This window comes from Nesoenas mayeri (assembly GCF_963082525.1).
Source record: "Nesoenas mayeri genome assembly, chromosome: 1".
Taxonomy (NCBI): domain Eukaryota; kingdom Metazoa; phylum Chordata; class Aves; order Columbiformes; family Columbidae; genus Nesoenas; species Nesoenas mayeri.
Window position 1 is genome coordinate 133,259,573 of NC_137541.1, and position 144,179 is coordinate 133,403,751.

The following is a 144,179-nucleotide window of genomic DNA, read 5'->3' on the forward strand; positions in this document are numbered from 1 at the left end:
ACAATATCAGCTGCTATTGTTTGGTTTTCCTGCCTGTATGTGTGATTTGTTCTAAGCAATGTGCAAGGAAAAGCATGTTGAAGAAGAGTGACAGGAAGGATGAAAATGTTTTTGCTATGAGTTACTCTCAAATGATGTCTTTCTCTAGCCTTTATCAGATAAACACCTGCTCTGAGGTGAAACAAGAGCTTTTTTTCTTCACCTAAGAATCTCTAACCGTCAGTGGCTAAAATATCACTTCTACAGTTCATGTCTGCTCTGACCATGCTGTAGGACAGCTGAAGAATTTTAAGTTAACTTGATCAACTTTCCATATGTAGAAGAAAGAAAGTCCTAAGGAGAGAAACCTGACTGTACAATGTCATCCACATTTCTGATTTTGGCTTAAACTGTAGTAACCCAATTTTCCAACAGGTTGAAAACCCACCTGTCTCATTTACACCAGCTAAAGTCTCACATGTCTGAAAGCTCTGAAAATCTAGTTATGTCAAACATCTGGAAGAAGTAGAAAAAATTTGTTTGACTTTAATATCAGATTTCAATAATCCAAATCTATAGTTGCACCTTAAGCAGACATACTTGACCTACTCTCAAAAAAAGCTGATATAGAAGTTAATAACAATTAACTCTGAATCCTGTGGAGTTGTTTAATCAGCTGGTAAGGTAACTTATCTTGCTCCTGTTTCCTTAGCTTGCAAGTATTTTATTTATAAGACTAACATTGAGTGATGTTCAGAGAAATCTTGCTCTTCCGCGAGGCACTAAACAAGAATGATTTCTAGCACTCCTGAGTTGTGGTCTTTTAGGAAAGTTCTTGAGCATCAAATAATTTTATCTAGAACTGTATCACTGCAAAATGTTCTTGTTCTTGAACTCTTCACAAAGTATCCACCTGATAGCTATTGGAAAGCACTTGCCAGACTGGGTGTTGGCTTGGTATGACATGAGCCATGTTCTCATGACAGCAGGGTGACCCTGGACCTTGTATTCTATAAAACAGACATGACTGGAGCTGTGTAGGTAGGCAGATACTTAAAAAGGGATCCTGGTATTAGGAAATGCAATGCCTGTGACCTTTGGTGCTTGGAGGTACTAAAATTCTTCATCAGACTCATTTTCAGAAAGATCATTTTAAGCAGCTCTATTTAACACTTATTCTATAATACTTAAAAATCCAATAAATCTGTGAGCTTGGTATCTTCTTTATATGATAGTGGGTTTTTAACAATGTCTTTAAAGTACAAATCAAATATAGAGTGTCATGGATAATTGCTTGCAGAAGTCGTTATCTAAAGCCCTCTTAATGGAACAAATAGATGAGTGAAAGTATTCTCATAGCAGGCTTTTACAGAGCTGGCCTTTATAGCAGGCTATTAGTACCACCCACCTTCTGCTCAGCCTCTAGAAGTCAGAAAAAAATGTTCAGTGTTTCTGATTTCAGCTGCAATTGCTGAGCTTACTGTGGCTCAAAGGGGAGGTCCCATTTAATCCCTGTTCCCCATGTTACCCTCCTCCTCCTTGTGCCAGCTCCAGCATGCATCTGCTTTTCATTAAGAGCTTATTTGATTTGATTCATTGGCCTGGAAGTAAACTATTAGCTTTTTTCTTCCAATTTAGCCACTTTATTGTGGTGGTAGACATACACCACAGCTGATGCAAAGGAAGTGGTAAGAGCATTCGGTCAGGGACAGGGGAAAAAGAGAAGGATGGAAAAGCTTAACAAAGTGAAGTAGGCCCTGCTACTATGGTTGTAAAAAGACACTAGACCAGCTGAGCTGTAGTGCCTAACTGCACCCTGAGCGAGTGGCCCTGCATCCTGCTGCACCAGTTCACTACTCATATAAGTGTACAGAAGGAAATACACAAAGCTAACACAGCAGTGAAATAACAGTATTATGTTTTATAAGGCAGAGATTCTGTGAAATAGACTGACTTAATTTTCACCTTATCTACTATTGTTACAGTCTCACAGGGATCGAGTCTATGTTTGTACACCTGTAAAACACGGTCATTTATTTTACATCGCATGCTATTAAGATTGGGTTAATTTCTTACTAAAGGATCCTCCAAAAAGGAATTATAATTTAAGAAATTAATCTGTCACTATATTTGTATTGTTAATTTGACAATACTTTCTCAAGTTTGGATCGGATGTCACTCAGGCTCTGATAGTAATGTGCATGTCATTTTGAATAGTGGCTCTGTAGATTTGGTTGCCTTGTTCTGCTTCCATCTTGCAAGTGGACACTGCTTTATTTTAGCAAAAGGCTCTAGATTTTGGGATCTCCTAGATTCCTCTGACAGTAGGGATGATTTATCTTTCTCGACCATGAACATCCTCTTTGCTAGAGCCGATGTTACTTAAGTTCTTTCACTGTGCCTCTTTCTACTGTAGATCCATTTAGCCACATTTTTACTTTCTAATTGTATACAGGGGCAATTCTGCAATGAAAATCTGTGTGAGGAGATGCAATTTTTTTGTTAGTATCGGTAATGGTCTTTGTTCTACAAACATGCTTGAAAAAAAAAAAAACAACAAAACCCATGTTCAACCTTTATGTAAAAAGTAAGAAAACAACATTGTTACTTTTTACGGGGTAGTGCTCAAATTATATTTTTCTTATAAGGTCAAGTCCAAACTTTACTATGGCAAAGATTCCACTGTCTACAGTAAGTTTTGCAGATTTTATTATTATTAATATTATATTTTATTTTTAAAATTCAGTAACTGCTTTTACATTTTCAAAATCTGCAGTTACTATTTGGACCTGATACTCCTCTCACTGATGAAAAACAGGAATTTTGAGAGTGTTGCTTCTGACTTACAGTGGAGCAGCTGAGAAGAGAATCAAAGTTAAATCATTCAGCGAAATTTATTATTCATAGCAAATCAGGTTGTTTAAGTAAGAGATATTCTTCAGAAGCGTCTGTTACATCTGTGTCTTCAGCAGAAAGCTTGAGCTAGAAAATTGTCAGATTCCATAAGACAGTTGCACAGTTTCTGAAATGCCAAACTCTACAACATCTTCCTCTTTTTTTTAAATATTCAAGAGAAGTTTCGACAAGTGATTAAACTAATGCAGACTTCAGAACACTAGAAGGCTGGGACATAAAAGAACTAAACCTGAAGTTTTGAAAAGAATGAGAAATTTCAATGGTTTTTCAATTCTTAGCTTAAAGCAGACATGTCATAAAATACTTAAATCCAAGCAGCTTTTCTCAGTGATGTTTGGAGTAGTTTGGATAAAAATAGACCACTTACAACTCTGTATCTGGAACATCAAAATAAACCTCAAAGTTTTTCTTTCTGAAGGTGTGCAAGTTTAAGGTTAACTTTTTTATACAATTCTGTGTGTCTTGGATTTCTGCTATCCTGAGTAATAACACATTAGGATCAGTACACCTCTTTGCACAATATTTTGAGATTCTGCATCATATTGCAGATGCAGAAATAATGGAAAAACAAATGAGAGACTTTGTGTATTTCCTTCCCAAATGAACCAGAAAAATAACAGAACTACCAAGAGATATTTTGTTGCATTACACTTTTCCTTTCTGGTCCTAGACTGAAGTTCAGATTAATTTCTGAACCTCTTGAGTTTGTTAATCCACAGCCATTTGACTGGCCATAGCAAGGAGAGTGGCCTCTCTATTCTCAGTGGTTTCTTTCTTTCCTTCTGTCATCTCCCACCTTCTAGGCAAAGTGGTGAAGTGTGGATTGGAGGAGTGGATGACAAGCTGGGCAGGAAACTGGCTAGATTGTCAGTTTTAGGGACACATAGTCCAAGTAAGTGGCTATTTAGCAGAGAGGTACTGTCATTGCTAATGACCCTGATGATGGGGCAGACTGTGTTCTTAGCAAACCTGTGGCTTATATCAAATTTGGGAATGCACTTGGTATGCTAAAAAGCAGAGGAATCATGACAAGTGGGCCATCAATTGGGTCTGGGTTCTGGAGCGCAAAAGGTGTGAGAAGAGCCTGAGAGAGGTTATTTTGGTCAGCCTGTAGAAGAGAAGGCTCAGGGTAGGTCCTTTTTCTCTCTCTGCATAAATAATGTGGGAAGGGTGCATAGACGACAGAGCTAGAGATGTAAAGGGATAGAACAAACACAAGTGGTGATACAGGAAATTACAACTTAATGTTTTTTTGTTTTCTTGTTTTTTTTTCCCTGGGAGGTGAACAACACTGGAACAGGTTGCCTAGGGAGGTTGTGGGTTTTCTGTCCATGGGAATACTAAAAATACTATTGGAAACAGCCTTGAGCAAGATTCCTTATATGATCCTGCATAGAGCAGGAGATTAGAGTAGTAAACTCCACAGGTCCCTCTCAGACTGCAGGTTTCCGTGATTCTTAGAGGGATGGTATGAATACTTGTGGGGTATTACTCTTTGTCTACCAATCTGTCAGCTGTGGGTGGTTACAGAGTAATTTTAGAACCAATTCTGTTAATGATGATGGTATCACAGCAGAGACTTGTGATATTTTACTGTCGGTATCTGTCTAGGAATGCAGGTCCTTTTATTTTGGATTCAGGGTACACCACTGGCCAAGTCTTCCCATTACCTCTGGACTAGCATAAAGTGAAATTAAATTGTTCCTGTGAAAGTTAAAGTGTGTAGAGGATACACAACTTACTCCGTGTACCTTGCACCTGAAGTCAGTGTTCCACAATCTGCAGTATCTGTTGGTCATGAGTTTGACAGTAGAGCACACCTGTCATGATCTACAAGGCCTTAAATGGCTGGGGTTTTACACCTGCTGGAAGTATTGCTCTTCCTGTGTCCCATAGAGTCATATTACTGGCTAGATTTCAACATCTGAACTAGAATATATGGGCAATCAACAAAGAACAGAAAAGGAAGTCATCTGTGTTTTAGGGGGTTTTATCTGCAGAAATGTAAAGGAACAGCTCTGTGAGAGAAAGTAGTACTGTCATTGCCTTTTCACTGAAGAAAAGGATGTGCTTGGTGGTCATTCAGGAAGACTGTGACAGAGTAAGTTGCTAAGTGTTTTAATTTGTTTTGTAAATGAGGAAGTTTTTTATAACTACAGTAAGTTGTAACTAGGAAAAAGGAAAAGTCATAACCAACTCAAAACTTTAACAATAACAAAGAAAACTAGTCACTGTTCTTTTAGATTTTCTCAGATTTTCATATGAAAGATTTGATAGCAGTACATTTCACAGCAGGGTAGCTGGAAATAGCTTTACTGCCAAGAGAACACTCGTGAGCAATGAAGCCAAAAGATTTTGCCACCACACTCTCTAGTGGTTTATTAGGATTAAATGTTCAGTCACTTGCTAGAAGTTGATTATGAGATGAACTGGGGTAGGCTATGATGCATGCAAGCAATTTTCTTTCATTTAATATCAGTAATAGTTGCAACAAAGCTTAAAAACAATCATACTAGAAAGGATGTTTAGCTTTCTGCTCACTAAGTTTTGTACTTATAATTTCATTTTCATAAGAACTGAAATCTTGAGGAAGAGAGAGAATGTTAGCCAGCGGTTTTGCTTACTTGATTTCAGAAAATTAGAGAAAAGCTGATTTCTTTCAAAAGAAACAGTCTTATACAGGTGTACCACACAGAGTATAATTGCTTATGTGCTCCTTCTGAAAGAAGGCTTAGCTTTCCTTTTATACCATGAGTTAGATATTTTCAAACCACCATTGTTAACCAGAAGCATTTTACAAGGAAAAACAGTCTGCTGAGCTACCTCGAAGCCAGAGCTTCCCCTGAAGTTCGGTTTGAGGCTTTTATAAATAAGTGTAATAACAAGTATCACACTCTTTAAAATCTCAGTAGACCTGGCTCTGTATGCTTCATTATATCTGAGCTTGACTTTGTTCTTCAAAAAAGACAAATTGTGTTTGCAATGCAATACAGTGTGTGTTCAGCACTTACACCATCATCCCAGCTGTAGGGTGTCAAATCAAATTCCTCTGAACTGATTTTTATCCATGGATTTCATGCTTGGTTTACAAACTCTAATTTGTAAATAAAGTTATTTTCATGCTCCAAGCCTATTAAATAAATCGTAGGAATACCCTCGTAGCCTTTTTTATTCCTCTCCAGTGTTCATTTTATCGTGTAAACTTGTTGGTTTGATGCTAACTTTAGTTATCATTACTTCTTGCTTTGTTTCCCATTCCTACAAAATTTAAATTGCTGTTTGAATTAACCTCACACGAGAAGAATAAATAGATGAAGATTCCACATAATCTCTCTTAAGAAATAAAGTTCTGAAATTGACTTAAACTTCCAGAAGGTAACTAGATAAAACACTACAATTTAATATATCTTTTACTTCCATTTTGTTTTCTTGCAGTAGGAGATTTTTAGTTTGCAATAAAATCTGAAGCAGCCAGAAACTGATGTGATTCAAGAAAAGGACTTCTTATCAACATGAGGCATTCTGCCTGAGGAGAGAAGTTTGGCATAATACAACAGGAATCTGCTTGTACTGAACATTGCTCAAAGTAAACCAGTTTCTCAAAAAGTGAGGTGTGTGTTTGCATCAATGAACACTATGTTGACCTCATTTGTTCAACACTAAATGTGCAATTTCAGGAGCTTTCACCCATGATCTAGCAACGGACTACAGCTATGCCGTGTTTATGGCATTTCCACAAGGCCTTACTTTTTAGAGATTATTGCTATTTTACACTAAAAAAATCATTTCACTTTGAGGATGCTGAAGAAGGTAATGAAAATTCCTCCAGATTATAAAGCTGTGTTTTCAAAGCTCTATTCTGTTAATGCAAGCTGCTGTTTGAGATGTAACAGATATGCAGCATTCACCAGATTAACCTTCCTCTGTTCAGAAGAGACATTCAGGTGAGCTGTGTGTGACCTGAGAGATCTTTCAGTGTTATGAACAACAGTTAAAAACTGTCTCTGTGTACACAACAAAATGTAAGTGCCAAACACTTTGGAGGAATAAATATCACAAGGACTCAGACTGTGGAAATCTGCTTAAATTAAGTTTCTGAAATGGCTCTCCAGTTCTTCTCCCCTTTACAGACTGACTGTAAGTATGCATAATCGGAACCTCCACAGCATAGCTGTACTTGGCTGGATAAATTATCTGTCAGTGTTACTCAGTGGTGATTGACTAAACCTTCACATAAATCCAGTGTCCATTTCCTGAAAACATGATAATTAAGTGATTGTTGAAATCTCATGATTGAAGAAAACATTTAGAATAAGTTGAAGGATGTGGTGGATTTTTTCCACACACAGGGCATTCTTTTGTATTGTTTTGTTTTTCATTAAAAAAGCTCAACATAACAAAGAGTTTTTGATCTCTAAAGGGATTTTTATCAAAATATAGAAGATCTAAAACCGCTGAGTATGCTAGATTGAAATGAAAATTTGAAATTCAGTTTCTTATCCATTGTTTCTTTACATTACAGGGTTTTTTTTAGTTTGGGGTTTGTGGGGTGGGGGATGTTGCTTGGTTTGTTTGTTTGTTTTCTTCTAGATGAGGCTTCACACTTCAGCTGCACTGATGTAACTACTTACTGACACAAGCAGAGTCCATTTTTCCTGGTTTTGTTAAAAACAAGACCAGTTCTCTTTTAGCTATTTTTCTTTCAGCTAAGTTCTTCTAGGTGGCTGTACTTTTCTGAGTTTTAGCCTGCATATTTTTCCTAGGATGCTGTACTCAGTGCTGATAAGAAGACCAACGGAATGCTGAAGATGCTCATGTTTAGATTTATTACTATGATAGCCAAGAAAGACTGATAAGTTTTTCCATGTTCCTTCGTGAGAGGGGTGTGTTTGAGGAGGAGTGGATGGAACAGGTGACTAGAACTGACGAACTGAAGTATTTTATCCCATAATCCTCATACCCCCTATATAAGAGGGTGATCACGAGGGTCACTCTCTCTTCGATCATGGCCGGTATTTAGAGAGGACCCCGTCTGTCTGCCTGTGATCTACAGGCCTCAGGCCCTGCATCCCTGCAACCAGGTTCCGGTTTGCTGTGAAGTCCCGCCCATGACTTCCGGGGGCCTGAGCTGCACCTGCTGGAGCCTCCAGCTTCGCACACCCAGCTCTGCTGTTGGAGTGACGCCAACTCCACATCGAGCACTCAAGATTGGTTTTGTATATGTTATATATATATTCTCTATTTATTAGTAGCATTAGTAAAAGCCTTTAAAACCTTCCAATTTGAAGTCTCTCTTCCTTTTCTTTTTTCTTCCCTATCATCTTTCCGATCTAAAGGAAAAAGGATGAAGGGAGGTAGGAGGGTAACAGGGCGCATCTGACATGGTTTATTGCTGCCTTGCCTTAAACTTTGACACTATTTCACCCTCTGTTCTCAACTCCAGTCATAGACTGATTCTAAGTATTGTCTCATCTCTGTGTGAGCTGATAGAGCAGAAAATTCTGTCTTTTTTTTTTTTTTTTTTTTCCTTAGAAAGGTTAATTTTCAATTAGTTTAATGAGATAGGGGACAAGAATGCATGAGAAAAGTGCATAACAGTTCTATGTTTCTCATAATCCTAAACCAAATGATTTTCTTGTTTATTAAAGATTCAACAAACTGAAATTATCTTATGTTGACCTAAAAGGAAACCAAACCCAACTGTTCGAACAAACAACTCAAACCAAAACAACAAAGAAAAACAGCCAACCAATTGTAAAAGAGAAACAAACCCAAAACAAACAAACAAACAAAACACCACCACCACTAAAAACGCAAACAAAAAACTATGGTATATTTTTGGAGCACATTATTTATGTTCAGAAGTGCTGAAGCACTGCATCTTGACTTTTTTATTCTGAAAGGAACCATAAGCTGTGCTCTGTCCCTGAGCTACATGACACCTGATGAGATTTGTAATTCTGGTCCTTCACATACCTCCTTTTCTGTCATTGCACATTGCCTGATGTATTCTAGCAGTTTGGATAGTGAGAGAGACATGAGAGCATTAAGGAAAATGTAGTTAGAGATTTTATCCCACAGTAGTATAGGAGTCCATAATTCGTCCAAACTACAAACCCTCATGTCCAATAACTGTAACTCTGGAGAATGGAAATAGTATAAGGCAACATATTTCAGTGTGTAAAAGGAAAATGTTTCAGTCCACATGAACAAGCACTCAATAATGGTTAAGCAGGATTATAATAATAAACGTGAACTGTATATGCAGACCTGGAAGACATATTTAAGGAAAGAATTTTTGGTGAAAAAGGGTGTAAAAATGATGCAGACTAATGTGGACAGTACTTTATTAAGAGAAAAAAAAAATCTTACTTTTTCTTTTAGAATACGGAATAGTGTACTGAGTAGGGCATACGTATATGAGAGAATAACAATACACCAATGAGGAAGTAATAAATGTGTCTTGCAGGTTTATTTAGTAACACTGTTCATAAATTCACTGAGTAGGACACGAAATGCTCCTACTGAGTTTGCAGAAGAGATCCGTTGTATTGATCTGTGCTTCCTCTGAACCTTTCTGTTCTAGGTGAGAGTGGATCTTACCTTTCTTATTGACCTGGCAATAGAAAATGGTCACTCTGTCATGCTGTGAGTAATAACCACCTTTTCTCAGGAGAGACATCACAGAGGTCTTCTAACATGGCACCAGGGAAGCTGCCAATGAGGACTCCCTCTGGCACCCCTCCATCGTAAAGATGCTTTAAGCTCTGAAGGTTACTAGCATGGGCCGATCTGAAATACCTAAATAGGGCAGAAAGTACAACATCTGTGAAATGACTTTTAGTCAGCTCAGCCAGTGTTACAGCCATTTTGAGCTGCTGTCTGCTCCAATACTGAGAGGAATTAGACTGAAGTCTCAGGAAAGTCAAGTCCTGATGCAAGTTGCAAATTTTGGGATGATTCAAGACCTCACAAAAAAGGGTGAATATTAAGAAAAGTAAGCAGCAGTATTCCAGGCTAAAATATCCAAAATTTCCCAGCTCTTATTAGCATGAATACCCAGACAACATCAGCTATTATGCAGAGTGATCTCAATAACTATTTTCTGAGGCACCAAAGATAGCAATATGCTGCACAAAAACAACAACTCCTGGCTCTTGAGGATCCAAACAGGGGCATCTGTTTGGCAATATGTGTTAAGTGTACCAGAGTGTACCTCCAGGCAGCAGATTTGCAGCTGCTTTGTTATGTTAGGAAACTTAAATGTGTTTTACTGAGATCCAAGGATGGTTTTATGCAGTTTGTCTCTTATATCGTGTATTTTGAATTTGAGATCTGTGCGTCTTCATATGGAAACATATATTGCAAATGTTTGTAGAAAAAGTAGGGATTATGATGAGGTGAAGTGATAAAAGGTAGATACTCTATCTGGAATACACATAATGTTTTTAATAACAAATATATTAAAATAAAAATGAGACAGGATGAAGATCTCCAAGTTACTCATAATTTAGCCCAAAAAGAAAGCTTCTTGTGGAAACATATCTCAGAATAAATCTGAACCCAGAAATATCTCTAAGTGCTACTTCCAAAAGAAACTGTGTAGCAAAATGTTCAAAAATTAAAGAAGAAATTTTTTATATTTGTTATTTCTTTCACTTATCTGTAGTAGAGCAAAAGATATAGATTGTTATTCTTTGAGACATGAAAAGATCAGATGTGCAATAGAAAGAGGTGCATGTACTCATGACTCAATAAAGTTATTCCTTTTGCCTCTTTGTGCCTCTCAGCTGGTAATATCTTCTGATGGCGAAAATCCTCAATGCCCCTGACATTCTGTTCTTGGTCACTGGGCCTGTCTCTATTTCTAGTCAAACAAAAGTCAGGACAAGTCCAGAGAGTGAATAGTAGCTAATAATAACTCTTGTTTGAATAATATAGTCTCAAATTTCATAGAGGAGAAATCTCCTCTGCCAATTTCCTTCATTTTTCAAAAATTTCCATTACGTACCTGGACTCCTGTACTCAGATCATCCTGTTGATTCTCAGACTGATGCATTATTTGCTTCAAGAACAGGATTAGCTGCACTTTCAGGTCTTCAAAAAACTTAGTGCCACAGACAAGCAGTTACCAGATGTAAAATGCTGCTTTGATAACAGTAGCAAAAATTTTGTGCCTATTTCTTAACCTTTCATACTTTACTGCTAACAGGACCTGAATATCCACTTTGACACATTGACTACCATCATGTCTGAGCGCCCTGTATATAAATCAGCTTTGTTATCAAAGAGAAGCTGGTTTGGAAGTAACAGCTGCGGCCTATATGCTACCTCTGCCTTTTAATGTGGATGTAGCAGTTAGCTTACATTTCCTCTTAAGCTGAACACTTCTGGTTGAAGCCCTTCATTCACTCCCACCCACATCTTTCCCTTTCCTTTACACCAGTCTTCTCAAGGAGTTAGCCAGCATCAGGAATATGCTGAAATTTGAAGAGGTTTTATTTTAACCTTAGCTAGGTAAGCAGACAGGCAGACAGACTCCTTACAGTTTGCAGCATGTGACACCAGTGGCTTTTGAGGCAGCTCCAGAGTATATTAAAGTCATTAGAAGGGCTTTAATCTAGTTCTCAGGATTGCAGATTGAGAGACCTTACAGGACCTTACAGAAACTTCAAACCCACACACCGCCAACTACTTTCTTAAGGCTACAAATAAATCTCGAGACATACAGAATTCCAGACTGTGTGTTTAGCTATTTGTTGTGTATTCTGTTTGGAATGCTCAATAACCATTCACAGAGGGCAGATAAATTATGAAGCTCTTTGTCTGGAATGTTTGTTTCTTTACAGAGGCAGTACAAACTGAAAAGGAAAAATAAGCCACTTATTTTTCATTGGCACCATATCTTCCAAGTGTAATTATGAAACACTAATAGCAGTTTGAAAGCAATTTGACTGGTGCTGGAGAGAAAAAAGCAAGCCAGTGGTTCTCAGCAAACTGACAGCAGAGGGCATCAGTGTCCTTCATTGGAATAAAAATTGACCTTTTTTCCCATGTAAAATGCACAATAAATCCTTGTTTGCTCTTATCAGCTTGATGTAAGAAAGCAACATGCCAGTTTTAACAGATTCTTAAGGCTGACTGTTTTGGGTATTTCAGATATGTGCCTGTTGTGGAAATGCAGGTTCCACCATCTGATGCCAGAAAGAAAGAATGAACTGTTTATCAAAATGTATTGCTTGCACATGTGCTAAAGAAAGTCTAATTGCAAATGCTTGTTGCTTGGGAATTTTTAGCATTTCCTTTCCCCAAAAAAGTATTTATTCCATATATAAAATATTCTGTACTCTATTTACTATTAATCTAAATCTTGTAAGGACTCAGTAAATTTTTATTTATGTGACAGTTATTTTGATACAAACTAACAAAAAGAGAAGAGAAAAGATTTAGTTGCTGAAATCTATGCTGAAGTTGCTGACGTCTCTAAAAACTGAAGCTGGTAGGGTTGTAAAATCTAAGAAGATCCACACAGACTACTAATTGATATTTTTGGTATTAATATGCGCATATAAATAGATAGCACCTACCATCAGTATTTCTGCTTGCTGTGGAGATGTGAACCCTTGTGCCCTCAAGATACTTAATTGTCATCTGGTATAATGGTGGCCAGGATGGCCTACGCAAGCCATATATGCATATGAATATTTTTAAACACATAATGTAGACATTACTTTGTATGTTTTATGATATTAAATACTAATCATAAGAACATGCATATTTGTACATAGTTACTAAACAAAATTATTGTATTGTAATATGTTTATTTGAGTGGTGGCTCTAACAGGATGACAGTAGGAGCAAATTATTTGTATGTAGCATTGCTGTGGGCTACTGTTTAAACATGTTCAGAGAACACTGAAATCACAAGACCAGAAATTGGAAAGGAAACAGGTAAAGCCATTGGTTATTATCTTGGCCTAATATTATTTGTATTATTACATTATCATATTTGTTTATTGAATATTGCCATGAGAAGATAAAGAGCTGAAGACCGGTCTTCATTTCTTGGCAGTCCCAAGCACCTAGTCTCCAAGGATTTTGAAGATGGCATGCTCTAAATTTGTAATAAAATACCCTTTTAATTGTTAAGCATAGAAAATATTACTTTAATAAATATTTGATGAACTGAGATGTTTTATCTATTCATTAGACTCCAGAGTAATATATGCTCATTAGCAGAAGATGAATAACAGCATTTAATTTTCCTTGTTTACAACAGAAGGTCACATGGAAGAATATATTAATATATAAGTTGTGACCTTCACACTTTGTCAGTTTTAACCACAAAGGGGTTGTTTCCTTTTATATGGTCAGATCTGTGTTTGAATTCCATCTTTAATTAAAGCAATTAAATTCTCCCTCGGTGTCAGGTAAAATGCACTATGATTGACAAGATTCATTTGGTTACTCACAGTTTTTGCTCAAAAAAGATAAAAAAAGTTTAAAATCCTTTTTTAAAGAAATTTTTGTTCACATTACAGACTAAAATTGAAAATTAGTAGCGGGTATATGAGTTAATAATATTAGAAATAATCAGAAATAGGTATCAGAAATAGATATCAAATTAGATTTCTTTCAAAAGATATAACTTAATAAGAAAACAGCCATAGAAAGAGAAGGGTACAGTAGGTCTCTCACACTGCTTATCTCAGAAGTCATGGATGCGCTCCCAGTTCACAAAGCTGTTAGATAGCACAACTCTGTTTAAAATTGTATGACTGGTAAATGTATTACATCTATAGCTTTCAGGCATGGTTTCACTGAACAGACAGTGTGGAGGAACAAAGAAACAGTAAGCCAAAAAGAAATGGTGCTTAAAGCTCATCAAAAGCTGATTTTGTCAGATTGGTTTTTGAATAGAACTGTGATTTCCACAAAAACCATTATTTTCTAAAAAAATCTGCTCCACAGTCAATCTTGGGAACTGGAGTCCAGTCATACTACAGCCTAGAAAAAAAAAAAACACATAGAATCACCAGGTTCATTAAAAAAAAAAATAAAAAAAATAAAAAAAAATCCGTATCTTTCCCTACTGATTTTAAAATGAAAAGAAAATTAAAATACCAGAGTTACTCCCAGAATGCACATTTAAATGTCTGACCAAGAGCAACTAGAGAAAAATCATTCCAATAAGATGTTTGACTTTGTGGAAGGCAAACAAGGCAGAAACTTGATCTGTGGCTTAGCTGCTATACATAATAAATTTGTGTTCTGCTTTTTTCTAGTTAGGATATGCTCTTGTTTTCCTTGGTTCCATAAAGTATAGTCTACAAATAATTCTTGTGGCATAAACAGGTCAGACTGTTAATGGGTTTAAACTCTTCCAGGAAAAACAAAACAAAACAAAACAAAACAAAAAAAAAAAAAAAACCCAAAACAAAAAAAAAAGAGAGAGAGGAAAAAAAGATACTTTTATCTGTTTGTTGTACATATTCTGTAAATATAAATTTCCCCCCTCACCTCCTTTTTTCTGATCACATAGATATCATCCTTCTTATTCAAAAGCAGAGCTGGAAAAATACTGTGCATCTTCATCTTAATCTTAAACTACTTTAATTTTTTTTCCTCATTTTAATATTGTACTCTGAATACAGACATTGAACGCAAACTTCTTTGCACTGCCCTAGCTCCTGCTCACATTACAACAATAGGTATTAGTCAGAGAGAAAAAAGAACAACAATAAACCCTGTCATCATTCTGCTTCTACTCTCCAGATTTCTGTAGGAAAACCTGAACTGTGCTTTATCATTGTAGTTTTGATTTCCACTTCATCAAGTCCACTTTCTTCTGTGCAAAAGCACTTTCTTCTCATTTGCATAAACATATATATAGTATAAATAGCATTGACTGTGAAGGAGTCAGCATAAAGGAGGCAAGCCAGAACTATACATATTCAAAGCAAGAAATTAAGAGGTAAGGTTCATCATAACGCTTGAAGGGGAAATTTGCTGAAATGTTTGCTGAAAAGCTTGACTTTGAGTTTGTAGATCAGTGCTGCCCCTAACAGTGAGAAATGGTACCCAAGATACTGACAGTGAAATGTCATTACATTAGGCAAATATACCCCTTTTTTGGAGTGGAGCTGATACACTAATTTGTCTCTTCTACCCTATTCTGAAATAATTGTATTTCCTCAGCTGTGGCGAGAAGCGGACCCTCTGCGTCTGTGCTATGGTCTCCACCCCATGGGTCTGATGCCTATCCCAGAAACACAGGGGTTTGTTATCAGCTCTGCCCCACTTCTGCGAGAAACCGTGACAGTGATGACAACAAATGTTCTCTCTTCTTTCCTTCCTGCATTACACTGCTCTTTTGTGGGGGTTGAATCCCAGTATGTTTTCATCCTGTTTAAGAATAATCTCTCTACAGAATTATGAGCTTGTGTAAACCTTGCCCTCTGGTGACCCAGCTAATACAAGAAGACTTTAATACAATTACTTCATGAGAGCAGTGCTTGATTGTCTGAGATGATGAGGTTGGTACATGATGGTGAATTCTGTTCTTCTTTTGTAAGGAAACTCAGTTTCCTTTTCATTCTTATGACACGTATTAACAAGCTTTTGTGTGAAAGCCCATGATTTCTAGGGCATTTACAACAAATTAGTGATTAAGTTCTTTGCTCAAGAAGATTCCCTGCATTAGTAGAATACAACGATGAATTTCCCAGTGGGTAGCTATTCAGAATACATGTCCTACAACAGCCGTGTCCTATGAGCTCTGTTCTTGAAAAGTTCAGTGGAGGGAACAAGATCTGAACAGATACGCGGTTTGAATTTTCCCTCTGGGGACAGATGGTTCCCATTCATGACACACAGGCCAGTGTGAAGAAAACCTGCTTGTGAATACCTGTGAAGTGAATAAAGAGATATACAGCTTCAGTGTTATTAATTTGCCAGTATTTTATAATTTGTTCAAAAGAAGAGTTAGGTCAATAAGAATCTAATTTGTGACAGTGGAAGGTTTAATAATGGTTATTTTTCTTTGCTGTTATTTTGTTGAGTGTCATATTTGAAGTGCATGGTCTTTAACAGCTTTTTGATAATGCTTTGGCTCTTAGAATGAATTCTAGATGATAAAGAACAAACGAATCAGTTCCTAATTGAGAATATAATGAAGATTAAAAAACTGCTTATGTTTAATTTGGACATGGTTTCTAACCAAAGCTGTACTTGTCATGTTTGTAATTGTTACTTTTTGTCTAGTCACAAGGTAAAAACTGTTTGTTTTTAAAGAAATAACATTTAGAAATGTTGAAAATTCTCATATCAGAATTTAGGACTGGTTTTCATTTTCGAAAATTGAAACATATCTTACATCATTGTAACACCAACATTTGGCAGAATTTGTGAGGCATACACTTTTAAGCCAGAACAATAAATCCTGAATAGTAATTTCTTTCTGCTGCAGTTGAAGAAAACACAAAGAACCAGTGGATGAATGTGCATCCTCAGTAAGGGTCAAGAAAATGCAGTATATGCTAGGAGTTTCTACAATTTAAAGGAATAGAGGATGAATGAGGACATTATTAAAGTACTACATAAATCCAAGGTGCCCCTGCATTTTGGCCATTCTCTGTACTACTAATTTTCCCCATGCAGAGCTGCTAGAACAGAAAGGGCAAAAGGGAGAATCACAGATAGGGAGCACCTTCTCAAGGAGCGATGACTACTTTGACTAGGTTGTTGTTGCCTGGAAAAGAGAAAATGTCAGAAAATGTGATAAAAAGTCTATATAAGTCAAGTGAAAGCATATAGATGACATCTTGTTTTATAAAAAACAGAGAAGGATGGCAAAGGTGAATGGAGGAAAATCATCCACTGTCATTTCCAAGGCAAGAGCTCAGGACCTTCAAGAGAAAAACAGCAAAGTTCAGTTCAAGAAGAACAGGGAACTGCTGGAGAGAGTCCAGCGTAGGGCAACAAAGATGCTGAATGGAGTGGAGCATCTCCCATATGAGGAAAGGCTGAGGGAGCTGAGTCTCTTTAGCTTGGAGCAGAGGAGACTGAGGGGTGACCTCATTAATGTTTACAGATATATAAAGGGTGAGGGTCACAAGGATGGAGCCAGGCTCTTCTTGGTGACAACAGATGATAGAACAAGGGGTAATGGGTACAAACTGGAACACAAAAGGTTCCACTTAAATTTGAGAAGAAACTTCTTCTCAGTGAGGGTGACAGAGCACTAGAACAGGCTGCCCAGGGAGGTTGTAGAGTCGCCTACTCTGGAGGCATTCAAGACCTGCCTGGATGCCTTCCTGTGTAACCTCATCTAGGTGTTCCTGCTCTGGCAGGGGGATTGGACTAGATGATCTTTCAAGGTCCCTTCTAATCCCTGGCATTCTGTGATTCTGTGATTTTGTGAAAATGTTCAGAGCTGAGGGCCTCTGAAGCAAGAAGATGCAGTCTGGAGGAGTCTGTCTGCAAGGTAGCCTCTGTTGCAAGGATATGGCACCAAATATATCTTTGGTTTGAATATATGAATGGCCATTGCTGTACCTTTTTTCTCATCTAACAGGAGAAGTCAAGAAGATAGATCAAGTTTTCAGTTTGGATTCTCAGAAAGAGCAAATAATATTGAACAAAGCTAGTCTGCAGAATATTATGGACCCATAAACTTCCAGTGTATAAGGTAAGAAAAGTACTATAAATCTAGTATTGAAAAACACTGCTACTTCACTACTTCAGATATTTTCAGGATTCACTATTCCTGAATATGTATAAAATGTAGACATAACAGTCAATAGTGAAAAAGAGAAACAGACTGAAAAAAGTTAGCCAAATCTTATTTTCTTTTTTTTTTTTTTTAATTTAAAAGCATATGACAAGATTCAGTAACAATTCACTGAGAAAAGAAGAATGCTTAAAAAACCTGAAGAGTGTAAAAATTATCCTTGTGTGAAATTTCAGATTTATGTTAAAAGTTGTCAGAATTATTTTAAGATGTATAAGAATATTCAATCATTATGTGCAAGGCAATTTATCAAAGTCATTTGCTTTGCTGGAATGCAAGTTTTAATATGCAAATGTAAAGCAAAATCACTACTACAGCTGCATATAAATAGTATTGTTCGCTTCCCTCAAGTTTATTTCTATGTTGACAATAGACAAATATGGGTGCTTTTTATTTAATATAGTTCACTTCATTGTGGATATTATTCAGTTATACATTCTAAAATGACATTTTGATTTGGTTTCACTTGAATACTTTGAAGCTTTTTAAGCTGAGAAGCTGTAGTATGCACCAGAACAATGCTTTAGCTTCATGTTAATATTCAATATTGTATTCACAAATTGAATTAGTTGAAGACCTGCAACTCCCATAGTAAAGTTTCTTGGTATATAATGTAAAACTTGGTACAGATTTAATGCTATCAAGAAGCATTACTGTGGCTTTGTTTACCACTTCTTTTTTTTACAATATGTACTGTAAGATGACATGACAAAGGCAATTCTGCTGGAGCTGCATTAGTAGAAGAAGCTGTTATACCTCCTTCAAAAGTATAAGAGCCCTGGGTATTGGAAAAATGTGTGTGTCTGAAATTCCATGTTGAGAAGGAACTTTTTGCTTCTGAGCTAAAGCCCAACAAATATAGGGAAATATTCAATTTGGCTCAGAATGATTTGAATTCAGGCTTCAAACCAATGAATAGTAATTCAAAATGCTACTCCTGAATAAGGCTGTAGGGGACCACAGAATAAGGACTGAGCTTTTATTAATTCTAGAGATCATCCTGTTCCCAAGGGAATTCTGCTGCAGGTTTAACTCTGTGCAGGCTGTGCTTCTACAAACACTTCAGCTGTGATGGTGTCTTGCAGTAACACAAGAGTGTGCTTATTTTTCTATTTACAGGGAAGTGAAAAAAAAAACCAAAAACAGAGTTTTGGGGAAATTTGCTAATGAGGAAAAAACAACAAAACAACTGTGTAAGTCACGTTTATAAAGTGAAAGGAAGAAGAACATGATAAAATAGTTTATTTTTTATTTTCATTTTTTTCAGTTTTTTTGGGGAAAAAGTAGAGGTAGACAAGAAAAAGTTATCATTGAGATGGTTCTAGAGAAAAGACTACAAATATGGATTGGAGAAATTATGCAAATGGTTTTCTCAACCCACTACCTTGATTAATCTTTTGAAGTGTACATTTTTGTGGTCAGTAAAATGACTTCATTCTTTCTGTTTATTTTAAGGAGAGGCAACATGTTATGCAAAGAGTAGAAAAGAGAATCTTCATCAGAATAACTTTCTGTCAGGAAATGAGGTTTGAAAATCAATACACCACAAAAGTATAAAGCATCATTACCTTATTGGAGGCAGATTTTGTTTCTCATACTTCAAGGTTCTCCTAATCTTTTCTAACAGTTTTTCCACATTCTTCTTGCATTTCTTTTGTTTCAATGTCTGTTTTCCTTGTTTCTTATATTCATATTTTTCTATTCCTTAAAAAAACCCAAACAAAACAAAAACAAAAACCAAACAAATACCACAACCAACAAAAAACAACCACAATTTCTATTATAAGTTGATTGTTTAATATGCATATTCAATGGAGAGCTACTCTTTATAGACTACATACTACATCCTGAATAATATTAAACAGAGTTGGGTTGCCTTAAATGTCCACAATATTATCTTGATTTGAGAAAAATGTGTCTCTATGGGACTTGTGGTAAAGATAATCGAAACACACCAAAAATACAGCTATGCTCTCCTTCTTACCATATTTTTTAATCTTCAACTGTAAATGAAATGAATTCAATAAGAGGACACTAGCAAGTAGATAAATATTCTAACTTTTGTGATTACATATATATATATATATATAAATATGTGAAATTTTGCTTCTGAGGCTAAAACATCACTCTTGGATTTGCAGGTTACTATACCCTTTAAAAGCTAGCTGTGATTGTATTAACACACAAGTGCCAGAAGACACAGTTCTTTTCACAGCTTGTTATTGTCTCTTTCTGTCTTACACAGACACACATGTGTAAACCCTAAACCTAACACCACTGACAATAAAATCTTATTTCACTTATTGTTACTTTGACATATGCCTATAGCACAGGTTCTGGCTAAAAAATAGCCGCCCCAAATCTTTGCATCTCGCTTTTCTATAGTATCAGTATTTATTCCTTATCACTTAACTCCCTGGCACCTAAAAATGATCCCTAAAGGAAATGAAATGAGTTTGCTTAATCATTGTATCAACTACTTCCTTTTCTTTACAATTAAGAGGATGACAATTCTAGAAAACATTGGATTTATGATACTAAGTCTATACTTGATTAGAGGCAAGTTGTTAAAGTGATACAACAAATCTAGTTCCTTCTCATTGCCTGAACAGTTAGGAAACCAAATTTTACAGGAATGGCAGTGAGGGCTTCATTATGTGGCAGTTACTGCATTTCTGACAGTAAATGAGGATGTGTGAAGTGACAGCGTGTAGCCTACCTCCCAAGCACCATTCTGGATGAAGGGGCTCAGGTGGTCAGTAACTCCTAACAGCTGCCCCTGTCCTTCCTGATAGCAGTTTCCTGAGGTTTCTGGCCACTCCGAAAAGGCTCAAGCCTCTCTTAACAGCACTGCAGAATTACTTAATCCTCTCAATCATCTGACACCCTTTTCAAAATCCTCTTTTCACCTTTATAGGTTCTAGTCAAAGACTTTCCCAGCCATCCTCTCACCCACTACAAGGCTTGGCTACACTCTGGTTCTAATCAAGATATGCTTCCTGTGAGTAATTTGCTTTCTAACTATCCACTCCAAATTTCTTCCAATCTCAGAGTCTTCAGGTCTCAAGTCAATGCTAGGCGACCCACTCATTACTGAGCTCAAAGTTATCCACTCAGGTGTTTGGTGCCAGAACCTGATACTGATTTGGTTGACAACATCTGTACAGTCCTCACAGTTGCCACAGACAGTTGAATTCACCATCTTCCCTCAGAGCCATCCCCGTTTCTAATTCTCTGGTATAACCCTTGAATTTGAAGAAAAAAAAATCTGACTGTGATAAAAATAAAAAGAAGTGGGACCATGGTAGCACTATGTCAGAGCACCCATGTTCTGCTACATGTATCATCAATTTCTTTTCCTTCTCTTGCCCTGGGAAGCCAAATCCTGTCCTCTGTACCTTACTTCCTCCAGGGATGACAACGGAGACCACCTTTTTCTGCTGTGGTGAAGTCCTCTGAAAGAGTTCCATCAAAGCTACAAAATCAAGATATTCAGGGTAGTAGGTTTTATTTGGGCTGAATTTGAATGGCCAATCTAGAGCTGTAAGTCTATTCTCAGCACTCTCATTCAGGCAGTCTCTCACACCACATTATTTCCTCTTTTCTCTAGAACCCCTGTACAAGGAGGACCCTAGCTTCAGACTGTTCACTCTTGCTTGGATGCAATTTCCGATCCACTATGGCCTGCTCAGAGGAGTGCTACTCAAATCCATCTGTTCTCTCTTTTATCCAATAAATATTTGTACTTTTATAGAAAGATAAAGATGATCTTTGAGGACTAACAATCCTCTGGTCTCCACGATTACAATATAATTAAAGTTCTATAGTAATGCAATTTTAAAGGAAGAAAAGTGTATACAAACTGCTGTTTCACCCACCTAGCAGCATCTCCTTTAGAGAAGACTTTAGTTGCAAAGATACAAAAAAAAACCAAAGGATAAATGCAACATTGTATGTGATCAACTGACTCCCATCTCACGGCTATTCCACAGAACATGTTCACCATTAAACATTGGAGTTCTTAATTTGGTTAAATACAAACAAAAAGTTGATTATGAATGACTTGATTTCAGAACATAACTTATAAGTTAATATAGGATATTACTAGCTGTGAGTTAAATTCTTAGTATGTTTTGCCAGAGATGCAGCTTTGTACTTTAAACAATTTAAATTTAAATTTAAACATTTACTGTAAATATTTATTCTGGGTATGAAACTTAGGTCCATTTGAAGACAATGTGATGTTGATTGAATTTTTTAGTAACTAGTAATTGTGTTTTATCATATTGTAATTTTCTGAGATAATTTAAAATAATTCAGAAAGAATTAAACCCATGTACTATTCATCATTTGCTTTGAAACAGTACATGCTATATGTTTATATAATGTCCTTCACATACCAAATAGGAGGAGTTTCTAATCTAAATTAAAACCAAACTATTTTCTCAAGGTAAGGTTATTCTGCAAAATCCCCACTTTCCTTCCTGGGAGCCCATGGTTTTAGCAAGAGTTTATACAAAGACCAAAGTGAAGTACATTACCTTCTTTACAAACTGAACAAGAGATAATAAAGCAAAGTTGCCATTATATGCAGAGAACAGCTATAAAAATTGATGGCTTTGGAGTCTTATTGCTGGAGAAGGGTTAAATAGTTGGAGATTTAATTGCTGCACAGACAGAAAAAAAGACCCTGCATTATGTCCTCAGTGGTAGGTGCATCCGTTTATTAAAATTTTTGCCACTGGGTTTTAAAAAATTCACATCTGTAGAGTTAGCATAATCTGAACAGAACATTCTGAATCCATGTTTATTCATAAACTTCTACGTGGCTGTATAGTTGGTAAAAGGAATTAAGTCATTTTCATTTCCACCATTCTAACACCAGTGTATCTTCAATGAATTCAAGTTTTAGCTAATTTTATACTGGACAGACCAAGAAAAGGATCAATGAAATGAGAAAAAATGGAAGTTTATTTCCCTCAGGACAAAGAATTATCCCACCAATTAGTTTAAAATATCATTGAAGAAATATCAATATATACAAAGAAAATTACCTTTTCATACACATAATTCTTCTGCTTACTATTATGGAATCAAAATTAGCACTGCAACTGATACATTTATGATAACAGATTTCTAGTTTTTTAGATCTTTAGATACATGTCCACCTGCCAAGTATTTCTACCTGTGTGGCCCTCATATCAGTTCACCTGTATGTCTAAAAACTACTAATGCCTTAAAATAGATAATAATAAACTTGCATTCTAAATTATAGGCAGATCCCACTCTGTATTTAGTTGTATTTGTTTTTTTTTCTTTTCTTTTTGAAATATACATCTTCAACTGTTCTTTGACTCAGCAGGTAAGAAAGGCCTAACTGACAGAAATAGATGATTTATTTACTTTGCACTGCTTGGTTCAGTTTGAAGAAGTAATGATAGGCTGCAACTTTGCAATAAGTCCTAATTTATATCTTATTTTCTTCCTTTTTAAGTAATAGTAAAATTTACTAGTCATTTTGTGCAGGCATCAAAATTCTGTGAGAAACTTTCTTGTTAAGTCTTGCTTGGTTTTGGTTTGGTTTGGTTTTGTTTTGTTTTGTTTTGGGTTTTTTTTAATATTTAAATTTGGAATCATAGTGTATGGTTTCAGAGTAGCTTTTACAAATGAGTGATTTTGTAAACTGTCAGCTACTCATCTGCTTAAATCAGGATTTAAGAATTTAACAGAACAACAAACATTTAACAAATGAACAAATAAAAAAGATGTTGTACAGGAAGCTTTCATGGACCTTATGCTACTACTAGTCACTACTGAAAAGAACAATTCTGGATTTTTATTTATTTCTATTTATTTATTCCTGGGCTAGTTTCAGCTTGCATGAGCTTTACCACGCAGACACTTCTGCTGAAATAAGAAGGGGGGAGATAGAAAGGTCACACAAGTAAGTGGCAGTAGTTGGGATGTGTCAGGGGTTGTCTCTCTTGGTTTCAATCTGCTTGTATAATGTATGGGAAATAAGCCTTAATAGAGTGCTCTTAATAAGAAAAAATACCTCTTAGAATCATGCTCTTTATATCAATTCTAAATGCTTTGGTTTACCCTGTGGCCATTTTAATATTTAAATTTAGCCAAATGTTTTTAAATCCTATAGTTCACTAAGCCAAGTTACTGAATCAATTACAGAGCTGCTGACCTCCTCATGACTTGTTTTAGGTATACATTATTTAAAAAGTCTTTAATCTGCAAAATAGTTTTTATAGTTATAAATGCTTTCCATTATTTTTTTTTCCCTTGTGTGTGGAACAGGAAGGATGTATCATTTGTGGAAAGGCTAGATGATATCAAGGCCTCAACATTTTAACAATTATTTATTGATTGAAAACTCTTAATATTTATTGAGATATTTGCTTATAAACTACAATTCCATTTCATACATCTCAATGTTAGTAATGGCTTTTTTTTAGTTGCAACTCATGTCTGAGCTGTAATAGCTGAAGATATAATCAGGTCAACATCTACATTACCTCTACAGTCTTCTGTTATATACACATACAAATCAGCCAATAGAAGTTAATCCTCCAGTTGTGCTGGGAATTAATGAACAGAGCTTTTTAGACCCATATCAAATAAATCTTTACCTCTGAGAGTTCAAAAAAAGGTAGTCATTAAATTGAGCTGTGATATTGAGCATTATTGGGGTTTCTACTTCCATGGATATGTGTAGTAGAGAGAACACTGGGAGAGCAAATTATGTTTCAAACTATACAATGTTACTGTATGAAATACATTAAATAACTATCAAAATCAGCTTACTCTAATGTTAACTTCCCTTCACCAACAAGAGCTCAAAACAGGCAAAAGAAAACAGATATGAATACCTGAGTCTGAATATTCAGACACAAGTTCAAACTGTGCATATATATTTTTTTTTTTTCAAATGACAGAGAAATTTAAGCTAAAATCTGTGATCAGTTAATCATTTGATAAAAAGCTTTAACTGAATTAATATTGAGGGGTTTGATTCCCCATAGCACTTTCAATGTAGAATTGAACATATAATTGCATAGTTAAGAATTCACCAGCATTATTTATTCCATCATATAATCTAAATATTTAATTTCAACTGTAATAAATTAAAGCTACATTTGATTGTGAGTTTTGACCATGTGTTACTCATGCAACAAATTAATAATTTCTTAATTAATTTTTCATATAACAGATAGTAATTTCTGATCATGGTTTATTAGTAGTAAGGTTTCATCTTAAAAGGTAATTTGCCATTTTAGATTTTCTTTATTGGGATGTTCTTGACAGTCTGAGTTATCTAAAAGTGACATGAAAAGTTGTAAAATAGATTAAAATTGCTGGTGGCTTCATTTTCCTGCTTTTTAAAATGTAATTTACTTTTTTTTCATTTTTATCATGTAACAATTAGTTACAAGTATAATGAAGCAGAACTTCCATTACACTGTCTTTAATTCATATTATTTATTTTGTTGAATTTTACATTGGTAGATGTGTATTTACAGAAGATATAATGAAAAAAAAAACCTATATCCATTTTACCTTTCTGTAGAGTACACTGGAAGATAAATCACTGGAAAATATAATTTGTGAAAGAGGGTAAACTAAAATGGAAAAACAGTTTTGCATACCATATTCTCAGGTAGAATTCAGAAAAATTTGCATGGGGAAAACCAAGCAAAACAAAACAAAACAAACAACAACAACAAAAACCCACTTCACTTAAGTTCAGAACTATATAGAACTGCAACCTAAATTTTATGGTCTTCACCTGAGTTTCTATCCCCCAATGTATGTTCACCAATTACTGGTCCTGTCAAAGTATATAAAGTCTTTATGCCTTGTAAAAGATGCTTTGAGAAAAAGCTAAAGGAGATGTTTCAATTTTTGAGCAGAATCTTACTGGAAAAAAGGCATGGTAATTTCCTATTCCATGGTGGAGGCACATCAAGATACCATTCACCATCTCATTTTGAAGATAGCTTGATGACAGCTTCTAAGTTACTTCGAAGTAACTCATGAAACGCAGTGGAAAAGGAGAGCAGGAAATAGAGTAGGAAAGGGCAACAGTTGGTGCAGTGAGGGTGAATGGTGCAATTCAGCGCTGTCAGAAGCAGCACTCTTGTAAGGGCCCCCACTTCACTTCACTTCATGCTAGAGATTCAAGGGTTGCTTTGAGGAGGAAGGAAGAGATTAGAAATTAGTTCAGATATCCCTAAGAAATCATTTTTAAAGATTCATAGAAATGTCATTGGATAAAAACATGGTACTCGAAGTTGTGGATCCTCCTATCAACAGCTGATCACTTTGTCACAGCTATTCTCTAATACTCATTCCTTGCCTTGTTTTCAAAAGTATTAAAAAAGAAGACATAATCAGGTGTGCTGGTTTTGGCCACTATAGAGTTAATTTCCTTCCTAGCAGCTATTATATAGCTACGTTTTGGATTTTTGCTGGAAACAGTGTTGCTAGCACAGGGATGTTTCAGTTACTGCTGAGCACCCCTCACACAGAGCCAAGGTCCTTTCTGCTCCTCACCCTGCCCCACCAGTGAGCCACCTGGGAGTGCACAGGAGGTCAGGAAGGAACACAGCTGGGACATCTGACCACCAGCCAATCCCCAAAGGGATATTCCATACTGTATGACATCATGCTCAGAATGTATTATATTTTGGGGCAAGAAGAAAGTGGAGGACATTTGTATTGATGGTGTTTTACTTCCCAAGTAACTGTTATTCGTGATGGAGGCCCACTGTCCTGGAGATGACTGAACACCTGCCTGCCAATGGGAAGCAGTGAATAAATCCCTTGTTTTGATCTGCTTGTAGGCTTGGCTTTTGCTTGACCAATTGAACTCTCTTTGTTTCAACCTGAGTTGTCTCAATTTTAGTCTACTGACTGTCTCTTCCATCCCAACAGGGGTGAGTGAATGAGCTGCAGGGTGGGGCTCAGGTACCATCTGGGGTTAAATTACAACTTGCAGTTACAAAAAAGTTCTGAATAAAAAGTACCATAATCCTAGACTAATGTTAATTAAATATTTTTACAGAAGATTACAGTGACCTTCAGCACCCACGACATCCATTAAAAATTGAGGATGAAAGAAAGTCCATAGAATAACCTGATTTTTGTTTTCTTAGACTGTCATTTTTTCCTTAATAATTTTTGCAACTGCAAATTAAATTTAGCCTTTCTTTCCTTATGGCAATAGTAATAAATATTTTATTCAAAGTTTATGATCATCTCAGTGTTTTTTGTGTTACTATAATTGGAAGTGAAATGTAAAGAAACTTCATTGTTTCAAAGCAATTGAGAAGTGCTCAGTAAATAAGTCAGGTGAATAAAAGCTTTTTGCCACAAGATACTGGGAAGCAAAAAGGCAGCAAGTTTCCAAATTGCTTTGTTTTATCTAACTAATATTCTTCAGTTCAGGTACATGCAACTATAGGAACTTAAAAATTTGCATATACTTAGGAGAATACTATTAAAAAAATCTTTTAAAACACAAGTGAGAGAGAAACTTTGTGGTATGGATGCTTTTGCATCATGAACCAAAAAAGTGGCCAAGCCGATGACTTTATTTTTTTGTGTTTATTATAATAATATTACTAGATAGTACTTATTATAAGAAATATTTATTGGTTTTACTCATGTAATAGTGTAACAGATTTCTTAGGAAACTCTCTACTACTCAGGCACACTGTGTGATGGTAACTGTCATCTATGAACCACAATGCTGGAGCTATGCAAATGATTTAAAGAAAACAATCCAGAAGTAGAATGAGCCTTTTGCTAAATCTGCACTAGGGACAAATGATTTCTGCCCTAGAGGGCTCCCTGAGGAAGACTGAGGTGTATACTAGCAAGGAGAGTAGTGAGAGTTACTTCGGTATGGTGGAGACAAAGTCAAGACAATGATGAAACTGAGAAAGTTAAGCAGAAATCTTGGTTTCTAATGATTTTCTGCTTAACTTTCTGCTGACAATGTCTGCCCTTCAAGCTCTTTGTTTGAAAATCAATGTCTGAGATGTGTTGCTGGATTAATTCAGTGCAAGGAACTGTATTTTTTTTTTCTTATTGTATAAGTAGATATCTCAGTTTCTGATAAAAATACTCATATTCAGATGTTTAAAACACTCTCTGAAAATTTCCTAGTATTTGCTGAGTGTAATAAAGTTTCTTCCGAATAAACTGATTTGTTTGAGTATCCACGTAAAACAATTATAGAAAGGAAACAGCTACAAAATTCCTATTTTATTGATATGGAAATCTGTGAAAATTGTTCTTGGAACATCACTTGATTCTCTTATTTTGATTGCCTGTGGGTTTTTCTAAGTAGTTTCATTTTTAAAGAGATTTCTAACACTTTTAGTATTTAAAAATGTCAGGTTATAAAAAGCATAAAGTTGAAATTCTTTGATTATAAACATCATCATAGTGTCATAGAAGCTAGCAGAACTATTTCACTTTGCATCAGCTGAGAATCAAACATATACATTGACCCTTTTTTATCTCGAATGATGACAGCAGACCTTAAAATATTGCAGGTTAGCAGGTCAATGCTGTGCAGTTAAGCTTCAAGAATCTCAGTTTGCACTGCTGGATCTACTTCCAATATTTACTTTGACTTCAGCAAGTCTTTTGACATCGTCTCTCACAATCTCCTCATAGGCAAGCTCAAGAATTGCGGGCTGGATGAGTGCATGGTGAGATGGATCGTTAACTGGTTGGATGGCAGAGCTCAGATGGTTGTGGTCAATGACGCGGTCTGGTTGGAGGCCTGTCGTTAGTGGGGTTCCCCAGGGGTCAGTGTTAGGTCCAGTCCTGTTCAACCAGTTCATCAATGACCTGGATGAAGAGACTGAGTGCACCTGCAGCAAGTTTGCTGATGATACCAAACTGGGGGGAAGGGTTGATACACCAGAAGGCTGTGCTGCCATTCAGCGAGATGTAGACATGCTGGAGGACTGGGCAGAGAAGAACCTAATGAAGTTTAACAAGGTCAAGTGTAGGGTCCTGCACCCGGGGAGGAATAATTCCAAGCACCAGTACAGGTTACGGGCAGACTTGATGGAAAGCAGCATTGCAGAGAAGGACTTGGGAGTTCTGGTCGACAGCAGGTTGACCATGAGTTAACAATGTGCCCTTGTGGCCAAGAAGGCCAATGGTATCCTGGGGTGTATTAAGAAGAGTGAGATCAGCAGGTTGAGGGAGGTTATCCTCCCGCTCTACTCTGCCCTGGTGAGGCCGCATCTGGAGTACTGTGTCCAGTTCTGGGCTCCCTAGTGTAAGAAGGACAAGGAATTACTGGAGGGAGTCTAGCAGCGGGCTACAAAGGGGTTTGGAGCACCTTTCTTGTGACCTTTCCTGCAGAAGGCTAAGAGACTGTCCTGTCCCAACAGATGGAATGAGGGATGAGTTAACTCTAAACGCAACACATGCCCTGACTCAGCAGATGAGATCAGGTGTGAGTTAACTCTGGGTTAATATTGTGCGGTTATGTGAAGTGAATGACAGACAATCACTCCAAGAGGTCCAATTCAATTATGAGTTTTACTAAAAGCATGTGTTGGAATATTAGTTACAGTGAGTAGTGGCTTGGCAAAAGTATAACAGAACTTATCAACACATTAACAGCAAAAGTCCCATTACGAGCGATGAATTGGCAACCATTAGTGGCTATAATATGAAAAATATGAAATTCAACCAGAATCCAACAGCAGAGCTTAAAGATGATGTTACCCTTGTATGTTCAAAAGAGAAAGAGAGGAAGACAGTGGTAGAGAGGGAAGGAAAACTAAGGTATCAGAAAGAGAAAGAGAGTAATATATGGAAGGAGAGACAAAGAAACAGGAGTATAGAAAAAAGGAGGAGAATGAAAGAGCAGAGAGAAAAGAAGAAAGAAAAGTGTGAGGGATCCAGTCAGCCTTATGGCCCCACAGTGTGGATGACAAGACTTGTATGATGATGTGTGGCCTTGGTGTTCCATGGCAAGGATGCTGGGGTTTGCCCTTCAGGAGCGCAGCATCCTCCAATGTCTGCTTCAGTTCCCGAGGTGAGGCTGGTAGGCTGAAGGTCCTCAGGGTGGTGGATTCCCTCGGTGAGGCTGGGCTGGTGGGTGAAGAATCCTGAGAGTGGATTTCCTACGGTGAAGCTGGTGGGCTGAGGGTCCTCAGGGTGCTGGATTCCCTACTTGTGCTGTTTTAGTTGAGCTTTTTTATAGCTCCCAAAGTAGAGGAAAATCTGGTGGGGGCAAAGGGGTGGTTGCGAAAGATCGACAAATCTGGACAAGTCCTGGGCCACGTTGAAGGGTCTCAGCTTTTCTCCTTTGTGTCATGCAGAAATCCAGGGGGAAGGGGTGATTGCAAAAGATCGACAAGTGCCGGGCCAAGCTGAAGGTTCTTAGCCTTTTCCCCTTTGTTTGCCAAGCTAGGCATATCAGAAGATGGGGCTATGTGCCCTCCAGCACATCATCCACCTCCAGTATCCGCCAGCTGGCCTGGTCTGTGGCTTATTAGCTTGTTGTTGATATGTAAATCACAATTCCCCCTACACTGAATCTGTTATCTCCTGCGGCTGAATGAACTAATTTCACCACAATGTTTTCAGCCATGATCCTTATCAGTACACAACAGAGGTGATCTCATCAATGATCATAAATATCTCAAGGGTAGATGTCTGGAGAATGGGACCAGACTCCTTTCAGTGGTGCCCAGCAATAGGATGAGGGGCAATGGGCACAAGCTGGAGCACATCAGGTTCCACCTGAACATGAGGAGAAACTTTTTTACTTTGAGGGTGGCAGAGCACTGGAACAGGCTGCCCAGAGAGGCTGTGGAGTCTCCTCCTCTGGAGACACTCAAAACCAGCCTGAACACATTCCTGTGCGATCTGCTCTGGGTGAACCTGCTTTAGCAGGTGGGTTGGGTTAGGTGGTGTTCAGAGGCCCCTTCCAACCCCAACCATTCTGTGATTCTGTAAAGTTTCTACTAGGCCTGAATATTCTGACATTTTTTTATACAAAAATCCAATAACAAAGTAAAATTTAATTTTCTGCTGTGCTGAAGTAGTTTTCAAGGTCTTGAATTGCCTTTTATTTCTATGGAACTTCTTACAGACCTAGAAGTCTCATTTATATTTGGTGTTTTTCAGTCATGTAAATTTAATTAAACTTGTTACTATAGACTATATATCTTGCACAACCCAGCTTTGATTTTTTTTTTTTTGTTTTTTTTTTTTAATATAATAACATATTCAATGGCTTAGGTTTTAAGAAGGTTTTCAATCTTAGGTTTTAGATTAGGTTAATTAGGTTAATAAACAAGGAAAAAAATTATCATGTTCTTGTTATATGGTAGTTAATATCTTCTTGCGTGGTAAATTTTCATCTTGTTTTCCCTAAACTAAAAAATGTCTCTGCTGTCTGCAGTACATATGACATGTCACTGAAAGCATAGCAAGAGCACATGCCCTTTGTGCCTCCATAAGGGAGATGTTCCAAGGACCATTTCTTTATGTTTGGTACTGAGCTCTATGAAAATACTGCTAAATGTTGGTGACCTAGACTGTGACACTAAGAATTCAATCACACACTTTCAAGTATAAACTGAGCAACAAGCTAGTCCCTCGCTACATCATTATAGATCTCTCACCTTCTTCTTTGGGACACTGGGAGAGAGGATTAAAGCCATAACACATTTGGAAGACATTTTGTGTGACCTATGAACCTTGTAGTTAATCTCTCTTGTCTGAGGAGCATGGAAAAACCTCTCATAATTGGTATTTTTTTAGCTGATATCATTTGTGCTAACACACTAGGTACAATACTTTCTGTTCTTTGACTCTGGAGAAAAAGATCTATGAGGAGAAAGAGAGAGAAGAAAGTATTATAAAGCTAATCAGTCACATATTTGCAACTTCCATTGGCCAAGCAAGCAGTGGATGTCATATTGTTGACTTTTAGCTCATGCATGAAAATCTAAAGCTTACTTTGTTCTTCTTTAAAAGGTATTTTGAGACGATGTGAGCCCTGGCTGATGTTCAGTAGCATGCTTGCAGATCAGAGTGGTTAATTTCAGTAGGGACACCTGATGACAGACATCAAAAGAAGGTTCAAAACATTGATTTTATAAATATAGCTGGCATTTTACTTCAAGCAAAAAAATAGCTTCATATGGCTACGTTTCCCCTAGACACATTATACTGTAACGTGAATTATCTTGTTCAAACCTTAAACACATCATGATTTTTTTTTTCCACTTAATTTTAAAATTTTTTTCATGATGGGGGAATGTTTAGTTGCCCAGCTACACTTTGCATTCAAATGCAAAGGTTGGGTTGACAATTTCAAAGCATACACATGAAGACATATAGACACAAAAGTACACCTATATGTAAAATACACATCTATAGTACATATACGTATATATATAAATATATAGTATGAATAGCATATTTTTTGTATATTTACAACATGAAGTTTCATACTGTCATTAAGTTAGGTAATGCACATCTTTTACAGAGGAATGAAGTGAAACACACTCAATTAAACAACTTTTTTAAAAACTTATAACAGATTCTGCTTGCCTCCACTTTAGGTGTCCAACACGAGGTGTACCAGCTGTGATTTTTCAGAATAACCAAAAATATATGGAATTTTTTTACTTCACATACAAAAAGGGTACTGTCAAAACCTATGAAATTCAGCATGAGGAAGATAATTTCAAGAATACAGTGACAGGCTCCAACACAATGATAGTTTAGTCAATGTTGTTGTACATTAATAGTAAAATGAATAGTAAAATTGTGTTTTGACCTCAAATGTCTGAGGTGAAATTTTCAGTGTTCTATCGACAAGAAATTTGCAAAGAGTCTGTTTAAGAATATGGACTATCGCCAATTACTTAATGAATGATTTAAATTATTTCAGTTTTTACTTAAGTAACTCATGAACAGAATTTTTAAGAAATTACCTTTTTATATGACTGCTTTTTCAGTAAGGTCTTATCAAAATATAAATGAAAAAAAAAAAGTGTTTGTTTTTTTTTTTGCACTTTAAATACAATAAAACACACAAAATTTGTGCAGTTTGTTTTTCTCACTGTAACTAGTTTTACCGAGGAATTCTGCTTTTCAGTCACCAGAGTCTTAAGAGGGGGAACTTCTTTCTCTTTCCTCTCTCCTCACTTCTGCAATTGATGCACTACCTTCAACAGCTTTCTATTAATCTAAATATCTCCTAACTTTACTAGCTTGAATCTCCTAACTTTAGTTGCTTAATCAAGACTGTGCTTAGCACAGTCACTAACATGTTTCCATGAATATTCCTGTTCTTTTTTTTTTAATGAAATCATAATACAGCATGATAAGGGCCTGATGGAACCATCTGATATTACTGCTACTGCTATGACCACCACCACCACCACTAAGAACCTTAATCCAAAAAATAAATTAAAGAATTAAGATACCATTTGCATTTAAAGTAAACCTTACTCACGAGAAACATTCTCTCCTTCTTTCTCATTACTCTACTGCTATTTGTGTGTTCTCCAGCATTAGTCTTGGTCCAAAACCAGGACTTACTGACTTCATGGTAAAACAAATTAAATGCCTGGCCCCCTGTGTTATACAACGACAAAAAGAAAATCAACTTGTCCTCACATTTCATAATACACCTTCACATTCTTTGGGAGATTTTAGTGTGATCATGGTCTTTTAACCTCTTAAAATACATTCTTGGACAGTTAGGTTTATGTTTGCCTAGGAGTGCCTATTTATTCTTCATACTGTTTATCCCAGATTCTGTTATGGTGTTTCTGTTAAGCAAATATATTAAGAGAGTATTAAAGGTCTCTGTCTCATCTCAAATTTGTTATTTTACAAAGGCTTCTAAAAGTCAAGTCTCTCCAAATACAGCAAAAGTAGATGAAATGGTCACTTCTTCCATTTAATAAATTAATAATAATAATAATAAAACACACACACAAAAAACACAAAACAACAACAACAACAAAAATGGATCTTTGAATTAGACAAAGTGCCACCCACATTCTGCAGTTTTTGTGGGTTTGTTTTGTTTTTCTTACAGTTTGATCACATTTATGTTGTCTTTTGATTGATTTGTCATTTATTGTTATCTGAAGTATGTTTTCAGCTCTTTTGTATAGATTTAATCTTGCAATGGAAATCACATTTGATTGACGCTAAAAACCATTGCTCTTTCAAGAACAGCTTTAAACTTTTTAGCTTTAGATAATTTTTGTTGTTCTTTTAACTTACAATGAATTTAAGTGTTTTTTGCAAGGAAGACATACTCTGCTAAATGTGTATAATAAGTTATTCTCTGGAAGCACAACAATATACTTTTTTGGATTCAATGTATGGGACAGAAATGAATTTAAAGTAATTCCATTATTCTCTCTCCCTCTTACAAATAAACATTTCAGTACAAATATCATTAGTATAAATATGCATAGTGCTAGAGACTTTTCTGCTCAACATACAATACATGCTAATGTACAATATGTTATAAAACTAACCCATAATTTAAAAAAAATAAAAATCTGACAGTGAAAGCAGGGATTTTTTTTCCAAACCCAGATGCAGTTGCACTTCCTTGATCTTATAAATTACTAATAAATAAACAATTACTTTTTGAAAATTTCCACATCAGCTACACAATCTGGAAATGATTACATTTTTTTTTTTTTTTTTTCCTTAGACTTGTCAGAGAAAGTCCTAATTATAACTTGGTTAGAATTTGGATACATCTTATAATAATTTTGGGTTTTTTTGTTTTATTATCTTTTTTATGACTATGGTGTTTTATAACATTATTATTTTTTTTCCTTTGGAAAGGAAAAGTTTTATTTATTTCTCTCTTATTTATTAATAAACAGCCTTTTTTTAAAAGAATCTACTTCTCATTGATGAAATCTGAGCTGCCAGCCTGAAAGGATCCACAGAGTTGCTGTGCAAGAGACCCAATATCTATGATGTCCATTCCACTGAAACTGTAAATGTAAATCCTGAGAAACTGAACACATGTCTCTCTTACACTTGCAGTGAATGTGTTTTCACTAAAGTGAGACCCAGGAACCCCTGGCTTGGTCTGTTCCTGGGTCTGCTCTGCATGTGCACTGGTACCAACAACACCAAACACCCTTATGCCGATCCTAGCACAGGGCTGGCAAAAGGAGTTTCCTATTTATTTATTTATTTTTTTAATAACAGTGTGCCTATAATGATATTTACATATTTTTTTTTTCACAATCCACAATTAAAAAAAAAATGTTCATTTTTTCCTTCTGTCACAACTTTTGCTGGTTACTTATTTTGTAGCTTGAGAAGCTGAAGGTAAAAGTTTTTTTCATAGGCAGAGTAGTTACAGTATCTTTTAAACCAGCTAGTGATTTGAAGATTCTACAGTTCAAACGAAGCATAAGTGTGTTTTGTGCAACTGTGAGACATGAGCTGTGTCACCTATCTGTACGGAATTAATTTTTCCTTTCTATACAGCCTATGCAGGGAGGTGAAAGCTAATTCTCTTAGGTGTTCTCAATGGCTCTGTCTCTCTTAACCACATAAAGCTCTTATCTCCACCCACAGACAAAACACGTGAACACCTTTTAAGTGTTACATTTGATAGGGAAGAGCAGAAGACAGTTTTTCTGTATACTCTGTAAGATTTTCTCCAAGCCAGGAGCTCTTTACAACATATAAATGCACACACACAAAAATGCATAATATTTAATTCTAATGAGTTAAGGAATTTAGCTTTTTTGTCTGTCTCATCCTTAGCAGTGTTAAATTAAAGAATAGCACCATGATTTGTAGGCTTTCTGCAAATGATAAACAGGAGCTGTACACAAGCCTTTGTGTTTTCTCTGTTCTTCTTACCTATTTTTCTCTGGTTCATCTCTCCTTCTGCCCTTATTAACATTCACGATAAAAAGAGGCAGAATCTTCTAATCAGTTTTTGCAATCTGGCACATTTTAATCATGTGATTTGTCACATACCTCTGGTAACCTGAGATTTCAAAGAAGCAAATAGCTCTAAGTTCTAATTCACTGTGCTTGAACAAGGTGAGATTTTTTGCTTAATTCACAGTAAGTGAACAGGTATGGAAAAATAGATGTTATTTGACTTGTATAGACTTAAGAGATCAGGTATGCTCAATGTAGCGCTAAAAGTATAGGTGAGCTCAACATAATTGTGAGTGTTTCTGGTAATTTTATTTAGTTCGTTATTTGTAAGGTGTATTTGATTTTGCTGAATAATCAAGTAATCTTAAAATAGACTTGACCTCCTAACAAAAGCCAGGATACAGGGACAAAAGATTGTTCTCTTTTATAGTGTTGGCATTTACCACAATGAAGTGTCAAAGAATAAGAGCCAGACTCCTTTAAAGACAGAATTACTTTGAATTCCATGAGATTCCATTATTTGTTTACTTCTGAGTAACATTTCAAAAAGCTTACTGAAATATTAATTTGTATGAATAACATGGGTAAGATTTTTTAGAAGACAAAACCCTAAATGCCTACATCCACATTTCAAAGCTTCTGGCACAGTTCTGATATTTAAAAAAAAAAAAAAAAAAAGGATGCAGAAGTGGGTACAAGGGTTACAGAGGAAGAATTTTACAACATTGCCTGGGGGTGCATGAATGGTCTTAGGAAAACCAAAGCTCAGCTACACTCAAGACTTGCCAAGGGACTTAAAGGTAACAAAAAGAGCTACTATTGCCACTTTAACAGTGACAAGCTGAAAAAGAAAAACATGTGGCTATTGCTGCATGAGAGGGGAGGTGGGAGGTGATTTAGTAGCAATGGACACAGCTAAGGCTGAGATCACAGAATAAGCTGAGATTCTCCACTTTCATTTGTGCTATATATTTTTTCCATTTTTCAATACTTCTTTGTACATCTTAAATACTGGGAGATAAAAGACTCTAAATTATAGCCAGGTTTAGAGATCTGGTGTCAGCCAAAAGTGCAAAATGAGTCATGGAAAAGGATGTAAATTAGCAAAAATTAAGTGTCCTGCTAATTCCAGGTGAGAGTGAACATCTGTGGAAGGGAGGAGCTTCTGCACTTGTGCTCTGCTCCTGCCCCTGGCATAAGGGGATGCGGAAGGATGGTGTTTCACTAGCTTTTCTGTTGCTGCTCTCTATGGAGAGGCAGCTCTGCATGTACTGCCTGCTGCTGCAGGTGAAAGCGCAGTTTCTGGTTCTGCACAGGTTGGCTACAATAATTTTGCTTATTGAAGTTAAATCCATTATGTAACTGCATGTTTCTAAGCTACCATTCAAATTCTCTTGGGTACTTATCTCACCAGCTCTGATGACAAACTTGTGGGGTTTTTTTTGTTTGCTTAATTTAAAGACAGTTCAAGGCTTAAACTCTTGGGTTCGGGTTTCTAACACTTCAGTTTGAGACGTATACATGTTTTCATGTTTATACAGGTTTTATTTTTTCCCTTTTTTTAGAACATTACAAGTAATGAATGCTACATTGGCTGGTATATTTAAGAATGCTTATTGATAAAACTGAGACTATATCACAAGCTTATTATATAAGCATTTACTTTTTAAAATTGATTTTAAAGGCTATTTTCATAGTCTTGTAAGAATACTCAAAGAGTACAGGACTAAATTCCCCTAGGACTCCTGGTACTATGTCAAGTAGTGAGAACCACTGCCAGGTATTGCGTGCATTATGCAGATTTGAACCGCATGTTGGTATCATAGTCCCTGGTGATCTGACAGCTTAAGAAGAAATTTTAAAACTGCACTTTTTTTTTTCTTTCCCTTCCTGATCACCTTTTTCTCTTTAAAGATCTTCCTCACAGAACTCAGCTTTTGAAAAGATGGCATTTTGCAGTGATTTCTGGTGCTTTTTAGCCTGACAGGAGGTTACTTCCATCCAATACCGTAACTGAATTTGTAACTTCCATGTAACTGAGCTTTGTATTTATTAGTCTGATTTGATGAACCTTTCAACAGCATAGTATTAAGCAAAATATGATTCTAACAAAAGAAATATTTAGCTCTTAAGAAATTGGAAACAAGTTTTAAAATTTGAAAGTAAAACAAAAACAGAACCCCACGAGTTTATGCTTTGCATAGCATTTGATTTCTAAGATATCATTTAAAACCTTTGAAGTCCCAAATAGTCTTTGGGACTTGGGGAATTACAACAACCGCTGGTTTCTTCTGACATGAAAAGAATTAGTGAACAATATATCTTTTGTTTAGAGAAACTATTACCGTTGTTTTGTAATTTTGTTATTCCTAGTTGTTTTAAGAAAAATGCACAATCAAGATTTGTAACTCCATTAGTGCTACTTTCTAATTAGCAGGTGGAAACATTTCAAAGGTGAGAGAAAAATTAAAAATTTTTCTTTTATCCAGCAGATGACAACAAAGAGATTACTTTCTATACTTTCAACAGTCTCAGGTGAGGTGATATTCTGTCTGGATTATTTTCTTTCATTAATTAGAAGAATGTATTTGATGTGCAAACTATGGAAAACATGATAAAATTTGATTTGTTTTTTCTTTCCTTTATTCTCTTTTTATCTTACTTTATTTTATCAAAATAATTTGTCCTCTAACTATATTTCTTAGTTAAATGAAAAATCAATAAGTAATAAGATCCTGCTTTTAAACAGTGCAGAAGTTCACATTAAGTAGTACTGGAAACCATTTATATATATATATATATTTTTTTCTTTTTTTTGGAGGGGAACCACAAATCTTGTATTGCCTTCAAAAATACTATTATCTTCTTTGTTTGTTGTTTTTTGTTGCTTTTTTTTTTTTAAGATTAAACTCTTTAAGGAAATATCTATTTGAAAAAAAAGTGTATAAACATTCAGTACTAGTGCAAAAATGTAAATGTTATAGATGTAGAGTTTATTGAATATTCTACCATACTTTCCTTTAATAAGTACTTTGCTGGCAATATATCAAGAAATATATAATGCACTTTGCAGCTCAGCATGAATTTTCAACTTAATGACTTTCCTCTGGTTATGAGACTGTCTATTTCAGAAAAGATATGTTTAGAAACATTGTAATTCCTTGGGTTGTAGTTCATTTTTGAGTTACTATATGGGACTGAAGTATCATGAGAAGTTTCAATTAAATATGTAAGGAGAGATGGAATACTCTTCATGCTGTTTCCAGGTTATTCAAATGCATTTACCAAGTAAGGCTTTTTATTGAGGTTATTTACACAACATAAATGTAATTGTAGCATGTTACAGTGGCTTGAACAACAACAATATACATATTCAGTTAGATAATCTTCTGTAGAAACTCATGTGAAGTGAGAGAGGAGTCTTCAGAGCATATCTAACTCCTGAGCAAATACAAAGTACTGGACCTCAGTTCTGCACCAATAAAAATCCAAATTGTATCAACTTCAAAAGTTTACAGCATTTCTTATTCAAACAATACCTAATACATAAAACTACTTGAATCTTCGAACAGATCTTGTCATGTCTTTATGATGAGTACAGGAATGGAAGGGATATTTGAAGTACCACTCTGAGTCGTCCCTCACCAGTGAACAGACTTTCACCAGGTGCCACCAGTAGATCTGTCCATTCTTCTGGCACCTTGGCAAACTGGGACTTACAACAAATTAAATGTGCTGCAGCAGTCTCTAGGTGAGCTCATAAGAGATTTGAGTTCCACTGAGTGGGAAAGAAAGCAATTTTGTTCTTGGCTTTCCGTGGAGGTTTAAATATGATATTACCTGTGAAGTAGTATGACTGAATTTTGCATTCTGTACCTCTGTTTCTTTAAAAACTTAGAACAAATGCTGTGTTTCCTGGTGGAAAAAGCAGGAGAGCTACCTTTGATACAGAAATTACTATGTAAATGGGAGAAATTCCACTAAGCTCAGTTTTAGTGGTAATTTTTATTTTAAACATGTAGTTAAGTCTGAATTGCTAATTTGAAAACCCAGCAGTAAAGGGATGTCCTTGCCACAGCCTGAGTCTGATGGGGAGTATTGGCAAACCCCAGCCAGTTCTGCAGTTGGGAGTAATTCCCATGGCCCCAGGGAGGATGCTCTGCAAAAGGTCTCTGGAGGACACATGTTTTTATAGGCTCATCCAGAGACCTCTGCAGGAGGACCTGCAGTGAAGCACTTGAGGCCTTCTTGCCAGAGGTATTAACTACATGCATTAACTACATGTATTAACTGCCTTTCTTATGTGGAAAGTTTTGAGTCAGAACAGTCTTAAGCGTATCGAGAACTGGGTATTAATTGAGAGCTCTGCTTTCAGAAGTACATAACTAAGAGGAAACAAAATTTTTTTTTTAGAATTTATCATTAAGGTTTTGTTCATTTTGTCTTTTGACACTAGGCATGTTTTTTGTCGTGCTTTAAATAGCTATCACTTCTCATTTTTCTCATAGTAGTAGCTGCCAAATCTTTGTTGTTAACTTTTTTACTATATATTTAGAAAGTGAGATGATAGTTTGAAATAAAGGTTGCTTTCCTGCAGACGGCAGCAGGAGCAATCCTGTATTGTCAATGCATGTGGATTCTCTTTGAACATGTTTAATGGTTTCTCTGACAATATTGTCATGACTTTCATATACTGATCCAGCCTTTCACATTTACCAAATATGAGGCAATTAAAATGTTCTTATGAACAACACGGATAAGCTTTCAGAGTCCAGAGCATTTGTGGCGTAGAAACAGGGAGACGAGTTATTAATGAATCATTAGACAGTAGTTTCCAATTAATTTTAAAATGAGTTCTCTGAAGGACAAAATGAGTTCTCTGAAGGATTGTATGGGTAATAGGATGTCAAGTGACCTGTACTGACTTATCAAGAAAAATGCAAGTTGCTTTAGTGGAGAATTAGCTTAATAAAATAATCAAATTTGTAAATACACCTCTCCAGAATTAGTTTGCGTTAGAATTCTATTTTAATTTCTGTTCCCACAGTTAATGGTGCTCTACAAAGCTGATACTCTTAAGATCATGACATTCTAATGGTCAAGTTCCAGCCTGGGTTGTGGTGCTGTATTTCACCAAAGCTATTTTCCCCTCAGCTTTCAAGTGGAGACTAAACATTGCTCATCTCAGTTCAATCACAGCAATTACTGAAATAAGTGGGCTGACTGTTGAGGCTTCTAATTTCACCATTGTATATACAAAGTCTTAAAGAAGTCTCCTACACAAACACTTGATGTTGATGGTTTATTATTAGTAATAAGTCAAAGCAAAATCTAGTTCACAGGGTTAAAGAGCTGTACAACAGCGACACCTTAGAGGAAGAATTAATGAACTTGTCCTTACCTCTTTTTTTGGTAGCATACCCTTCTTTCATTTCCACTGCATTTTGACACCATATTGCACAGAATTCCTTGGGAATATTTTTTCCTATTTCTTTCAAAGAGTATGCATGATAGTGTGGTACTGTACAACAAAGGAAGTTCTCTGAAAGAAAATATTCACATTCTGATTGTCTTTTTTCAGTCAGTTTCTTCTTACAGCACTCTCAAAGTCTTTTGAGGCAAAATAAAGTTATGTATTATGGCCGATCAGGTAGTGCATACTAAACGAATATTCATATAAACTCTTCATTTGCAGAACTGAGTTGTTCTAACCTGTGCATACAGGTTTATATTTCAGTTTCCTAATTCAGGTTTGGTTTCTACACTGTCTATCACACTGGAGATGAATTATTGGCTTAAAAAGTCCAAGTGAATGATTTGTTGATGGAAAAAGTTATTCTGAGGATTTATGGAATATGATTGGATTTTATATCTTAGCTAAGTCTTATGAGAATAAATGTATTTTGTGATCACAGGTAATTACAGAAACCAGCAGAACACCAGAAACTGCCATTTGCCCTCTCAGCTCTGAAAATCAAAATTTCCAACTCAAGGCACTGTACGAAAAATGGTTTTGCTGATGAATTTGTACAGAACTACAGCAGAGTCCTGCAGCCGGTTAGGTTAATCAGAAAAAATGTTATTACCTTTTTCCCCAAGGATATCATTAATTTAATGTTGCCAAGCTATCATTAGTGCTATGTGAAATGACTAATTTTCCCTTAGGAGGTGTTCACGTATGAGGCATGGGGTTTTCTGTAAGCGTTCACAAGCCTGTGTGAATCATAGGTGAGAATTTTGCTGCAAGTGTTAAGAAAAGCTGCATACAGATTGTTGCTTCTGCTTTCAGTGCTGTGACCTTTGAAGCACTTCATGCAGTATCAGAATTAAACCTTCAAGATTAACTTGAAAACCACCTTTACATCTCCAAAAATATTTGCTCTTTCTTGTTCAGTTTCTATTTCCACCTGTGTAACACTAGCTCTCAGAAGACCCTATGTCTCTTGTGTTCAAGTTGAGGATGACTTTTTTTTTAAAAAAAAGAAGGCAAAAAAAACCCCAAAAAAACAAACATAAGGTGTTGTTTGTTTTGTTTTGTTTTTTTCCCCACTAGAAGGCAGAATTTTGTGTCCAAAGAATAAAGATTTTTTATTCCTGTTTTTCAGCATTATTATACTACTGTTTCTCCACGTATTGTATACAGAGTACACGCATACACATGTAGTTTGTGGTTTTTTTTAAGGTTTCATCACAACAGAAATTCAAGTCCTGCAGCTGAACTAGTAGACTAATGCCAACAATGGAGCAACCCAGAAAGTATTCAAGACAATTATTTGCAGAGAAAGGCCAAAAGAATCCAATGCTAACATCCATACTCAAAGATTCTTTTCAAAAAGACAAAAAAATGAATATTCCCAACGAAATCAAGTCACAACATTCACTTTGCATATCAGCAGCAAATAACTTGGAGAGAAAAGGAAAAAATGTGGTCTAAAATGAGATCAATTACCTGAAAACATCTACGATTGATGCTTTACCCATTGTCATCAACATGGTTTGTTGCAGCTAAGATGTTAGTTATATGTCCTTTTATGGGCAAAGTGGCTTGTAACAGGACAGAAAACTGTTGGGTTGGTGGTGTATGCATTTTGGTTTGGTGTGGCTTTTTGATGTTTTGTTTTGTTTAGATTTTCAGAGAAACGTTATTCTGTTGAGATGGCTTTGCAGTGCTTTTCTGTTTTATTCTATCTGCAGGTAGTGCAAAGGACATGCAGTAATGATTTGGGTGCACGCTGTAGATGTTAGTAGGAATGTCTTTGCCTTATCTTGCTACCTATCTAGAACATCTAGCAGTAAAAACAGCCATTGTGCTCTCAGTATCCAAATTATCTGACACTGTTTTTGAGAAATGGGTTGGCTTATAAACTTGAGCAATTTCATTCTTTGCCAGGAGACCTGACTTTATGACATTTGGCAAGTTATTTCAACATCTTATTCCTCTCGGTCTCTTCTCCAAAAGATTTTAAAGGGGAGGTATTGTAACCTGTGTGTTTGATATTTAAGCCAAACAGCTCCTGGGTGGTACCTGCATCTTCACAGAATGTAGGTGTAAGAAGTGAAAAATAATATTTAAACTCATATATGGTCATGTCTTCTCTAACTCTTGCATATATAACTTACATGGACAAAGAGATACAAGTTTGTCATTATCCATGGTGCCTCATTCCAACTTCTCCATTCCCACAAAGACCTTCTTAAGTGTACGTAAGTTACTTCTGCCTCCTCCTTGTTCTGGAGCAATTCCTATAAAATTTTACCTTTCTTAGAGACGATGGCTGGATCAGCTCCTCTCTCTTCACCCGCCAGGGTGTTATGTCCTTAGCTGAGCAAGGAGGGTTTTACAGTGTTGCATTTCCTCTGCCTGCAGGTCTCCTTGAAGATGTTGCCATGATAAATAAATATCACAGCATCACCCCACCTTACTAAAGATGTGGATTTTCAAATCCAGTAGAAATATATGTATGATTGCATGGTTTCATGCATGATCTGGTGGTGTTTGTTTGAGAGTGAGGGGAATATTGTTGTTTTGGGTTTTTATTCTCTTCATCTTATCCTTTTTGTCTTGTAAAGCTTCCCCAGTCTTCTTGAAATACGTGAGAAAAAGTGCACCACAGTATTTGAAGACCTGTAGTAGCCCTGAAGCTGCGCTCCCAACCTAGAATTCTGCATTGGCCTCAAGTCCTGTTAAATGCCTTCTGGAGATTCAATGTGGGTAGATGACTTTGTGAACCAGAGACTGGAAATCCATCCCGTTCTGATGGAGTTACAAAAAGAATAATATAATATTCAGGACAACCTAGATTATGTCTAGTTCTGCTTGAAAGGACAAAACTAACACTTTCAGTGAGAGACTGTCAGCACCAGAACTATTGGGGAAATAAAGCACCGTGCAGCATGAGTACAACTGGGGTTGGTGGGTCTCTTGCCAGTGATTCTTGTAGAGCCAGCATGTGCATCTAATGTAAAGCTAATGTTTAGATATTCTTTAATTGCCCCTAACACATGCTGAACTCAGAAATGCTTCCTGAAAAGACTAGTGACACAAATTAATATTAATTTAACTGAGACTAGTTGTTTTTCAATACAATACTCCAAAATTATCACTAATGGCCATAGTCATCAACTTGGGAGAACAAGAACAACAAAACCAACCCACATCTAAAATATTCCCTTGGACTTCAGGTTAACAGAGAAAAGTTGTTTTACACAACCTTTAAAATTTCTGGCTCAATAGTATTTGACATTTATATTGCATTTCAGTTATTCTCTCCACACAGTTGTGTTCCTACTACAAAGGTGTAACTTCAAAACACTTTGATTTTTTTCAGTTATTTTTTTGTGAACAAAAATGACAAAGATAACTACAGAAACAGGACAGAGGTAGTAATTACATTATTAGTGTAAATAGATTTTTTTTTTTTCCTCACTCCTGCTAAGTTCATAAAATTATAAAATAACCTCCTGCTGGTAAATACAGTTTGAAAGAAATCACATGTACATAACTGAGTAATTGTAACTACATTTTTAACCCACTGTATTATTCTTTCAAAGGGCAGCTTATTAAGCAATCATCTTTATTCCCTCCCCACCCCCCAAAAACAAAAAACAAACCAACAAAAAACACATTAGGTAGCTTAAGGAAAGTAAGATATATACTAGTCAAGGTTCAGCATGTTGAATAGAAATACTTTTGTCTTTTTAAATGTGAACATATATGACATGGAATATGCAGTTGTAGGAGCCGTGATCAGCATGAAGTAATTAAAAAAAAAATTTAATTTCCATGAAATTATATAAAGATAAAATATTTCGCATAATTGTGTCCCTATCTAAGTATACTTACACAATTGCAATAACTAAACCAGGACTATTCAATGATAACTTTGAATAATCAAAATTTCACAAATTCTGAGTATCAGATTTTCAGCACCAAAGGACAGATTGTTGGCATTTCTCCTCACAGATTTATTCCACATCTAGCAGCAGTACTGGACCATTTAATGTTGATATGACACTCCTGAGAAAGTGGCAAAGTGGAGTTTAAAGAAGTTTCAGAAACTTTGGATATGGGATTATGAATTCTGTGAAATCTTGTTGAAGTGCTGCTAGCAAATCCAGGCACTGCTTTTGCTAGGATAACAGAGATGGATTTTTTTTCTTCTGTCAGATACAAACCACTAGGTAGAAAGCATAGATATTAAACTTATTTACAGTAAGAGCCAAGCTCCCCAATTTTTTTCAAATGAGACGAGTTCTGTTTGTAAGTTTGTTTTGAATAATTTCACATTATTCAAGTCTTTTGGATATTGTTATTCAAGTCACTCCTTATGTTGCTTGAATACCTTTCTCTAGAGTGACAGCTGCTTCTTGCAATTGTGTGTGTGATTTTTTTAAATTTTTTTTCCTGAAAAGAATCCAGGATGAAGCAGCAAACCTTTTGATTATAACCTTATTTAGCACAGTGAAAGAAAAAGGGTGCATGTGACAGCTGACTACCAGAGAGACTGAGGGCTCATAAAGCTGTAGAAAACCAGCCTGGAGAGAGAGAGTGGAGACCACTTACTCTTTCCCCTGGTACATGCAGAAAGCCAAGGGGAGTGGGAGTCCCTGATTTGGAAAGACTTGGGACCTGAGGAGCCCATGCACAATGCAGCCCTGGGGATGGCTGGTTTGGTCTCTCCCAGCACTGCATGGACAGGGGCTTGCTGCTGCCTTCACGCAACCCTCCTTGAAGGAGGGAAGATGCTGAGGCTGTGCTGCTCCAGACCCTTCCTCTGGCTCCCACTGCCTTGCTGCCCCAAAGTTTGTGGGGCAGGGCAAGGGCGACACCTACCTCTTGCCTGCCCCCAGTGACATTCCCACAGGTGGCCAGAGGTCGCAGCAGCTCCAAAGGATCACACTGATGATTAGTGCCCACAGGGACCATACTACTGGTACAAAGTTGGTGAAAGGTTTGGAGAGGAAGTCACATGAGGAGCAGCTAAAGTCACTGGGTTTGTTCAGCCTGGAGAAGAAGAGACTGAGAGGAGACCTCATAGTGGTCTACAGCTTGCTCACAAAGGGAGGAGGGGCAGGTGCTGATCTCTTCTCTCTGGGCACCAATGAGAGAACCCGAGGGAATGGCAGAAAAATGTGCCAGGGGAGGTTTAGGTTGGACATTGGGAAAAGATTCTTCACCCAGAGAGTAGTGAAGCACTGCAATAGACTCCCCAGGGAGGCAGTCATGGACCCAAGTTTGACACTATTCAGGAAGCAACTAGACAATACCCTCAGACACATGGTGTGAATTTTGGGGTTGTCCTATACAGTGGCAGGAGTTGGACTTGATGATGCTTGTGAGTCCCTTCCAACTCAGGACTTTCTGTGATTCTACACTGGGACTCATCAGGACAACGTCCATTTGCTTTACCTAGTTTGAAACAAAAATACTTTGATATTTATTTTCTTGAACTGGAAGGAGATTTTTATATGGAAGAACCCCACTGCAATGGAAGGTTGCCTTTGGGATGGTCTCAACTTCTAAATCATATTTACTATTAATATAAGTCTTATGGAAAGAGATTCCATCCATCAAGTCAGTCAGTGTGCGTTTGATCAAATCTGAGTGGTAGATTGCATGGTGGATTGTATATACCAGTGGAAATAGTAAAGAGCATTGACATAACAGAAGATGGGATTTTTAAAAGTATACTCCTCTTTCCTGTGACAATATTGTTTTCTGTTCTGTAGTGATAGCTCCTATGTTATTTCAGCATTAGGAGACTTAAACCACTGTATAGAATTTCTGTATGTTAAGAGATACTGTTAATAAAGGATCCCAGAACATGGGTCAGCGTGAATTTAAATAATTAATTTAATGACAGACATCACTAAACTTCTTTGTTCTGTAGAATTTTGGTCATTTATCTTGAAAATATAAATTGACTCCCAGGATACGATATTGAAAGTTAAGCACACCTGGGGATCAAACTGAAAGGCTTAGACTTCTTTGTTCAAAACCAGTCTTCGGAAAACAACAAAAGCATTGTTAAATCAAGCCATAGATCGGTAATGATACCTCTTTCTGTATTTTTAACAGCATAGATGGCACTGGTTACCATGCGAAATATGAAATTGTATGGTGCATCTGTTATATGTAATAGTTATCAATGATTCATTATCTCACTACATTGTGAATGCCACAAATTTTGCATACTAAGGTAAAACTGGAATTCTAGTAAAGGTTTTCTTCCTCGGGGAGGATGACACTGTGGGTAACTACCCATTAAAAAGTTTGTCATAAACAGGCTAACTGCCTGTGAAATATTACTGAGAGCATACCAAACAAATTGGGTGTTGTATAGGTACTACCTTGTGAAAACCTTGGCGCTAATGTCATCTGATAAATGCCCCCATAGCTTGCCGATTTCCAGTCATAGGCAATGAAAGCACACTGCTTGATTCAGAGACAAACACTGCAGCTCCAACAATATTTTATCTTAATTTAAACCTTAATCCATTTAAATAGAATCTGCACTGTAATAGTAGCGTTAAATCACAGAAACGGGAACAGTGTTAACAGCAGGACATTATCTTTTATTGAGGGCAAGCAGCAGGGTTGCTGCTAATGAGGACATCATCAATTTATCAGTTAAAGGTCAATCTAAAAGGATTTCTGCCCTCTGCCCGAACCCCGCCCCCCATGTTTTTTGCTCTATACTATCACTGTCTGGACCCTGAATCATTTTTATCAATCATTCTGTGCTATGACAGCAGACATCTTAATGCAATGTCTGCATAATGTTTACAAGAAGTACATATTTGCCTAACTGGGAAATTCTGCCTTCCTCCTCATCATTTACCAAGTTGATAAAATATTTCCTGCTACCTTTCTATTTCAAATGTTAGTTTAATATTTTTCTGTCCTCCCATTTTTCTTTGGGTTGACGGTAGTATTTAAACCTTAATATGAAAGAAATCTTTGATGGTATAAATTTCTTGGTGACGGATATGTTTTACTGGAATAAATCTTGGAAAAGCATTCAGTATCCTTCACATAAAAGGCAGTTATCAAAGACAAGAGCTTCTGAATTTAATATTGAAAATTACTGGTGCATATCTTTAAAAAGGCTTCTTGATTGCAAAATATGAAATAAGAAAGATATAACTCATGGCTTGCAGTGGTATTTTAAAGATTAGAGCAATTGAATCACAACTTATTCCATAGTGAAATCAAATTTAGATTTTATCATAAGAATTTAATTATTTTTCACCCCTCTCAAGCTTTTGCCATGTATTAGCAACAACATGGCAACCAGAAAGCAATTTGATATTTCTTTATTGGAGCTGTTAAGCTCACATGATCTCCTTTCACAGTTCATGCTGTCTAGTGTAGTTTTACACTTACCAAGGAATGAGACCTTGAGAATCAACTAAAAGAAACAGCATGCTTCCTTATACCTAATTGGGAAAATGTTGTTCTGTTTGATGGTGAAAATCAGCTAGTCGCGTTTAATTTCATTATCTCTGGACATGAGGTATTTGTTAATGGTGATACTTTTGCTTTTCCTATTTTTGTAATTTGTTTTAATCTGTTAGAAACGTAAGTCTTCATGTTGATTCTTGTCACACTTTTTAAAATTCTTTTTAACTTTACTATATATGGATCTGTAGTTTAGAGACAGCAACTGTAAAACTGACAAGAAGATTGTAAGTTATTTTACTCTTGCCAACAATTCAAAATGTTCTTTGGTCTAAAAAAAGTTTAACACTTTTGCACAGAAATTCCAAAATGTAAGAAATCCAGTATTTAGGACTATAGCTTTAAAATAAGGCCACACTTACAGGAAGACTTGTACTGTTTTAATTTTATGAATACCGTGATTGTAGCCAGGAGTCCCTCTCAATGACAGCACCCCCATTCTATCAGGTTGTATACAAGATCTGAGTTACAGATTTCAAAGACAACAGAATTTGTGCAAGTAATGTGGCAGAGGAACATGGGATAACAGACAGGCAACTACCAGGAAACAAGAAGGCAATAATGGTCATCATGATAAACATTAGTCTCAGCATGTGTTGTTAAATTATTATATTTTTAAACTAATTTACTTAGTGGATAATCTTAAACAGGTTAAAAATGGATGATATATTGATTTTGCTTAATCTTGTAAGAAATCAACTTAACCTAGGCTGCTGTTTCAGGTTTAAAATAATTCAAGAGAGTCTACACAGGAGTTTTTCACCATGTTAACTAAATTAAACTTGAACCAATTTAATTTGGGCCAGTATAATGTTTTGGACAGGAAACAGTGTATAAAATACTTGAAAGTAAGAATAAAGTGCTTCTAATCCCAAATTAATGATCAGACTCTGGTTACTTGAGTGTCAGGCTCCATTAAAATTAGTAGGTTTACATTACATGTGGGCAAACAAACTTCAGGCAAAGCTTTGCTTTATTGAAAACCACTGCTTTTTTGAGGTTTAACTTCATCCAGATGACAGGTGATGAGTGAAGGCTTTAGGTGTTTTATACCGAGATAGATATTCAATTTAATACTCCCAGACTTCTAGGTTGGTATCAGTAAATTCCACAGGGTGGGGGGAAAAAAAAATAAATGTAATGATTTGCTGTGTGTTTATAGTCCAATTTGGGCTGCCTCTTGTCTCTTCTTTTAATCTTTAGGGAGACAATTGATTTTGTTTCTCAGAAGTAGTACAGTGACCCTGAATCTTCCTTGCTTCTATCATCTCTTCTGAAGAACACGTAGGTGCACTGACAGATCTTGGACAACCTCTGCTCCAGGTCCAGCATGTGTGCTATCTCATGGACTGGATACAGCTCTGATGTAACCAGTCAGCACTTGGTGTTGTACCATTCAGTGAGCATCCCGCTCCTGGGACATGTTCATTGAAGCTTGGTGCCAATTTCTTTCAGAAAAGAGATCTGTTGTCTAAAAAATCCTAGTTTAGAACTGAGTCCTTCAATTTTTCTCTCTATTATTTATTTCTAGCCACAAAACTGTAAAGGACAAGCTTACTTTCTTGCTCCTGCCTAAGGAAAGGATATTTCACAATAGTCTGGTGTCTCATCTTGAAAGATGCATACATGTAGCTGAGTAGATAGCATCTCTCAGGAGCTTCGGCACATGATGGCACATGACGTGGTACCTTAATGCCGAATTTGTTCTCAGACATACTGATGCCCATGTAAGAATGTGTAGTTGGATATATACCTTATATAAATGCAGGACTCTAATATCTTAAATATATTGGTGGTGTTGTAGAAATGGCATGTAGAGATTTCATGTTTTACTTGTTTGTTTGTTTTTATGCTTGTTGTTTGTTTTTTCCTTTTGTGCAAGGCCAGGAGCATAAGTGCTGCTTGCTAAATCTTAACGATAATAAAGATCAATACACATGAGTATATTTATTGATGTTTGTAAACAAAAAATACAAAATGTTATCCCAACTGCTGTAAAAAGTGTTGATGAGGCCCATTTAATTCATGGATATTGCTGATATTTTAATTCAGTGGTAACATTGGGATGAAAGAAGCATATATCTCTTTGAATTTACGTTTGCAGCAAAATGAGAGCCACTAGAAATATGGTTTAAGAGCAAGTTTGCTGCTAGTTTACAACAGCAATGATTTATAATGAGAAAAGCCTCCATTTTAAAATTCAATCCTATAGTTTATAGTTTGTCACAAATGTGGGAAAAATAATATTGCAGAGAAAATTGTGTGCTAGTGTCCCTATAGGCACAAATCTATAGAATAAATGAGTGTAGCAGGCTTGGTGTTAAGTTAACAGTTTTAGAAAATCCACTGTGTCAGGTCCTGTTGGGAATATTTCTTACCTGAATGACCCAAACATTGAAAAGGGCAAAAATTCATAGATACTGAGGTCAGAAGGATGAGTTTCCTTCTTAGCTCTGACCCCAAAAAAGATACTTTCTTGTTAAGGAGCAAGTGAAATGATTTGAAATCACAGTGGTCATATTTTTTCTTTTTCAGTTATTTTTCCATATCTGGAAACAATCTTCTCCAACTGACAAAATGGAGAACAACTTAAATCTTACCTTTCAAAAATAAAGGTCCAGTGAGAGGGAGAGATAAATTATTTGTTGAAGTATTAGCAAATAGTTTAAACTTTCCAAGCTGCTTTAGAGGCACACAAATGTTAATCCATATGGGCAAAATTCTACTGTCAAAACCACACATGCTACTTTCTGAAAATTAATTTAAAGTAAATATGTTCTGGGCCAGAATGTCTAATTGATGCTCTGTGGGCTTTTTTCCATGTTCTAAAATGTGCTTTACTGCACACTTGCTGCAGATGGTCAAGCTTCAAACCAGCTTGGTTTGGCCAACAAGTGGTTTCCAAAACACAATTTACTTTCTCTTTGTCTCAAGTGGCATGAAATTCACCCCTGGAGTGAGCTCTTCCTGGTTGCCATGTACACATATTTCAATTACTTGTATTTTTTCTTTCTTTTTTGATCCATCACTTAGTGAGCTGATGTGAATTAAATTTGGTGGGAGAAATTAGTGTAGTTTTTGATGATGATACAAACTGAATGTAAAATTCCTTATGCAAGTTTGAACTGGCATAAACAAGGATAGAAAGTTCACCAGTGAATCGGATTCCTGTTTTGAGGCAGTGGGATGGGGCTCAGTTACCAGGTCTCTGTCTGAACCTTACCGGTTATGCTGGCCTCTTTCCTGAGTAATACAAGTCATTTTAATCCCCTTTTGCCACAGCTAGATGAGAGTGGTTCACAGAAGGTGATTTCCAACACTCACAGTGCCTGGTTTGAGATTTTTAAAAACATAGATAAGTTCCTCAGGGACCTTGTGCATCTTACATTCAGCATAAATAAGAACAGCTTATTGGGTTATTGCGTTTCATCTCCCACTGCTTTATAGGAGTGTTTGTCATGTTAATAACTATAGCTTAGAGCTTGTCATATTTTACACACTTTTTTTTAATTTAGTTCGTTGTATGTTCTGTTCTCATCTAATGGCAGTAGCTGTTGTGAAACAGTTGGGGCCACACCATAAAACAAGTTGAAACCACAATATTCCATGCTGCTGAACTAAATTTTATGTATCTGTTTTCACAAAGTTTCTTCAGCTGTAAGTCAGTAAACTCCAGGACTACGCAAATAAGCCATTGGGTGGCAGCTGAACTCAGTACTGGGAAAATAATTCCATCATAGCTTAATATAAAAAGGAAATTACACCTCCTTCTTCTTCCCACTTCCCTGAAATGAAAGCATGAAAAATCTTTCTTCGGCGTAGAAAAGAATGGGTTTTAGGTTATTTTGGGGAAAAAATCCCACCCTTATTGTCTTCCTTTCTCCTCTCTCCTCGAAAATCCAAAGCCCCAGAAAGAGACAAACAGGCCTGTGGCCTCTCCTCATTGCTTTGTGATTGGCCTTTGGCATCCAACACTGGAAGGTGAACTCACTTCCACCTGCTCTCTGACAGGTTCTAAACTGGCCTCTTCCGCAAGCCCTGCCTGGGGGGCTCCTCTGGGCACTGACATCCCAGCTACTCTCCTCCAGCCACTGTTAATTCGTCTAGCTGACACTCGTTTTCTCTGCAGCACAAAATTTCACAGGGAATGTAAACTCGAAACCCCGTAACTTGTAACTTGCTTCTCAAGTGAATATCCTGCTCACTAGAGTAAGTGATGTTGGAGTAAATTATGCAGCATTTAATTGAACAGTTGCAGCTGGAGACTGTGCAGGGTACCAATTTCACCCTTCTGTTTAAAGACAGAACCCTTTTCCTCAGGTATAGATTTCATCCCCTTAGATTAACAGTACCATTCCACTGTCTGGGGAAAGATACTCATTTTAGGCAAGCTCCATCTCTCTGTAGCTCTACATTCTGCACATAATACATTAGAAAAGGACAATTAGAAAAGCTGGCATACTAGATGAAAGGGTAGCTCTCTGCCTCCCTTTCCAATAATAGAATGCAGGGTAAAGGTATTTTCCTGGAAACAGAATATATGAGTTTAATCTGCTGAGGTAAAAGAAGGAATGGAATTGATATTTTCCATATTCCTCTACTGAATTTCAATGTGCGAATGCATTATCCAATCCATTCCAAACACATTGGGGTTATAGCTCATGTGTGACCCATCTGTATGATACATGTTCATAACTTCCCAGATGTATTACAGCCACTGCACACAAGAGCTGAAGCCTGGGGAGCAGATCTGCACTTGCACATCCATATGATCTTTACATGCCTGTTGAGTGTTTGACTGAGATTTCTGGAATCAATTCAATCAGGGTTACAGCCTGTATGGTATCCCATAGGAAGACAGAGGCTGCAAGTCAGACAAAATCCCTAAGAACAACAACAAAAAGAAGATGCTCAGAAAAACAAAACAAACAAACAAACAACCCCACAACAACAGTAAAATCTGCTGACCTTGTTGCTTGAGCAAATTTGCACCTTGTAGTGTGGCTTCTCAGAACCTAATTGGTAATCCCTAACCCTCTGCATTTTTTAAATGACTTTACTCAGTTCTCTGATGCCATCTAATGAGCGTACCACAAAAGATATGTACTATTAGATTATGGAGATTATAGAGGGGAGAAAAACTGATAAAATGCTACACACCATAGAAAGGGAGTTGCTATTGCATTTGAGGAAAAATTTGAAAGCCTTAGGAACAAAGGGGAAAAACACCTCTTTGTTTCGTGAACTAAAATCTTACTGCATTTTAGGAATTCTCATTCAAGCCTAAACCCAGGGAATCAGAAAAGAGCTAGAGAGTTACAATAGTAGGAATGTTTAAAATAATTCAATATGAATTTAATTCATTTCTGGCAAGTTCAATCTTTCATGTTTCAAACTTTTTACACATTTTAGGGTATTTTCTTCTTCCAGTAGAAAGTATCTGACTCAATCAGTTCTGTTCTGTGCATTTCTGAAATCGTTGTGGTTTGGAAATAATACATTGCAATTGTATAACAGCTTCTAAATGAGACTAAAAAGGAATGAAAGGTTTGCAGAGTTGCCTTGGGCACCTATGGAGGTTCGATGATTAAGTGAAACTGAGTGAATAATATGTAGTGAATAATACACTAAAAGAATTTTTATCTTTCTTTCCCCTCTACTATTAGAGTGACTGCAATCAAATCACGATTTGCACAAGTTTGTTGTTCATCTTGGTCAGCTTATTCTTAGCAATAAACTGGTTATTTATGTTTCATGGACGGATTGTAGTTGCTACTGTACCACACAGAAATCTTCTGTAGTGATAGTTGTTAGGAACTGATCACTTAGGCCTTTATTGTAATTCACTTTGACGAAATGTGACTTAGGACAGATAGCAATTTAAAATAAAAAAAATAAATAAAATAATGTCTTTGTAGAACATACAGGATTATGTAGTGTCACATATTTACAAAACTGAGCAATACAAGCATCAGTATCTTCAAACAGAAATGTAGTACGATTGTGGGATTGGAAGTTCTACAGCTTCAGCATTTTTGTTTATGGTTTTGTGCATATCAGTTTCCTGGTTGTGACTGCAGCCCAAAGCATTTGCCCTGTGACTGGAGAAGACAAATGAGATGTTCATACCCTTGGCAGGATAACGGAAGTAAGCTGTCTAGAAGCACCAAGAGTATCCCCTTTCTTTATGTAGATTAGTAAAACTTGGCAACTCATATAAAAGTAGCAGTAGGGGCTCAGAAAGAGTTAACAGCTAATTTAAAATTAGATTTGATTAATTAGGGGTGAGGGAGGGTGTTTGTTTGTTTTTCTGATCTCTTTAGTTTACTGTGGCACTTACATGATTATTTATATTGTGCCACAGACATGCCAGACATTTTATAGGCAGACAGTAAGACAGGGTCCTGGCCCCAGCATGCTTGCAACTCAATTTAATATTCCCTCAAAGTTTGAATAAAGGTCAGTGTATGGCATTCTTAGGGAGTCAATGAATGTAAACTACAACTACATTATATGTGCATTAATTAAAGTTCAAATGTTCTCTTAGTTTTTTGCTCTAGGCTGAGAATAGTAAGTCAATATTTTGTTATCGCTGAAGTACAGACTTGGAAGCAGTGCAGTCCTGACTTTAATATTGATTTCTCTGTTGTACAAGAATTAATATCCTTCTTGAATCACAGATCTTATTTCCTGTATATACTTCACAGAAAAGCTTTGAAATAGCAGTGATTAGCTTACCACTTTACCTGTTTAAACTGGGGCTGGGCATAGAGAAAGTACAAAAAAAGTAGACATACATGTTTTCCCCAAAATTTATCATAGATGTGTGCTGTGTGTTTGCTACAACAATAAAAACATGTTTACAGTTAGGCACAGAAATTGAGACAATTTCAGTCTGTATGAGTTACCTTAAAACCTGACTTGTGAGCAAAACTACATTTTTTAATCTATTTATTATTTATTCATTTATAAAAGGAGATGCTATGAATAGGTGTTTAATATTCTAAATGTCATTCTAACTCTAATGCATGCTGTTAATCTGACATAGTTTGATCCAGCTTGTTTCTCAGATGCTATCAAAATGCAGCATACTGGAGAGAAATAGATTAAGAAATTATTATATCCTTTTAAGACTGAGTTATTTTTGAAAATCATTTGTATTAGATTGGTATTTAAACCACTAATTTGTAATGAGATATGTTCTGGGATAAAGATGAAGTTTGTGACTCTTGTTCACCATAACCTTAGAACACCTGAATCTCAAAATTTTCTAGTCCATCTGTCTGCAAGGCATAAAAAAAAAAACACCCTCAGAAAACAATTCATTCAACAAATGTTTGTTTAGGTTTTATGTTTTACTTTTCTTTGACATGAATAACGGGATGATTCAAAATTTTTGATGCAGGTGTTTACCTGCTTCCAAATGTTCCAAAATATATTTTACTCTTTGGAATTGTTTTTAATGTCAGTCCTTTCATGAAGTTTACTACTGCATATAATGAGACAGTCTTTGGGATCCCACTTCTCTGATAAACTCATGTAATTTCTTGGTTCGCTCTGTGTTAAAATGACATACCTCCATCTTCTGGTAACCTTCTTATTTTCCTTTAACATATCAGGATACAACTGCTCAAAAAAGGTAAGCAAAATAGGATTGCTGCCTCAGAATGTAGCCTGGTTTATTACAATTCCTCCTCCTATTTCTGCAAGAACAACTAACCTAGAGAGATGAAGGGAGTAAGAGATCAGATGGTAAAAGAGAATTGTGCCAAGATCAACCTTTCTTACTCAAATCACACTCTCCCCAGGAGACACCAGCTGAATATTGCATCTGGAAATAAGTACATATGGGAGCCTAAGAGATTCCCAAAGAGAATTCATTTATGTTTCAGAAACCACAATGAGCTTTACTGAAATCACTTGTCAGAGATACACAGCTGCAGGTTTGATTGTTGTATTTTACCCTTACAACGTAGTATTTTCTAAGACCTGCCAGAGGGATGCTGATTCTTTATAGTTTAACATTTTCCTTGAAGGATGTGTTGCTTCTATAATTAGTACTACTCTTTTGATGCACCCAAGCATAATTTTCTGTTGTGCCTTGTGTTTGTTTTCATTAGGTTGCCATGGAAATCTTGGAAATCATTGACTTGTAATGGATTTCTTTGAAGTTCAGCAGCTATATAAGTAGATGTGAAGCATTTTAGTTAGGATTGTTTCCACTAGACTATACAATGCTACCCTCTAGTTCTTTTACAGTACAATAGCATCTTTAATTATTTGCACAAGTGTAACAGACTAAAAACATGTTTAATAGATCTGGACAGCTTTTTTTTAATTATGATTATTATTTTTTTTAATGTGTATTGCAGCTGTTGAGTCTGAGGAGAAAAAAAAATCACTCTACTTCATTACCCTTGCTATTGGAAGGAAAAAGCTTACCAAGAGGGTTTGTCACAAGACTAGAGTGAAGGTTGTTGAAAATATTTGCTGCTGTGGGAGGATGACATTAACTTGCTGCTTACCTTTGACTGCTACAAGCTGTCAAGGGAAAAACACTGAACAAAATGCAATCCTGATACTTTGGGAGCTGAGCTGAACTGAGTTGCATCCTGTCCCTATCTGCCTGATAAGCATTCAGCTTTCAGATCCCAGTCTTTTCAAGAACAGTGACAGGAACTAAGATAACCCACAGCTAAAGTTACCTTACAATCTAGTTGTGAAATTCTTCAACAGCAAACTGTTGACTTAATTAACTGGTTGTATGGATGAGGATTACTCAAACAGTGATTTTCAAGTGTTTGACATAATATCCAGGTGTTTTGGTGTATTACAGAGTTTCTGCTGTTGTGCTTTGTCGTGGTTGAGACGAACAAATGACATGGACCAGGTTCTTTAAAGATGAAAGTAATAGATGCCATTTATTGCTACAAGTGCATTTTTATACAATTCTACCAGTTCATGTGTCTTTTCACTATTGGTTACAAGTTACAGAACTAACATCTCATTGGTTATTTTTTCTATCATCCATGTTATTCTTCTATCCCCTTCTCTCTCACAGGTACATCTCTCCTCTCTCCGGATACTCCTTTACTCTCATCCTTCTCAAGGGTAAATCTTAATATCTCAAGGCTGATCTCTACTCTCATATTTTCTGTCAAGAATTCCACAGACCCGCTGCAGTTTCCCACAGTGCTTCATATATTTAAACCTATGATTGAAATCACTCTATACACTTGGCAAAGATTCTCCTAAAAATAAGTTTGTCACTGATTCATTTTCCTGTTTGTCTCACTGCTCCGAACATACCAACATGGTACAGAACCTATGAGACTTACAAGGGCATAAACCCACTAATCAGAAAGCATTCATTCTTTTGTAGATCACAAACTAGAATAGCTGGAGAGATTTTCAGATAAAATAACTGTGTTTGTTCAAGTTACAAAAATGACAGAGTAAATATACAGGGGTTGATATGGAATTACCCGATCTCTTACATTCACCTTCATTTCACAGGCTGGCATACTCTTTGGTGGTGTACATAGCTTCTAAAACGCAATAGTCACCCTTCCCATAACTATTGAAGACATCTCTTATTAAAATAAGTTTCAGCATAACAATGATCAAACATAAAGTCTCATTACATTTCACATGAGAGAAGTTACCTGGAATATCAATGATTTGCAGAAAAGCTGTAAAGTGGAATGAAATAGAAATCTGTTCTTTAATTTTTGAGAGAATCTGAGTATTTAATGTCAATATTTGAGATTCTGAATTTTCTAAACTTAGGAAAAGTCTGATTCTGTAGTCTGAGATACCACTGTTTAACAGTTATTAGCAAGTGCTAGCTTTAGATTGCAATTCTTGTTGCCTTTGCTCCTATGTATACTTCCACATTAGTCACAACATTCTCCAAAACTGAAGCAAATTTTGGGGTTTTCCATTATAAAAACACAAAAGAATTTAACTTTGTAATGAAATACATTAATAATAATGTCACTGGAGGTGATAATATCTTACAGGTAATCTCAAAATATTTAAAATTTGGTTCAAAACTTTAGCTGAAGCTTAACCAATCTATGTAAATCTCCTGGGACTTATAGTATTTAATAGGAATTTGTTCAGGTGCATCCTACATTCAGATGGTCTTAAAGAGAGAAAAAAAAATGTGAAATTGCTGAGTGGTGTTTCAGTGCTCAAGCTCCGGAGCTATCAGGAACTTTAAGCTACAGAACACTGCAAAACAAGCATGAGTGAAACAAAGACTAATGGGTGAATATTTTTAAAAATAAAGAAAGAAATAAATCCTGAATTTCGGGTGAGAGTTTGGTGTGCATTTGTATTCTTAGTTCCAACTGAGATTTGATCTAGTACTTAGTAATGAATTTTTGAATGAATGGACTGCTTCAGACTTACATTTTGATCATTTTTCGAAAATGACAAAGTCTGTTTCTTTCTCCTCATTTTTAATTCCTAATGTTGAAGTAAAAACACGTGAAAAATATGACTGCTTTGGATCATCCATCCTTGATTGTCATTTTGGCATGTGAGGATTGTATGGAAAAGCAGTAATCAGGTTACAAAAAAAGAAAGATCTCACTTGAGCTATACTAAATGATCAAATAAGAAGGAAGAGAGATTTGGGATTTGGCCTTTATTATTTTTATTTTTATAATTAATTTTTTTTACATAGTTTGGACATCTGTTAAGTTGAAAATCTCGTTTCCTTTTTGTCTTTATATGCTCCTTGTTTCATGACACACAGCAATATGGTATGTGTGGATAAGGACTAATGTTGACAGGTCCACAAGCAGAAGATGCAATGTGTCTTAGGTTTGACTTCTCTGAATTCACAAGCATTGTTTCCAGGACGACTGATGTTCACAAATGTGCGAGTAGAAACCAGAAGAGGTCAGTCTGGGTGGTATGTGGCTGTGATTTCAGTTTTATGTGACAAATCATCATTTGTGTATGAATTCTACATTGTCTTTCCCCAAATCAGTACAAAACAGAACTTCATGAAACAGGAGAAACTGTGTTCCCAATATAGAACCAAGCAAAACTTGCATCTTGTAGCTTGTGATACCTAACTCGGTGAATGAAGATAGGTCTTAATGTCTGTTTATATGGCTGTACACAAGGACGTTATTTTTGTCTAACATGTAAAATGATGAAGTGATATGTTTGCAAAGTTGGCAATGAGTAAGTGCTTTTAAAATCCAGAGGCCACTTCAAGGAAGGATGGGAGAGTAAGAATGATGAAGGACCATGGTCCTAGGACAGCATAGGCAGCCTAATATATTCTTGTCCCTGGAAAAGGAGGTTCTGTCCCTTCTTTTTCACGCCTCTCTCTCAGTTCCTGACAGCAGTGCTGTCTTCCTTTTTTCTCTGTATCTGATGTTCCCTTTACCCCTACATGAATCAATCTGTTTTTTCAGTATTAGACAGTTAAAACAGTCTAATTTGCAAGCAAGTATTCCTTGCAAGCTTCAGTGATTCAAATTAGCTCACAGACAGCTCTGACAAGGGGTGTGAGTGAGCAGTGGCCAGATCAGGGAGAGCAAAAGGAAAGAGGTGGAGGGGCCAGTACCAGCAGCGAGCTGTCAAGCGCCTTCTCATTGCCCTGTGGCCTGTGCCACCAGGCCAGGAAGAGTTTCAAGAAATGCTTCTTGAACTTTTTTGTGTGTTTCAGAGGTCAGTAGCTTTCACAGCAAAAGCAGCTCAAGAAAGCCCTGTCACCTCCCAAAGGCAGCAGCACATTTCTCTTATCTGTCCCCAGCCTCTGCCAACACCCCTTGCAGCCCCTTGCTGTGTTTTTGCTGCCCTGACTGCCAGCATGGTTTTGCTGCACATTAAGCCACAGGCATCAAGAAGGTCCCAGCTGCTGCTCAGAGGCAGTAGAAAAGCAGTTCACCTGCACTAATGCCGGTGACCCAGCTGCTCGGTTCAGCTTGCAGGTGGCCCTAGTAGCCACCAGAGTCGTAAGTATGGTGTGTGGAACATAGCTACTGTCTGGGTTTGGAGATGTCTAAACATGGTCCCTTAAGAAAGTGATCCTACCCATCCAACTGGTCAGGCTGAAAAGCCTACTAGAGAAGTAGGCTTTCTTGAGTTTGATTTAGCAACTCTGAAGTGCTTGGGACCACTTTCAGTTGAGAGATAATGGAAAAACTTTTAAGAATTTGCATATTGAGTTCAGGTGCCCAGGGGCTGTCAGGGGCTGCAGGCACCTCTGTGAGGAGCGGCTGGGGCTGCTGGTTGCCAGACACAGCCAGTTCCAGCGGCTCCAACCCACCCACCACAGGGCATGGCTGAGCCCTTCAGCCACCATGGCAACACCTCGGGGAGAGTCTGTGTAAGGAAGGGCAAAAAAGCTGCCCAGGGGTGAGGGGAAAATTGTGAGAAACAGCCCTGCAGAACCCGATGGGAGAGTGGGTGGGGGCGATCCAGGCACTGGAGCAGGGGTTCCCCTGCAGCCCCTGGAGAGACCATGGTGGAGCAGGTGTCCCACTGCACACGTAGAGGACTCACACTGGCAAAGGGAAAACTGAGGAGGAAGAAGCATCATAGAGGAGCTGGTGTGGACTGAGCACAATCCCCATTCCCCACCCTCCTGTGCCACTCAGCAGGGAGAGAGGAGTCAGTGATGAAGGAGTCAAGTTGAGCCTGGAAGAAAGGGGTGGAGTAATGGGAAAGAGTTTTAGTTTTTGTCTTTGTTTCTCACCATCCAACTCTTCAAACTGTCAATAAATTGAACTAATTTTTCCAAAGTCAAGTCTGCTTTGTCTGTGACAGTAATCGGTAAGTGATCTCCCTGTCCCTATCTTGACCCACGAGTTTGTCAGTCTTATTTTCCTCCCACCTTGTTGAATTCTGGGTGGGCACCTGGCAACTGGCCAACATCAGCCCACCACAACTGGGCATGTAATTTATAAGTCTGGTTACAAAGAATAGTGCATAGCTATAGGAAAGAGCCAGAACAATCAGCAGGTGTAAGGAAGAATACCACACACTTTAGGCAAGCTCTAAAGCCAGACTGCAGAGTCCAGGCAAAATAGCAAGGTGAAGCTGTGGCTAGAGCCTGCTTCTGGTCTCACAAACCCTCTGTATATTAATTGTAAATAGATGCCAGTGATATTCATACATTGAGCTTTCTTCCACAGCCCTTAAAGGGTCATACAATGTTTTGACTGGCCATTGCAGAGCCTGAGGATGCCTCTCCTTGTATCAGATGCCTTGCTTTATAAAACAACATCTGTACTTAATAATACTTCCAGCATTTGTTGGATAATTGTTTTTCATGTTCCTCATCATGTCTGCTTTTCATAGCTCTTCTTTCTTGTATGTCTAATAGACTCTTACATTGTCTATTGACCCCGGTAACCCTAAAAACTTCTGAAAATCTTTCAATCTGAAAAAAAAAGATATGTAAAGTAGAAAATAATGTAACCTTTTTTAAAGGATTGTTTGTGTTTCTAATACATGCTGAATGTCTCTTGATATTAAGAACACTGCATCCTCATCTGTAGTATTAGAGAGATAAATACAAATACACACCAAATCATGTTACTATAGCATTACTTCTGTTAAAATATAGTCAATTGTGATTTCTTCAGTAGTGTTTCAAGATTATTTTTTTAAAGAGTTAATGGTTCTACATGAAAATTTCATGGGAATCGAGGCAGTGTATCTTACCATGTGTTCAGAGACAAATGGAAAAACATGAATTATCCAGTTTGACTCACAGTTTTGTTTTAACAGTAGAGTTTGCAAGGCAACCACCATCTAAAAAAAAAAAAGATTTAAATCTCAGCTGAGATTTTATTTGGACAATAAAAGAGTAACAATAATGAAGTACTGATTGATGGTTCAGAGCCTCAGGACAAAATCTAACTAGCAGATAATCTACTAGATAAGCACATATGAACAGAAGACAAAAACCTAAAATATCAATGGAAGGAGTTAAATTACTTGGCAGAATGTTAAGCCTCCACCAGCAAAGCCTACAAAGAAGAAAGCCCTGGCTGTGCAAAATGATCAATGAGAGATGATTCTTGCAACTATGGAGCTCCAGTGAAGTCAGCAGTGCAGAAGATGCTATCAGTGCATTAAATTGCAAAATCAAATCCTAAAGAGTGGCTGAGAAATTGCCTGAAACTAGTTATTCTACTAAAATATTTTGATGCTGTGTTCTTTGGTGGGAGATAAATTAATTAGGAAGTTATAATGCAGCAGAAGCATCACCTCTCCCAGTCCCATAGCAGAATTTTAATTCTCATGCCAGTGGCAAAAAAATGATTTCCTGTAGACAGATGGAGCTGGGAGTCACTGAAACCCTTAAGACCTCTAGCTCCAAAGAAAGTGCAACACAGCCTCTCTCTGGTCTTTTCTTGTTCTCTTTGCTTTCTGCTGTTTACTCTGCTAGTTTGCCGGAAGCAGAGTTTGTTCTGGTTGATTTGTATTTGCTTTAGAGGATGTTGCTTAACAGAGATTGTATCTCGTGTTTGCTTTTTAGATTCAAACACCATGCCTCTCTCATAGTCAAAAGTTGTCTCTAGTACCAAAAATCCAGATCGTTCACCCTGAAAAGTAATTCCATTTGATTGTGATGGAAATGAAACATGGTAGCTTGTACATTTTAAACATGACAGCAAGCTTTAATTCTGCTGAATATTTGTGCTCTCTTTTCAGCAGTATTAATCTCCAGGTAAGGTGGTATCTATGGCAAATGGTATTTCCCTTAATATTTTCTAAGTGCAGTGGTTGTGTTTACTCAAAAGCATAGATTATATCACTGTTTTTTTAATACATGTGTAGACACAAATGAAAGAGGACTGCTTATCCATTCCTTACACTGGGGATATCCAGCCTGTGGCTGTTGCCTGCAATGTAGCTGAAGAACAACTTGGCTATACTGTGTGGCCCTGGGGAGCTTTCTGGCAAGGCTCTACACAAGGGGGGCAGGGGTGCATGTGTGTGTGTCTGAGGCGGGGCAGGGAGGGGTGGAGAGGGTTGGGGGATATGGGAGTGTTGCTGCTGCTGCCTTTAACCCCAAATTCAGTCAGAAGTGAGAAAGGAACTGAAGAGACAAAACCTGCTCATGAGCCCAGGGATGGAGCTTTGTGGCAATCCCCTTCCCGGTCCATAGGAAGTCCATGGGACTGAGGAACCAGACACCTTTCTACCTGACTGCTGCCAGCCCCTCTGTGCAAACAAACCGGGGAGCCATGCTGCTGGAACTCATACCTCAGCTGTCTGCCATAGCCTCTCTTAGATGCACTGCTCCTGACTTTCCAGTAAATCTCTGGCTAATGCAATGTTTAGTGCTCTGGGATAATTTTAAAAAGTCACATCAGTTTACAGCACTGAGAGCTTTTATGAGCACAAAATTGTTTTATGTGAACTTTAAGCCCTTTTCACTAGCTATCAAAGATTTCTTTGTATTCTTCTAGGAGATCAGAAGGGACAGATAACGCCTTCAATGTTACATGGATAAAACTTTAAGTAGTAAATTTACTCTCTACATCAGCTTTGCTGGTAGCGACGTATGACAGCATCTTTAAATATAAAAATATTATCTATTCCGAAGCTTAATATTTTAAGGAAAAACAAAAATCTACTTAAGGAACTGAAGGCTGGAAGGACGACACGAATTCCCCCCTGGCTGCCGCCGTTGCAGCCGCTTCGGCTCAGGCTGCCGGCGAGCGCGGCCCAGCAGGTGGCGCTGCTCCCCCGAGGCGGCCGCGGCTGCAGGGGGGAATCGAGGGACAGATCGACAGCGTCTGTCGGGAGCCGCGGATGCTGTCTGTGGTCGTGACATCCACCTCGTTGCAATGTTAGCGCATGAAATTCCTCCTTTCATCTATTTTATGTTGCAATGTTGCAGGCAGTGTACCATGGTAGGAAGTACGCTTCTAACTGACAGGTCAAGTTACATCTTTCTCTTATAAAGTCAGTTTGGTTTATGTATGTTCTTTGATTCTTCCCTCTCTGCTGGTGTGCCTGCATAAATCAAAGGATTATTGCTACGTTGTAATTATATAAGAAAACTCCAAAACAACACAAGACAAAACAGTTGTTTCAATGAAGTGTATTTTTTTGTAGCAAAGTAAATGATTAAGGAAAGATAAATAGCTTCTGGCTCTTAGATAATACAGGCAAACTTAACCAGCAAGAAACTTCAACTTAATGTAAAGAAAATGTTGGAGTAAACCTGGCTTAGCTTAGACCCTGCTCACAATGAAAGGCATGGTCAGCAGGGGTGGGTCCTAGAGGAAAGCTCACGCTGCCCATACCAGTAGGTAAAATGTTATTGAAGCAAAGTGTTTTGGTATAACTTTTTATTCTGTCCAGACTTTAATCTCCTGATAGACTCGTGCAACTAAGCAGTACAAATTTAGGAAGAATACTATTACTGAGAGGGTACTGGAAGTAATAAGAGTGATAATTTCAGTTTTTATTCCCCTATCCCTGCCCCACTCCTGTTTAGAGATTAGAAAATATTTATTTCTCTCAACTTATTCAATTTGCTTTGATTTAATATTAGGGGTTTTTAGAGACACTTACAAAGACTGCTTTATGAACTACTTGCACTTATTTATTTATTTATTTATTTATTTATTTTTTAAAAAGGGATACACATCAGTCACATCTGTTGTTTAATTTAATATCTCTAAAATGAATTTGTTTGATGTTATAGTAAGGGATGCAAATAGAAAAACAGATTGTTCCAAATATACACTAAAAGGAAAGGTAATGACAGATAAATTTATCCTGAAATGTTGTATATAAGAGTGTGATGATGAGGCTAGAAAACACAGTTTAAGAGCTACTTCTCAAAAGGGACTTCCTATTCCTACTTAGAACAACATTTAATCCTTTAACAAGACAGTTGAAAGTCTTTATAGAAAACAGATTATCAGATATAGAAACTAGAAACGTGTCAGGTTTTCAGTGACAGTCTAGAATGAGCAATGTTCCTTGTTTAAAAATTAAGCTTCATTCCCTAGCTCCACCATCCCCCAGCACATAAAATCAATATAACATGAAAAAAGGAAGAAAATAGTACACATTTTCTCGTTCTTCTTTTCTTACCTGCACCTTTGTACATATCCAGTTACAACTTCTTACAGAAATCCCACCCAGAATGAAACTGTAAAAGTAAATAAATTATATAATGGAATTCTGATCATAAAAAAGCAATGGTCTGTATTAAGTAATCTTTATCGAAAAGTTTTTCCAGTTTAAATCTCATGTCATAGCATCCCTCTCGAAAGGCATTGGGTTCAGAAGATGGAAACAGGCTTTTCAGTGGATAATACATGGAAACCCAGTTGCTGACTGACATAATATCCAGAAATTGCCTGGGAGGCAGATACAAGGCTCTGCAGAAAACCTGTGGTATTCTTATCATATTGATATTGAAAAATGTCCTGGAAAAATGACATTACATGTATGAAATGTGAATTTTAGATTATTGAAATTAGGTCATGTGGACTTCACGTTATGGTTTGATCAGCATAAAGCAATGAAAGGTAAGATTTGAAGAACATCGTAGAAATCTGACAAATACTGTACTTTTAGATTTACATCTAGATTTTTAAATGAAATGGAATAGCATTCTCTATGTACTCTGTATGTTTTTTACAGAATATAGGTTTTTGTCTCAACCCTTTCTATGTGTATCTTTTAGCTGTGATGTATTTTTATGTAGAATAGTATTGGGCAATTTTTTTTTGCAGAAAGCAAAATCTAGTTGTATGATGAGAAAACTGTTCTAAGTTCAATCATATGTGTAGTTTCAACTGGGCCTTGTAATTTTAGCTCCATCTTAAATTATGATTTCCAGTTTTCTCAGTAAACTTCTTTCAGCCTGTAGGTTGAAGAGGGACCTCTGAAGAACAAGGTGAGAAGCTGAAAGACTATTTAGGAAAATGGTGTTCGAAGACCTGTTATATTGTACATTTGTGTTACTTTTGGATAAGTCATGCTATTTTATGAAATATTTTCTTGAAAAAAAACCATCTATTTAGCTATTTTCTACCTTCATTCCTTTCAGAAAAAAAAAAAAAAGTAAAAAAAAAAGAAAAAAAGTAGAATTTCATGTTTATGTTAAACAGAAGGAAGGAATATGCCAGAACTTTGTGCATTTATCATCTGATCATGTGCAAACCTGGTTCAGCGCAGGGATAAACAGAGTCACGTTAAATTTGCTGTGAGCTCGAGCCTCTGACAGTGCTCATTTTATCAACAAAGACAAATGAAGGAGCAGAAATTGTAGCTTGGCCTCTACTATTTCATCATTGTCAACCTTAAATACAATCATTTACTGCTGATATTTTTTTTCTTCTTCCTTCTCCACTAAGGTTAAGCTGTCAGAATCCCTCTTGATATGGTCCAGAGCTCCAATAGCAGTGATTAAAAAAGAAGAAATTAAATTGTTGTTTTGTTTTTTTTTTAAATCTCTCTCTTGACAAATATCCTATTTTCAGAGAAAAAGCTCTGAAATTTTCTTTATTGTTCTATCTGACATTTTATAAATAGTAAAGTGGCCAGACATTAATTTGTGTAGAAACTGTTGATTAGAGGCATTACATTCTCTTAAAAGACAGCGAATACTCAAGAATGGTGAAAACTCATAAGTGGATGTTTATTTTCTGTAGAAAATTCCACATGAAATACAATATCTAAAGCTACACACATTTAGAAAGTGCTTCACTCTGATTCATTTTACTGATAATGTTTTGCATTGACAGATAGTTCTAATGACTTCAAAGAATTACCTCAGGTGAGTAACCGCTCCTCAGCATAAAGGATCATAATCTGACCCTAAATTCCAGCAGCTGATTTTTTTTTTCTATGAAATAATTGGGTTCTTTTTTGTTCTTTTAGGGTTTTTTGTTGTTGGTTTTTTTTGGTTTTTTGTTTGTGTTTGGTTTTTTTTTTTTTTTGGGGGGGGGTGTCTTTTTTTTTTTTTTTTTTTAATCTGTCACTTTCTAGTGGGAAAAGCTGATTGACAATCTCAAGGATAAAAAGCACACAATTTGCAAGATCAGCCTATATCTCAACTTTAAATTTACATGATCCGAACAACTGTTAAATATTGCTGGTTAGTTACATAGGGAAGATTTGATCAGGTCACATTCAAGATGAGACAAATTAGGCAAGGCAGATTTCAAAAACACCTGTCTATTTTACCTTTGCAAACCAGAATATCATTGCCCATCACACTGTTCATGTCTTATATGAAATAACTAATGCAGAATCCAGGGAGAATTATGTGATGTATTTAAACAGAACACCTTAGAACAGTGTGAAATAGGAAAAGCACAATAAGATGAGTTTTAAAGTTCCAACACCTTGTAAATGTAAAGAAAGGGTCAAACAATCATCTATTGCAAAGCCTATGTAGCTACTATGTCCCACAAATTCTCACTAAACAATGCAGAAGCACAATACTCTACAATGTAATTAGTCATAATAATGAATACTTGGAAGATTTTTTCTTTACAAGCTGAAGAAAGTGGTAGTAAAATAAATATCCACATATGACTTCTTGTTTGTATTCTGTTTAACTGAATTTAAAAAATTACCAGTCTAGGTCTTAATTTTAGATCTTAATTTTTTAGCAATTTTTATAAAGCTTGAACTATTGTTTCATGCCAGGCTCCAAAAATAAGATCAAGCACAGTTCTATGGATAGGAGCACAAGAGTCCTGCCAAGCTTTGCTAAACCTGTTTCAAGAAACACAACAACTGAAGTTGCTGTAACTTTGTTTTAAGGATTTGCAGAGGTGAAGCAAAATAGTGGTGACATTGACCTCCCAGCCTACAAGGCTTATAAGGCTGCACACCTCATAAATCCTTTTAAAGCTCCATTGAGAAAGTTAAGCGGGATTTAGGTTATGCATAGGCTCTGTGCAGGCCAAGAGCACCGGTGTGTATTCTGCTTTAATGACCTACATGTCAATAGAATTAGACTGCTATGAAAAGAGTAGAGAATGACTTAGAAGGCCCTATGACACTGTAGCACTGTGCATTATTTAAATGTGTTATTTTGCTGTGCATCTGAAATATAATAAACAGATTCCCCTCCACAACGTATAACAGCTATACAAAAAGATTTAAAAGGTAGTTATAACATCAGAAGAAATTTCAGATTTCAGTATTAACTCAGAGAACAAACTGACTTTGAGTGTGAATAAAATTTCCATTTTCAATAGCCTTTATGGTTTCTCATATTTTAAAAATTAGAGTTCTGGCATACTTTGGCTCCAAGAGTGGTGCTACAGGCAGGGCTTTGGATTTTTTGATAATGGTTGGTTTTATAAGACGACAGTCCAGACAGTATCACGTGGGAAAGGTTTACCTCGCAAGGGCAGAAGGATGCTGGGGCAGGAATTAGCTGGGCTCATTTGGAGAGCTTTAAACTAGGCTCGAAGGGGGATGGGGTTGTAGCTGGGCTTGTCCCAGTGGGGCAGTATTCTAAAACTGATGAGGACCGGGTGGCCTCCTATGGCCCTAGGGAGAAATGGGTGTGCTCTGCTCGCTCCCTGAAATGCCTGTACACCAATGCACGCAGCATGGGGAATAAGCAGGAGGAGTTAGAATCCTATGTTTGGTTGGGAGATTATGATCTGCTGGCAATTACAGAAACATGGTGGGACAGTTCACATGACTAGAATGTGGTCATGGATGGCTATGCCCTTTCAGGAAAGACAGGCCAGCCAGGCGTGGTGGTGGAGTTGCTCTCTATGTGAGAGAGCAACTACAATGTACTAAATTCTGCCCAGGAGTGGATGATGAGCGAGTTGAGAGTGTATGGGTCAGGATCAAGGGGCAGGCTGGCAGGGGTGACACTGTTGTGGGTGTCTGTTACAGGCCACCAGATCAGGCTGAGGAAGTTGATGAGGCCTTCTATGGGCAGCTGAGAGTGGCCTCACAGTCACAGGCCCTGGTTATTGTGGGTGATTTTAACTTCCCTGATGTTTGCTGGAAGGACCATTCAGCCAGCCAGCCACAGTCCAGGAGGTTCCTCCAGTGCACTGATGAGAACTTCCTCATGCAGATGGTGGAGGAGCCGACTAGGAGAGGTGCACTGCTGGATCTCATCCTCACTAACAAGGAGGGTCTGGTCGAAGCAGTAAAGGTTGAGGGCTGCCTGGGCTGCAGTGACCATGAGATGGTGGAGTTCAGCATCTTGTGTGGCAGGAACAGAATAGCAAGTAGAATTGCAACCCTGGACTTTAGCAGAGCTAACTTTGGCCTTTTCAAGCAATTGCTGGGGGAAATCCCATGGGCAAGACTGTTTGAAGGAAAAGGAGCCCAAGATAGCTGGATTGCATTCAGAGATTGCTTCTTCCACGCTCAGGATCAGAGCATCCCCACACGTAGGAAGTCAAGGAAGGGAGCCAGGAGGCCTGCGTGGTTGAATAGGAATCTATTGGGTATGCTCAAGCAGAAGAGGAGAGTTTACCGGTCATGGAAGCAGAGGCTGGCCACTTGGGAAGAATATAAGGCTGTTGCTAGAGGATGTAGGAAGGCAGCTAGGATAGCCAAAGCCTCCTTAGAATTACAGCTGGCGAGAGGGGTCAAGGACAGCAAAAAGAACTTTTTCAAATACATAGCAGATAAAACTAATACCAGAGGCAATGTAGGCCCACTGAGGAATGGGGTGGGTGCCCTGGTGGCAGAAGATACAGAGAAGGCAGAATTACTGAATGCCTTCTTTGTCTCTGTCTACTCTGCCGGAGGCTGTCCTGGGGAGCCCTGTACCCCTGAGACCCCAGATGAAGCCAGGTCAATGGAGGAGTTTGCTTTAGTCGATGAGGACTGGGTTAGGGAGCAATTAAATAGTCTGGACATCCATAAATCCATGGGTCCAGATGGGATGCATCCGCAGGTGCTGAGGGAGCTGGCTGAAGTCATTGCTGGACCACTCTCCAACATCTTTGCCAAGTCTTGGGAAACGGGAGAGGTGTCCGAGGATTGGAGGAAAGCAAATGTCACTCCAGTCTTCAAAAAGGGCAAGAAGGAGGACCCGGGTAATTATAGACCGGTTAGCCTCACCTCTGTCCCTGGGAAAGTAATGGAACAGCTTATCCTTGGTGCCATCTCAAGGCATATCAAGGATAAGAGGGTTATTAGGGGCAGTCAGCATGGCTTCACCAAGGGTAAGTCGTGTTTGACCAACCTCATAGCCTTTTATGAGAATGTAACAAGGTGGGTGGATGATGGCAGAGTGGTGGATGTGGTCTACCTTGACTTCAGTAAAGCCTTTGACACAGTCTCCCACAGCATCCTCACAGCTAAGTTGAGGAGGTGTGGTCTGGACAATAGAATAGTGAGGTGGGTTGCAAACTGGCTTAAGGAGAGAAGCCAGAGAGTGGTAGTCAATGGTGCAGAGTCTAGTTGGAGGCCAGTATATAGTGGAGTGCCTCAGGGGTCAGTACTGGGGCCAATATTATTCAATATATTCATTAACGATTTGGATGAGGGAATTGAGTGTACTATCAGCAAGTTTGCTGATGACACTAAGCTGGGAGGAGTGGCTGACACGCCAGAAGGCTGTGCTGCCATCCAGTGGGACCTGGACAGGCTGGAGAGTTGGGCAGGGAATAACCTAATGAAATTTAACAAGGGAAAGTGTAGAGTCCTGCATCTGGGCAGGAACAACCCCAGGTTCCAGTATAGGTTGGGAAATTACATATTAGAGAGCAGCATAGAGGAAAGAGACCTGGGGATCCTGGTGGGCAACAGGTTGACCATGAGCCAGCACTGTGCCCTTGTGGCCAGGAAGGCCAATGGCATCCTGGGGTGTATTACAAGATGGTTGGCTAGTGGATTGAGAGAGGTCCTCCTTCCCCTCTACTCCGCCCTAGTGAGACCACATCTGGAATATTGTGTCCAGTTCTGGGCCCCTCAGTTCCAGAAGTACAGGGAACTGCTGGAGAGGGTCCAGCGTAGGGCAACGAAGATGATTAAGGGAGTGGAGCACCTCCCTTATGAGAAAAGGCTGAGGGAGCTGGGGCTCTTTAGTTTGGAGAAGAGGAGACTGAGGGGTGACCTTATCAATGTTTAGAAATATATAAAGGGTGAGTGCCACGAGGATGGAGCCAGGCTCTTCTCGGTGGCAAACAATGATAGGACAAGGCGTAATGGGATCAAGCTGGAACACAAGAGGTTCCACTTAAATTTGAGAAAAAACTTCTTCTCAGTGAGGGTGCCAGAGCACTGGAACAGGCTGCCCAGGGAGGTTGTGGAGTCTCCTTCTCTGGAGACATTCAAAACCCGCCTGGACATGTTCCTATGCGACCTCACCTAGGCGTTCCTGCTCCAGCAGGGGGATTGGACTAGATGATCTTTTGAGGTCCCTTCCAATCCCAAACATACTGTCATACTGTGATACTTTCTGCATGTTAGTGAAACCTCTTGTCAAGCCTTCAGACCAGAAGGAGTCTCACTTCAGAAAGCTGGATCCTCAGCTTCTTAAGGGATCTAGTAACTGAATTTAAATGAAAATTTTACTGATTGACATAAGCCAGGGATTTCCAGAGGTGCAATATCAGAGGGATTAAAAAAGCGTACATACTTTCCTGTAAAGTAATGTTATTAAAGAAACAGGTGTAAAAACAGATGATACCTTAGGTCGTATAAACATGGAAATTAAGCAGATGAATTTCCTCAACCCCCAAACCCCAGCCTGATACTCCTTTAATAGTTGCTGAAAATTCTGTCTAAGACAATGCCAGCTGCTACTAGAATAGGAAAATACTCTCTTAATCTATCTGTGGCAGTTCAGCAGGCAAGCCTAGGGGAATAATGGATGAAAAGCCGGGTGTCAAACTGAATATGGAATCAAAGATACGGCTTCTTCTGAAAAGAATAATATTTCAAGATGCAAGTCTATCAGTTTGCTGAAGTATAAGGAGAGAGAATTGTGTTTTCTTATCTGAGACTGGCTGCTGAAAGTCAAGGGATGTTTGCTTGTTTTGTTTTCCCCTATTCTTATTAGTCCAGAGACTTCTCTAAAAATACGCATATTTCTATGTAATCATTATCTAGGTGGAACTACCAGTAGGAACAGTTTAGCTATTTGAAATATTCTGAAAATAAGGGTGGTTTGTTTCATGTGCTAACTTCATCTTGCATTCATCTCTGCAGACTCAGTTAATCCATTTGCATATAAGTAATGGAGACACAGTGCACATTTTGATCAATTTTACGTGTTTCTTTATGATAAAGGCAAAAGCGAATATACTTGAGGGGTGAAAACTTTTTAGGATGAGCAAGTCTCAAAAGAGTTGTTTGTTACTGTTGTGTCTTTTGTATATTAGAGTTAACTCATTAGAAATAACTAGAGGTGACTAACAGTGATACCCTTTGTTTTACCTCTGCATAGCAGAAATCGGGAAGAGATCAGTGTGCCTATGGAGAGACTGATTCACTAATGGTGTTATACCTAGTTAGGAAGGATGTAGGGATATAAATTCATAGAAGGTTACTGGAGAAGGAAAGTGCTTGTCAGAAATATAGGATTATAGCTCACCTGTTGTCTGTTGGCAAAGAGGAAGCAAATTAGATGTAAAATATGTAAGAAGGTTTGTAATGAGAGAAAAGTAGAGAGTAGTTGCAGATATTCAACACTTCAGGATAGCCAGGCTGTTTTTTGACACACTATCCCAGCTCTATGTTAGCATGCACTGTACATCATATATAACATCACAATAAAGATGTCTGACATAGTCTGATTTCAAAATACTACACATCAACTGAAAGAATTGCAAAACAAATTGGTTTTCTTTAAATGACTGTGGTGTTTAACACAGTTTTCCTCTCCACAAACGTGATTTATAAGATTTTTTTATATATATTAGTCTTGTTACCTATAAAATTGATGTGTGTCCTATGATGCTATAAATGGATAAAGAAACAGAGTTTTGTAGCACACATATTGCAAGGAGACAACATGACAAAGAGATGAAGTGCCAGAAAAATGCAATTTTGATTTAGAAAGATCAGTCTGACTTTATGCTGCAGATGGGGCACTAGAAAGAGTACTGGGAATGTGAGATGTTTTTAAACTACCAATTTACATCCATGTTTTATACCCCGTAAATTTATAGGGATTTTGACATGCCAGTGTTCAGTAAGGAAGATAAATTTTCTTTGGATTATCTCTTAAAAAAAAAAAAAAAAAAAAGAAAAAAGAAATTTTATCAAAACCATAGCTTTGCACAGTAAAAATGGGAATGATGTTTCACTCTGTGAGAAATAAACAAAATCCAGTTGGCTGTGTGCTTTCATAAATATAACTGTTCTTTTTCCTGTCCCTGGCCACATAAAATGTCATCCATATTACATTGCCATTGATTCTGCTTATGTGATTTTTTTTTTCTCTTCCCCAAGGCAAAGAGCCTGCAATGTTCATGTCTATTGATCTGCTTGCTGGAGACCTACAAACACAGGATGCCAGAGAAATTTTTTGATATGTAACTCTGTTGGATGCTGAGCATTGTCACCACCCCTGAACACCTACAGAAGCTGCTGGGAGGATGAGACTCTGTTGCATTTCAAACAAAAACCACCAGGCTTTGCGCTGAAATGCCTAGAGAATGCCCAGACACTGTAACTGAGAGTAACTGTTACAAAGACAATACTGCCTAACAAGAATGTGAAAATAGGCAGAAAGGGGACAGGAAACTACACCTTGTCTATCAAGGAAAGATAAAGGTACCTTCAAGCTCTGACATTTCCACCCTTGCTTAGCCTTTGAAATGTAGGAGTTAGTATTGATTTTGCCTAAATAACAACAAAAAAAACCCTGTTTGAATCAATGAGTAAAATTCTGATGCTGATGATGAGAATATTACAATGTTCTCTGACAATGGCATTTTAGGTTAAAATCCTTAAACTTTATGTAGGGAACACTAAGTGGCATGAAAAGCTGTGTTTATTTCTTAAAATTCTGATTTTTCTGCAACTCTGAGAGTACTTAACATCTCATCTTTCAAAAGTTTTTCAAACCTTTTTTTTTTTTTTCTTCCATATTCTGGATAAAGACATGAAACCCAGTATTATCCCAGTTATTTCAAGTGAGTGATCTCTTTGATTTCTTGACCCAAACAACAAAAAATAAAGAAAAGAAGAACTCCCCTCCAAATTAAATTATTGTCCAGTCATCTACTGAGTTTGAGCTGTGCATACGACAAGCTTCAGAAATACAGAAAGAGACCTTGCTCAAATCTCTTTTCCTGTTCTCTGAAACTCACGTCTTCTTGAGCACATGAAAGCAAGAACTGTAAAAAAAACCTGTAAAAAATTTAAAATTATCACATGAAAAGATTCTTATGCAAGTAATCTTTCTTTCCCCTGTCTTATCAACTTCATCCAAGATGAGGTGATGAAGACATGTTCCTCAAAATTAAGTGAGAGAAAACTGTGAGTATGCAATTATTTTAATGTGACAGAGTTTATGTTGAATAGGGCATCATGCAAAAGACAAAGCATAAAGCAGTAAAGAATTAAAACCATAGTTGTGCATAATGATAGGCCAGTTAATAGTTAACTACAGAATTGCATATTTCCTTGTTCTTCCTATGTCCAAGTCCTGCAAATCCATTTAATTACAAATGCTACGATGCTATATCTTATGTGTTATTTGTGCCTTATGGCTTTAAAGAGGTTTACCTGTGCTTGAGGGTTGAAAAACCGATAGATTTTACTATCAAAAGAAAGTAAATATATGCAAAATAATCTTTTCATTCTGTATCTTTTGTAAGCAAGAAACTACTGAAATGCATATTAAAAATAATAGTTAAATGAGAACTATGTAACACCACCACATTCAGTTGTTCTCTGAAAAGAGAAAAATAACATAAAATGTTAATTACTTAGAGATAAAATGTCTATATTAATGACTCTGCATGAATGAATGCTGTTGAAAATGAGTTCTTTATTTGAATTTGGCTTCAAATAGGGCTTGTGTGGGCTCACAATCTTTCTTTCATTCCAAATACAGAAGTAGTTCTTTAGCTGGCATAAGTCATCATATGTCTCTGGCTGTCAATAGATCTACAACTGTTTATAGTAGCTACAACTGTTTATAGTAGCTGACCTGAACAATGCATTGTAGAAGTCAGGGAAATTTTACACCTCCTCATGTACTGTCTTACCAGTCCCCGATTAATCTAATTCTTATAATATTTCCAGCATGGTGGTTGTGTTTTTTTGTTTTTTTGTTTTTTTGTTTTTTTTTTAACTGAAATATCCAGTGGGAATGTTATAAGAAATTCAAGAAAAATTACAAACTTAAGGGAAAAGGTCACTTTTCTCTTGATTGAGATAGTATTTGGTTTGTTGGAATATGCCTGTCTTCTTGGAGAGGATCTTCAGGGATTATTTTCCTTAAGTCGCTGCAGAGGTTATCTTTACCTCTCAGTCATGAGCAGCAAGGAGAAAAGGATGGAGGTGGAAGAAAGGGGAAAGGAGACTTGCAAGAAGAGACATGAGAAGAGAGGCATGAAATAGAGCTTACGGATTAGTTAGGAAGTGAGCAGCCATGTAAGGAGGCAGAAAGAGAATTGTTGTGCAATGTACTGTTGTTATAAAGGGGACTGGAATAAGGGCAAGGGCCTCGAGAAGGTATGAATGGAATAAAATCAGAATACTTCCTGAAAGATAGATAAAGATTGGGAAAGAGAGAGAGAGATAGTAGTAATATTTTAAGGGGAGTGAGTGGGATTAAAAAATATTACTCAAAAAACAGGGAGGAAAAGAAAAATACTGCAATTATTTGTACATTTATGCAATGGGAGTTATTTATAAGAATGTTTTCAGATGCTATTTTACTTTCCTTCTGTGTTCTTCCAGTTCCGCTGTGAAACATTTGAATTTCATGTCCTTGGCATTCTGATTTCTGTTTGCAAAAGTACAAAAGTAACATTGCTTAGACCAGTATCTTTTCTTGAGCATAATGAAAAAGTTAACTTCACAATGAACAAAAGCAAATTTAGCAGATTCCTTCCTAATATTTGTTATTCCTAAGAATTCCTATTATGTAGAATTATTTGTGTTTGCTTTATTTATTGCACCAGTAAATATTTCAGCTTTAAGGAGAGCAGCACTCCCTTCAAATGACTCTGGCTTTTACCTAATGATCCAATAAGTTAGCGATTGTTTGATGTGTACATATTGTGTTTCAGGTCTCAGTGGGAAGTTGCCAAGACACTTATTGAGTGGTAATATTTTGCTCTTGTTGCTTTTGGATTTCTCTGAGGATCAGCAGTTAGCATAGTATTTTCTGTTACAATTAGGTTAAAGTGCCAGAGATTTGTTTTTCCTTCATTCAATTTTTTTAATTGGGCAATTCCTTAAAAGGTTATCTTAATATAGTAAATGCACTACCTCTGTGAATGAGGCATGTTAAATGATACATGGTTTTTTTCTATTGGGGTTTTGGACCCAAGAGTTCTTATACAAAAATTAGATCCTGGCAGAAGTAATGATAAACAGTAAGTTACAGAACAAACCAGACTACTCTTCACAAGTGCTAAGCTTGCTTGTAAAAAATACCAGAAATGACAGAAATACAAATAAAATCCTTATTCCCTTAAACTCAGTGGCCTGATCTCTAGAAACAATAAACTTTTCTGTGCCCATTTTGGTGAGCAGTATTATGATGGTTTATACTAGTCAAGTATCTATCCTAGGGGGCTGTGCAAAATGATCATTTTGGGTTCAGTTTTCACTGATGCCGCTTCAGTCTGTGAACCACTTGTAATAGATGACAAGAAAATTTTGATTGATATATTTTTATGCCCTAGTAACTGATTCTGAACGATTTGAGTGAGTAGTGGTGACTTGCTAGGATTCATTGTGAGAAAAGTTATTGAAAAGTTTTCTCTCTCTGACAGTATAAGAAAATAGCTGAAGACTGGTGAAATAAACTCTCAGCCTTCAAAAAACAGTCTTTAATAAGCAACATCGATTATATTCTACTTATATTGTATAGGCCTTTTTTGAAATGAAGCCTAAAAAACTCACTATAACTCACCAAGTAGTTCAGAGCACTCGATTTCCAAAAAGGTAAACACTTCACAGAATCAAATACATCTCTGTCCTGATTTTGTTAAAAAGCAAGTTTCTCTTTTAGTGAATTTGCCTGTCAGCTAAAGCTTCATATTAGCTGCATTTTCCTGGAAAACCAGATACATGTTTTGGTAAACATTGCAATGGAATGCGAAGTTATTGATAAGCATGGATGGACGTCTCGCGAGATGGGCAACGAGAAACAGGCGATCAAGAAACTGACCAACTGTGTATAACATTCCATTCACGTGAATACTTCATATGAAAGTGGAAGATCACGAGGATCTTGTCTTCTCTTTGCCCTTCTTCTTTGTCCCTTCTGTTTATGGCTGTCATTAGGAGAGGACCTTGCTAGTCGTCCCTGCAAATTGAGGCCTAGTGACAGACTGAATCCAGCTCCAGTTGGCTGCAGAGTCCAATCCAGGACTTCGGGTGCCAGCTCTGCAGTTGCTGAGACTTTCAAAATTGGTTTTGTATACTTTATATTATTTTCCTATTCTTATCAGTAGCATTAGTAAAACATTTTTAATTTTTCCAACTCTCTTCTCTCTGTCCTCCTTTCTCTCCCGATCACCTGTACTTAGCGGGATGGGAGGAGAGGGAGGGGCAAAAGGGGAAAGCCGGCGGGGGGAGAGGAGGTTAACAATACATCTGCCAGGGTTTTATTGTCACCCTGCAATCTTAACCCTTGACGATCTCTAAGCTCGTTGTTTCTAGTGAAATATGAAGTTGTCATTAAAAAAAAAAGCTAATGAAAGAGTTACTTTTAATGCTGTTTCATGTCCTTTTATACAGTTATCTACAGTAAGAAAAATATTAACAGACAAACTGCAAAACAAAACTTCATGTGGTATACCTTTAAGAATACCACTGAGTGGGCTAGCAATTCACACACTGGTACCTGGCATCTTATTAGCCCAGTAATTCAGTAGACCTTAGAAGCAGATTCATAGAGAGCTAAAACCTAGAGAATGAAAAGGTTGGATATGATAAACTACTAGTGGATTAAAGCAGAAAAAAGGTATGACCTTGTTGGTAAACCCTTTAATGCATACTAAACACTTTAGTAATTTGACCATAGGGGGCTAGTTTTGAGACTGTTATCAAATTATGGCAGATTCTAGTCTTTCATTTACTATAATATTCTTAAAGCAATATAGATAATAGTTTATTATTAGATTTAAATAGATTGTTTATGCACTATTTCCTTCAGGCCCCTGTGGAGCTTATAGAGCCATTCTGTCATATGCCATAGGCCAGGCCAGTAACAGTATTTTTTAACCTAAGTAGGCACTGAATAGTGGAACCAGAGGGAATAGATTGTGAGATGTTATCCCAAGGCAGCAAGGATCACTCTGTTCTTTTCTGCATCCATCACTGAACTGCCAGTCCATGCTGCGCTTGAGGGATGATTCATTCTTATATTTCAGTGTGGTCTGCTTTGACACATATAGTCAGGTATACGAAAACCTAGGTGATATTGTGTAGAAATGTAAGAAATATTGAAAGCTATTGAGATCTCTTATTTTAAATATTGGTTGCTTGTCTTAGATTTTTCTTTTCTTACTCAAACCCTGGAGCATTTGTAAATAATGCCCTGAGTAACTTGCAGACAGGCACATCAAGACAATGTGATTGTATACTAAACAATATTTCCATTGGTGAGAAAGAGTGGTACAATCAAGACTAAAAATATTAAAAGATATAATTTTCATTTGTATGCTAATACAGGAATACTTTCTTCTGTTTGTTTAATAATGAACGAGGTGGATAGATGATGGCAGAGTTGCGGATGTGGTTTACCTTGACTTTAGTAAAGCATTTGACACAATCTCCCATAGCATCCTCACAGCTAAACTGAGGAAGTGTGGTCTGGACGATCAGATAGTGAGATGGACTGCGACCTGGCTGAAGGACAGAAGCCAGAGAGTCGTAGTCAATGGTGCAGAGTCTAGCTGGAGGCCTGTACGTAGTGGAGCGCCTCAAGGGTCATTACTGGGACTAGTATTATTCAACACATTCATCAATGATTTGGTTGAGGGAATAGAGTGTACTATCAGCAAGTTTGCTGATGACACCAAACTGGGAGGAGTGGCTGACATGCCAGAAGCCTGTGCTGCCATCCAGCAAGACCTGGACAGGCTGGAGAGTTGGACGGGGAAAAATTTAATGAAATATAACAAGGGCACATGTAGAGTCTTGCATCTGGGCAGGAACAACCCCAGGTTCCAGTATAAGTTGGAGAATGACCTATTAGAGAGCAGTGTAGGGTAAAGGGACCTGGGAGTCCTGGTGGACAGCAGTATGACCACAAGCCAGCACTGTGCCCTTGTGGCCAAGAAGGCCAATGGCATCCTGGGGTGTATTAGAAAGGGGGTGGTTAGTAGGTCAAGAGACGTTCTCCTTCCCCTCTACTCTGCCCTGGTGAGACCACATCTGGAATATTGTGTCCAATTCTGGGCCCCTCAGTTCAAGAAGGACAGGGAACTGCTGGAGAGAGTCCAGCGCAGAGCCACGAAGATGATTAAGGGAGTGGAGCACCTCCCTTGTGAGGAACGGCTCGGGGAGCTGGGTCTCTTTAGCTTGGAGAAGAGGAGACTGAGGGGTGACCTTATTAATGTTTTTAAATATATAAAGGGTGAGTGTCACAGTGATGGAGTCAGGCTCTTCTCGGTGATAACCAGGGGTAGGACAAGGGCTAATGGGTACAAACTGGAACACAAGAGATTTCACTTAAATTTGAGAAGAAAATCCTTCTCAGTGAGGGTAACAGAACACTGGAACAGGATGCCCAGGGGGGTTGTGGAGTCTCCTACTCTGGAGACATTCAAAACCCACCTGGACACATTCCTGTGTAACCTCATCTAGGTGTTCCTGCTCCAGCAGGGGGATTGGACTAGACGATCTTTCAAGGTCCCTTCCAGTCCCTAACATTCTGTGATTCTGTATGATTCTGTGAATTGACTAGATCAGCCTTATAAATGCATTTCTTCTCCAATCACTTCCAGTTCTGAAGATGAGAAAAACTGTTGACAGTCTTGACAGAAAATAGAAACATGAAGTGTAGAAACATAGCTTGCTCATCACTCATGTAAGGTGACCAATTAAATACAGGCTGGGTGACGAAGGGATTGAGAGTAGCCCTGCAGAGAAGAACTTAGGGACACTGGTGGATGAAAAATTGGTCATAAACCAGCAATGTATGCTCACAGCCCAGAAGGTCAATTGTATCTTGGGTTGCATCAAAAGGAGCGTGACCAGCAGGTCAAGGGAGGTGATTCTGCCCCTCTTCTCCTCTCTGGTGAGACCCCACCTGGAGTTCTGTATCCTGCTCTGGAACCCTCAGTACAGGAAAGACATGGACCTGTTGGAGAGGGGCCAGAGGCCAGCAAGATGATCAGAGGGCTGGAACACCTCTCCTATGAAGAAAACCTGAGAGAGTTGGGATTGTTCAGCCTGGAGAAGAGAAGGCTCTGGGGGGACCTTACTGTGGCCTTTCAGTTCTTAAAAGGGGCCTATAAGAATGATGGGGACAGACTTTTTAGCACAGCCTGTTATGACAAGAAAGAGGTAATGGTTTTAAGCTAAAGTAGAGGAGACTCAGTTAAACATGAGGAAGAATATGTTAACAGTGAGAGTAGTGAAACACTGGAACAGGTTGCCCAGAGAGATGGTAAATGCCTCAAACCTGGAAACATTCAAGGCCAGGCTGGACAGGGCTCTGAGAACCCAATCTATTTGAAGACATTCCAGCCCATGGCAGGTTATTGGACTAGATGACCTTTAAAGGTCCCTTCCAACCCAAATTATTCTATGATTCTGATTCTATCCATCTATTTATCATACAAAAAATGAAGAGTCAAGCTATTTAATTAGTTAATATTAGTTAATTAATTATGGATCAAACATTGAGAGTATATCAAATTCTGTATAAAGGTGCAAAGGAAAGACACAATTCCTTCTGTAAGAGCCCGCAGTCTTAACTGAGAAAGTCACACAGACTCCATCCAGTATCCCTGGGAAGCCCCAGAGGAAGATCTACCTTAACAGCAGTCTCAGAGTTTCATTTGTTTTATTTATGTAGTGAGTATTCTGGTGACACAGAATTTGCCAGATCACCCAGGATGATTGATCATGTTGAAACCTGGATATGTAACCTTACAAGGTTGGATGAGACATGCGTTAGAGCTGATATGCAAAGTTGTCTGAAGGGAGGAGAGAAGCAAAGAAGAATTTTCTCTCTGTTAGACAGAATCCATTATAAATTCACAGCTTCTAGACTACACTATTGCCCATACTGCTTGTTTTTATGTGACAATATTTACATAAAGGAGCCAGGAGGCTCTCCTTTCTGTAGAAGAAGACAGAAATACGTGAATCTTCTGATTTTACTTCAGTGTATTCTCGCATGGCAGCTGCAGTTGCTTCCTGTGATTGCCAGAGAGCTACTTATTGGATAATTTCAGTAGTGGGTACCAGAAATTAGAGTTTAACACCGTGATCTTTCTCTAGCTGGTCTTCCCTGAGAAGATTTCCAGTAAATGCTGATGTGTACGTATATTTGCAGAGAAGACATTTCAGCCACATGCATACCCAAAAGAGAAAATATGTACTTCTATTTCTGGAAACAAGAGTACTGAAACCTTTTGAATTTCACTAAAGAATCATGTGATTTCTTAAGCATGGACTCACAGTACCAAAGAAAATCGTATGTCCACAGTATGAGTGTAAATAATACACTGGAAGGAGTTCTGGCCTTAGTAATACAAAATGTATATTCAAGCAAAAAATCCAAAATACTAGAATTCCACACATTAAAATCTGTGCAAAAGTAACCCTCATTATTTTATAAATTCCTTTTTAGCTCAAATGATGTAATTAGCAATAGACAATTTTATTTTTAGTTATATTGATCCTTCTGTTTTTTCTTCAGAATCATATAACAGCATGTAAGCAAAATATAATGAGTGACAGTATTTGAGATAGATGTTAATTTAGTTTACCAAGAGCTTGAAACACTGCTTCATTTTAACAGGTCTGTTTAAATCATAGTAAGCAGAAATGAAGCCAAATAAAGGAAACTATTGTGTTAATTTAAGTCTGAGTCATACCAATGGTTGTTTGCCTTTTAGCAGCAAGTGGCATCAGACCAACAAGAGGTCACAGTGAGGTCTGATGCATGGTGGAGGCTACTGGAGGATTTCTGACCATTACCAGGTAAAAATAATAACATAGCCTTTTTTTTTTTTTTTTTTTTTTTTAAACTGAATTATGACTATGATCCTTACTTTTAAGCATAACGTTGATATCTCGAAAAAAAGCTTGAAACAGAGAAACAGAGAAGGTAGCTACACTGCAGGGTATGCATAAGATTCTTTAACAATCCTCAAAGTTACTTGAGACTTTCTAGTTCATAAAGGAAAATTGGTGAAATGCTCTCACAAAGAGTGAATTTAGAGAAGCAAGTTAGCTCTTTTTACCACCATTTTTATTTCTCAGTAGTGAAGTCTGGAAAAGTAACCTGTCTTTTGTCATGAAAAGCCACGATCAGTCTTCTGAGAAATGCTAGCTTTTCCTCTTCTCATGGAGTGCACTATATGAAAGTCATCAGCTTCATTTTAAAAGCTTGGTAACCTGGCTGTGGGATCCCTGATTTCTGTAAATGAGGGAGGGGCAGAGGGAGTAACTGACATTTTTCTCCAATAAACTGTTCAGCATCTGATTGTATATGTAGAGCTGATGATAGGTCGGCTCTCCTCTGCTTGGGCTAACAAGGGCAGAGGGTCTATCAAATAAATAAATTAAAAAACCTTGATAATTTGAGTAAGGTAAATTGGACAGACACCATAAAGAATTAATTAGAAACCTTCAGTGTTAAGAAATACTGCTTCATGCCATGCTTCAGGTGGCCACCTCAGGCCCATTGACAGTCTCTTAACTTTCCACATTGTCCTGGTCTCTACCAAGCAACCTCATTTTCCCTGGCCCCTACTTTCCATGTCCTCCCCAGTCTCTACAATTTTCCTTTTAGTATCATCCACCACTTCTCAAGGTGTTTAAAGTGGGGTTACACAGTGGGAACACACAGAATAATTTGCTTGGTCCTTGGTTGTCCAGTTAGCCATCATTTATTCTACCTTGCTTTCTGATTCAGAAAGGTTATTTAGAGAACTAAATGTTGTGTAATTCTGTTCTAGGAATTTCCAAGGAGATTTATTAAATTGCCTTATGAAGAGGATCTAGTCCCTAGACGACGCCTTTGGCCCATGGTTACACACCCTTCCAACAAATCATAAGTGAGTGGTGGGTTCTGTGGAAAATGCAACCTACAAATGTAAATATGAAATTAAAACCTGATAATGCATGTACAGGAGGAGGGTGAATTAAAGCTACACTGGTATCTCATAACTTTTTCCTCCTTAACTCTAACACATAGTTTGGCTGGTCCCATTCATGTTACTCTAACTAAATATGTATTCCACATCTTCCTTTATAAACAATTTTTCTGTGAACTTTTAGATACTTTTTTGTATCACTGGCAAATGTTTAGGAAAAAAAAATCCTAACAATCTCATGTCATTATTGTATCTTTTTTTTTTTTTTTTTTCCTGCCGTATATCACAGTGGAGTTATGTCACAAGATAATACTATGAAAATAAGCATTTAAAAGAATTACATCTAAAGCAAAAGATACCTTTTGTGAAATTCTGTAACTTGATTTTGTTTATGATTTAAGACATATGAGTACCTTCTTTTCCCAACACTGAAAACTATTCTCTATGGAGAAAAGAAATGAAGACCAGGTCAAACACTAAAATCTTTTTAGTTTGCACAGCATGTTGCACTTCATGCAGAAGGATCCACTTGAAATTCAAAATAGCACTTCATCTCCTTCCATACTGCAGAGGGTGTGCTAACATTTGTACTTAACTAAGGAGCTATATACATGGGAATGAAGAGGTATTTGATGCTTATTAATACAAACTAATACCTGTGTAAGTCACTCAAGAGTACAGCCAAATAAAAAGCTTCTAACATTTAGGATCATGTTCTGCCTACAGGGACACCAAATTTCTACTGAAGCATGAGTGTTTCTGAAGACAGAATTCTGTCCCCTATTTCACAGGTCTTCTGCTGATGGCAACATAAAAAAATGTAGATATGTTGAACTGTTTGCAGCCAGACTGATGTTTTTAAGCTAGTCTTAACAGACACAAGTGAGAGGAAAATTAGTCTGTAAACACAATTAAGAACTAGAGCTGTTGCTTCATTTTACTGATTTGGTCAACATATTGGTTCAAGTAACTGCCCATCTTCTAAGGGAACCCCTAATGGACACTATGGATCCCATGGATTAAAAATAATTTGAACTAGGTTTGTGAAGTAAGGGTTACCTGAACATATTAAGAGGCAGTCTCTGACACCTTTATATGGTATAGTTTTGAGAAATATCTAATAAATTCATAATAACCATATACTTCTGTGCATAACATCAGATTCTCTAAATAGAAACACATTAACACATTTCTTTGCCAGTGGAAGATTGTTTTATGTGCAGTACTCAATAGCATTTAGTCCAATTTACACTAGAAGTCCAAGTGATAAAATAATAGATAATTCTACCTCTTCAGATATCTGAGCACTGTCCAAAATGTCTACCAGGGCTTTATTAAGTTCCTTTCAATGTCTACTTTTCAGTAATTCAACAAATGAATTGCTTTTTCTCATTTGCTTATTAAAAGGTCGCAGGAAAGTATACTTTTTATACTTTGTCTTATCGAAAGGCAAATATTATCTTGGTCTTCTTACAGAAATCGTAACTATACTCTTTGGGATTATCATTAACTCATTACAGATAAGAATATTTTTTTATACTATGCTTTCAATTTTAAACTTTTTAATAGAAAATGCAAATGCTCCTACCTTATCAAAAGTGTCATTAATAACATTTACTTTTTTTTTTTTTTACAGTTATTTCTATTATTTTGGAAGATTTAATATATTCAGTGATGATGCAGGCATTCTAAGCATAAAGAAATAAGAACTTTAGCTAAGTTTTTGACACATCTATACAGCTCTTTCTCCCAGTCTGTGCATGTTTCAGGTCTTGGGTGGATTCAAGGTGATAAGCCCTTGAGAAAACCGTAATGTGATTATCTAGCAGAGAGGTAGTAGAATAAATAAGATTATCCATAACAAGCTTAGCTACTGATGAGTTCAAGACATGCTGATACAGAAAGTCCTGACACAATTGTAAGGTAATAACAGAAAAAAGACACATTTGCAAAGGAGAGAATACTGCTTGAACAATGAAACCTTCCATGATTAAAGCAAGCTCACCTACAGCCTTTTACATACACACATTATTGTTCATAGACTATTCCAGGGCAGGCTTTAAGTATCCTTATGAATATAAAATTAATGTTATTTAAAGTATTATCATTTTTGGCTGAATTTACTTCTTTTTTGATTGACTTTGTGTTGCAACATTTCATTGAGATTGGAGTTACTCCAGATTTGCAAATAAATGTTTCTGATAAATTATGTTTCTATAATCATGTAGGCCATAAAAATAGACTGGAGTATGCAGACTGTCCTTCCAGACCATGAAGACACCCACTAAATAACATCCACTCTCATGTTACATCAGGGGCAGGTGACATTATGCTTAGTTTGCTTGCATTTTTTAGGTATCATCAATTTTCACTGTTTCTTGCTGTAATCTGTCTTTGACTCTAACAGTTCACACACCTATTCCTCTTCTTTTCTCTTAATTACTTCAGTTTCACTGAAATTGGTGGAAAATGGTTGCTATGAAAGATAATCTAATTTGCAGTACTTAATTTAGCCTTTTGGATAAAAAGGAATGTGTTTAACTGTTCTATGCCATATACCATTGTTGAGTAACAAGAAATTTTCTTATTATTAGATTTCTAATAGTACTGATCTGAAAGAAACAACATATACAGAAATCAAAAGGTTTCTTAAGTGTCAAAACGAAGCGTACAATTTCAATATGAAAAAAAAAAAAAAAAAAAAAAGAAGGGGTTTTCTTAGCCAAGGTTTTAAAATACTGGTAACAGACCCAGCTGGCAACACCTTGATTTTCAAAAGCTTGGTTTACAGTTTTTTTAAGACTATTGGTTATTTTGTCATGTCATAGTGTAGGAACTGAGAGACAGGAGGCATTTTTGGCCAAATAATCCAGTTTTAGATAATCAGTTTAAGAGCCTGAGAAAATCCTCCAGGTCATGACTATATCTAAAGAGGAAACTATTTGCTTTCTGAGACATTGTTGCCTTGAGCTATCCACTGCCTTGTGCCAAGGGACAAAACTATTTTAATTAAAAGAAATAGTGGTTTTAAGACTCAGTTGTGAATATATTTATTAATATAAAACAGATAATATGCACATATTTTCTAACTCTGCAGTGGAGGTGTCTGAAATAATCATCTGTGAAAAATGCACAAGATGCAATTACGAAAAAAAGGGCATGCAAGATAAATCAATCAATTGTTCTGCAGAATTTTATTTCTTAAAAAAAAATAAAATAATAATAATAATTTAAAAAAAAGGTATAAAGCTGTCAACATGTACCTGGACAGAAAGAAGAGAAACTAATGGTACTGTGTTACATGTTGTATATGTCCTAGAACTTCATCCTATTACAAAATAACACAGAAAATGTGTAAACTTTACAGGTAGTTCATCACAGATCATTATATATTGTAAAGCTGTGCTTAGCATAAAGCTAAATATTGCATACAGCTATGTGCCATATAATTTAAATAGAGATCATTCTGGTTTCAAGCATCTGGAAGCCAGAACTCTTAAGCAGTCCTAATAACAGGGTGTAACAACCATATTATACCAGTAGTAAAAAGAAGAGCTTTTTATAGATTAGATTTTTTTCTGTAATGTATGCTTTTATTAGCAAGCCTCTAATCTGCATATATTAAAAAGTACTGATCCTACAGAGCTGTACTTTTTGCATAACTATGGAATTAAATTCACCATGTTATGTTTCTTTCTTAAGCCAAAGCTAGGTTGTTTGGTTTTCTTTGTTGTTGTGTTTGTTTATTTCTCCATTTTCTCAGTAAAGACCAGCATCCAAATTCCTTTACCTGTCAACAAACATATAAGGAAAACCTCTGTTGTTATTGCTTTTTTTCTGTCCATTTGAAATTCTTTCTTCCAATCACACAAGAAATTAACTCTTTTTATGAATAATATTATTTGAAGACAAATATTTTGCAGAAGGGAAAGAACTGTACAGGAGCGTTTCGTTTTTGCTAAATTGCTGTGCGCGTTGGGAACCAACTCAATTGTTATTGTTTTTGAAGTGATAAGTAAAAGCCTTCATACAGTTTATGGTAGAAAATAGAATGAAAGATATTCACATATGTTCTTTTTAGCTGTTGCTTAGAAAGGTATACTCGAAGCAGTATGATGCAGTGATATCTTTGCAGGTAATTTTAGTGTGAGGCGAGAGTCAGACTCCTCTTGTTCAAAAGAACAAACAAGTTGTTGTTAGTAGATCACTACAGAGGCTTTGGACATTGAATGCCTGTTCATTAGTGTTTGCAGAGACATATGTGGCCATATAGACAATCAGCATCCATGGTGAGGTTACATTGCTGCCACCTGGTACTCTAATGAGATGGAAGGCAATTAAAAATAATTACCACTGCAAACTCATTAAAATTCTGTAGGTTTGTTCAACTCTGGCCCCTCATAATTGCTGCAGAATATTTTAGTGTGCCTCAAAAATCACAGTGAAACTCAGTGATATTTTAAATTGGGAATTGGGAGAGAGTATGAATTGCAAAGTTTCATTTCAAGGAAGATACTTATAAGCTGCAAAACATGGTATGTTATTGAGAATGTTAGCCTTTCAATTTCAATATAGTTGGAGTATCAAGGGTTTCATCTTCTAACCAAATCTGAAAGACTTTCTGTATGTTATTCTAAGGTTAAAATGTTCAGATAGGCACGTACATATACATCTTTTTGGCCTGAGTGCTTTAAGTAAAACTATCAGGAAGCTTTTAAGTTTTCAAGGCAACACAGCAGATAATATAATGCAAATGTTAAATAAGGGACAGAAAGCATATAACTTGCCATGCAATGGTTTCCAGAGAGTGGTTCACCAGTCATGTCCTAAGAGAAATGATAGCTTTTTGTGGCATCTGTGGGATGCCTCTGATTTCAGTGACAATGGGAAAAGAATGGTCTTTCCAGGTAGGACCCTACTTCTAAGCAGCTAAGCAGTAAATGAAGCCACTTGCATGGAAAAAGCTCTTCAAGATCACTGCATCTCCTTTGGGATCAGCTTTAGGCACTTTTGCAAATAATACACTGGTAAATGCATAAGGTTGTTACTAATAGAACTCTTTAAAAAGGTTGTTCACCCTAGCACATAAAGACATTACAGAGTCCCACTTCTAGCAACTGTAGTAAATCCATATGTTAAATTAAATTTTCTGATCTGAAAAAGGTCTCCAAGCCTAGAGTAATGAAGTTGGTTGCCATTAACAGGATCTTAGAAACACAGAAATGAATTATTTATTTGAATCTTCTTTATTCTTGCTCTAAAAATTCTAGCTAGACAGGACATAAAGAGAATACATTGTACATTATACAATAGACATATACTATAGCCTGTATATAGTCTGAGCCTGAAGTGAGAACCTAGCTTATAGATATGAACCTTGTAATACTTGTACAGATGTAATTTTGAAGAGTCATTTATGAAGACTTTAAAGAAGAAACAAATTCGTCCCCACAGTTAATAATGAAATCACCTTTAATAGCTAAAACATTTGGTACTGTACAGTAATCTGAAGTTTTGTGGCATATTCCAGGATGCACCTCACTCTTGAGATACCGCTTTCCAGAGAGCTGCCAGTATCTGGCAAGATAAGGAACATTTGTGCAAGGGAGGCAGAGAACCAAGATATGAGGGACTGGAGGGGCAGGAATGGGAGTTTTGCCAGCGTTAAAAGAGGGAGAAGGCCAGTGTCCAGGTTGGACTTGACTGCGGTCTAGATACACACTTCTTGCATCCCTTTACACTAGGTGTTGAACTTCTGGCCTTCAGTTTCCTAAAGCTAAAACTGGAACATGAGATAAACTGAAAAAGCTGGAGGCACAGTTCACATAATTCATCCTCTATTCTGGTAGAGTTATGCTACTGTAAAGCTACTTGTGGTATGATCATAACCAAGGCAGTTACAAAGGGACTGGATACAGAATACTGTAAAAGAAATTTCAGTTTTTACTGAAATTCAGTCCAGCTAAATATTTTTCTTTCATATTCTCTGAAAAAGTCAGTATCTTAAACCAAAAGTGTAATAGGCTAATATTAAACAGCATTTTTTTTCAGATTTTAATTCCTCATTCTCTTAGGAACAATTTTCTCTTACATCTGTTTTCTTTTATGAAGTAAATGAATTCAAAACATGCACAAGAGGATTGATAAATTTTTGAAAGGGTCTAATCTAATTCTCTTCCCATTTCAGACTCTATTATTAATAATGGCACTATATTTTTGCTTTTTTTTTTTTTTCTGTATTACTCTCCATATTAGCAGACAAGTCATCATACTGCAAAAGCATGCTGTCATTTGTCATTACAGAGGACACCAGGTACATTCTATAACAACTGTATGTTTTGTCATTGGTTTATAGGCATCTGGTATGTAATTGTGTGCTTTGTTGTGCCAGCCAGAAAGACAATACAATACATCAGCAGCAGAACAAAAATGGCCTTCAACAATATGTGCAAATTCAAAAAGTGAAATACTACTTTGTGTGGGCCTTTCATATTTATATTCAAAATGTTGCAGGACAATAACAATAGTTGAACACAGTTTCAGAGGTCTAATGAATTAGATTTTTCCTTGGCTCTGTTGAAAATACTGCATTCAGCAGTTTCAGCAATGACAAGCTCGTCTCATTAAACTGAGTGCTTTGGCCACCAGTGCCAACAACACTTCATAAGGCTTATGTACTAAAGTTTCACAATATTGTTAATCTGGCACATGTCCCAAAGAGATGATCGTATGTGTTTTAGAGAACCACTATCAGATGCAATAAATACTTGAGAGTCACCAAAGGCAGACAGCAGGTTTCTGCATTGAGGTGAGGGAGGATGAAAAAATGTGAAAAGTTTCCTAGATTTGTCCCTAGAATATTTTTATACATGAATCCAAGATATTTATTGAATTAATTTAGGGCCACATTTTCTTGCTTTTATTCATCTTAAGACACAGTTACACTGGCTTAAATGGTATTTCTCTTGCAGCAAAGTGCTCTTCCCTGTTACTATAAGGAGAGGAATTATTTTTTATGTTATGTCCAACATAAATATATTTGTAAATGCACACCCAAATTATTTCACAAATATCCCCATAATTTTCAATCAGATGAGCTGTAAGGCAGGAATGTAGGTGCCCAGGGGCTGCATGGACCTCTGTGAGGAGTGGTCAGGGCTGCTGGGTGCCGGACACAGCCGGTTCCAGTGGCTCCAACCCACCCACCGCAGGGCACAGCTGAGCCCCACAGACACCACGGTGACACCTTGGGGAGTGTCTGTGTAAGGAAGGGCAAAAGGCTGCCTAGGGGTGAGGGGAAAAGTGTGAGAAACAGCCCTGTGAGCCCCAGGGGGAGAGGAGGAAGAGGGGTGGAGGTGCTCCAGAAGTCAGATTCCCCTACAGACCCTGGAGAAGACCATGGTTAAGCAGGTGTTTCCCTGCACCCATGGAGGACGACAGTGGAGCAGATATCTACACCAGAGCCCATGGAGGAACCTGCACTAGAGCAGGCAGATGTGCACTGAAGGAAGCTGCAGCCTGTGGAGGACCTCATGCAGGAGCAGGCTCCTGGTAGAAGGTGCATCCCATGGAGAGGAACCATCCCAGGAGCAGGTTTTCTGGCAGGACCTGTGGCCCTTGGGGACCCACACTGGAGCAGTTTGCTCCTGAAGGACTGTGCTCTGTGGAAGAGACCCTTGTTGGAGCAGTTCATGAAGAACTGCAGCCTGTGGGAAGGACCCATGTTGGAGAAGTTCATGGAGGACTGTGTCCAGTGGCAGAGACAGAGGCTCTGCTACAGCAGAAGGCAGGGACAGGAGGCTACTGGGGGAGCAGGGGCTGCGAAGGGGTCTTAAAACTTTCCTTCCCACTGTGCAGGACTCCAGAGACAGCGTGACACCATGGTGATCTGCTGCAGGGCTCAGACCTCGGGAAGCTAGAAAAGGTCTGGCAGGACAATGCGGCTGTACTCTATCCTTTGTGTACCGTATCCCTTTTATAAGTACCCATTTAATCTCCCTTGTGGTTGTTCATATGATGATTACTTAGCAATAAAAAAACAAACAAAAAAAGGCTATAATTCTTTGAGCTCTGTTCATGAGAGTGGAGGGATTTAAGATCTTTCACCATCTTCCTGGTTCTATGTATTGGGTAGGCATGCCCATGTGCCAAATTACTGGCAGGGAGCAGAGCTCAAAGTTGCTGAGGAAGCAATAATAATTTTAGGGTGCATTAACCACAGTATAACCAGCCTCACCTTGAGTACTGTGTGCAGCTCCAGACCCCACAATTTAAGAATGACGTGCATGTCCCTGAATATGTCCAGGGAAGGGCAACAAAGATGGTGAAAATGCTGGAAGGAATGTCCTGTGAGGAGCGTCTGAGGAATTTGGGTTTGTCTGGTTTGGGCAAAAAGAGGCTGAGAGGTGACCTCATGTCTCTCTACAGCTTCCCAAGGAAGTGGAAAGGGAGGTGCTGAGCTCTTCTCACTGGGATACAGTGACAGGACACATGAGAATGGTTCAAAGCTGCATCAGCCAGGGGAGGTTCATACTGGACATTAGGAAGCATTTATTTACTGAGAGGGTGGTCAAACCATGCAACAGGCGTCCTAGAGAGGTGGTTGATGCTCCATGGATGTCAGTGCTTGAGAGGCATTCAGACAATGCCCTTAAAAACATGCTTTAATTTTTGATCAGCCTTGAGTTGGTCAAGCAGTTGGACTAGGTGATCATTGTAAGTACCTTCCAACTGAACTACCAGGTCCTGTCTTACCCTATCCCATCCCATATAAAAAGTACGATAGATTTTGACAAATCTAGATAAAATCTCATGATTGCAAATCTCTCCTAAAAATATTTTTAATATTAGTAAATTGCTGTTAAGCTTTCAATTGTACTACTGGATTTTAAATGGTAAAATGAAGACTATTGTGTTCTCAAATGCATGGAGCTCAAGCATTATCTAATGGCTTTAGAGAACTCTGGGAGAGTAATATATGAAGATATGTTGTAAGGTGTCAAGCTACTTTTGTGAAGTCAGAAAACGGTCACTGAATTTGTACTCTCTGTAAGGATAATACAACCATACTTTCAGAAAGTATGTCATTTAGAGTTTTGGATGATCATCCAAAATTTACTTTGAGCATAAAAATAAGGAAACTGTCTTAGAAAAGATTTCTAAATCAAGACCTACTTTTTCTTTGCCTTCTCTTTATTCATTAATTAAATGGACTTGTATTTGATTTCAGGTTGCCAGCTTAGCTTCTATATCCCCTTTCCACAAAAGTCTGTTGGTATTTAACATTCAGATCTACTCAGTCTCGGCTTCCCCACTTTGCTTCATGGGATCTGGCACTAAATTGTAGTGTTTATTAATTTCATTGCTTAACGTGAGAACTTGCCACATTAAAACTTCTCTGCCTGAGACATCAAACACACATGCTACCATGTGCTGGCAGATCCACAATAAATATCTATTTGAGGGCTCTTAGCCTGTGGCAAATGCAACTTAATTTAAGTTAGTATGAAAGAAGGCTATGCAAACTCAATTTATTTTGCATTTGCCATGGGCTAAAAGAATTCACAGTAGATAGTTGCAGTAGATCAGTTGCTGTGCATATGAAAGTGATTCTTTTGTCAGTTTGATTGGTGTGAAATCAGGGAACAATCAGGAAAGAAATCTGTAATTCTGGTGTTGCATAATATCGGTCTCCTGGTAGTCTATTAAGTCATCCATCCCTCAGTGCGAAATACTGGACCAAATGAATTTGATGTGAAGGAAAAGAGATTTGGAAAGGTGGTGTTTGGGGTTTTAACTGGAGTCAGAATTTTCCTGAGAGCAGTTCTTACATCACCAAGCAAACATAAGAAAAAGAAATAAAAAAACAGAGACATCACTTTCGACTTTTCAAGTAAAATTACAGACTTACAAGTATAATGAATGGGATTGTGTAAAACACCAACTTTTTCTTGCTGGGAGTCAACGCAAATGTGCCGATGATATCACTGTGAGCAAAGGTGTGTTGAGTATCTTTTTTTTTGGCTCCTCTCACTTTTACTCAGCACTGCATAGACATCAATTTAAAATATGTTCTTGAAATTGTAGCATCCTGGAGTGCAAAAGTAGAGCAGTTGTTGCTTATCTTGCTCTCATGGAAACACATTCTTAATAATGAACATATTAGATAGAATATTCTATAGAAAACTTCTAGAACGTGAGGCAATGTAATTTTGTGAGGGGCAAAAGTAAAACAACAAAAGAATGAGAGAATTTTTGTCTTCATTGAAGCTAATGGCTAATTTTTAAGGGCTTCATCAGGGAAATAACATCTCCCTCAATTTCCACATAAAAATTGTTTTTTTCCCAAAAGATTTTCTAGTGCAACTTTAGTGCTGGAGTCACCATAGAGGGTTTGACAGTCAGTGCCATTATGAGATGTCAGAACATGAGTTTATAATGGTGCTTTTCACTCTTAACATCCAGTAATTAACACGGTTGTTAGACTTTCAGAGCTGTGCACAGGTGAGGAGTAGCATAACTCGGGCCACGTAACATGTTCTATTGGCTCAGCAGAGCTGCAACATGTTCCTTTGCTGACTGCCATGCAATTCTGCAGCCCATTCTGTTTCCCTTTGGCATGGGCTACCAGAACTACATCTCCTTTGTCCCTGTCAAGGGCATATCATGACACTGAAAGATCTTTGTTTGTATGGTGAGCAGTTTTGTCCTGTTCAGACTTCAAACCAATCAGACCTGAGCCTTTTCTGCTCTAGAAGGCAGAACAACTTCGTTAATCCAAAATTATAAGACATACTAGAGTGCACAGGCTTATTATCTCAGGCTTATTTTTTATGTGAGCAGATCTTTTGTCTGACCCAGAAAATAGAAAGAAACACCTGCATTTCTTCAGGGTACAGGCAGAGGGAGGCCACTGAGGGAGCTCCCTGCACAGACTATACAGACACACTGTGATGATTTGAGAGGTTTCTGCAATAATGGCCAGTATAGTCAGTGTCTTCTTGTTAGGCTGAAACTGGGCTTGTCTTGCTGATTAACTGTGGACATGTGAACCTTGACCTTTGGAGTTCACTGTTGGCTGAACACTCTCCAGGCACCTGAGATGTCTGGGTCGAGGCTACAAGACCTTCTGGAGGAGGAAAATAAGGAGAAGGATCAGTTTGATATTATGCTTTAAATATATCTGTTATTCCTAGAGGAGTAAAGTACTGTGTTCTTGTCAGCTTTACTCCAGGCTTAAAAGAGAAAATATAAATATGTTTTCAAGAAAGGAGAAGGTCAGGTGGTAACAAAGTTGGAAGAATATTGAATAATTGACAAGATGCAATCTCTGAGGGGCTCTGATTTCCTCATGTACTTCTGAGCAGTAACCTGGGTGCAGCCTTGGTTGAATATGCAGAAGAAATGACTTAACTAGCAGTACCTTGGATGTGGGAGGTTATTAATGAGACCAGGATGTATCCTCTAGGAACCTGTCTCTAAAATTTTACCTAGAAGGTATATGATTTATTTTGAATACAAAGAAAGAAACAAAATATGTGAGAAAGTCTCAAAATTTCACTTTTAACTTAAAAGTATCTGTACATTTTCATCTCTTTTTGAAATACTATGAGAATGTTAGTAGGACCTCCCCAAGCTTATCACATCACTCTGCTTTGATATTGAATTTTCTTTGGGATGTTACTTCTCTGTTTTCTTTTTTTATCACAAATGGATTTCAGCTATTAACTACCTTCGTAGATGTCAAAGCTATACTATCAAAATCTTTTGGCTTTGCAGCCTTTAACAAATCCCACATCAGAAATTGAGACTATTGTGCAATATTTTCAACTGTATTTTGGCTTGTCTGCTCACAGAGACTATATATGAAACATAACAAAAGAGATGTCAGGGAACAGGACACTTCAGCTAAACACACTCTTCTGCACATGCTGATACCTTTCAATCTCCTTTTTCTATTTTACTCACAGTGTAACTTTCTCTGTGGTGCTTAAACTGGAGCAAACTTTCAGGTTAATTGATAATCACCTGTCAGAGCAGACACATGCAACCTTTAGGTGTCGCTCTCTCCTGCATACATGTTGTATATAGAGTATTAGAAATCAAAGATGGTTTTATATAAGGATAAAAAGCTAATACGGTTTGAAAGAGACAGAAGTGTAAAGAACATGAAAGATGCCTCCCACCTTCTGCAAAGCTGATAGGCAATTTACTGCTAGGGTGCCACCACATGCTAGTGTGTGTAAATTATGTTTGGATCAAAGCTGGCTCAACTTCAGCCAGCTCAGAGAGTGGACAAAGCTAGTTCAGCCGTCTGCATCTAAGCCTTGTGTCTACAACATGCTTTTAATCCCTTTGCCTTTCAGTTTCCTCATCTGTAGGAAGACAGCACTACATCCATTAAAAATTCCTGAATATTTCCTATGAAAGAACAAAATGTTCATTGAAAAAGATCGTGCTATCCAAGAAAGAGAAGGTAACTGCTAGAATGCAGGGTAACAGTAAATTTTCTGTCTTTTTTTTTGCAGCTATTAAGTTCAACATTCAGAGTGTGACAGCTTCAGCAGGATGTGGACAATCTCCTCAAACTGTAACATCCATAAATGAATGTTTAAGGAACTTTCCTGGGTACAAAGATTATCCTCAAGGAAGGAGAAGTGCTGACGGAGATACCTTACATCCCGATGTGAGTAAATAAGCTGTTTGTCATTTGAAGTGAAGGACTGGCTTGGAACATAATACTAAACAGGGCTGGGGTTTGGGAATAGAGCGAAATGCCTTGTTACAGTTAAGTTGTCCACAGAGGGGGAAAAAAATGAAGTGCTCCATTTCAAATTTTCTGTTGGAAACCAGGAAGCTGATTTCACTTATTACAGGCTGGTTTGTTTGTTTTCAAATTTCTCCTTATTTGCCTAAAACTTTTCAAATAGTCTTTAAATAATAGTCTTGCTCATGATGCAAGTTTAGGCATGCAATTTGAAGCTAAGTTTGAAGACAGTCTAACTGATTTTTAATAATGCTGATGAAGTCCTTCAGTGGCTGGAAAGTGAGAGAAGGTCTAAGTGTTTTATGTATTCTACATATATTTCTCCTGGTACAGTTTGACAAAAGCCAGGATAAAAAAGGGATGATGTTGAAGCCTGACCTTGTGGATTTTTTCTGGTATACCTGATTAAGGCAAGTATGTAAAATGCAATTGCTAGCCTCTAATTACAGCCTTAGCTGGTCTGAGGAGCAGAAATGAGATGCATTGGATAGCCTGAGGCTGCCCTAGAAAGAAAAGCCAGAAGTTTTGGAGTAAATGAGAAAAAACTGATCGGTGTTAAACTGTGCTGCAGATAAGCCTCAATTCTATGACAAAATAAAATGACAAAGCTGATAACAAACTTATGGTTTCAGGAACACATATATAGATATGACTAACACAAGTTAGAGGCTGGCAATAGAGAAGTCTCTTACTACAATTTTGAATTCTGTATACTAAATAAGTAGGTAAACATAGAAAAATCTCCTCTGCTTTGCATAAATGAGAGGGAAAAGGCAGCCAAACCTGAAATGATCAATTGAACACAAAAAATAAAGCCAGTCATTATAACTCCTCCTCAGTATGAGTCAGAGGTGATAGGTAGGGTACAAATTGTGCTTAAATCACATTTCCACAAGTGCCACCATAGCATTTACTTAAAATCAGGTTTTGACGGGGGTGAAGGGAGAGAAGCAGATAAGTCTCATCCTTTCTCTCATTCTTTGACATTCTCAGTTTTCACCATATTATTTTCATGAATTATCACTTTCTGGAACAACCATGGAACTAAAAGCAAAGTTTGTATGTATGATTTCATATATGTGTGAAAGTTATCTCAGGACTAAACAGAATTTTTCACTTCTTCTCTAAAGATGCTCTGTGTATGGCACATCATCAGAACTCTGCTGGTTAGCATAACTTTCTCCAGTAACCTGTATTGAAGTGAAAGTGGAAGTTCAAATTTCTCTGTTCATATGATTTTTATTCAGCTTGTGCCTAGAGAGAAGATGAGGAGGGGAGGAGAACGGGAAAGGGCGGCTCTTCCCTAGTGAAGGATCCGTGCAGAAGTTGCCTGCATTGCTGTTGCTATTCAGGCAGGTGTGATGAAGAGTTCAGAACCTTTTTACTTCAAAACTTCTTTCTGAACTTTTCCCAGAAGTCCATCCTCAACTTTGTCCCTACCGAATAACACAGACATGTCTGGTTTGTGTTGCAATTCAAGAGAGTATTTAATTATGTTATTTCTGTTAATAGTGATCATGTTTTTTCTGCTGACAGAACACAGGGCAATGTTTCATTGTGTTAAGCAGGCACTGTACAAATGCAGATTTCAAACTCTTATCACCTGAATAGCTAGATATGTTCAGTGTAAAAATAGGAAATGCAGCCAAAGAAGTTGAGAATAAAATATATTTCTTCATTTTCTACAGGGATAAAACATTTCTTTCTTCAGATTGAGCAGTGCCAGCCTCATCTCTGACAGTGTTTAGGACATGTCCAACCTGACCAATACAAGACTACCTGATTTTTTATGAAAAGAAAACAGCCACAGTTCGCTGTATATCACCAATCTAAAAGTGGGGATTCAGGTACCAGGACACATAGTGGAGTATTTTTACTGATCTCAAATGTAGCATCGGAGCACAGATTAAGACTTCAGAGTAAACTAAACTACAATTCTTGACATTCCTCACTTCAGAAGTCCACCTTAATTAGAGACTAATTTTGCTCCCCTTTTCTATGTAAATTTTCACATTTTTTATTTATACTGCAACCAGTTACATAAAAATAGATTTGACTAGCTGATAATTACAAATTAATTAATGAGCATTCCAATGACAAATAGATGTAATTGTAGAGTATCAAGAACTTACTGGATAGGCATATATACTGAACTGTACACATTAAAATGGTGTATTGTATAGTATTACTATGAAAACCTCTGCCTGAAAAAAAGGTTTTAAGTCACGCTCCCATATATTTATATTAACTAATTGAAATCAGACATAACTATTATCCTGATGCTAACCTCATGCAGTTATAACATTTAAGTCGAAGTTGTCCACCTATCTTTAAACATATAGAAATCTATGTGTCTCCAGTCTGAGAAATACTATTATCAAAGTGTCAGAAGAACAATACCCTTGCTTTCTTTGAAAGAGGATTTTCCATTTGTATTCAATTCATAACACCTTCAGCTAGGGGGAAAAAAAAAAAAAAGAAAAGAAAAAGAAAAAAAGAGTCTGTGACGTGTTAATGTGGGTAAATACACGACTGTCAAAAATCATCCAAGTTACAAAATGAGTAGGCATATATATAGAAGTTAAATACCAATAGTGTTAACTGGAGAGCCATTTTCCAAGTGTAAATACATTATGAATTGTATATATCTATGTTTAGACTTTTCAGACACTCAAATGCTGCTTTATGAAAAAAAAAAAAAAAAGTCAGTACTTCTATACATGAATGGCAGGTTTAGGAGAGTATTATAAAAATCCAAACCACAGCTATCCCACTACTCACTACAGTGCTTATACTGTTTTCAGTCACTGTATTACTTGTGTTCCTTGTGGCTTCTGCACATGGTCAATGAGGATCTAAATGAACTTTATATTCTGCAGAAACTTTCACTTCAGACAGAAATTAATATTAATGCTTACTTAATTACTTTATATATTATGTTTGGAGAGTAAGGAAGACAGCATGTGACAGCAGCGGGGCCCAAAACCTTCACCAAACTGAAAAGTGCTGTAATGCCTGAGAAAGTTTGTGGCGCTGAGTGACTTTATCACCTCAGAAAAGTGATAAGGTAGCTAGTCTTCCTCACTTGAAAATGCCTTGTCCTCAGGTCTCCTACACTTAGTTTTTCATTTAGTTGCTGATAGTTGACTAAACCACATTTTAAATTAAATAGCTCCTGTGAAAAAATATTTTCTTTTTTTTATAGCAGAGATTTCACTCATGGTATCAAGTAAATTAAAATGTAGTTCCTGCCAATGGCATTTCTCTCTGTCTCTTTTGGGTTAGACATCTAGATCATACTAGCTCATAATTTCTTGTGTTTTGTGAAACACGAGAGAGCTTTGTAGCTAATTCATTGCTACACATTCCAGTAGCCTGAAAAAATTATTTTAAATCTAGTTTCATGTACATGATTCTGTATACACAACCATACATATAAGTGTGGACACATATAAATATATAGGTGGATGTATATTCATTTTTCACAGCTATGCTTTTGTAGTCTTTGCATTAACATGTTAATGTGTTAAAATTATTTAAACATTAGCTCTTACAAAGCTCTTGAGAAGCAGGGAAATAGGAAAGCCCTAATATTAGCTTTAAGAAATGGTAAAAAGAGTTGATTGTGAGAGAGAAAATATCCTTAGGTTGTCTCAATAATCAATGGAAAGGAGACTCTTTAAGGTCTGTCTTGAGGTACACATAGGGTGCTTTGCTCAGATATGGGCCTGGAGGGCCATTCTCTTGACAACAGGGGGCTTTAATTCTCTCAAAGGTGTTTAACTGTGGTGAGCACTTCCTGAAGGTGCTTGCACAGAGGAAAGGCTATAAACAAAGAAGCATTTTTTCATCTGGTTATCAGCAAGGGTTGCAGTCACTGAACCGTCTGTAGCTGTAACCATAATGAAATGTCATAACTAATGGCTGTCAAGTGAAGGAACCAGAATTCATCATATCAAATAGCATTAGCCTGATCTCCATTACTCCTGTCTGTTGTTGCTGATGGTTTGCTGTGGCGGAGTTAACAAATAGCTTTTTTTTGGCTGCAGGCACTGGTTGTTGTTCATCTGCACATTAGGTAGAAGTAGCTTTTGCAGGCAGTGGCTTTAAAATTGAGCCATTGCTTGACTTTTTGACTGACTGGCTGCAGGCCCACTACACTGCTAAAAGCCCAGTCCAGTTGAGCTTGGCCCTAGCTAAGTCTGCACAGGTTTCTTTTGTCTTACAGAGCCATGGGTTAACTGAAGTGTTGTCTGGCTTTCTGGCAGAGGTGATGGCTTTAAATCACTGCAGTTCCTGAGAGCTGTGAAGGACGTCCTGTCTCCTCTCTAGCCTGCCAAGGCACCCAGACCTTGCAAGTGCTGAGGAAAACCTGTTTCAGGCATCTTGTCATGCTTGTCCCCTGCTGTGCTGCTTCACTATGGCTCCTGCCACCCCTCAGCTCTGCTCATCCTCTCCATGCCCTTCTTCCTTTTCTGAGGAGCTCTGGCCTTGCTGCCTAACATCTCACCTTCTCACCTTTCCCTGCAGGCAGCAAGAGTAAGGGACTTGTTTGGTCAGGGGAGAATTGTTAGAATTTTTCTTGAACTGATCATTTTTTTTTTTTTTTTAATTTTTCCTTGTTTCCATGGTCTGCTAAATATGGCTTCCTCTGCCTTTTAATTTTAGCGTTTCAGTATGAAAATTAAGCTCTTGATTCTGCTCTGAATTTAGAGACCCAAACCAAAGAAGTAAGAAACAGAGGTGAGAAAGTGAGGCAACATCTGAGAGATTGGCTCCATTTACTATGAAATTGAATTTTTTTTTTTTTTTAAAAAAAGGCCTACATCAGGGAATTTTTGGTAAGTTATACCTTTAGTTATAGATTCTACTTGGCAAAGTCATCACATTAAAAGCCTGACTCGGGATGTGGCAGGGCATACCTCACCTTACAGAACGCTGAATAGGTCCCCCACTACTTAGTTAGGTGAGGCCTTCTATCCAGATACCTCCTAAGAGCCCCAGGGGAGGTGAGCATTGGCAAGTTCACTTGAAACTCCAGAACTGGAATCCACAGCAATCTCACAAGCCTCTACAAGTCATAGAGTGGTCTGAGGGTCCACTTCCAAAAATGGATCTTGGACTGAACAGCTCCATCCCTTTGTTATTTTAATGTGGCCCAATAGGACTACCTATTAGTTATCAAAATTAAGTGTCTAGTGATTTTTGAGTTAATTCTTAACTGCATCCAACTGAAAAAATTGAAACATTCAATTTGATTTTCAGTAGATTTCTCACACACTTCATGTCTGAAGGGAACGATAAAATTGATGAGAGGATTCTTCTTATTTTGCTTACTAAACACAACACGAAGAATGCTGTATTAATCAGGAGACTATGGTTTTCCTCAAGTTCATGGATTTTTTGTTTCCAGACTTTGATAACATCTTGAATTTCTAAGTAAAAAAATCTGGAGGAAAGACAAGTTGTAGATTAATGCTCTGGAGTATGCTAAGAGAATTGCTAGCATGCTACTCCCTGACATGTTCTTTGAGGGGTTTTTTTGTTCTGTTTTTTTTTTGTTTGATTGGTTGGTTGGTTGTTTTTTTGTGTGCGTGTGGGTTTTGTTTGTTTGTTTGTTTGTTTGTTTGTTTTTGGTTTTTTTGTTTGTTTTTGTTTTTGGTTTTTTCTTCTGTTTTTTAATCCATTCTCTTCCTTTATTCTTCTGATATCAGGGCTACTGATTCCTTTTTTTTTTCAGAGCATGGATAGACTGTACAAAGCAAGAGCTGCAAGGATGGTTCTGCTAGTGTTATCAAACTGATGTGGTGGTGAATTTGGTGCTCCTCTACCTCACCACACTAGCCACCTAATCCATGCCAGCACTACTGGGTAACATCAATCATTTTTGATAATCAAATAAGATTGACGTTTCCCATTTGGTTGCCTCCAATCAGTCTTCCCGGTTAATAAAACACGTGTTAGCCCAGGACCTCATAGGCCACAGCTGGCAAATGCAAAAGAGAACTGCAGGGATGTGGAGATGTAAAAGTGAGCTGGTACTGATCAGGCAGCGAAATCCAGAGACAGGAGCTCAGGCGGGCAGCAGGGACAGAGCTGTAATCATCAGTGTTTCCCTAGGCACGGCTACAGAATCTGTTCAACAAGACAGAGCAGCTGCTGCCACAGCAGGATACACAGTCACTGGCCAAGCAGCACATTAAATTATTCCAGATTATGCCAGTGGTTACAGATGTATCTCCAGCAACTTGAAATTCCCACAGCATTTAAGCTCATATCTTTGCAAACCATAGGACATATAATTCCATATAACACCAACCAGCACTCTCAGGATTTCTACACTTCAATACCAGTGATTGCTGACTCTATAAACTTTCTTGCTTTTCAGACTGGAGGCCTTCCAGAAGCTTACCCATTTGCCTCTGATAAACAGGGCTTCTGCAGACTCGGCATGCTGATACATTTCTATAGTGGAAGGAAATTAGTTTATTATGGAGGATTTAATGAGATCAGATATACAGATAAAAGAATACTGTGAAAATCATATGTGGTCACCACAAATGATCGCAGTCTAGACCACATAAAAAAAATGCAGAGAAAAAACTTCATTCCTTAAAAGACTGTGGAACTTAGGAATATATGTACTTTTATTTAAAAAAATAATGAAATATTGCCTTTAATGGCTCAGTTGTCTATCCTGCTTAAAATATTTCATGCCTTAACATATTTATGGGTTTCTTTTCCTTAAATTTTTTTTAGTGACCTTTGAATTATTTTTGAAACACCTTAGTATGACTAAATAATTCAAGATACATATTCATCACTTTGATATACTGCAAAAGTAGAAGCTGATTTTTTTGAATGGGTAAACTTTTGAATTGGGACTGGACTGTTTAATTGGAGGCAGCTTTCTTTAACAATTATTATTGTTGTGAGTCTTTGTTCCTAATGGTTATATTGTCAGATGAGAGACCAAAATTTATAAGTGGCCAAGTAATTCAGGAAACTTAAATCTCTCATAAAGTCGTTACACATACCATGATGTATAAGGTTGCTCTCAGGTTCCAATGTTGAGAATAAGGATCCAATCTGCAAACAATTTGTATACCCCTGGGTAGGCACGATTAAGAGATGATATGTATACCATTTCTTTGGTGGACAATGGAAATATACATGTTTTTAACTAAAATATTTTCATGGCCTTATTCATTCAGTGTAGTTGAAAACAGAAGCACTCTTTTTACTACACAGACTGTAGGGTTTTACACAGGCAGCAGGAACCAGATTTCATTTCACTCTTGGTATATTCTAAAAGAAACGTTTCTAGAATGCCTGCTATTTTCCTAGCAGTCTAATCAGCAGAAAATATTCTTGCTGATGCTGCACACCATTTTAATAGTTTATGGAGTCACTGAACTTAATCTGAAATTCATTTCCACAATTATTTATATGTACTTTCATTTTTTTGAGAACATGAACTGCTGGTCCTACCAACTATCTATACTTTCCCTCTTCTACCTATTGCAAAATGAGAGGAAATCACTCACAAATCCTTTATTTTATGTATTTTATTGCTTGACATTAAAAAAAAAATCATTTAAACTTATTTGAAACTGAAAAGTCAGCACATACTAGAGCCAACACAGATGTCTGTTTCACTAGTACATCTACTGAAAACTTTTGTCAAAACTTATCTGTCACTGTGTAATCACTCAAGTATTTATATCTCTGTCTAGATTTACTTCAGTGAACACCTGTTTCACAGCAAGTGAGACTACCTCTGCTAGAGAAGCTGGATGCTGGTATAGTGCTTGCAGAATTTGGACATACTTACGTGGTTAACAAAACTGTTATCTACCAGTGGTTCAATAAACACATGTCACTGTCCCAGGCTATTTCTTCTTGTCATGCCAAGCTTCATCTCCCTTCAACTGTAAACATGTGAACCGAAAATCCTCCTTTCTCAAGAAACACCAAAAATTTCCCATTGAATACTGCAGAGTCCAGTATATTTCATTAGGAAAATACTGCAAATGTTGTTTCTTCACCATTAGTTGCATATTGAAAAGCTGGATACAAAACCACAATTGCAGCTTAGTGAAAAGTGTTGCTGCTGCTCCAGCAACTATTTCTCAGGTCATTACTCCATTGCTTTTGTCCAAAGAAAAATACTATTAGTTAATACAATAAAGAATGTTGAGGTCTAAAATAGTGCTTAAGATTGAGACTCATATACCTAAACTGCTAGACCCACTGCTTTCTTTAATTCAGAAGTGTTGAATACAAAATATAAGAGCTGTTTTTGCAGAGGGGACCAAACACAGGTCTTTTTTTTCCTTGGATGAGAGAACTTCCACCTCTGAATTAGAGAGTCACTCCCAGATGGTGGCTGGTTCTGGACTTTTCCTTTCTGGTATGCTTTAGCAAATATGGAGAGTTCTCCCACCTATGGATTTAGCTTACAATCAGTTATCTCTAGGAAAAAAGACTGAGCATGAATCTGCTCTTCAGTTTTCATTCAGTAGGATGACATACCAGTCAAATTAAAAACAAATCTCATTGTTGATCAGTTTTTAAATGAAATGGCTTCTCAGTTGTGAATCTCAATTGAGCTAAAGTGTCTCTGCTTTTCCTATAACAACCTCTGAAGGTTTGTTTTTAGGTTCTCCAAAAGCCTTCAAAACAGACTAGTTCAAATCTGACCACTCATACAATACAGACTTTACAGAACATCACTATTGCAGATCAAAAAAGCAAGCCTGGGCTTCAGTTTAAGAGATAAAAGGTCAGTGTAAATAAGTGCAGATCCAGTTATGAGAAGCAGAAGAAAATTTAACTTCCAATATGAAACAAATTTTGATGTGGTTTTAATGAGAGAAGACACTTACTAGAAGGATTTTTTATTATAGTAAATCTCATAGCTTTATGAATGTTTTCACAGAATCACAGAATGTTAGGGATTGGAAGGGACCTCGAAAGATCATCTAGTCCAGTCCCCCTGCTGGAGCAGGAACACCTAGACGAGGCTACACAGAAATGTGTCCAGGTGGGTTTTGAATGTCTACAGAGTAGGAGACCCCACAACCCTCCTTGGGCAGCCTGCTCCAGTGTTCTGATATCCTTACTGAGAAGAAGTTTTTTCTCAAATTTAAGTGGCACCTCTTGTGTTCCAGTTTTTACCCATTACCCCTTGTCCTACCCCTGGTTATCACTGAGAAGAGCCTGGCTCCATCCTCGTGACACTCACCCTTTATGTATTTGTAAACATTGATAAGGTCACCCCTCAGTCTCCTCTTCTCCAAGCTAAAGAGACCCAGCTCCCTCAGCCTTTCCTCATAAGGGAGATGCTCCACTCCCTTAATCATCTTCATGGCTCTGCACTGGACTCTCTCCAGCAGTTCCCTGTCCTTCTTGAACTGAGGGGCCCAGAACTGGGCACAGTATTCCAGATGTGGTCTCACCAGGGCAGAGTAGAGGGGAAGGAGAACCTCTTTTGACCTACTAACCATCCCCCTTCTAATACACCCCAGGATGCCATTGGCCTTCCTGGCCACAAAGGCACAGTGCTAGTTCATGGTCATTCTGCTGTCCACCAGGAGCCCCAGGTCCCTTTCACCTATGCTGCTCTCTAATATGCTCCAAATATATTTTGATGGTAATATTAGTCATTGAAGGAAGCTTAAAGAAGCATCTCTGTCTCTGTGTAAATCAATGAAAGGTCTCAGTGTTGGCAGGACTAGGTTAGTGCTTCAGGATTTATAGAATCAGTGTGTAAAAAATATTTTCCCTTTTCATGGGGCCACTCCGTTGTATAAAGTACCTTTCAGTTAACAGCATTTTCAGTTTACTGGTAAACAACTAAATGACATCTATGAAGTCAAAGTTTATCAAAGATTCCAGTTACACTAGACTGGGCTGCTACTGTCAAATTGTCCACAAATAAATAAAACAGCAACTAGTCCAAATTTCCTAATGGAAAAGAACTCTTCTGCACTCCTTTTCCTCTGATCCTGTCACTGGGCACCACTGAAAAGAGCCTAGCTCTATCCTCTTTGCATCCTCCCTTCAGATGCTTGCAGACATTGATGAGATTCCCCCTGAACATTCTCCTGGCTGAAGAGCTCTTTCAGCCTTTCCTCATAGAAGAGATATTCCAGTCCCTTAATCTTAGTAGCCTTTACCTGGACTCTCTCCAGTATGTCTGTGTCTTTCTTGTAGTGGGGAGCTCAGCACTGGACCCATTACTCCAGATGAGCAGAGGGGAATTATAATTTCCCTCTACATGGTGCCTACACTCCTAATGCAACCCAGGATGTCACTGACCTTCTTTGCTACACTATAGATAAGAGTTTATACCTGTGATTTGCTGGGGTCTTTATATTGTTTTTAATGAGTACCCTCAATAAAGAACAAAATAATATGAACAATTTGTTTGGGATTTTTTTTGTTTGTTTTGTTTTTCAGGTCTTTATTTTTCAGAAAGGATGAGAAAAAAAAGATAAACACAACAAACAAACATAAAATCCTTTTCCTTAGCAACAAATGACATCGTAGGATGGGATAAGATAGTTAAGGGGCAAGGGGTGCACATAACATTATTTTAAAATTACAAATTGAGAAACACTGTTTTGAGGAAAAAAGATAATTTTATTCCAGGTTAAACTTTTAGCACCTTGCAAACAAGCTTAATGGAAAAACCTGAACTGTTGACATACTTTTGAATTTCAGAGGGTTTATGTCACTTCGGTTGCTGACCTTTGAGTGTCTGATTCTGCAAATTAATTCTAGATTAATTCTAGTGCTCACAGACTTGGGATGACATTGTTTTTACTGCAGGATATTAGACACATACTGTAACTGTTACTTTTTGGAATTCCAGTTGCCCATTGAATTATTGTTTTCTCAAACTAAAGCCCAGACCTCAAAAGACAAAGAAATTAAGAAGTTTTCCCATCCCAGACCTTTACACAACAGCACTATGATAAATAATTCTTCAGGAACTAAATTGTGGAAACTTGTTGAACCAAGGTACCTTGCTCAGCAATCAAGTACCTTAACCAAGATGTAAATTCCAAGTCTCACATTTTGTGATAAAAAACAAGGAGTTACTTGGTGCATATGAGAGAAATGGGGGTGGGGAGTGAGTCAGGGGGTTGTGTGGTGGAGTGGAGGAAACATGATACGAAGTAGCTCGCCAGATTGACAGGCTAAAAGAATGTGGGAGAAATACATCACAGTAAATATAAAGTATTTCAGAGTTTTCTTAGCAGTCCCACTTCATTTATGGAAGGCACTGGCAGCTGAGAGACCAGCTTGTTCTGCAAATACTGGTAGGCATTTTGGAGAACTAAGCTGACTTTACAAAACTGAATTTGCATAGTACAGTCATTTAGTCCACTTACCTTCTACAAAACAAAGTACTGGCCAGGTCAGTAACCTTTACAGATATTCTTTCAATTTTTGTTTGTGACTTTAGCTCTTCACTTTTGGTCTCTGACACTTCAGTGAAGGAAACACAAAACACATCTCATGCAGAGTGAGACCCACACCTAGCTAATGAGTTATTCAGGCTTTTAAATACTAAATAAAAAACACACTAAAAATATTTTTCCTCAGTACAGTTAGACACCTTGATAATCCTTTTATCTCCTAGGCTGAGATAAATTTCCGTAGAGCTTAAAATCTTGTGGATTTAGTTGTGTTAGGCTTACAGTTTAAAAATTTATGTGTTGTTATTCCATCCCTGGCAAAACAACTGCTTTGGAGATATAACCATGTAAGTAATGGAAGTGTCTGATTATGTGGCCAGCAGGTCAGTTAAGGTGGTTCTACATCTGTACTCCATTCTTGTCAAACCCCACCTGGAATATCTCATCTAATTCTAGGGTCCCCAGCAGCAGACAGGCTTGGACCTGTTGAGCAGGTACAGAGGAGGGCCACAAAAATGATCAGACATCTGCAGCACCTCTCCTGTGAAGACAGGCTGAGAGAGATGGGGTTGTTCAGCCTGGAGAAGGCTCCAGGAAAACCTTGTTGCAGCTCTTCTGTTTATATAAAGGGGGTTTATAAGAAAGATGGAAACAGACTTTTTGCCAATGCCTACTGTAATAGCACGAGGCAATTATTTTAAACTGAAAAAAGTAGATTTCATTTGGACATAAGGAAGAATTTTTTTTACAATGAGCATGGTGAGACACTGAACAGGTTCCCCAGAGAAGCTGTGGATACCCCATCACTGGATGTGCTCAGCATCAGGCTGGATGAAGTTTTGAACAACCTGGTCTAAGTGAAAGATGTTCCTGCTCATGGCAAGGGAGTTAGACTAAAGGTCTTTAAAGGTACCTTCCAACGCAAACCATTATGTGGTTCTGTGATTACACTTGTCAAGGCCCTGAGGCCATGGTTAGGTCTTACTGCCAGGCCTCCCCTGGGGTCTCCACAGCCCCACCCATGCACACAGAATCCCATTTCAGCTGAACCTGGGGCTGTCCTGCTTTAGTGTCTCCAGCCCTGGCCCTGGCCCCATTTGCTTCTGGCTGTTCTCCCCAGGTGACCCAGTTCATCCCCTTGCCCTGCCTGGGTCATCTAATGGCCACCTTAACATTACTGGCTTTGCCCTGCAGGGTTGTGCCCCTTTAGTAGGACGCCACCAGTGCTGGGGTCACTTAGGGTCCTGCTTGTCCTCCTGGTAAGGCAGGCTTGCTTTCTGACAATAGTTAAGTCCCTTGAACACGTGCTGTTGTGCTGTTACCCTCACTTACTAAGCAGTGGTAAATAGCTGCTTAAAATAATAAGGAAAATCTCCTGCAGCAATAAGAGGATGAAGGAGTAAAAAATGAAGTTGTGTTGTGCAAAAGCTTAGTCTGTCTTTTTTGTTTTGTTTTGTTTTGTTTTTTTTCCCCACTCTTACTACCAGGTGGCTGTTTATATTAGCAACTAGTTCTGCTGTATTTCACATTATGGTGTGACTAACCGATAAATCCCTGCCATGGAAAGAAGGCTCAAAGGAGCTGGGTGAGGGCGATGTGCCCCTGTATCTCAGGGACAGATGCAGGGTGTGAGAGACCACAGCTGTTGCAAAGCAACTGACACTGCCTCCACATGAAGGATGGACCAGGGGTGCCTTTGAGATAAACAGCTCTGTCAGCTGAGTGGATCAACTGATGGCCGGACATGTTTCTTCAGGAGTCCATTAAAAGAGTGTGGATGTCTCCCTGGGTCAGCCAAGCCAGCATGGAGCAGCATACGCATGGCTCAGCCCAAAACAGGGTGTGGAAACTGGTCAACTAACAAAATAATTTGGAAGAGAATGTCAGACTTGAGCTGGCGTCAACTCGGGTATACCTTGCCAGTATTGGGATTATAGAGACCAGTATGTGGATCACATTTGCATGGTGATAATTATGGTGTGACATCAAATTAGTATTAAACATTCGGTATTAAACATTATACCCTCCATATGCAGAATATCTAAAGGAAGCTGGTCAGAGACACTGGACCCTGGCATGCAGCTGACATGGAAAATTTCAGCAATGAAGGACTCTTTTCCTGGTTCACTGAAAGCAGAGACATGTATATTGATGCACTTATTAAATAGATCAGAGTTTCTGTGCAAAAACTCATGCAAACTTAATCCTTTCATTTTCTAAAATCCTTTGAGAATGTATTTTTCTCTGTCACTACTGGAATATGGTAGAAGTCACATAGATACTGCTTGCATAGAGATTACTTACTGTAGATCCTAGCTGAAAATTTTGCCGATGAGTTTGAGACTTGCTAACTTCAGTACAATTTTGTAGTTTAATATGCAAAATTATTTTTGAGAAAATGCTGTCTTTAGTTAGAATGGAGTCATTTGAACTATATGTAGACCAACAGTGTGTTCAATGGAGAAGAGAATGAAAGAATTTGATTAAGATGTACCACTTTAATTAGCAAAATGTCCCCAAGAACAGATATAGAAGTGTTTTAAAATCACCTTCTGATTTACAGTCTGAGGGGGATCAATAATATCTTCTAATAAAAGGTATAGGCTGCTCTAGAAAGTGTCTCTAACACTGCTCTGTGTTCGTATATTGCAGTACCAGTGAATGACAGCTATTTTTGAGTCTGTCTGAGTATATTTGCTCATGGAATTATTGAAACAAGTTAAGAACTGGATTTACAACATACATCTATTTTAACGTACATTAATGTTCCTGATAGATTTGAATTCTCTTCTTTGCCATTATGCTCTTTTGCAGTGACCAGTGTGGATTAATATGTGAATATTTCATCTTTTGGCATAAGACCTGAGCACAATTAGTTAGTAAGTATAAATGGGTACAGTTATTACTTTAGTCCATAAACTGTTGGCAATCTGGATGAGTGCCAGGCCTGTGGATTTGCAGTCCTGTCACATTTCAAGATTGCAGTACTTTCAGTGTTAGAGGCAATGCACTGTATGCACAATCCTTATTAGTGTTTTTGGTTCGGTTGCAAAATCTTTTTTAACAACTGGGAGGAGGCTGCAGCTTGGATATTCCCTGTGCAGAATCCTCCATGGACTACTGACTGGATGAAGGGATATTAATCTTGCTAAACTAAATTAGTTTTCAAGAATACAGCCTTTCTTTTCTTCATCCTTTATCAGATCACAACCATAGCTTGCATGTAACCCAAACTCATTACTCAAATGAACTCAAAATATTATTTTTCCTTCCAAAGGTGAAGGACGCTTACCAAGGATCTGCTCTCTTTTTTCGGTAGGGTTGTAAGAGTAACCGTCCCCTTTAGAGTCATGAGTTGAAATGTTGCACTCCCTTTAAGACTTTGTTGTCAGTTAAGAGTACCTGAGAGTCTTGGTCAAAGTATATTACCAACTTGATTAAATTCCTCTCCATTTCTCTCAGACAATGCCCTTAACTGCTTCTGTTGTTTTACTGCTTTAAAGGCTCATCAGGGTTATGGCTTCTGACTTTGTATTAATCACCACTGCCGAGCACCACCAGGGTACATTCATGATGCTGACACACTTCTGCCGCTGTGTTTTATGGAGAAGGTCAGTATTAGCTTTATTGCATTGGCATTTGCAGGACAGCAATTCTACACTAACATTTTTGAAGTGCCAAGGACATGACATGGCTAACTTGATATGCAATGACTGTCTCAAGCTTCCCTGCAGGCCTTCTCATTTTAAAACATCCACGTCTTCAAGGCACCTACATGTGGTCTAGGAACAATAGTAGTTTTGTAGATCTATTAGACTGCTAAAAGAGAGACGTCATTATTAACAATATAAAATTTATTTTTCCTTTCATTAATATTCAAATTGGTAGAGTCATATCCATTGATATAGTGGTAAACAAATAAGTGGGTTCACTTAACCTGCTTTTCACACCAGTGAAAAATCTGATATTGCCCAGAATGGACATGCATAAATTCTGTTTACTTATATGTAGCCAGAATGAACCCCTAACTGCAGTAATATAAAAAGAATATGAAACCAGACCCATGAATTACACTCATGTGTATAACATAAACACACCTGACTGTGTATGCTTTATTAGATAGTAGATGCTTTCCTACTTTTTAAAAAAGACATATTTCTTTCTGAAAACCGATAATTATTATTTGTTGCTCTTATTTTGGAGTGTAAATGTATCTAAATTAAAAATAATTTGTAGACATAAACCTTCAGAAACAAGGTATGATAAACAAACTTATAGTTGCTGGATTACTTGGGAAATGGTTTAATATTGCATTTTCAGATTTTAAGTACTTATTTACAGTGAAAAACAAACATTTTTCTCCCCTAATTTTCCCATACCTTCCTTTGTTGTTTATCTATATGCAGTCCCATAATTGTATTTAGTGATTAATCATTTCCTATGAGCCAAAGTGTTTTTATGAGCAGTAACACTGTTACATGTTGGTTTATACTTTAGGATGGTAGATCATTTTTAATTTATTATGTACTTTCATAATAAAGGTTTCAGAAGAGATATTTATCAGGACAATTAGTGACTCTAGGGTCCTTTGGCTAGTCAGCAAGCCAAAACAAAATTGTAACATCCCAGTGTGCCTTCAATCAGTTGCAGCATGCTCTCTATGGTCTCGGAGAACATGTTTCTTTGCCAGGAACATCTGGCTTTTGAAAAGCTGATAATAAGTTTGGGATCCGTGTAACAAAACCAGAAAAGAAATATAAACCCAAGAGTAACTTATATATTTTTTTTGAAAGTGGAAGCAGTTCCATTTTCCTCAGGGATGATGATCAGAATGAGAACAACTTGCCAGTAAAGCTAGCTTGAAAAAATTATTCAGTAGATACACACTATTGCAGCTCAGAGAAAACTTAATTTCACATGCTTGTCCATTAACTTACTCAATTACATTAGCAAAAGCACAGAAATCCTCGTAAATACAGCTAAAGGTAGTTCTGCAAACACCAGAAGTTTTGATTTTAAACTCAATTTACTGAGTATGTTGGCACCTATACAATACAGTCATGAAGCAACGAGAGAGAATTTTTTAAAACATTGTTATTCTGAAAGAAATTCTGTTTTATAGCAGAATAATTAAATAAGAAAAAAAAATCACGACAGAAAGAGGCTCTTTTAATTTTTTTTTTCGTTTGTATTGTCTAGGGATTGACTCAACTACCAGTTGAAGTATGGCTGATTTCAAAGGTACGGTTGAGTTTATTCATATGCTTTTAGAGGGTTTATTCATATGCTTTAAGTTCTGTATGTACTTAAGTAATTTGCTGAATCAGGGTCAATGTCCTGTGCATCCAAGACTATCCATACTGGTTCCATCTACAGTGCCAACATTGTTACTTGCACGTTATAAGTAAGAGGTCTTTTAAATTATTCCACAGTGCACTATGTCACCAGCAGAATCTAACACATATTTTTTTCATTTTCAAGAAGACCATTATCAAGTACAGAAGTAGCTTATCAGTAAAAGAAACAGACTTAATAAAAGGCCTGTGCATACAGATGAATGATTCTGTAGTGCAAAGATGTATGCTAAGTAGTACTAAAAGCATTATCAAGTCCTCAGTACAAGGGAGAGCTCCGATCTTTTCTCTGTGGATATGTAGGTTTGTCCTTGCTAGAGGTGGTATCGTTCTGCCATGTTCTGCATGGTTATTTGGATAGCAGTTAGAGGGCTGCTGAAGTCCGCTCTTGTGCACAGCAAGAAAGCTGCAATTTTGCTCTTCATCCCCAGAAGGTTTTAGGGAGGCAGCAGGAGTATTAGGGGCGGGAGGAGGAGACACAATGAGAGGATGAGTGAAGCAAGTATCGTTAAACTCGTCGTCATTTATATGATGGGACCCCAGGTCTTGCTTGTGTTGACGTTAAACCTCAAAGACCTCAATGAAATTTGTAGTCAAATCACTGTTGTAAATTAGGAGTAGCTTGTGAATATGGATCTGAATTTTGTTCGATGTGAATGTATGTATAATGTCCTTTATAAATATGTTAATGTGAAACATATTAGCTGTTACCTGTTTGTAGAAATTAGATGCGTCTTTCATTCAGGAGAATGTTTAAGTCTGTTAGTTTTTTCATCAAGTGATAAATGTAGTCTGTGTTAAAAGGATCTATTTAGTATCCAGAAGTAGTTTTCTTGTTGTTCATTTGCTTGTTTCTTTGCTTACCCTCTTTTTCCAACTACATAACAGAGTTCTTTGGGGTTTTTCCCCCCCATAGAATCACAGAATGAAAGTCGGTAAGCTTCCTCCTTTCTGTAGATCTGTATATTCTTCATTTACACAATAGTGAACTATGGTTTGTGGCATTTCAGTAGGAAAAGGCCTTATAAAATATTTATATTTTGAGAGATTTGAAAAATACAAAAAACCTTCTAATTAACTCTCATAAGAAATATAATATTCTATGATGAGAGTAACACCAAGCTCAATAATGGTACATTCCCATGCTAACAGCCCCTGATTCAGGAATATACATAATACATGATATTTTCCTAATCATAATGGGATGAATGGGTCAATGTCCTTAACATAACCCATTCATTAGGCTCTGCTAAGGAACCTAACCAGGTTTGATGTTTGAAGTACTGACCTGGGCCATCAGAAACACATGGAAAAATAAAATTCATTACAGACTTTGATAATATAAAAAGTAATGCAGTCTAAAAAACAAATGAAACAACAACAAAAACAACAACAAAACCAGCAAAATATGAAACAGATGATTCTCTAAGACAAATTCTATCAAAACCCTTTTAATTTTTTATTTTATTTTATTTTTATTTTTTTCAGAAAGAATGTATTGGTCCATGCAGTGGCCTTTTTTAAGTGGCAGTCTCATGACCTGCTGGCTTTAGCAGCAATATTGACTCACAAAATTACAGCCTCAGTTATTTTTTTCTACCTCACTGTGGTTAACATAGTTGTTTGCAAAATAATAGACTAGACTAGATTGGTGTACAGATTCCAAACTCAACCTTTTATTCTGATCAGATTTATTAGCTTGGCCACACCATGTTGTTGACATAGCTAAATAGTTGGTGGTTTGAGATGTGGAAACAAGAATGAGGAGCATCAGTTAAAGGAAAGGAATTAATAATGCTGACATTACTACTGAAGACAGCCTTGGTGGCAAAGCAAGGGGACACATTTTTTTTGCTTTAATATTTAAGAGTAGGCTGTGATGCGCACTCTTTGTTTCTTTCAAGAAAATTGTCAAATGCAAAGCAGGCAGTCCTCAGTAAACTGTAGTTCAGAAATGTCCAGGGCCATTGATATTTTTGTATTTTAGCCCTAGGTAGATGGTTCTCCTATGACATTTATTGCTTTCTGCACAGATATGCTACACTATTCCAAGTCTCAACACCATTTAGAAATTAATCTCAGATGCAGCAGACGGAGCCTGAAAACTTACTGCACACTGTGGCCTTGGAATGTACCTGTGAAATGATTTTTATAATGAAATAAAGATCTTTTAAGGTAATAGTGCCTGTTTTAGCAATTGAGAGATTGTTTTCTATTTAATCTTACCAACACTTACCTGTGTCTCTAAACATACATTAGTATCTAAAGTAGTAATACAAATAGATGTAGTACATAATATTCAGATAGGATTCATATACAACAGAACAATAATAAAAATAACTAGTGATATGTAATAGTAATATAAAATGGAATAAACTAATCCCAGACTTTCTCCTGGCATTTGCACACCGCCACTTACGTGTCAGATTTTCCATCTCCAGAGAAGAAAAAATTACCTTTCCCAGCCTGTACTATTACAGTGAGAGGGAATTCAGCTTTTATGATTGTGGGAGCAAGTGACTGATGATGGCCTTGTCTGAAGCCAGGTATTAATTGAGGAACTGCAACATAAGTTGCCACACAGAGTACCAGTCTGTGGTTGTGAACTGTCGTGCTATATTACAGACATTTAGTGGCAGTTAAGTGACCAGTGGTATTTTATGCACATACCGTGACACAATGGCTTTTTCTAATTAAGGCAATATTAGAGGACTCTTCTTGTGGTTACTGGCAAAGGACAGTCTTTATTGAGGGATATTCCTAGCTCCAACAGATCATATGGAAAGAAATGTTCTACCTCTAGGCATACAAGCTTTTTCTTTCATTAGGTCCTTGGCAGTTTGGCATCTTTGAGTTAAAGTGCCAGAGAGTTTCTATGAGGACAGTGGAGGGACCCCAGGGGCAGTGTAAGGAGAATTGCGTTTGTTGGCACCCCAGAGTCCAGGCACATGGGAATCTACAAAGGGAGGTGCCATGCTGAGGGCATCTGGGAGGTCCTACACGCCCTTGGTGGCATCCTCAGTCTAGCAGATATTCCATAGCAGTCAGGCAGCCCTTGTTTCAGGAAATAAAACCTCTGTCTAATTCAGATTTACCAATATTTCTTAAAAAACAAAAACAAAAACAAAACAAAACCAAACACCCACCCCCCCCAAAAAAAAACCAAACAAAACCAAACCAAAACCAACCAACCAACCAAAAACACAAAAAAAACCCCAAACCATTTCCTTTGCAGACCCAGTGTTGAAAATGACAGATATCACAACAAAAACATTGGTAATCTGAGATTACAGTGTGAGCAATTTACAGTAATATGCTGAATTACACAACACTGATAATTTCCTTTGTGAACCATTTTCTGATGTGCTTATTTGGTTTTGTGTTGGATTCCACCCTTAAGTTTTGTGGGTTAAGAAACAGAAGCCATATACACAATTTACAATATGACTGCAAAGTTTCACTGGTGGTCAGGTCTTCCTGAGAAATATTAAATTTTTAATTAACTTTCCTATGCTGCACTTTTGTATGTTACAAGGTTTACATAAAATAGACTATTATGGTAGAAGGTATTTTAATCAAAATATTGATACATTGTTGTTCCTCTCTAGCATTTCAGTTTCTTACTAGTATCAAGTACTTCTGTTACAGAGAAAAAATTAAAAGGGACCGACTTTGTAGTGGGACCTGTTAGGACAGGACAAAGGGCAATGGTTTTAAACTAAAGGAGGGAAGATTCAGGCTAGACATGAGGAAGAAATTTTTTACACTGCGGGTGATAAAACACTGGCACCGGTTGCCCAGAGAGGTGGTAGATGCCTCATTCCTGGAGACATTCAAGGCTGGGCTGGATGGGGCTCTGAGCAACCTGATCTAGTTGAAGATGTCCCTGCCCATTGCAGGAGGGTTGGACTAGATGACCTTCGAAGGTCTCTTCCAATCCAAACTGTTCTATGATTTTATGATTCTAAGAACAGAAAATACATTACAGTTTATTTGAGTCTGGAGTTCATTTTGTATGGATGTATTATTAAATTAGCATGGCTGATTAGGGGGAACACAATAAGTGGTAAAATGGAATAGAATTCTGTATAAAATATATATGTGAAAACTATGCATATGTATACATACACACATATGTACACACACATATATATGAAAGCAAGAGGTACCACATTCAGGTGTCTAAAAGGAAAGAAAAAAAGGAATTTCATTTAAAAAAAGTTCCACATCTTTTCTTGAAGGAGGGAGGTATTTAAGAGAGTATGTTGGTTAATCCCACTGACATACTTGAAATTGGTCATACCAATGATTCTTCCACACATACTGTGTGTCATTTTGTTATACTTGCAGAATGCCTCCTAATGTTTAAAATGAGCTAATGTCTCACTTAATCTCCTTCCACATATTCCTACATTAAAATCATACAGTGTCCTGTTTATACAACATATTCACACAAGTTTCTGTTGTCTTTTGTTTCAGGGGATGAGGGGTGAGTGATGCATTTTTTTTGTTTTGTATGATATGACAATATTACAAGACTACAGGTCCAGGAGGTGATTCTCCTTCAGTTCCAGGAGGTTTCCAGGAGAATATTTTATGTTTGTGTTTACATACATTGAATCTGTGCTTCCAAACTGACTTTGTCATCTGAGTATTTCTTTCCATGGACTTGCATGTATTTTTTCCTTTGTAATTACATAATTCATTGACAACAGAATCCAATGGGACACATTCAGCTAAATAGTTTTCAGATAGAGAAGAGAAAGCAAACAGGAATTCGCTAAAGCAAATCTTGATTCAGATATTGTTTTAACTACTTCTGAAATCAAAGGGGAAAAGGTGTGTGTCAGATCTTTTTTATTCCTGTTAAATTACTTGAAAGTCCATCTGCAGGCTCAGGACAAAGTCTTGCTAGCAGATGAGCAAGCCATGTTCTATCGAGTCAAAAATATTACAAATACTTTTTTTGTAATTATATGTTCATTTATTTCTTATGATATTGTGAAAAAGAACATTCTGAAAGCGGGTAACACAAAAAACCACTTCCATATGGTTATGAATGATTTATTAAAAGAATAAATTGCATGTGGTGCTTTTGGTTTGCCTTCTCTCATATAGTATAAATGAGGAGTGGTTTCACTGCAGTAAAAACAGCCCTGAAAAGTGAGGACGTGTAACATGCAAATAAGGTAGTAAGACAGTGAATCTACACCAGCTAAGCCTCTATTGAGTGCAGAAAAGCAAGCCTGATTTACATGCAGAACAAACCGTAGTAAGAAGAAAGCAGTGGCATGATTGTACCATTTGAGGGAACTAACTACTGCACGGTCAGAAAGCTTTTCAACCCTGTTTACATCTTCAGAGTTATGGATATTTGAAGCTCTATAGGGCCTGAGCCCTGTATAATAATCTTTATTATTCATGGGTGCACTATTATATCTGAACTTGTAGATGGTAATATCACATACATTTAATTTCTCTCGAATTAAACCCTACTCTTTTACAGAGACCCATACAGCCTAGAAGTGCTATTTTTTCTGGTGTTTCTTCAGCTGGCACAGAAAAGAGATAACTGACTGCAAGCTTATAATTGATATAGATAAAATAAATCAGAAGTTTTAGCAGCATGGGCTATGTTGTTCTGAATAGTCTGCTGAACTGTGTCTTGAAATTAAAGAAACAGTTTAATTTAGGTTTCTTTCTAGAGGAAATGGTCTTAAACATGAAGATAACATTAGGATTTCTATACTGAGAAAAAATATATCGATACACATTTAACAGTTTTGCAATATGAAACAAGTTTTTCTGTCTGTATAATAACTATGCAATACCACATGCTTTGACTTTTTCTTCACCCTTCTCTTATGGGTCCTGGTAAAGTGTATCTGAAAAAAATAATTCCTTAAATTATTTAGACAAAATAGGCACACAAATATTGTCTCTGAAAACCACAGTCCCACCTTAGACAATCTAAACTCCAGTTGAGCTTCCAGTTCTTTTTACCTTAGCCTTTCTTCACCTGCCAGAATTGGCACTGTAGGCATCTCTTTGTTCGAAGTAGCACAGATGTTAATTGTTGGGTTTGGTTTTTTCTTTTCCATAAGCCTGCTATACAAAGAAGCAGGCACACTGTGTCTATGCCACACATCTACCTGCTCCAGTATAGCCACAAAATTTACCTTTTTTCATCAGCTGAAACCTAGACAAAATGTAAAGCTTTCCAGGGTAGGGAAACTGAACTGGTAATTTTGAGCAGTGTGCAATGCATCTGTTTGTTTCAGACACAAACACTAGTATTTCACTTGAAAACATTTTAGAAGGAACAGCTGAAACATAGTTCACCTAAGCCAATGTTTATCGCTCCAGGTATCAATAGGCTCTTAAGGCCTTATCACCGGTGCCAGTTTCAAAACTACTCAAAGTGGTCCTCAGATTTCAGCTTTAGTTGCAGCATGGCCTGTTTTTTCTATTTTCGTTATTCTGGCTGAAAGTTTGGCTTTCTACTCAGATCTCTGTTCAGAACAATTTATTCCTAACTGTCCATAAAAGTTAAATAAACTCTATGACCCTCATTTCCATATTTATTTATCAGGTTGTTTTTGAATTTTCTTTCAGTTTTCCTAAGCTCGGCATGTTCTCACAATTAGCTCGATTCTGTCAAGAGTTACTGAAAATAAATTACCCACTTCTCTAAAGATGGATGAAGTAATCAGCACTACCTTTTCAGAGAAAAAAAAGAAAATATGGAAGCGGAAATGCTAAGGCATAGACATCCCCTGCCCCAAGTAGTGGCACAAAACCCCAGTGCCATGTGATGCAATGGGAAGCTGGTGCTGACAGCTCCCACCCTGCACATTAGGGAATCCTGCCCATAATGACATGTAGAGACACACCAGAACTGCTGCACCCGTACAAGGCAAACAGCCAGCACACTGAATCTGACACATCATGATCATAGCTTGACTCTACAAATAATCTTCTGTGAAACAGAAGGGACTCAAGGGGCTCCAGTGCACTACACACAAAACTACCTCCCCACTGCACATGGCATGTGTTTCAGGATGGGAGCACTCAGGCACATTTCTGTGCACACACTAATCATTTAAACTCTGCCATCTGTTCAGGACATAAGGGCTTTGAGCAGTCTGACAGGGCTCCTGAACATCTGGAAATTTTGGACTGAAGGGCTAAAGTGGATGATGTTAACAGTTAAGAACTACAGGACCCTTAGTCTTTGTCTCAATCTACAACATTCTGTGCCTCCACATCGGCTCAAAATGTTCTATTCCTGAGTGATTCCTAAAGTATGAGATAAAAAATATTTCTTTTTTTTTTTTTTTTCTTCTTGTAAATGAACAGAACTAGGGGATTTTTAACAGCTTACAAGCATTTCAGAAGTCATGCCACTTCAAAACCCATGCTTCTTTTATAATTTATGAGGCATTACATCTCATTGTTTCCTCATAAGAAGCATGAAAAAAACAAATCCTCTGAATAAATTCTTCAGTTGAAGCTAAAATGATTTTTTTTTTCTTTTTTTTTTTTTTTTTTTTCCCCATGGATAACCTGATCTTAGAAATTCCTGAGAAAATTCCTGAGAAAATAGGAATCTATATTCATTAGCAGAAATTTTTCAAGGTTATGGGTAGATCCAAATGTTTAGTTTCTTTTTCGTTTTCTCACTCAATATCGTCTAAGACTACAGAATGATGCTAACCTCTGTTGCTATTCTATCCCATTCCTATATAAATACTTTTAAGAAATTTTTCTGGTGTTTTCAAATCTTCTTTTGTATGATGCTGTATGAGCCCCGTATATGTGTAATACTTAGTACTGATAGGCCTCAGGTCTGTAATAGGCCCTTTGACTGTACAATATTTTCAGTCTTTGTCTCAGGAAAAGTTTACGCAATAGTGAAAGAAGTCAGGACAGACGGATAAGAAGAGAATGGTATGGCTAAATATGCCAGGTAGAACTGTGATAGCCTGACCTCAGGTATAATAAGAGCCTCAGCCTGCATTTCCTGACCTGTATGAATGTTTTATAATATGAACTATTTATCTCATTAAAGGATAAAGAGTCAACTTCTTTGTTCAAATTGCCTATCAAAGTTAAAAAATTATTTGAGAAGGGCAAGTATTAAATCTATGCAGTTATTAGAGCTTTTTAAAACTCAATTTTTTACATGTAAAACATAAAGTTTGTTTTTTCCAAATCTGTTTTCTTGGATCATTCTACAGTCAGAAATATAGAAAACAGGTTTGCAAACAGCTTTTGGAGCAGCATCTTCTGGAATTCAGTAGGTCAGTTACAGATCTAATTATTCTTCTTATCTTTTGAAAGTTCTTCTGAATCATTGGGAGTTTGGTATTCTTTAAGCATTTTAAACAGTTAGAATTTAATAAAAAGTGTCTTTGTTATCAAATCCAACTAAATAGTTGAAGTAGATCAAATCCTCCTACATTACAGAAATTTCAGTAGAATGCTTGCAACTTCAGGAGGACTTCTGCCAGTTTCTTCAAGTTACGGATTGCAGATTTTTTCCCTAATCACTCAAAGGTTGGAATTTGATTAAATATCACAATATACTTGAGAGGAGGTCAGAAACTGTAACACTAAACCTAAAGAGCAAGTTATTTTCCATTGGATTCTGCAATAGTCCATTCTGGATGTGGAAGGGGGTGGATAAAATCTGTGTATGTCATGTTATCCGTTTATTGGCTGGACAGTAGTGAAGGAAATTAATAACGAAAATAGGAGGGGTTTAACTCTTTCATTTACATAGAATTGTGTATAAACTGTCACTCTGAGGAAAATGAGACCTCCTTTTTGAGGTCTGTTTCATATTCCCAATCCAAAAGCACCCCTAAAGTCAGCTAAAATCTGGCAGAACTCACTGACTTGCTAGCAGTGCTCTGCAGTTTCTGCTTGCTGGTTTGATATCCAGGGATGACCCACAAAGTTTGCCTGAATTTTCATGTGGAAAAATTGGCCTGCACTTTTCTCCTGAGATCTTGCTGGCAGGCAAGCAGATGCAGCTTCCCTCCCTCCAGCCAGCTGGCCCACCTGGCAACCACATGCTCAGGTGGTCCCAGGGACTTGCTGGAAGCACTTGTTAGAAATCTGCCCTGTAAGTGAGGAGACGACCAGGGTCACATCTTTCTTTTTCATAGCACATAATGGATTATCTCTTCCAGAGAGAACTTCTCCCAAGGTTAACAATATTATTTGAATTATATATTCAAAAAATAAGAAATGCTAAGACTTGCCAGCGATGAAGAGGTTTTTATTGCAAAACATACCTGGAGTCTTTAAAGAATTAAGTACCATTAACAAAAATACCTGCAAGACCAAAGCTTACTACTAATGAACTGGAGACAAGAAAGATTACTGTCTAGTATTTCTCTGGACTTGAATAAGACAATAAATATGTCTGATTATGAAGCACTGGAATAAGTATTAAATTGCTATTTGAACAATAGAATTCAATGAAGCAGATTTTTCTATGACAAAAAACAGACAACCCACAGACTGTAAATTATGTAATTATCTCTCAGAGAATTGATCTGTTAAAAGAGAAACAAAGCAGAAGAAAACAAAGAAGACTAGCCACTTGAAAGACTGCTTTCTATAGACAGACACATTTAAAACTTAGCTGAGAGGGATTAAGAATCACTGAAGCCCTGAAATGTAATTAATCAATTTTCCATCATCTCCTGCTGGTTGTTACAAACAGATATGACTTTCATTCCTAAAGGTAGTTCATGTCAGTTTTTCAGGGACTAGAGAAGAATCTTTTTATCAGTATATTTCAGTATTCTCAGACACAGCTACATCATTAAAAGCATTAGATCAGTTTATTTAAGATAATAAAATTCTGCTTGATAGTTGTAGGAAAGAAAGAAATGCTGATATATTCCTGAGGTATACATTCATATGCTAGGCACTATTTTTCCATTATATAGTTATTTTAATTAAGTAGCATATATATTTGTGTCTTTACATCTAAGTCCGTTTCTTTTCCATTCTTTCTCATGCACACTCTGTTTTGGATTGCAAATCTTTGTAAAGTAAATTGTTTGACAGCATCATTCCAGTACTGGCAAAATGGCTTATCTTTTATTTATTTGTGTTGTTTATAAAGGTAAAGTTTGTATCAGTAAGTAGTTCTCTGTTTTTCAGTATTGGAAAAAAAATTATGAGTAATATGATAATGTTGATTTTCAGTAAAGAACCTAAACTCAGTTCAATAACATAAAATGGTGTTGCATTAATAAAAAATGCTCTGTGGTATTTCTTACATATAACAGCAGACAAAAGGAGTTGTTTTGTTTGATTTTTTTTTTTACTGGTTTTTTGGTTTTTTTTTTTTTTTTTTGGGAGTGGGGCAGGAAGAGAAGGGCACCAGTAGTGTTACAAACAAAATTTTGAATGTCTTCAGTCTGATTTTCTCTGTTCCATCTGAAGTGGTAGAGTTATACACCTAGCAGCTTGTGGTGAGGAAATTATTTTGATAATCATTTAATGTTTCTAAAGATGAGACAATGACAATTTCAGATAACAACAGCACAGCGCATATTAATTCTATGTTATCCTTTACCAAATTTGAAGACGTTCTGATTTTTTTTAAAGTTAAAAACATTTTAGTGTCTTGTGGATCAAGAGGAAAATTTTTGTTAATTAGAGAAAGTGTAATTAAGACATTCAACTTCAATGAATAAAAAGAAAACAAAGCATAAATGCTTATTAAAATGCTTGTTAAAAAAAACCAAACATGGATTGATAGGATTTTTAAAATAAGATTTACGTCTTCACCAGAAAGATTTTCATGAAGTTTGTATTCACCCATCCTTTGGACTCCTCTGTACATAGGTACATAAGACGAAGATGAAGGATTTCTACTGAACAGTTTTTAACTTTGGAGTTGAAGTAAAGGGCATCATAGACATTTTCTGTATAACAAACAGGATCTACAGTATGGCATAAAATGTGAGACCATAAAGATTAATTATCAAAGTGTATTTTAATTTATCTATAATTTTTTTTGTTAGCAACCATGAATAATGTTTGCATGCAATGGATAAAATGAGTTAATTGTAACTATCCATTTAGTAAACATAGTCCTATGTAGCTGAAACCAGAGAGTCAATGAAATTCCTCTCCGCATTTGTTACATAGAAGTGTACATATGTGAATGCAAACACACATGCAAATATTCTTTCTACAACATTTGTAATTAAAATATATAGGGATATGCATTATATTTCAAATCTTATTTTTTTCAAATGCTAATTTTGTAGATGTAGAAATGACCCACAATAGTTCTAATCATACAAGTCACCATGTTGATTTGTGTTTCTAGCACTTAGATATATTTGATAAGCATTTGCATTTAACAAGTTTTTATGAGAAGGTTTTTAAAAGCAAGTAACAAGAATGCACTGATTTAGAAAACAAACAATTTATAATGCAAGTAAGATAACATTTTGAAATCATGAAGTACAGATTAAAAAAAAAAAAAAGAAAAAAAGAATGTGGGAAAAGACAGGGATCACAATTCACCGTTTTGTGTTGCAAAATGATGTATTGGACACTGTTGGTCCTAACTTTGCCAGGTATAAATCCAACTAACTCCACAGGCAATAATGGAACTGTTCCAGTCTTTCACAGCTAAAGAGCTAGCTCTAAATCTTCTCAAGAAGATTTTCCTCTTTTAAACTTGAGCTGTATGAGCACTTTTAAATATGACCATCCAAGCAAAGTAATTTCTTAAACACCATAGGTTTTAATTATGACATCTTAGATTAATTGCTCGGGTAAATTAAAGACTTTGCTTTATTCTAGATAGTTTCCTAACTCAGATCCATGTCTACTTTATCTGAAAAATCCTTTGCACAGTGCTTCAGTGACATCTAATTTTTTGTTTGTCATCATTTACCAGTTCTCCAGAGCATTGCAGAAACTGCTGTCCCACTTGTTATACACAGAAGCCTGAAGTATGAATCTTGTGCTTATCATCTAGAAGTGGACTTCGACAAATTAATTTCAGGGCATTTTGCTCCAGCAACTTAGAGCAAATACAACTGCAGTGTGCTCCACTGGATATTACCATGTTGGTGGCAGAACTGGTAGGAGAGACCTTCTGCCCATGGCTCACCTGCTTCTGTAAGCAGTCTGTGAAGCTCCTGTAAGTTATTCTATAATAATACTCTGAAATGCATTATAAGAAAGTGACAGTAAATGATGATGCTCACAGCAAGCTACTTGTCATAACTGCAAAGTACATGCAGTCTTCCAAGTAAAAAAATGGGGCTAGGATTATGAAAAACCTTTAAAACCTTTTTGAAAGGACTTAGCACAAAATGGAAGAAGAGAGACTGTTTTGTGCACAACCTGGAAGCATAAACAGCAGAGGAAAGGAAAATTTATGAAAATACATAAAATTTAGAGTAACAGGCTGTGGAAGTAGTAAAATAGTCATAAAAAAATAAATTATAAAAGCCAGTGCATTTTGTGCTTTAAAATTAGATTTTACAAGATAATAGGGAAGAAAAAAGAGTCAAACTGATAAAAGGAGCACTCTAAGTCCTTAATCGTGAGGCTAGCTGTGCTTCAGTTACACATTTTAACAACAGTCATCTAGGCTGATCTAAATTACATTGATAGCAAGAGCTCCCGGAAGACAAGAGCTATGCTCCCTCTACTGTGAGGCTGACAAGAGGAGGAACAAAAGATTTTGAAATGAATGTTAGATTCACCTATTTAATTCAAATAGATTAGCCATTTAACAAATGTTCCACTTTCTCAAGGAGACTGGAAGTACTGGAACAAATTTCTGCTTTAATGTTACTATACTCAGTAGAGTTTTCACAGAATCACAGAATGGCTGGGTTTGGAAAAGACCTCTGAAGCTCATCTAGTCCAACCCACTTGCTAAAGCAGGTTCACACCGAAATGTGTCCAGGTGGATTCTGAATATCTCCAGAGAAGGAGACTCCACAACCTCTCTGTGCAGCCTGTTCCAGTGCTCTGGCATCCTCAAAGTAAAGAAGTTTCTCCTCATGTTCAGATGAAACCTTCTGTGCTTCAGTCTGTGCCCATTGCTCCTCATCCTATTGTTGGGAACCACTGAAAGAATTTGGTCCCATCTTCTTCACACCCATCCTTGAGATATTTATAAACATTGATGAGATCGCCTCTCAGTTTTGTCTTCTCCAGCCTGAACAGACCCAGCTCTCTCAGTCTTTCCTCATAAGAAAGATGCTCCAGACCCCTCATCACTTTCATAGCTCACCACTGGACCCCCTCCAGTAATTCCTTGTCCTTTTTAAATTGGAGAGCCCAGAACTGGACACAGTACTCCAGATGTGGCCTCACCGGGGCAGAGTAGAGGGATACGAAACCTCCCTTGACCTGCTGGTCACACTCTCCCTAATGCACCCCAGGATACCACAAGGACACATTTTATCGAGTTTAAATTTGGGCTGCACCAGAGAGAGGGAGCGCCAGAGTTCTCACAATTTTTCCTGTGGTGGATCAGTGATGAGTTTGCTCCAGCCTTTGCTGGATTAAAGGTTACTTTCTCTTTTCATTTGATGTGAAAATATTTTATTAGCTATTATTTCATTTTCCCATTCCATTCTCTGAAGAATTGCTTGAAAAGGTTTTATCAGAGTCTAGGAAGGTTTGCAGAAATCCAACCCCAAAATGAGTAGTTATATTTTCAAGCCTGTTACTTCTTCAAGGGCCACCCTTGATCTGTAGCAGTTTTGTAGCCTATGCAGTCTAGGTGTATCTTTCCATTCAGCGAGCTGAATGAATAGTTGGTATAGTTTCAGAAAAAATCCTGATGAGTTATCATGCTTCACTGCTTCCCTAGAAAAGCTTGCAGAGAAAATTTGATTGTTGCAGGTTGAAAAAGTATGCAATTTACTGCAGTTAAATTTTCAAGAGACATACTATAAATGACAGTGAAAAATCAGCAGAAGGTATCAAACAGTTTTTATTAGACTAGAAATTATTTCTACCAAAACTAGAACATGGTTTCTTTTGAAGGACTACTTCTTAAATGCATATGGCACCAGTGGGTTCACTAAAATTACCAGTATTTTTCAAAATGTTATTGCCAAGGGTGCAGTACATTGACATAGAAGAAATGAGATGATAAGAGAAACCTGACTAGAGGCTCAAAGATAAAGGGCAAATTGGCTAATAAAATATTTTCTGGTGAAGTTGTAAGACTGGTGAAAAAGTTTGGGTTTAAATCAGTTTTTCATTATTTATAAATCTCATGTGTTGCTTGAATAAAAATGATGGAAAATTCTCTGCTTAATCTTTGTTGGCAATACCAGGCAAAGCAGGTGCAGAAGAGGAACAGTGAGATTCTTCTTTACGGTTGTTTAATAAAATGTATGAAAACTGTGTTAAGTGCAGATAAGTGGAAAATATCTATGTCTCTTGAAATTCAAAAAGATGAATAGAACTGTGTTCAGACTGCTAAGCGCCCGAAGAATAAATCAAAAAGCTAGTTTCAAAAGTGATCTATACAAAAGTATGTCTATAATTGCATTTGTCCAAAAATCATGGGGTTTTTTCCCTATTCAGTAGATTTAAATAGGAAAACATTCTGATTTTGTGCGTAGCAAAAATTGATATTAAATCATGCCATATGCACAGTGATCCTATTTGTTTAGTCGATACAATTCATCAATCAAAGTTCTAGACAAGTGTAAAAGTACTAGTTTTGACTATCAACTATGAAAAACAAACTAGACTGTGAGTCAAACATAAATCACACTTCTTCAGAGGTAAAGTCTGAGTAGTTCACACTATCAGTATCAAGAAAGAGGAAAAAGAATGAGATGTGGAAACAAATAGGGAAAAGGATAGGTAGAATGCACTCAGATATTTTCAAACGATACTATTTATTGTGATATACTTAAGAGAAATGTTAAAACTATCTAAAGCAGGAACATGTAAGAGCTCTTAGGAATTCTGAAAGACTGTATGTTGTTTTATTTTAGAGGAAGAAAGATCATTAGAATTGTGTTTTTCTCACCTTCCTTTTTCCAGTAAAATGTTGGAACAAATATTCAAATAAAGTAATCAAAGAGATGGTACCTAGGACATGAATATGCACCAATACCAATTTATGGAGAGTAAATTATGTTAAATCTATCTAGTTTCTTTCTGTAGTAGCTTATAAGAGTGCAGAAGAGGAGTGCATGCTATATACCTTGACTTCAGTAAGGCTTTGTATGCTGTTGCATATTATATTAATCAGAAAGATAAGAAAAATACAACCAAATCGAAAATCCTAAAAAAAACCCAAAAACCAACAAATAACAACAACTCCAGGGTAACTTAATATTATGCATTATCAAACTGGCATGATATATAAATAATTCTTTAAAAGTCTGTTCTGAGCCTTGTACTAGTCATTTTTTTTAATGAGCTGATTGATAGAAGAGAATAGGCATATTCACTTTACAGATGTGACCTATTTTGGGAAGGTGTTTGTCCTCTAGAAGATGAGTTCAAATGTAAAATGATCATAACAATCTGGAGAAATCAGTCAAAAAATAACATGTTTAAATTTTAAAATTTCTCCCATTGCATATATTTATAATAAATTCTTCTATTACAAATAGGCACCACCTCAAAATTACTGGTTGTACAGGAAAGACCTATAAGAAAGGGGTGTTTATAAATATGTTTATGTTTATAAATGTCTCAAGTGTGGATGTCAAGAGGATGGGACCGGACTTCTTTCAGTGGTGCCCAGTGAAGTGATGAGGGGCAATGGGCTCAGACTTAGGAAGTTCCATCTGTATATGAGGAGAAACTTCTTTACTTTGAGGGTGGCAGAGCACTGAAACAGGCTACTCAGAGAGGCTGTGGAGTCTCCTTCCCTAGAGATATTCAAAACCCACCTGGACACACTCCTTTGTAATCCGCTTTAGTTGAGCCTGCTTTAGCAGGTGACTAGATGATCTCCAGAGGTCACTTCCAACCACAACCATTCTGTGATTCTGTGATTCTGTGATTCTGTGATTCTGTGATTGAGTGTACTGAAAACTCAGTACGATGTTTTCAGAAAGACTGCCATGCTACTGGGATGTAAAATTTGAGTTTGTCAGTAAAGTATGGGGCACAACCTTTCCTCTGCACAGATCACAAGTAATCTCCCCAGCGCTGGGACTACATTTGAATAAAAATTTTTGTCTGTCAGACAATGGTAGGAGAATAGCAAAAACACTGATCAGTGATCAAAAATATACGGCTTAAAATGAAAGTTTTGGAGTTGTTAGAGGGAAAAGGGAGACCTGAGAGAGCGAGTTAGTCTTCCTTTATGTAAATGCTATTTAAAGGGAAGGAAAAAGCTCTTTCTATAGCCCTATCTGCATGTTAATATTACATGTAGAATTGATAATATTCTCCATGTTGCTAGACCTATTTCTGACATTTGTCAGAAAGTCATATTTCTCACTACAAAGGTCCAAAAAGATGTCTATATTGAAGATGTAGTACATGCTATACATAGTAAGTACTTGTTCATTCTAAGGTACAAATCGAGTTAGTTTTATTGAAACTACACAAATTAACACAACCTAAGAAAACAGTCATTTAGAATTTTTCTGCTAGAATAAATTTGTATTAACAAGTAGATGTTTGTTAAACCCTTTCATTGTAAGAGATTCATGCTATCAAAACTTGGACAACAGTTTAGTAAAGTGCCCACTTGCAAAATCTAATCACAAGCAAAATCTCCAAACTGGGAGGCTAGTTTAGTAATAAAAGTGGTACTAAGCAGGAAAAGTGAATAAATTATTACTATGAGGAAAAAAATGTAAATAAACAACAAAAAACTAGAAGAAAAATTTGCAGTGCAGAAGATGACGAGGGGTAAAGAACGCTAGGAGGAATTTATAGGGGCAGAATGGGCCATTCACATTTTTCTGCTAAAGAAAGCTACTTAACCTGCAGTAACCAGCAGTTCTGTAACTCTACAGAACCTCAGAAACTTGGACAGCTGTAAATTTGGCCCAACTTCTTCCAAACTGAGGGATTGAACTGGTCATCAAAAACCCAATTCCTTCCTAGAACGTATTTTTCATCCTGCTCAAGCAACCACGCAAGCTTCTGTTTGCAGTATAATCTGGGATTATGTCGCACTCGAGACATCTACTCCTGCAAAAGTTAAAAGTATGCAAGTATGCACACACAGACAGATAGGAAGATATGCTATTTCTCAAAAAAGATCAAATTACACAGATGGATGATGTACACACAGTGAGAATTTCCAGAATGAGTACATGGTACCTTGTTCCCTTAACAGTAACTCCAGCAAAGAAAACAGAGACCTGCTGAAATTGATGGTGTCTCGGTTACTTGTAGTACTTGGACCCTAAGTTACAATTCAGAAAAGCTTAGTGCTGAACACTTTTTTTAAAACGTTAAGCTAATTTAATTTCAGGAATTGTTGAAGAATCATATTTAGAAAACACTTCTAACTTGAAAGAAAACTTAAACATTACTTTAAGCATGTTTACATCTTCTAAGGACAATGAGGTAGAAATACATATTTAGTATTCTCATTAACTTCAGTATTTTACTAGATGTTTACAGTAAAACTTTAAAGTTAAAAAAAAAAGAAAGGTTAAAAAGGTTAGGGGTAACTAGAAGCAAATCAGCAGCAGAGATATAAGTAAAAACCTTGTCAAAAATTTTAGAAACTTGTGTTATGATAACTTCCTTCACAACAGCACAGATGAGGATCTGCTCCACTTGAGTCAGTGGAATTAGATTCAAGGATAAAATCAGGGAAGATTATATTTGATTATGCCCCAAGTTATCAACTGTTTTGTAAAATGAGAGCAAATAAGATGGGAACAGTCTTTTGCACCTGCTAATAGAAGAATTCTCTCTTATCTCAGGGCCTTTTTGATAACCATTGAAGGTAATTATAATCTTGCCAAGAGCTTTAGTGCACCTGGAATTATGTTTTCAGGAAGGAGATACCTGAGAGATTAAGAATATACAGAGAAATCAGATTACTTTCACTGTAAGGGGAACATGGCTTTTGCACATTTTTCCAGACTCTCTTCCTTGCATTTACATTATAATGCATGTATTTCATCAATGTGCAATTGTAACCATATCCTTCAGAAAAATGACCTATTGATGGGTTTCCCAAAAAGCCTCTACTGACTATAATGTGTAATTTAATTTCAATTTCTATCTGAAATTAATTGTAAACCCTGTGAGACATCATAGAAAATTGCATTTTCTGTTTTGTTTTTTTATTTTTTTTTATTAGTGGCAATAAAATCATACCGATTCTTTTTGAATGATGTTTATGGTTTTACTGAGATGAAAATTTAAGTGATAACACTAGTGAGGCAGCAATAAGCAATGTGAAATATACATGAATGTACATGTTCATGTTTTATTATTAACTATAAAAAACACTAGGTTTTTGAAGAGCTTATCTTTTTCTAACGTACTTTATTGTGTCTCCAAGGTTTGGTATTTTATATATTAGGTAAAATATATGCTACTCTTACCATGAATAGAAATTAAAAATACAATTTATTTACAGGACATTTTTATAGCCATATATATGTGTACTGCCGGTCATAACCCTGTATGAGGCTGAACTAAAATTATTTGACTGTAAAATATGTTACACCTGATATCATATGGTTCGCTACAGTACTGCATAGAATGAATGAAAAACCAGTCACCTTCAATGCCCACAATATTTCTAATATATAAAGGAATACATTTTCCACCCATATAATTTTTTTCTTACGGCATCTTTTACAAGCTTTATTTTAAAAATTTGGACTACAGAATATCAAACATAATATTTAACCATTTTTCTAAATAGCTTTTTTTTTGCAGCTTCATCTAGTCTCAGAGCTTTATTTTTTACTTTCAGATAATGTTAGGCTGAATGAAAAATCTAGGGTCAGGCTTTTCTCTCAGCTTGGGTAGCTTGACATTGCATGAAATATCTGAAATACTTCAACACCGGAGAAGACCAAAGCTCCTGGGCTTTGAAGTTCTGTAACACTTGAAAGAAAGCCCTAAGGCAAATGTTAGAGTCGAAGTACTTAAATCTGTTCTGGATAGATGAAGCAATATCCCATAGCTACCAAGAGAAACTTAATTAATAAAAACATGTTAACTTCCTCTTTTTTTTTTTGTACCAGAATATCCTCTAATAATCTCTGTCAAGAAATTTAACAACAACAATTCAGATTAAATCCTTTATTCAAGACTTTTATTTAGAAAATCAGTTTTGGTACTCTTGGAAGTAAAAACAAGAGTTATCCAATATAGAGAGAAAATAGCAGTTGAATGACTAAAACCCTTCTCAGATGCTGGGAGAAGAGAAAGAAGGAAAACCATACCCCTTTAGTGTTCTACCCTTTACAAAGCATATTGTTACTCTGCTTAGCCTCTTCAACTCAATGGTCTGTGAAGTTTAATGTAGTTTCCAATTTCTTGTAGAAATTGCTGAATTTCTACTTGTTCATAACAACACACTGCTCTTGGGGGAAAGTTAAATAAGTAAATAAATAAATAAATAAATAAATAAATAAATGGCATGCTACATTTATCCACGTGGATAATGTTGGAATAGAATCAGTCATGCAAAAAGAAACTTCATCTGAAATATGTCCATTAGGCATTTCTATATCTTAGTGTACCTCTGGTTTTGCACACAAGTCCATAGGGAAAACTGTTACAATGTGAAAACAGTTGCAGTCAGATCTCATTTTTTTCTTATTCTTCAACTCTTTACTACCTCTCTTTTTATTCTCCTCTCTGAAATGGTTTTTTCTTCTGCCTTTGTCTTCTCAGTTTAGTGGGTAACTTCATCATCTATGCTTGTCTATTCTCTCCCCTCACAACTATTTATCAGTCTTTTCTCTCTATTTCACATCACTGGAGTCTTTCAAGAACCATATAATCAAATACACTTCATCATGTTATACCACTGACAGAAATTTCTGGATTATGATGAGCAGTTGTAAAGGACATTGTTCTTATTCTAGGAGCATCATTTACTTGGTTTGCGAAAGATATTGTTACATGTAGGAATATAAATTCCAAACATTCTGCCTTCTCCCTTTTTTCCACAGATAAATACACACACTTTCAGCTCCTATCAATAACAACTTCAGAAATGGTAGTTTCTTTGGGGCTAATGACCCTTTCCAGGGTTGTGGGTCACTGGCTCCCAGGAGGTTGTTAATTCTCAGGAGCAGACCTGTTCCTCTGCTTTTATTGCTTAAGTATACTGTGTGTATTGCTTACTGCTATATAGCATAAATACTGGAGAAAAAAAAAAAAAAGAAAAAAATCTTATAAAAAGTGAAGGAGCTGAAATTAGATCCTACTGGAAGTCAAAATGCCAAGTGAAAGCTTATAGTAACTACTTTCATCTAGATTAGCATGTTCCATGCTAAATTTTAATCAGTTTAACTCCCTTTGGGACTGCTGATTCACTTGTTAGAAAATGTTAATACATGCAGACAACCTAGTCAGTCATGCACTTTTAAGATTCAGCTGGACAGGTTGCTGGACCATCTTGTGTAGACCGTGCTTTTACCAAGAAAGCTTGGACCAGATGATGTGGTCCCTTCCAACATGGTATCCTATGATTCTATGATCTAAAGCTAAACCGTCATAATCTTTCAGCAGCTGACCAGAGCTGCTTTTCAAAGCTAAGTGCATTTCTCAGGTACACAGTGAAGATGTATATTAAGCCCCCAGAGCTGGATATTCCACATAAATTACTATTCCACATGTCCATAAATAACTATTAACTACACTGAAGATATTGAGCAATGCTAAATTAGAGAACATAAAGTATTGCTTCCGAAAATACATAACAGTCAAAAAAAGTCTTTTTCTTGATGGTCGTGAGATTTGAAGCATTATACCACACATAATCTGATATTCTTATCCTATCGAACAACTGATTACATGCTGCAGTAGTGTGTACCTAGACTGATTTCATGTAAAGCCTTACAGTACCTTGTGTCTGACCTGGGGCATGCCTGGAGACCTTAGAGGCCTGGAGGCCTTAGAACTCTTCAGCTGCCCTGTGTTCTACTTCTGGGTGCATGTGTGACTTCTTAAACTCCTGAACTCTGATAGTTATTTAAACAGTAGTTTAGTGGTTCAATTTATTTCTTAGATTGTGTGAGCTCCTATATTCATTTTCATTCTCTGTATGACAATATTCAAAAAATTAATTTCTGGGTACCAGGTGAGGTTTCAGCTTTGGAAAAGGTTCACAGCCAGCTCCTCCTTTTGAAGTTGGCACCTCTTTCATTACTGAATAAGATGTCTTTCTTACTCAGAGAAGACTTAGCTTTTTGGTTTCTTGCAGTATCACTGCTTTTTCCAGTGTTCTTTCCTCACCAATATTTTTCATTCTTTGCTACAAAATCTAATTCTTCTTGGACAAGTTGCCTAATTAAAAGTAATCTTTAGTGCAAACATGAAAAGGAGCTTTTCTACAGCTACTCTTTGCCTTTCTGTAGAAGAGAATGATTGTAATGACATACATCGTCTATCTAGCTCATATGACTAGTGACAGAAACATTAATTCCAAGCACATTTCTATTTCAGATGCTTATTTGCACCCCATTAGTGTATGAAGAGTGATATTTCTGTAGAGCTGTGGTGACATCAAGTGGCTAGCTAAATGATCCCTGCAAATATAATAATATCAATATATACTCTATATGTTGGAGTAGAAGCCAATATAAGGAACTAGCAACAAGTAATATTAAGAATATCTTACTTCTTTGATATATTAGTCAACTTCAAGTTCTATATGATGGATTAAAATCTAAGTTTTTGATGTATCATCATGGTGTGTATTATTAAATGCCATTAATGAAAACCAAACCATCGTATTTGATTCTTGAGTTAGAATTCAAATGCCAGGGCCTGACACTGAGATGAAAAACAGTACTTAATAGAAAATCATCTGAAGTACTCTCTTTTACCTTCTACTGAAACATGTCTGGCTCACTCAGTCGGTTGCTGTGCACTCATTAGGACAATGGAGTAATAATTATCTTCTAATAGGATTTTTGTGACTGAGTTAACAAGTTAATATTCACAACTTTAATTGTATGTTCAGGTGCCATGACAACAGAGCCTCATAAAGGTAACAAATAAAGTCCTACAGTAAGCTGATTTCTTTAAAATTCTCTGTTGTCAAAATTTACACATTCAACCCTTCCCAGATCACGACTGGTTCATGAGTACGAAGGCATGCATTTTAAGAATCTTCAGTGAGTGCGCTTTCTTCAGCAGCTTGTTTTTCATTCACTTTCTGACCGGGAAGACTTCTCCTACAGTCAGACCTTTCTTCTGTTTGCTATCTTCAGCCGTTCAAAATCATTTCAATAATTTTCGTCACTGACCATCATCCTTCAGTGTCATAGTTTGTTTCCTCAAGGCTTGCTTGAACCCGCTTGTTTTCATAGCCTCCAAGAGAGGTAAGCTGGGAAATGAAGACTCAATATGGAATTAGTAAAAGATACAATTTCTGTGGACCAAAGAGGAACTACAGAATTCAGACTCACCAGAATATAGCTATGATGATAGCTGAGAAGCACAGAGGGAATATTGGATAGAGTTTTTTTTTATTTTCTGAGTACTGATACAAAGTAAGTTAACATACAGTTTAAAACTGGAACAGTATAATACAGTGGGTATATAATACTGACTTAAGTCATAGAAAAGATGTCAGCTCCTTTCTTCAGTTTGATGAAAGACTTTAGCATTGAACATCTTACTTGACTGACTAGTCTACGTTTGTTAATATATTCTAATGACTTTTCACCTTTGCAGGTGAATCATATTTACCTGAAAGGATTTTTATGTATGTGTTTGTATATGTTTATATGTAGTTGTTGTTGTTGTTGTTTGATTGTCAGAATATAATTGATTAGTTTCAGTACACCAAGTCTTATTTGCAAGTTTAAGACACAAATGCAATTTTAGTAAATAAAGAAAAATTCTGACACGAGCTGTATATTCTTTAGTGGGGGACTGTCATAGAAATATTATGTATGAGAAGTAATATGGGACAAAAATCACACGGCTGCATTGCTTTGGAAGATCTACAAAATAAAAAACATTAATCAGTCTGCTCACAGGACTGTTTAAACCAGAAATCCCATTAAGTGCTTAAATTGATTTACTGTTCCCTCCCCCAAAATAATAAAATAAAATTCCTCAAGTGTCTATTAAATCAGACAATAAATAAATGTAGGTAGGTAAAATCCTTGGGGAAAGGAGGGACCTTAAGGCCATTTGATTCATATTTCATACCTCTTCCATTTCTCCATCTTTTTTTCTTCCTTGTAGAAATTCATACATACACAATATCATAAGCTAATGTTGGCTTGGATTCAATTTATTTTCAAAAAAATAAAAACTAAAAATTCCTGTGAACTGAGGCCAAAATAGTCTAGTGAAATAATGTTTTTTTTTCATTTATATTCACAGCTATGTCTCTCCACTGAAGTTAATGCATTTTCCCTGAAAGGTAATTCATTTCAATTTAAATCAATACAGTATCTTTGAACTAATGCCTTGCAGAGATGCCATGTTTGAACAAACAGTGGTATATTTATGTAAACTACAAATTTTATTGGTAGTTGCATAAAAAAAAAATTGCTCAGGAAAAAAACTTTTTCTTCTAAACAATACAGAGCATGAACACAAATAATCCAGATTTTGTTTTGTTTTGTTTTGATTTGGTATTCAGAGGTTTCATGGGCTTTGTTATATAGGAGAGAAGGGAAAAGCTATTTATATATCTAAATACAACTGGGTATAATTCTTGCTGAAAAAAATCAAAGCAATATGAAACAATACTTTCATGAAAGGAATGACTACTTTTAGAGGGTTTTTTTTGTTGTTGGTTGGTTGGTTTTGGTTTGGTTTTTTTTTTGTGGTTTGTATTTGGTTGGGTTTTTTATGCGTGTGCTTTTTGTTTGTTTGTTTTTTCGCTATATGTCAAAATACCAAGGAAGGCTGGCCCAGATTTGTACAGGGAACCTGCAAATCCATGTTGTTTTAAACCTGCAGCTCCTACCTGAACATAACTTCTTGGATATAATGTGATGTGGGCGGTACAGGCATGAGAAGCGGGTGGTTTTAATTTATCTCTTGTTTGTCATAAGCCAGTGATGTGTAGAGTGAAACAAGAGGTGGGAGAGCCCAACTTATAAAGTATTTGATTGTCATTCTCAAGTTCTTTTTGCAAACAATGTGAAATAATTTTCCTTTGAGTAGTGTTTTTCAGTCTGAAAATTATCATCTCCTTTGAGGGATCAAAGGGATTATAAAACACTGGAATAAGTCACATCAGTTGCCAATTGCTCAGCTCCTTCATGGGAGCTGAGGAAAGCAGCAACTGCATTTGCTGGCTGAAAATGTTTGCACCAGCTGGGGAACCAGTCACCACCTTTAGTTGCTGGCAGTAGTTCAGCATCTTTATGATAGAGGAAAGAGAAGGTTGGGTTGGGTTTTTGTTTGTGTGTTTGTTTGTTTCCAGATTTGGAAGTCACAAATTCACCTGGTGAGTGGGAAAAATTCATAACTCATAAACAGTTGAATGTACAGGATAAAAAAAACCTAGGAGTCATGTAACTTTTTCAGAAGGTTTAATATGCAAATAATTTATCCTGACTGGGAAGCAAAATTGAGAACTTCAGTGACAGAGATATTTTTAAAGTGGAATATGAATTGCAATAAGGTTTTAATTTAAGGTTTGTTTTGTTTTCTTCTTATAGAATCATATAATCATAGAATAGTTTGGGTTGGAAGGGACCTTCAAAGCTCATCTAGTCCAATCCCGCTGCAATAAGCAGGGATGTCTTAAACTAGATCAGGTTGCTCAGAGCTCCACCTAGCCATCTTGTCTATTCTGTATTTGTAATTCTCTGACAATGATGGATGAGCTATGAGTTGATTTTGAAACCTGGTCTTGCAAAGCCAAATACCCCTACTCACAGGTTATTCAGCATTATTTTGCAATTATTTGCAAAAGAAAATTTCCAGGTGTGGATTTAGAGAAGAGACTACTAGAAATACAGTTCTGCCCTGCCAAAGTATTTCCTTTATCTGCTGCTCTGAAGTATCACTGACTCTGACTTGTGATTCATTCAGGGCAACATTCTCTTATTCATGCTGGAATTTTTATTTTTAAATTTAGCCCCAAATTTAGCCCCTTCTTTATACACTGTAAAGCAAAACTCTATATCATAAGTACAGTTTGGAGCCCAAACTCCATCTTTATCATGTTGACAGCTAGACCTGTTTGAATAGCACTAGGCACTGGGGAAATCAATCAATCAAACAAACAAACAAAAACAAAAACAAAAAACCCAACAGTTTTAGTTTATACCTATGTAATACAATTCAGTCCTGAGCAGAAACATCTGAGCTAGTTCTAATCAACTACACTGAGCATCAGTAGCAGTCACATGACATTAGCTGTGAAAGTTAATTTACCCTCTGTTTCTATGCAATGTTTTTACTGCATATTCCTAGTCTGAGAGGCTACAGTTGCAGGAAAAGTGTGGGTGGGTTGTGAAAATGTTACTTACTCTGGTTCTAGTTTTCAAAATAAAAAGGAAGACCATTAAAATTTAGCACACACAGAAGTACAGGACAGGATTCTGACTGAAAGTTGGTTGTTAGAGACTAGTTTTTTTTTCTCTTGAGTACAAACACCTGAATGTAAAACATTTGTTTTAAGACCAGTGGTATATTTGGAGGAAGATGAAAACAGTCCAAGAGTGTAAGAAGTACAAGAGCCCATCTGTGGACAAGGCAAGAGGCCTATCCCTGAAGTAATTGTGGTCACTGTCTCAATGTCCAAGTGGAGACCAGTGTTGAGTTGTGTTCCTCCGCTATCAGTATTGGGACTATGTAGAGGGTTTTGATTGTGGGGTGACAATACAACTGTGGCAGATGTATTGTTAACCCCCTCTCCCCCTCCTTCCCCCTTTGCCTCTCCTTCTCCCCCCTTCCCACTAAGGACAGGTGATCGGGAGGGAAAGAAGGACAGAGAGAAGAGAGTTGGAAAAATTAAAAATGTTTTACTAATGCTACTAATAAGAATAGAGAAAATAATACAAAGTATACAAAACCAATCTTGAAAGTCTCAGAAACTGCAGAGCCGGCACTCGAAGTCCTGGATTGGACTCTGCAGCCAACTGGTGCTGGATACAGTCTGTCACTAGGTCTCAGTTCACAGGGACGACTAGCAAGGTCCTCTACTAATGTTGGCCATAAGCAAAAGGGGGATGAGATCCTCATGATCTCCCACTTTTATATGAAGAATTTACGTGAATGGGATGTTATACTCTGTCGGTCAGTTTCTTGGTCACCTGTTTTCTTGTTGCCCCTCTCGCAAGAGGTGCATCCATTCGTTGTCAGTAACTTTGCATTCCATTGCTATGTTTACCAAAACATGTATCTGGTTCTCCAGGAAAATGCAGCTAATATGAAGGCTTTAGCTTACAGGCAAATTCACTAAAAGATAAACTTGTTTTTAACAAAACCAGGACAGACCAGTGCTGTTTAACATCTTGGTCAGGAACATGGACAGTGGGAGTATCTCCTTTAACCCACCATATGGTCATCATCCTTCCCTGAAAGAGAGTGTACAGAGGTGTGCTGATGTGTGATATACTTAAGAATTTCACTGTTATTTTTTTCTATTACTCTGTTTTTTTCCTGCCACTCTTTCTCTGTCCAGTTCACTGTATGGAGGGGTATTGATCTTTAAATACAATACCTCTAAATCTTTCCGTATGCTTTTGACAGCTGCCTTATTTATTTTACTTTTTTTTTTTTTTTTAAATTATTTTAGGAGCCAGGAACATTTAACACATATCTTCCTGAGATATCATTAAAATATGCTAACTAAGGTAAATGTGTAAGAGAGAATGCAGACATTTCTAAAGGTTATGATCTATGACAAAGCTTCTTAGCTTTCAAGTTAGTTTAATTGAATTAATTGTAGCATTGTAGAAAGTGAAGAACAAAGAGAGGTCTGACTCTGAATGTATTAACGGGAAGTATTTGACCTTTTCAACATGTTACATTTTGATTGGCACTCCTTTCTATTGGAGCTCTCTTAATAATAATTTCTGTATTTTTTCACCATGAAAAATAAGTTAGGTGTGTCAAAAAGCCAAAGTACAGCTGAGATAATTGGAAAGATCCGTGGTTGGAAGTGTGCAATTACATGTGTACACACTCTTCAGTAATTCAGAGGCAATGGGGGCTCCATTTTGTTGGCAAAGCTTTTAGCAAAAAAACCCCAAAAAGCTAGACCAAGTCAACCCAAATTTATCATATTAGAATGCTCATTTCAAACTTATTCTGGTTGACAGATTCTTGGAGAAGCCTTTCTTTCTAAAGTGTGGGAGTTTTGTGTGGTTTGTGTTTTGGTGTTTTGGTGGGTTGTTTTGTTCTGTTTTGGTTTTTTTTGTGTGTTTGTTTTGTTTTGTTTCTATTTTGTTTGTGTTTGGTTTTTGTTTGTTTATGTTTGTTTGTTTGCTGGGCTTTTGTTTTGGTTTTTATGTGATTTTTTTTTCGCAGCTGCAGACTGTTCCCTGCTATTTATATCTGAGAATAAAAAATATTTGTATTGTCATTGAGGTTATTTATTGATTGGTCTGTCTGAAAGCTGGAAGTACCTTTTATTTTTTTCCCTTAGGACTTATTTTAACTCAGTAAGTTTTAATCAATTTTCTCCAAAAAAAAAAAAAAAAAAAAAAAGCTGGAATTTCATGTGTCACAATATTTACCCCAGGACATAAGCTTTTATTTAAACCTTTTATTTAAACTTCTCCTTTACTTTCATTACTGGATAGGTGCTGTTCTTGTTCCTATCTTGCGTTTCATTGTGTGCACCCTGTCCATCTCCATGATGGATGTGTCCATCTGTGTTCATGTTACTTGTTCCACAGTACCTTAAAGGTTTTGGGTCTCTTGGTCCTCATTATGTGCATTAAATATCAAAAGTTAGGTAAAAGGTCCTCATCAGCCTAGGAGAGTTACCTGTTTCTCCTTTACACTTTACATATCCCTGCTACTATCTGAAGGCTTCAAGAATGGCTCCCACAATATGCCATAGCTGCTCAGAGAAAAAATTCAGGTGGCAAGTTGTCTCTCTAGTCTATGCACTACTTCCTTTATTTAGCTTTTACTGGAAAACTTTACTGCTGATTTTTTTTTTTTCCATTTTGCTCTTGTTACATGAAAACAAAATGAAAGTCAGTAATGTAAGTGTTTCTAATGTTTACCAGTTTATTGAAAATACCCAATTTCACTTTACATGCAAATCTTCTTTAAACCTTCAGAGGTTATGAAAGATAGTTCTGTAGTTCCGTAGTTCTGTAATTCTATGCAAAACCAAAACAGAAATTGGTTTTCTTATACTGATTAAAGTATGCTTGAGGTAAAAATCTGGGCTTGTTTTCACCTGATGAAGAATTTGTTTTAGGCTACGTAAGCACCATGTTTCTGGGCTGCTGCTGCAACTCTTTAACCTCCCTGTAAATTGTTTAGAACAAAATACTTAGATTTTTAGCTTTGATATCTTTGATCGGTATTTTCCCCACAAGAAGTTAAAAGATCAGTACTTGTTAAGAGCTGGTTCAGCTTAATTTATTGATACTTCATTTCAAGTTGTTAAAACATTCACAAAGAGCCTCAAAACATGCTTTTGCCTACATAGGAAGAATAAAGATATTATAAATAACCTTATTTTGCAATCCTGTTCATATTCAGCACACCACCAGATCACTTTAACTTCTTTGAAAATGCATTTCAGGAACCTTGATGGATCTCTTGCTCATCAATTGGCCTTGAGAAAGTGTACTCTTTATGGTAAGCCAAGTGCCACATACAGTAATCTGTCAGAAAGTGAACAGCAAATGTAATGGAAGGTTGAAACAGATCATTTAGCATTGTGACATTATTTGTGAATTTGACACTAAGAGAGAGATTTTTGTCATGCATATGGTTGATGTTCATCTGAGGTTATGGATGTGACTGTCGAACTGCAGTATCCCTGGTGCTGAAGAGTTTTGAAGCGTAACTTAACCTGTGAGTTATCTCTGGCCTCTCTCTGCAACCTTTTAAGATTGGGACTGATAACATCTCCCACAGAAGGTGCTCCACTGAAGTGGAGCTGAATGGTTGTGATGCCTTTCCAATTCCCTACAAAGCAATTTGGCAGGAACCTAGCTCCACTTTTATTAACCCCAGAGCTCTCTCCATTTGTTTGTCTTTTCCAGTCTGTATCTTCCTTTCACTGTCCAGCTAAATTGACAGAGCGCAGAGACCTGCTCCATATAGCATGTGTCTTTGTAGGAATCCCCTTAAAAGCTTTAGCACTCAAGAAAAATCAATAGTGCTTATGATGTCTTGCAGGCCTCCCCTTTCCTGCACGCTGAATTCTCGTCAGGCTGCTACTAGCTTGCCTTGAATTATTGTTGGAGTAAGAAAGTAAACATTGCATCTTGAAAGCACTCATGTGAAATTGCACTTGAATAACATTGTCTATCATTCCTTAATGAATTTAGTGGAATTGTGTTGTTGGTATATTTAGAAAGAGAAAGAAGAGCTGTGCAAAATGCATTTCAGGCATAGAGCCAGGTATATCTATTATATACAAACCCACTGTGTCCATTGAAATAAAACAAGCCCATAGAAATACTCGTATTTTAAATAACACTTTAAAGTATAAATGGTCATTAAGATAATAAACTTTATTTTTCTCAAAACATACTTTGTAATAATAATAAAAAGGCCCTGCAAGATCAACCTGTGATTTATTGCAGGAAAGAAAATGTAGAGGTAAAAAAGGATGGTGAAAAATGAAAGAAAAAATTGCACAAATGAGCGAGACTAGGAAAGGTATTTAGCAGACAAAACCACCGAAAGCAGAAACACCTAAGTTTCAAACATCTAGTCCCCAAGTGTTATCCTATGGTTCCTAGGCTTGTGGAGAGTTACATTGTTTTGGAAAGGGATCTAGAAGAATTTAATTTTCATCATGTTTCTTACAAGTGGAATTAAAAGCAGAGGAGCCTGTATCAGAATGGTGAGTAGGTTTACCTGCTATTTGCAGTTCTCTTCTTGTTTGTCATGCACATCCTTTGTATTTCTATATGGATTATAAACATGATAGAAAATAAGATTTATTTATTTATTTACTTATTTATTAATGTAGTGTCCCAGTGATTAGAACAGCAATGTAGAGTATATGTGTCCCAGTTTGAATCCCATGATTTGCTTAATAGCCATGGGGAATTTCACATTCTGCATGTCAAAGGTTTTTTTTTTTTCCTTAAAACAAAAAAATAAAGATTTTTTTAAATTCCAGAATGGAACTGCAGGCATATGTATGATTCTGTAGTCTAATGATAATGACACTTCCTGGGAAGGGATTGATTTTAGTCATGCAACGTTTCTGCATGTTCGTAATCATCCATGACTGAACAGTCCTTGGAGATGAGTTTGTAAGCTGAGCCCAAATC